Raw genomic sequence first — 143,698 nt, 5'->3', positions numbered from 1 at the left:
GATACTGAAATCAGATACATGTCTGACACCTGAGCTTGAAAACAGAAAATTTAAGCTACTAAAATGTAAGATCTATATAATTGACACATATGCTCCACAGGATCCGGTCTCTGCCACTTTCTAATGTGTTACCCTGGGCACATTACTTAACCTCTCTGTGCCTCAGTTTCCTTAGTTAAAAGGGAGAAGATAAGGTACCTGCTTTAGTGGGCATGAGGACTGAAAAAAGTTTGTGCTAAACACACAAATCTTGTTGTTTACTATTTTTTTTTTAATTTTTTAATGTGTATTTACTTCAGAGAGAGAAAGTGTGTGAGTCAGGGAGGGGCAAAGAGAGAGGGAGACACAGAATCTGAAGTAGGCTCCAGGCTCTGAGCGGTCAGCACAGAGCCCAAAGCGGGGTTCAAACCCATGAACCATGAGATCTAAAGTCAGATGCTTAACAGATTGAGCCACCAGGCGCCCCTGTTGTTTATTATTTATTATTATCTGTGGGACTTGCTCTTGGCTGCAAATTTTGTATGAAACCACAGACTATTCCTGTTCAGTAAGTACAAAGAGGGTTATTTTTCTTCTCATTGGCTTTTTCTTCCTCTTCTCCCCACCTTTTCCCCCGGAAGGGAAGGATGAGTGCTCCCGACTTGTTCTGTGGCCACGGGGAAGTCATGGCAACACTGAAGGGAGAAACAGGCCATGTGTCAGGCAGGCAAGTGATAATATAAATGGACTTAGCAGATTAGAAATATAGACAGCACCTAATGAAATGAGATTTACCTTGGGAGGAAAATGCAAACTACTTTGTGTCCAGAAGAAATAGTTCAATGCATATCCAACCTGGAAAGGAAGAGGAGTGTCTCTCGGGGAGATGGAGAGGAAAGGACGCTGGCAGGAATATGGCGGCATCCCTGCTCTGCGCAACGTGACCCCAGGGAAAGGAGATCATTCCTTATGAGATGCCCACTGATGATCTCCTCATCCTCTGGACTGTTTATTTTGCTTCATTTAGATTTTCCAACTCTAATAGAGGCCAGTGGTCAAGTGGTCAAGATGTAATTCGTTCATCAAAAATATTTCTGTCAGTTGTATTAGTCATTACTTTGGCAGCTTTAACAACCAAATTAGAACAATCGCGGATGGTCTGAACCGCTGCTGGGCACGGGTGCCCTTGCAATAAGCACAAATACCAAATCTACTATAGGGGCAGGAGTAGGTTGCACTGCAGAGACACAGCTTTGGGCTCCAAAGCTAAGGCCCAAAACACACTCGGCACAGGGCTGGCGCTGGGTGCTGAGAGGCCAGTGCTCTGCTGGTAGCTCCAAACTGACAGTGGCTGGAGCCTGCCTTCCCTCTCCTGGTGGGTCAGGTCGTCTCAGGAGGCTTTGTGTCTGCAGACAGGAGCAATGGGCTGCTTTTCAGAACTAAGTAGGAAGCTTTAGTATGAAGCTGACCGATTCAGCTGGGAGAGAACCCACTCATCATCACCCATTTGGCAAATGCTTCTTTAATTCTCTCCCAAAGCAGCGGATTCGCTGGGAGTCACAAAGAAGAGGAGCCAGACATGGCTCCTTGTCTTGATGACTTTACGTGCCATCAGGAGACACAGGCTGGTATGTAAATACATTTCAGACTAAAATTCAGGACTAAATCAAATATAACAAGGAGAGAAAATAAGAAATTGCTTACAGCTAGGCAAGATCTCAGGGAGATGGGTGAGGGGGGTGGGTTCTCAAGGCCTGGAATGGCAGGAGAAACTCAGTAAGTGAAAATGTTGGGGAAGCAGGGATACAGAGGTGTAAATATTCCAGGATGTGGAAGAGTGGAAATAAAGGCACAGGGAAGTAGAGGGCTCATCTGGGGAGTGGGGAGCTGGGCTGGAGCGATGGGTCTGGGAGCAGAGAGAGAGATCACAGAGAGGAAGACACGGAGACGTGGCATGGTAGATGTAGACCCCATCCCACGGGCCTTGCCTACCTCAGTAAGGAATTTGGACTTTGCTTTGCAGGCAAAGAGAACCAGTGAAGGTTTCTGGTCAGGGGAGTGACAGGTTTGTTGCTGTGCATGAGATAGATTCCTCTGGCAGCAAAGTGCTGGAGAACAGATCAGAAGTGGCGGTGAAGAGAACAAGGAGGAAATTGCGCAATCCCCAAGTTATATTGACTAAGGCCTCAGCCAGGGCTGGGCAGTGGAGATGGAAGGGAGGTAGTGTGTGAGAAGCTCCGTGTGGGCTGGGAACTCTGGGGGATGATAGCTTCTCACAAGGATCAGAGTGGATCAGTATCTGTCTCGGCCTCTGATTGTGACAACTTGGACAAGTGCTTTAGACTTCTCTGCATTGGTTTATTCCTCTGTAAATTGGGGGATATATCTCTGGCCTCTGATACAATCAGCAGAGACTGGGGAAAATAAAATGCATTCAGCCTCATGAAGTGTTTATAGCTCACAGGAATGAAGGTGCCCTAAATCTACAACGATGTTAGTGGCCCCAAAGAAAGCCAATTGTTTAGAGCAATAGGATTAATGGGTGATATTTTTCAGTCCTTACAACCTTCTTGATGTTGAGCTGCCTCAATTTCCTTTTTAAAGACACTTTTCCTTCCCAAGGTTGAAAACAGAAAGATATGAAGGTCATTATAGACCAAAATGGACATTAAAGTAGGAATGTTTTTATAACTATTGAGATCACCAACACACCTTGGAAATCACAGGATCTATCCCCAGGTTGTACTATACATCAACAAGGGATTTCATTGTTAAAATCTGCTGATTTCCTTTGTGGGTCCCAGATTCTCGATTCACTAAAATCTTCTAGAGCATAATCTCCATCAGGGAAACGAACAGAGCTATCTTGTTCACCTGACACATCCTCATCAATCTAGCTCGGGCAACCCCCACTCATTGAATGAGTGAATGAATGAATGAATGAATGAGGGAGCTACATGGTTTCTTGCCAGTGAGCCTGCAGTGCATTCTCTTACTAGCGAGATGTCGCAAAACTGTTTCAATCAGACCTCTCTAACAACATAAGGGAAAATGTCCAAAGGACCCAAGCAAACTTTTTCTGTGGAGAAAACTTAAATTTTTAAGTCTGTATATATATTTCTAAGATTATGAACTTTATTTCCTGCAGACTCACTCCTTTCTGTCCCATTCCAATTTTTCTTAAGGACCTCTACACATAGAATATGCCGAGGCAAAAAAGGTGTCATGATTAACATCATCATTGGAGTCAGGGCTCTAAGTTATAGGTGACAAAAACCTATTTAAACTGGCTCCTATGATAGAAAAGTGCAGACTTAGCCTTGTTCTCAGGCATGACCGAATCCACATATTCCAACAATGCTAGCAGGAGTTTGTCTCTCTCCATCTCTTGGCTCTTCCTTCCTCTGTGTTGGCTTCATTCTCCAGTGGCTTCTCCTTCATTGGTGGCTAAGAGACCAGAAACTCTAGGCTTACGTTTTACCAGTCTAAAAACCCAGGAGGAAAAGGAGAACTTCTGTTTCTCAGTGATTCCAGCTAAAGTCCCAGAATTGCCTCTCATTGGCCGAGCATGGGTCACATGCCCATTCCTGCACCAATCACCGGGACTCGAATTGTGCAAGGCCAGCCCAGGAGCTGGGGACATGAGATCAGTTCTGCTTGAACCACAAGAATCTAAGCAGAAGAGTGGGAAGAGAGGTAGGTTCCAAAAGAAAATCAGGTGCCCTTAGCAAAAAGGGTAAATGGGTGCTGGGGAGACTAGACTGGCAGATGTCACCATCTCCATCTGTCTGGAATGAGGATAAAGAGGGCCACATCTGATGGGCTGTCAGAAAGGTGATTAAGCCTTTTGCCACTATGGGTGCTATGCAAGTGCTCAATGACAACAGATGAGATCCAGCCAGAAGCTGCAGAAAAGGAGCCAGGGAGAAAAGGAGTGGAGACCAAATGGCAATCCATCTTGCAACCTGAGGGTTCCCTCAAGTCTGTTTTACTACGTGAGAGGCCCAAACTGACTCAGGCACTTTTCAAGTTGCAAAACTTGCTCTCATGCTCAGCAGATATATTTGAAGCTGTTTTATGACCCACAGTTAAACAGGAGGAAATTAAGGGAGAAAAATCAAGGATACAGCTTCATGCATAAAACTCAGCCATACAATTAACAGAGCCCACATTAATCACACGTCAGTTAGGCCTCAGTGGTTTGATAGTTCTTCGTTGGCAGAAATAAGCGGATCCTGAAGAGGCAAAGAGGGTTGATTCCAACATAACTGAAAAACCTAAACGTGGGCCCTCTATCATTAATTAATCAAGTAATCACTCTCTTTGTGGTATTTGTGTGATATTTGGTAATTGGGTTTTTTTTTAATGTTTCTCTCCCTTTTGCCCCGTCTCTTTATCATACCCAGCATTCCTTTTATCTAGACGTTCCAGTGGAAGATGAGATGTGTTTTTAATAATAATAAAACCCTTGTGTTTGTAGATCACTTTGTACTTTATCAAATGGCTCACTAGAGCCTTCCAGCAGCCTTTGAAGATAAGCAGGACAAATATTATTCTCCCAAGTAACTACCGGAGTGTCTGGCTCAGAGTCAGCCTTAAAAAATGTCAGCAGAACCCAATTCTCTTGCAGGCAGAGTGAGACATCTTCTTCTTCTGGAGGAGTATGTGGAACCTTGGTTCCGGGTAAGGCACAGACAGATGGGAGTCACCTAATCAGAACAGAATCAGCCTTACTACTTGGAGCCCCTGGGGTCACAAGGCAGTTGAATATGACTGCAAAGACATTAAATATACCTGGGCTTGAAAGAAAATATCCCAGGCCTTACAAGCAATGATTCCATAGACAGGGAAGAAAAACAATCCCGTAGGAAACCCAGATAGATGTGTTTCGTAAGATAATACAAAAATGCTCTAACGATCCTCTTGCTTGTGATGTGGCTAGGAATTCTCCATACCTCCTTGAAATGCTCTATCCTGTTAGTCCTCAAGCTCTTAGGCCACAAGGTCCAGCATCTGCATGGCTTTGAGAAACCTTGAGGAGAGAGTTGAGATCCTGTAGCTGGGGGACTTCTTACACATCTTGCCTTTTCAGACGCATCTTTCCAAAGCTGATAAAGTAGGAAGTGTGTTCATAAGGTGGTTCTTTGTTTTCAAAAGAAAAACAGGGGCTCATTGAATTAATACTGGTTCGTTTTTTGTGTGGCCCTGAGGCCTATGCTTGGAAGTACTATTCCTACAATGATCATTTTAAAGCAAAGGCTGCTAAGTTCACTCTTTAAATCATTCACTTATTCATTTAGTTTACCAACTTTTTCAAGGACGTGATGCCAAGTTCTACCATGGCACAGAGGACACAGATGAGAAGGAACAGTCCCTAACCCAATGGCTAGACATGCAAGCTAATCATCATAATCACTGAGCACCTTCCATTTCCAGGTACTGCACCAAGTGCCTCCTTTGTATTATCTCTTATCATCCTTCCCATAACCACTGAGGTAGGTATTATTACTAATGCCATTTTACAGATGTCTGAACTGAGGCCCAAAGTGGCTAAGTGACCTGTCCACGCTCCTGTGGCCAGTTGGAGATGGAGCTGCGAGCCAAGGTCATGCAGCCCAGCCCACAACACATAGTCTCTCCTCCACGCTGTGAGTACACTAGTCAAGGGAGAAGTAAAGTTTAGCGGCAGCACGAGGAAGAAACAGCAAAATATGCACAAAGGACTTGTTAAATATCGCAGGAAAGACAGCATTCGAGCTGAAACCTAAACTAGCTTGGAAAAGACATTCTAAGCACAGGGAACACCATTGCCTAAGCACAAAAGCAGGAAGAAGCCTGGTGCATTCTGTGACATACAACTAGATCAGAGAGGCTTGGGCATTGAGCCAAGGTTAGGGAAGAATGGGAGGCGGGGCCAGTGAGGAAGGTAGGATCTGAATATCATGCCTTCATTATACAAGTTATCTATGTAATTGTCCTCAGATATGAAGCAAATACATCATTTCATTTGTCTGTCAATTAATAGTTCTTGCTGCCTGATTACCATCAGAGTGAACTTAACCTTAGTTTGCTGAAGTCCATCTCCTTGATGAACAGGATACGTTTCACTGTTACTGTTTAATGTCAAAGATCTCTTCACATAAAGACTTTAATATCATGTTTGTTTTGGTCTTATGTTCAGTCGTAAGAGAGATATAAAATGTTATAAATTACCTATGGAATCTAAGCTAATCAGTTTAGAGTCAAACTTGAATTCATCAAAATATATCCTTACTCCATATAGTTGAAAACGTGTGTAAATATAATTGTTAAAAAAGACTAGAAGAATATTTTGAGAGTTGTCTTTAAATCCTGGAAAATTTTCTGGAGTTTCCCAATTTTCTATAATGATCACAGATCACTTTTAGGAATACAGAAAGAAATTCTGGATGGCGCCTGGGTGGCTCAATCAGCAAAGCAACCAACTCTTGGTCTTAGTTCAGGTCATGATCTCATGCTTAGTGAATTCAAGACCCAGGTCAGGCTCCATGGCCCCTGGCAGCACAAAGCCTGCTTGGAATTTTCTCTGTCTCCCTCTCTCTCTCCCCCTCCCCCACTCACGCTGTCTCTGTCTCTCTCAAAATAAATAAATAAACTTAAAAAAAAAGGAGAGATACTTAAAAAAAAATTTATTTTTTTCTGCAATGGAGACCAGACATTTTTTTAAATCAAAGTAATGCACATACATAGTTCAAAAGGAAAATTTTCCCAAAGGACAAATAATGAAAAGTATACTTAGTCCTTCACTCCCCACTCAGTCTTACCCCCAAAGTCAACCCACTGACTCTTTAACATGTTTATTCTGTGCTCAAATAGAAACACTGTTGTTTTTTTACAGTTCTGGAGTATACATGTTTTGTTTTGTTTTGTTTTGTTTTTTGAGAGAGGAGGAAAGTGAGTGTGAGGTGGGGGGGCAGGCAGAGAGAGAAGGGGAGAGAGATTCTTTTTTTTTTTCAATATACGAAGTTTATTGACAAATTGGTTTCCATACAACACCCAGTGCTCATCCCAAAAGGTGCCCTCCTCAATGCCCATCACCCACCCTCCCCTTCCTACCACCTCCCATCAACCCTCAGTTTGCTCTCAGTTTTTAAGAGTCTCTTATGCTTTGGCTCTCTTCCACTCTAACCTCTTTTTTTTTCCTTCCTTCCCCTCCCCCATGGGTTTCTGTTAAGTTTCTCAGGATCCACATAGGAGTGAAACCATATGGTATCTGTCTTTCTCTCTATGGCTTATTTCACTTAGCATCACACTCTCCAGTTCCATCCATGTTGCTACAAAGGGCCATATTTCATTCTTTCCCATTGCCACGTAGTACTCCATTGTGTATATAAACCACAACTTCTTTATCCATTCATCAGTTGATGGACATTTAGGCTCTTTCCATAATTTGGCTACTGTTGAGAGTGCTGCTATAAACATTGGGGTACAAGTGCCCCTATGCATCAGTACTCCTGTATCCCTTGAGTAAATTCCTAGCAGTGCTATTGCTGGGTCATAGGGTAGGTCTATTTTTAATGTTTTGAGGAACCTCCACACTGTTTTCCAGAGCGGCTGCACCAATTTGCATTCCCACCAACAGTGCAAGAGGGTTCCCGTTTCTCCACATCCTCTCCAGCATCTATAGTCTCCTGATTTGTTCATTTTGGCCACAGGGGAGAGAGATTCTTAGGCAGGCTCCAGGCTCAGTGCAGAGCCCCACACAGGGCTCAATCCCACGACGCTGGGATCATGACCTGAGCCGAAATCAAGAGCTGGATGCTTAACCAACTGAACCACCCGTGCCCTGGGTACATGGGCTTTTATGCTATTTATGGTTTTTTCCATTGTAGACATTGAATTTCCTGTCATAAGATTTAGCTCACTTATATCACCTCCCACCTGTCCTTCCTAACTTCCCAACATGGTTAGAACACATATTTAGCTTCTCTATTGTTTGGTTACTTTGAAATTTTAGGTAATAAACATCACTTCCTATTCCACCAAAGGTAGTCAGTCTTGCTTAACATCCCCGTGGATACAACGAGAACGTGGGCGCTCCCAGTCTTGCCCTTGGCTTTTCTATCTCCTTCAGCATTCCAATCTTAGAACATTCAAATTGATAACATTTACATTTGGTCCTGTGATGATAATTAAATCTTCTGTGCTTTCTCTGTCAGTTCATCCTAAAATCTGAAAACTAATAACAGCATTTACATTATTGTGACTATGTAAATGTCATTCACAGGGGGCCAAGTAGTATTCTGTGAGTCTAATTTCTTTCTTCCATGTGTTTTTGTTTCTCCTGATTCTAACACTACTTTAAAATGTTCTAGTACGTCAGGTAGTCTACAAAGTCTCCTTTTTTCCCAGTCAACCTCTCTCCCAGGGTCTCTGGGTTGTGTGCTTTGCAGATGCAATGGACACTGTGGCTGATTCTCCCAAACCCATCCCGCCACAGATCATTAGACTTGAGACAGCGATCACATCCTCGGTGAGGACTTTCCTGGAGGTCTCCCCTACAATTCCGTTGCCCTTCGGCACTTCTTGTCCCCCACCCCCTGCTTTGTTTATCCCACTAGCACGCGTCACCATAGAGCATACAGGTATTTTACACACGTGTTTATCATCTCTTTACCTAAACGGAAGCTTCATGAAGGCAGAGAGTTTTGCCTCTATTCTCTGTTTTGCCCCCAGGGCCAAGAACAGCGCCTGGCACAGAGTAGGGACTGCCTGGAAGAATAAAAGTGACTCCATTTCCTTTTTCTAGAGATTCTTCTGGGAATGGGGAGCCCTTCTAGGCCAATCTGGGGCAATGAGATGTGAGGAGACACTTGCTGGGAAGAAGCGAGTCCCTCTCCTGTTAGGTATGAGCAAAGACGCCTTTGCTCAGATTGCTTCTGGCCCCATCTTAGGGCCAGGAGGCAAAGCAGCTTTAGGATGATGTCAATTCCAGGACGACAGAGCAAAAACGTGGCAAAAACCTGGGTCTTTGTTGATCTTTGAGCCATTGAATCAATCTGGGAGACCTCCCTACTTGTGGCTTTTGTTAAGCCAATGGATTTTGTATTACTTGCAGTCACAGTCTTATCTGTTGCCTTCATTCTGCCAGACACCTGCCCTTAGGAATCCCCCCACTGCCTTTCTGAACCTGAGTCACACTTTCATAAACCCCATGTCTTCCTTTTTTACTTATTCTCTTATTTTACTACCACACATGTTGGACGACTTTCTGAGAAGTCCTTTTTGCTAAGTCCTTAAATGTCTTAAAATATTTTAATTTCTCCAATATACTTCATGATGAGTAGGTATGGAATTCTAGGAGGAAATCATAGTATCTCAGAATTCTGAAAACTGTAATCACTCAAATTGCCTTTTACCATCCTTTGCTGCTGATGGGATATTTGGGTGATCTAGCTTTATTCTGGAAAACAGGATTGCCACATTTAGCAAGCTAAACCAGAGAATACTTGATTGAATTTGCATTTCAGATAAATGAGGCAATATTTGGGACATATTTATTCCGAAAACTTATCCATTGTTTATACGAACTTCTGATTTAGTTGTGCGTCCTGTGTTTTATCCTTAACCCTGTTGGAAAGTGTTTAGGATATTCTCATTATACTTGATGTTCTGAAATTCTACAGTATTTCTAGTTGTGAGTCTTAAAAACAAAACAAAACAAAACAAAAAAACACCTCATCATAGTAATGCTAACGGAGCCCCAAGAAAGAAGGTATGGTTCTTATTGACATGTTTAACTGATGAGTCATGGTTGTTTCCACGCCCCAGACTTGGCCTTGAGGAAATGGAGCAAATTAAAAAAAAAAAGTTTTGTCAAGCTTAGAGTTTAAAAATCTTTAGAGAAACTATTATCACAACAGAGGCATGGGAAGACTACAGTCTACTCCGTATAGGGCCTGATCATCTAGTTAAATTATCTGGTTTGAAGCCTGGCCACCCAACTGTCATGCCACATGAGCATCAGTGAATGGCCTTTGGAAAGGACCCAGGATTCAGGCTAAAGAGTCTGGCTTTGTAAGAGTGAATATTCTGAACACATCCTGAATTTACCATGTAATTGTTCTGCTGTGAAATAGCATGGAGATATACTATCTCCAAAGGAGAAGATGATTTGCTTATGAGATACATATTTCCTGGGGTTATCTCTGAGGGAGCTAGCCAGAAAGTAAGTGAAGAGGCAGAGAGATAAGAAGTAATCACTTTGGAAAAGTAGTGGTAAAATCAGGCAAGGTAAAAACAGGTCAAGGAAATAAGGAAGAAACCTACAGAGTCAAGAGAGAAGAGATTAAAAAATAACTTCAGAATCATAGAACTGGACGTGACCTTAGAAACTGGGCCAACCTCCTCTTACTGGTAACAATGCCCAGCCTGAGAGAATGAAAGAGGCTTGCCCAGAGTCACAGAACCAGACCAGACCAGTTCCCCTGATTCCCAGTCCAGTGTTTATTCCACTCCATTGATGCTGCCGTTTGGGACCTATTGCACAACAGCTCTCTTTAATCATCTTGACAGCCTTGGAAAATGATAAACTTTCTCCGTGATGATCTGACTCAGCTCAGAGTAGCAGCTTCACCAAACCTCCCATTAAAATGCAGTCAACTCTGGAGGAATGGCGGATTTCAGGGGGTTTGCCAAGGTTCCCCTGACCAAAAATATTGCCTGCATCCACCTGCCCGTGTGTGTGAAATTAAACCTTGAAAAAATGTCTGTTGGCATGCAAATGACTACATTTCACAGTTTGCCTCTATCTTTGTAGCAGCTCCTTGGCAAAGACGAAGGTCATGGTGGAATGTGACATGTACAAATATGTCTTGATTGGACAGGGGTAGAATGATTAGACAATGGACTGAAATGTATTAGGACCATCAGGTGCAAATGGCAGCAGGTGCCTACTTCACCATCATCATTGCACATCAGAACAAAGCAACAGATTGCTTTATGCTCTAATCATTTTCCTGTCATCAGATTTCACTTTTGGTGTCTGATGTCACCGTAAGATATTTTAGTAGACCTAGTTTCCTTGATTACTTGAATAATTCACATTTTGTATCTGAATATGGGTTGTTTTCAGCAGAACAAAGTCCCTTTAAATGGCAATTTTGATTCCAGCAACAAGAATTGCTATGCCTGGACTCAAACTTGAAAATGTATTTCCCACATGGGAAGGTCATTCGCCTTCTTCTCTTTGTGGCCAAAAGTTAAGGAAGATCAAGATTGAAAGATGGCCACTGGCTTTTGTCAACAAGGAGAGGGTGTAATAGAGTGATAGAGGCCAAGGATAAATTGCCAAGCCTTGTTAAGAAGTGAATGCAGGTGAAAATGTGGGAGAAATTAATGCAGACAAGCTTTAGAGGAGCTCGACTATGACCACAAAGAGAAAATATTTTCATGACATGTTTGCTTGATATTCATTAGTTGGTTGGTTTTAACGGTGGGAGAGACTTGAGCATTTCTATTCTGTTGGGGGAATGAGGTGGGGCCTCATCTTCAGCTGCATGTTATAGAAATGCCAATACTGCCATAAGAAAGTGTGTCCAAGGTCACCTTGGCCAACTGGCCAAAGTATTAGGATTTAAATCCAGGTCCTTTAACAGTTTGTTCTGTTGGGTGCATGATGTCTCTCCATTTTGCAAATGTTTTGGCTTTTCAGTAGGGCATGGGAGGATATAAGTGGTTGTTTCTGTAAAAATACATTTGTAAAGAGGTGTTGGATCCCCTTGGGCATGGCAGGGACAAAGAAAGCACATACTTGATTAAGTAAACATTTTGCATCTGTCAGACACTAGGGTAAGCACTTTACCTATAACAAGTTAGTCAATCCTCATAGTAACCATATGAAGCAGATAAAGTTACTATCCTTATTTTATGAATAAAGAAATTGAGGTCTCAATTTCTTAGTTACTCAAGATATTACTCTTAGTTACTCATTGTCTTAGTTACTCAAAGACATTAAGTAACTTGCCTAAGATCACATAGCTAGCAAAGGTCAAATCAAAGAGTCCATGTCCTTAACCACTAGACTATACTATCTCCCATGGGAATGTAGAGTAATACTCATTTATACCACAAATTAGCAAATAATGTTTTAACATGTCACAACTCATTTTTTTCTACCATCATATTTATTGTCCTATTTTACCTGATTTTACTTTCAGAGTAACTGGTTGTGAGACAACTAAGGCAGAGTGCACCATCTGCATTTGAAAGTAGGAACACTGGGGGCACCTGGGTGGCTCAGTCAGTTAAGCGTCCAGCTTTGGCTCAGGTCATGATCTCGCAGTCCGTGAGTTTGAGCCCCGTGTCGGGCTCTGTGCTGACAGCTCAGAGCCTGGAGCCTGCTTCAGATTATGTGTCTCCCTCTCTCTCTGCCCCTCCCCCACTCATGCTCTGTCTCTCTCTCTCTCTCTCTGTCAAAAATAAACAAACATTAAAAAAAAAGAAAGTAGGAACACTAAAACACACTCTCTCTCTTTTTCTCCCCATCCCCCCACTCCAACCAAACACACACACACACACACACACACACACACACACACACTTCCATTAGGAGGTGTGTGACACAAAATGTAACAGAGCCTGGGCAGGCTCGGTGCCCAAATTTGCTGCAGAGTTGCCAGGATCCGTAAGGGAAGAGATTCAGTCCTCTGCTGTTTTTAGCAAGTAACACCTGGTGTCCAAGGTAGAGAAAATAAACCCATTCCATCAAAATGCCAGAACATAGGCCCGCAAGCTGCTTTATCAGAGAACTAGGTGAGAGGATTCATAGGTAATAACCAGGAAACTATTTCCTAGTAATACAAACTCTTAAAAAAAAATAACTAGCATGTCTTGACCCCTTCTAGACTTCTTCCCCCTTCCAAGTGACCTACAGAGAATCTCTTGGCATCCCAGAACTCTTTGGTGAGATGGCGATTTGCAATTAACTTTAGGAATAAAAGAGTAAACACAAGTTGGTCCCACATGGTCTTGACACATAACAGACCATTTAAAAAGGCGGTATTCATCAGTTTGGAAGGGAATCACTAGTGTGAAGAAGAAAATCAGCCCAGGTGTGATTTGTTGATAATTTGGGAGCAAGGGCCATATCTTATTCATCCTTGCAACTCCAGCACCCAGCACAACGTCTAACGCATAGTCAGTGCCCCGTAAATTTTTATGATGATTGATGAATGTTAGCTAATGCGTAATGATGACCATGTCTGCCACCAGGCTCCAATTCTCAAAAACCAGTGACTGTCCTTCTAAAATCTACTTTGCTGTGCAGAAGGAAAATCAAAATGATGCAAACAACTCTGGTCTGAAATTCCAAGGGAATTTTTTCAACTTTTAACTTGCTTGGCTTGTAGCATTGTGACATTAATGAAAGCAATTCTATTCTTGGTGGGTAAGTTTCTAGACCACGTATAAAATTCTTGAACCCCAATGTAGAATTATAATAGTGTCCAACAGCAGCATAGAACCATATTCCCATTTTTATTATATTTACTTGGCAAGATTTATTTGGAGTTCCAATCTGAGATATCAGAAAGAGATCTTCTTCTGCTGGAGTCCCAGTTTCAGATTCCAGAACTCCTTTTTAAACCTCTTTCAACTCTGTCTTACCTTCCATTACCTGTACCCGCCCACTCACCCTGATCTGCACCAAAACAGAATCCACTTCTCTTCTGAATCTCAGTGAATGGCAACACCATCTACCCAGGGACTCCAGTCTAACACTTTGGAATCATTCTTACTCCATAGTCCCCTCACTGCCATGACACACATCCACATCCACACACATACATCTTAACAGGCTCTCAGGCACCAGTGATTTCACCTCAGCCACCACTTTAGTTCAGGACATTGTCTTTCTGAACTACTGCAGTGTTTCTGTGTTCCAGAAAGAAGAAAGCCATAAATGCTGTAAGTCTTCTGGCCATTTCTATGCATTTAAAATTACCTGAATTCAGAGGTTCCTGGGTGGCTCAGTCTGTTGAGCTTCCGACTCCTGATCTCAGCTCAGGTCATGATGCCAGGGGTTTGTGAGACCGAGCCCCACATTGGGCTCTACGCTGGCAGTGCAGAGCCTGCTTGAGATTTTGTCTCCCTCTCTCTCTCTGTCTCTCCCCCTGTTTGTGCTCTCTCTCTCTTAAAAATAGAACAAATAAACATTTATAATTACCTGAATTCATAGGTTAGGAAGTGTACTCAGGTGAGTATAACATTGAGGTAATAAATGAGACTGTAGAAGGAGATGAACTCTCCAAAAGGGGCAGACTTATTCTTCAGGACCTTGGAGAGAACCAGCAACACGGCAGGTAAATAGATGGAGGCAAGACTGTAAACGAGGCCAAATGCTGGAAAGAACTCAAGCTAGATATTCCAGTCACAGATTTTCTTTCTGATTCTTGAAGCTTCGAATCCATTTTTTTTTCTGGGCTTTTGCACCAGATGTTTCCCCTGAGTGGAACCCTTTGCCCCTACATATTTGCATTGCCCTCTGCTCCTCACCATTCAGGTCTCAACTCAAATGACTCTGCAGTCAAGCCTTTCTTCACTCATTCTTATCCTATGTCCTCATCTTACTTTCTATGTGAAACTATGCTACCTATTCCTGTGTTTACTTGACTGTTGTCTCCCTCACCTTCACAGAAAGTAAGCTCCCTGAAAGAACAGACCATGTCTATGTAATATCTCCAGTGCTTAAAACATATCTGACACCTTGAAAGCACTCTACAAATAGTTGACAAATGAGCAAATGAAATACAACAAGAAATGAGAGCGGGCAATTAGATTTGAAGTTGAGGAGATTGTTGAGGACCTTGACCTGAACAGTTTGAGCTAATGCTAGACACTTACCGTTGAGATCTGAGATGCCACATGTAGATTGGTGTTAGCATGACCCATATAGAAACAGGCATCTAACACATTCATTGGGTGGCACGGCCAATGCTACATTTTCATTTGTAGACTCACCAATACATTCTGAACTAATAAAAGCAAGACAATCCCACATTTGGATCTCTGCAAATGCAGAAGGGAATAAGGAATGTTTCCCTATTCATTTCCTTTAGTAAGGGACTTTAATTTTTCTCAGTGACATCCAGTGGAGACTGGCTGGGCAAATCACTGGATGGGGTGTTTAACCACTCCACAGAGGTCAGTGAGCAAGAGCTAGTGCCCCTGAGCACTCATTTACAGAATTATCAGGAAATGAGAGCGTCTTGTGGCCAGGGAGCTTGGATGCTGCCATCTCTGCTGATGGCACACCAGGGTGGTGGGGCCAAGGGTCTGCCCAGGAATTTGGTAAACGGGTTTTATTTGACCCACACAGTGGCATTTGAGTTTGAGGTCCCCCACTATGAAATGCAAGAATCAGATGGTTCTAGGTACTGGGGACATGAGAGTGATTAGGAAGATAAAGTATCTATATGGAATCAATGTGTCCATGTTTTCAAAAAAGGAACAAATCTGTGATACATCGCTATGGGCGTGGATATTATACATTATTTTGTACAGCATCCCCTTGAAAGATGTGGTGAGATGTGTACATGTGTACTTGCATGCATACACGTGTTCACATAGGAGACACTCAATGCATATTTACTGAATAAATTAGCGAGGGGCTTCAGAGCATTCATCAAAATCCTAACCCCTAAAAAAATATATTACAAATTACTGCTGTACATTTTACAGCTTGTGAATCCACTGTGCTTTTTCTCTGTCTTATTTTCTCCCAGTTTTAGTCCAGAACTAAGAATAGAGATGTAACTAAAACCCATTAATTAATTATAAATAGACCTGATCGATCAATCATCAATTAGTCTGCTTGCACCCATTTCATGTGGTTTGATAGGGCTTTCACTGCATGAGTGAAGCCCAGATTTCTTAGTTTGGACATATGGGCTCTCCCCCTGGCTCTGCCACGAACTGGTTGTGGTTCTTTGAACAAGTCACTTGGCTCTCTGACCAAAGTTTGCTCATTTGTAAAATTATATGATCTCCAGGGCTCCTCTCTCCTTTACGGTCTTTGTTTCTGTGAAAAACAGACACATAAGAGGGAAGAAGCTGGAAACTCAGAGCAAACAGAGTCTAGCAAGGAAAGACCAAGATAATTGGTCTTCCCCAATAATTAAGGCAAGGAGGCCTCCACATGCCCGGGCAGCAATCCGTGGAGGGACAGGAGTGGAACGTGAACTCATTAGCAGGATGTTGAGTAAAACTCAGAAAGGAAAAGCGAGTAATCGGGAGGGAGTCCAACTGGAGACTGAGAATTCTAAAGAAAGAATGGGAAAGTACTGCTAATTAGGTCATTTAGAAACTGAACAACTGAACGTGATTCCTGCTGAAACAATAGGAAAAAAGCCGGGGGATGCATACGAGTAACAAGAATACAGGTTAACAGACAAAAGCAGGACCCCCAAGTAACTCAGGACGATAAGCCACATGCAATCCAACAGACGCCAGGTAGAAAACAGCACCTGAATTGAAGCGCAGTTTTTAAAAAATATACACAGGAAGCACATAGTAAGTGCTCAGAAAATATTTGCTGAATTCAATTGTATTATCAAAAGTTCTGGTGTGGGTACCTGGGTGGCTCAGTTGGGTAAGAGTCCGACTTCCACTCAGGTCATGATCTCATGATTTGTGAGCTCGAGCCCCGCGTCCGGCTCTGCGCTGACAGCTCGGAGCCTGGAGCCTGCTTCCGATTCTGTCTCCTCCTCTCTCTGCCCCGCCCCCACTTGTGCGCATGTTCTCTCTCGCTCTCTCTCGCTCTCTCAAAAATAAATATTAAAAGAAATTTTTAAAAAGTTCAGGTGTGCTTTGCTAGGTAAAAACTCTGGCATGAAGAAAATGAAAAATCTGAGAAATATCAGAATCATTATTCCTCTTTAACAAAAGGATTCACTGCAAGTCTATTTTAATTAAGCAGAAACCTTTTACCTTTAAAGTGTAAAATTAAAATATTTGTTTCTGAAGATTTTCCATTTACAAATAAGATAGAGCTCAGAATCGGTGTTTTACTTAATTTTGCATCCACTGTTCCCAACACAGTATCAGGCATAGAAGGTGGTGAAATAGCTTTCAGCGAGTAAACATGTGTGTTTTGTTTATCTGTTGCTACATAACAAACCTCCCTAATTTAATGGCTTCAAACAACAACTTTCTCATCTCTCACATCTCCCTAGGTTGACCAGGCTAGCTGGGAAGTTCTTGTATTCTCACTTGGGTCCTCTCTTGTGCTTGCAGTCGGGTGGCAACTTGGCATGGGGTTATCTGGAGGCTCCTCTCCCTCTTGGGGTAGTCTCAAGCCTCTCCCTCTCCATGTGGACTCTCCGTGTGGTCTTTGAAGCAGGGCAGCCAGTGGCTCAGGGATTCCAAAAGTACAAAATCAGAAGCTACCAAGGCTCCTTAACACTTGGGTCCAGAGCTGGCACAGCGTCCCTTCTGCCACAGTCCAGTGGTTAAAGCGGGTCATTGGTTAAAGCCCAGAGTCAGCAGTGAAGGAACCACAGAAGGATATGAACAGGAGGTGTGGCTCAGTGGGGCAGTTTTTGCAGACTAGTCACCCCAGCTTGCCCTCGCTCTGGGTCTGCAACTTCCAAGGAGGCAGGAAGCAGGCTTAGAGCCACATAGCTACAATCACGGGCCATCCTTATGAAAAAGGAAGAATGACTCAGAACCAGAGCCCCAAGGATGAAACCAGGAGCTGTGGAGAACCATTCCTAAAAAGCAAAACTGTGCCTTAATCAAGGAACATTCCCTGCCTCGAGTCAGAGAAATTGGGACAGGTGCCAGGCTGGATTTTTCAGGATTGCTGTAAATCAGGGACTGCTTGTGTCTCCTCCCTTTCTTTTTCTTTTTGAACAGGGGAATCAATTGTAGTTTTTCTATATCTTTCATTATTATATTATGGGTGGGGGTTGGGGGACAGATAACCTATCTTTTGCTATTCTCTGTACCAGAAGAAGTGATAGGGACTCCCTGGGGGCAGTCCCATCCATACTGGCACCTGATTTAGTGGGCAACATCTTGGGCCTTAAACTGATGCCATGTTGAACTGGGATTTGTAGGGGCAAGTGTATTTTTCATCTAGAAAGGACCTGAATCATTACAAGCCAGAGTACGGTAGCTAGTCTCCAGAGATGATTTCCCAATGATCCCCACCTCCCTGCATCACACCGTTGTGTAGACCCCTCCCTCACTGAAGGTGGGCTTCCCTGAGACTCGATTTAACAGAATATGACAGAGCTGACACTGTACCAGGTAGGGCCTTAGTTTCACAGGTCTAGCAGCTTCCACTATTTCATTTTTTGAAACCTTGAACTTCCACATAAGAAGTCTGGTTCTCCTGGAAAGACCACATGGGGAGATGACATGAAGAGGTCAAGTGGTAAGGGAGAGGTAAGACCACTTAAGGAGGGAAGAGGCCCAGCTGTGCCAGCATTCCAGCCAAGTCTCCACCTAAGTACAGCTGCAAGAGAGAGCCCAAGAGAGACCAGCAAAAGAGCAACCTATAGAAATTTGAAAGGTAATAAAACGATTGTTTTTAAGCCACTAAGCTTTAGAGTAGTTTATTAGCGTAGCTATAGACAACTAAAACAACATCAGTGGATGAATATGGGCAAAGTATACTCTCTGAGGAAGTTATATTTTCATGTGCTATCCATAAGTTTCTTTTCTCTATGTAAGCAATATTTGTTGAGCCCTGACGTCTGTCAACACATCCTTCTTGTGCATGGAGCAAAATGGTGTCTCCTTTGTCTCGCCTACATGCTCTCTCACCCCAAATCAAGCTTTGATTAAGATTTAGGAAAAAATCTTTAGTTGGAAAGTGAAACGTTTAATTAAAAAAATTTTAGTGTGGGGCGCCTGGGTGGCTCAGTTGGTTAAGCGGCCGGCTTCAGCTCAGGTCATGATTTCACGGTCTGTGAGTTCAAGCCCCGTGTCGGGTTCTGTGCTGACAGCTCAGAGCCTGGAGCCTGTTTCGGATTCTGTGTCTCCCTCTCTCTGACCCTCCCCTGTTCATACCCTGTCTCTCTCTGTCTCAAAATAAACGTTAACAAATTTGTTTAGTGTGTTTGACACTGGCTCGAGCATCCTCAGGTCTGAGGGGAGATAGTTTTGATGCATTCGCAACAGGAAACCATCACGGATTCTAGGGGGACCAGTGACATGATAAAGTAATGTTTGGGAAGTTTCATTTGGCAGTGGAGTGCAGACAGGTTTCAGGGTGTGTGGGTGGAGCCACGAGGCATGGGCTCAGATTCAAGCTGACCTGCGTCCAAACCAGGGTAGATGGGAAAAGAGAGAATTTGATTACAGAACTTAGTGAACTATGGAAAATAAAAGAGAGCATGCCAAAGATTACTGAGATTGGGAGAATAATGATGCCATTAATAATAATAAAAATAATAATTAATGATAGAAAAGAAAAAAGAAGGAAGAATGTAGGACAATTGGAATAAGCATCGTTCATGTATGGGAAGAACAGATCCATCCCGATTTGGACTCATTTGGACAAGAGAACAACTGAACACAGCTGTTTTAGAGGCAGTTGATTGTTAAAAGGAAAAAAAAAGACGATGGGTGAAAAAGAGGAGGATTCAGGAGGTTCTGTGTTTGGCCCACTTGGAATTAGCATGGCTTTGCCCCCACCAGCCAGTGAACAGTGTGGCCCAGGCCACAATTAATGTCTGGATCTGAGACCTGAAATTCTCAGGTCTTTTCCAGTTACTGCTTCCTAAGAAGATCCTAACACATCAAGGTGGACACAGGAACCCCATTGGAGAGTAGAGTGCTAGCAAGGAAGGCCTACCAAAGACCAATGCTCTGTGGAGGGGCCATTGACTAAGCTAGTGAATTTGAACCCAAGGCAAATAATTTTCCAACTTCCCCCCAAATTATTTAAAAAAATTTTTTAACATTTATTTATTTTTAAGAAACAGAGAGAGGCAGAGCATGAGCATGCAAGGGGGAGAGAAAGAGACGGAGACACAGAATCTGAAGCAGGCTCCAGGCTCTGAGCTGTCAGCACAGAGCCCGATGTGAAGCTCAAACTCATGAACCATGAGATCATAACCCAAGCTGAAGTCGGACCCTTAACCGACTGAGCCACCCAGGTGCCCCAAAATTATTTTCAAAGTAGTACAACTTCATTACTTATTGTTAGGGACTGAATGCTGTGTCACACCTCAAAATCATTTGTGGAAGCCCTAACCCCTATGTGATGGCATTAGGTTGTGGGGCTTTTGGGAGATGATTAGGTGAGGGCATGAAGGTAGAGCCCCCGTGGTGGGTGCAGTAATCTTATATGAAAAGGAAGATACATCAGAGGTTCCATTCTCTGCCATGTGATAAGGTAGCAAGAAGGTGGCCATCAGCAAGCCAGGAAAAGAGCCTTTACCAAGAGCCAAATGGTCATCACCTTCACCTTGGGTTTGTAGCCTCCAGAACCGTGAGAAATAAATGTCTATTGTTCAAGCCTCCCACTCTCCGATACTTTAATATAGCAGCCCAAGCTGGCTAAGACATTTGCCCTTTAAATAGATACAGTATCCTGCATGGAAATGAACTTGGTGAACTCCTGGTAAGCTCGTAGTTGTTCAGCATAGTTCAAGCTCCCATGGGAAGCAGCTTATACCTCCAATGTCTGTGGCACTAGATATTCCTACATTAAAGCCATAAAGTAAAAATAAACAATGTTTATGAAGATGACGAAACAGAACTGGAGTTACTTCTGTTCTGTTACCCCATGTGATCACTTGTAGCTTTTTATGTGTGTTTAAAAGTTTTAGACAGTGAAACACAGTGGCTGGAGAGATCATTTGAAAATGTGCTTAAATGGATCTGAAATCCAGATGCCTCTATAATGTATGCTCAAAACCACAATGTGTGGTTGGGACCTTGTGCATTAGGACTCCATTGTAGCTGTGGAGATCATTAAGTCTTAATGGTAATGCCATGATTGTTTAGCACTCAGATAACAATTGTTGTTTAGGAAGGAGAATGTTATTATTATTGCTGGCATATGATGATAATAAAAAGCAGGCCCACTTCCATTCTTTTTTGTAGTTAAAAAAATTCTCCACAGGGGCACCTGAGTGGCTCAGTCGGTTACGCGTCCGATGTCAGCTCCGGTCATGATCTCGCGGTTTGTGGATTCAAGCCCATGTTGGGCTCTGTGTTGACAGCTCAGGGCCTGGAGCCTGATTCGGATTCTGTGTCTCCTTCTCTCTATGCCCCTCCCCCACTTGTGCTCTGTCTCTCTCTCTTGAAAATAAATAAGCACTAAAAAAAAGTTTTTTTTTTTAAATTCTCCACGGAAAATGCATCAACTTGTTACCTACACCAAGGGTGGACCATTCTCACTGCTCTGTCATTGGCATGCCAAACAGAGCCTGATTCTGAAAAACAATAACCTAGGGAGGTAGCACTAAACCTCCTCAAGTCCCCAGTATGAATGGCCACAGACAGAATGAAGAGACACATATCGGAGCACAGACCTTCTCCACAGGTTGCACAGCCCACATGGGACTCTCTGACTATCAGAGAAGTCAAACAACTTGCCCAAATACCTAGTTACTGAGTTGCTACATGAGACAGACTTGGGGAACTCACCAATACCTGTCTTTTCTCTTTCTCTGGCACACTGCTGCATCACAATCCCAGCCCCCTTGCAGCTAGGTGGGGCCATGTGACTAGTTCCAGCCAAGGGAATAAGGGGGGAAATAGTTTGTGCCGTTTCCAGCCCTGGCCCTTAAAACAAGTCCTACTACCTACCCCATGCTCCTTCTCTTTGCTTGTCTCCTGGCTGGATACCAAGGATCCAGTGGAGGGCTCAGAGGAGGTGCTAGATGGAAGGAGCCCAGGTCCTATTCTACGTGGATATACGCCAGTGTGATCAAGCACAAGCTAGCCTGCCAGGGGACGAGATGCCACACGGAGGAGAGACAAGCCATCCCAGCTGAGCATCTTTGACTGGCCAGCCCCAATCAGCTCTGCAGATTCTCACAGATGTATGAGACACCTGATATATAAATATATAAATGAGCGGCAGCATGGGGGAGAAATGCACCTTTATGATGTGAAGCAACCGAGATTGTGATGTTATTATAGCTGTTACTCCACACAGACACAGTGCTGTAATTTGAATCAAGGCCAGTTTGACTCCAAGCCTGTGGTCCCAAAGGGCACAGAAGCATGACTGATAACAGATCCTACCTCCTACTCCAGATTGCCCAAATTACACCTGGCTGGATAGGAAGCTGTCCCTAAAACCCCATCACACACGATGTCATCAGTAGTACTAGACTCCAGGAAAAATAGCTGTGGAGCTTTTGCTACAAAACAAACCACTTCAAAACCAAGTGGCTTACAACAACAATGAAAAGAAAAAAGCAAAGAAAAACATTATTTTAGCTCACGGTTTGGAGAGTCTGCAGTTTGGGCCTCCCACAACTGAGTGGTTCTTCCAGCCTGGACCAGACTCTGCTAATATCAGCTGGGCATTCATACAGCTGTGCTCAGCTGTAGAGCTGGGAGCCGGCTAATCCATGATGGCTTGGCTGCAATGGCTTACCTCTGCTCCGCACGATGTCTCTTCCTCCAGCAGGCTAACCTGAGCTTGATGGTTTGGTGGCAGCAGCAGAGGTTAAAAGAGCAGCGAGAGGAGAAACTTCAGTGCGCAGGCACTTTTCAAAGTGCTCCCTTTAGCCAAATTAAGACACGTGGCTATGCCAACAGTGGGGTGGGAGGGCACTACCAAATGCCTGGATACAGGAAGTGGGAGCAAATGTGGTCATCACCACAATCAATCTACCCCAATATCCAAAGATCACTGTTTGGAGACCTGAGCACACAAAAAAAAGGTGTGCTGTTGACTTTCCAGCTCTGACCTCCAAACCCCCAGCAATCCAATAGCAATACAATCTGTGGGGCAACAGCATCGGTTGGCTTTTTTTGGAGTTTATTGGAAACCAAGCTTGGGAGGAAATGACCGATTCATTGTTCCTGTGGCTGGTTTGGCAGAACTCTGGAGGCAGAGAGTCGTCTCCATCTGACAGAAGGATGGTTCTGCTGGGTGTGAGAAATCTTCTTCCTGTAAAAAGTGAGTCATGATAAGAATAGAGTGCCAGACCTCCCTCGTACTCGTCAGTGGCAAGGAGAATGTGACCAAATCCCTGATGAGTGCACTCCCTTTCCTGAGAAGGAAGGGCTGAAAGAGTCTAGAAGGAGAAAGAAGAGTGATCCTGGAGCAGCCGCCCAGTCTGCTCTCTGCAAACGTTTCCTTTTGTCTTGATTTCTATGTTCAAAATCTTCTCCTTGTGGCTTGCTGTTGTTTCTATAAAAATGTCTTTTACTTGGCAACATCCTAGCCAAGAGAGGCAAAATATCTAACAAGAAAAAACACAGCTTGTCTGTCATCTCAGTGACTTAAGGCCGGAACAATAACTTGTTATTGAGTTATGGGTTGCATTGTGTCCCCTCAAAATTCATATGTTAAAATTCTAACTCTCCAGGACCACAGAACGTGACCTATTTGCAAATCGCGTCATTGCAGATGTAATTAGTTGAGATGGGGTCTGCACAGAGAAAGAACGGACTTGTGATGACAAAGCAGAGGTCGTGGTGAATCAGCGGAAGCTAAGGAACCCTAAACATTGCCATCCAGCCACTGGAAACTAGGAGCAAGGCATGGAACAGCCTTCAGAGGGAACCAACTCCACCAACGCCTTGATCTCAGACTTCTGGTCTCCAGAACTAAGATGATACACCTGTGTTGTTTAAGACCCTCAGGCTGTGGTACTTTGTGTTACTGTAGCCCTAGCAAAACAATACTGGAGTGAGCAATGTTAGAAATAAGCCCACCGACCCAATCAAAGGAGGGAACAGTGAAGTGAGGCTTTAATCAATCTTCTTGCAAGAGCTGGTGTCTGATAAACAAGCACACTAGGGGCAGTTACAGCAGACAGTTTATCTCCTAGCGTGCAAGTCCCTCCCCTGGTTCCTCATTGGCTGAGTACTACAGAGGCAAGTCCCTCCCCTGGTTCCTCATTGGCTGAGCACTACAGAGGTTGCAGCCTGACGTGGAAGTCCCCTATGCCCACATAAGGCAAAAAGTAGTCTGATTGGAATAAATGTACATCCCCTGAGGTGACCCAGAGACTTTCAGTCCCTCCTCCCTTTGTTCTTTGGCGCATGCTCATTGCAAAGCCTGGGGAAACAAGCCCAGAAAACGGAGGGGGGGGGAGGGGGGGAGGGGGTTGGGGGTTGGGGGGGGTGGAGAAGAACCAGGAAGTGAAGTGTCTAAGGGTTTGGGATACCTCTGTGGGGGTGAAGGGTTGTACATATTTCCAATAGGTTGTAAACTTACTGTTAACCAGACAGCACAGCTTTTATTTGGTATTTCTGAAAATGAGTCATCTCCCTTACTTCTCGCAGCAACTCCCTATATCATGGGCCATTTCCACTCATTTTCTCTTCCACTCCTTGATCCCAAGAGTGTCGGCCCCGGTTGCAAATGAGAACACTGAGGCTGAGTTAGCATGGTCAGAAGCCAGGCTCAAGCCCAGGTGGCCTGAACCCATCTGTGCATTTTCCTTTACACAATGTTGCTGCCTCTTGGTTGCTGACAAAGGCTGACGGCAAGGCAAAGGTTGGGGCAGCAATTCTAAAGGCAGCTACACCCACCCCCATTGTGCAACAGAATGGTTTAGGAAAGAATTTGTTCTTAATTGATTCTTTATAAACTCAATGATGTTTTAAGTGTTTCCAGGAGTTCCCTATTAAAAGGAGCCCTGTGGGAGACCCTTTTGTGTAACAAAGGGTCTTTCTGGGCTGTGAATGATAACCTTACCTCCCTCTAAATTCATTTGCTTTGCAAGTGTAATTTGTTCTCATAGGAGAGGTTTTTGAGAAAGCGGGCCTGCCTTCAGCCCTACACCTCTGCCTTGGCTGGCAGGGGCTCGGTAAATGCTCGCACTTGCCATTGTGGTTGATGGCACTGAAGGACGCCCACAAGTTGCACTGCCTTTTAAATACACGTGGTGTCTGGAATGATTTCCTCCCATTTCAAGCCATTTTCAGCATCCTCAACTTAAAATCACTGCTTGGGTAGAAAAAGGGAAAAACATCATTTTGCTAAATGCCAACATTTAGCTATTAATTACTGCCTAACTATTAGTGAGCTCTGTGTTAATTACTGTTCCGAATACCTAGGTACTTGTAAATTAGCAGGTGCTTCACTTACTTTCCTCGCTCTGTCTTTAGGCTGCCTGTGCAGAAGGATTCCCCTTGGGAGATGCATATAGCCCGCTGGAGAGGCAATGGTGGTGGCCGGAGTCACTAGAATCTTATGACTCGAATAACAACCTCTATTTGAGAATACAGGTTGCCAATGTTTTAGATAATTTTCAATGTTCTTTCCTGCAATAGCTTGATTTTAGTTAGTTAGTTAGTTCACAAGCTCAACTGAGTAGCTACTAAGTGCCAGGCACTGTCCTTGGCCCTGAAGATGCAGAGATGAACAGAGGACTCCAGCCTTACCCGTCACTCCTCACCATTTAGTGGGAGGATACACATGTAAGTCAATAACCACAGCAACGTGGTAAGTGCTGTATCAGAAGGCTGGAGAAGGCAACTGGGGAGCACAAAAAAAGAAGCACTACACTTTGCTGGAAATGGCAAAAACCATTTCCCAAAGTTGGTGGCATTCTCACTAAATCTTGAAGGATGAGTAGGAGTATGACAAATGCATAATGTGACATAGGACATTTCAAGAAGAGAGAGTAGTGCATGGAAGATGCAGTTATGAGCACCTGGTGTTTGGAGACTGGTGGGTGGCTAGACATAGGAGGTGACGAGAGAGTAGCAGAAAGTGAGTTTAAAACCAGTTTTCTGGGGGCAAGATCACAAGAGAGCTTGGGCATTAGTCGACCAGTCATAGGGAGCCATTGAGGGGTTTTACCCTAGAGAGGAGGATTGACTTGATTAAATGTGGTCTGAAAGGTGAAGGGGCTGGAGGCAGGGGACTGAACGGGGAGACAATAATAGTGGATGAAGATCCAAGCTGGGAAAGCAGCGGTGGAGACGGAGAGAGGCACAGTGATTTAAGCAATAACAGCAAGGTCAGATTCTAAAAGTTTGTCACTGGGAGATGAGACAGAGGAAGGGTCTGGGACAACCACACATCTCCAGCTTGTACATCCAGCTATACTAACCCAAAGTGGGTGATGCGGGCAGAAGGGCTTCGTTCCCAGTATTGTTTGTTTTTTTTTTTTTAAAAGAGGGGCGCCTGGGTGGCTCAGTCGGCTGAGCATCCGACTTCAGCTCAGGTCATGGTCTCACGGTTCATGGGTTCCAGCCCCGCGTTGGACTCTGTGGTGACGCCTTGGTGGCTGGAGCCTGCTTTGGATTCTGTGTCTCCCTCTCTCTGCCCCTCCCCTGCTTGCACTCTGTGTCTCTCTCTCTCTCAATATTTTAATGTTTAAATAACATTAAAAAATATTCAAAATAAATTAATTAATTAAATAATTTTTAAAAAGAGAAAGAAAGAAAGAAAGAAAGAAAGAAAGAAAGAAAGAAAGAAAGAAACCAGCCCAGAATGGCATCATTTGCCCCAACAGAAGCAAACCAAGACTTAATTACAGTTTTGACCTCCCCAGGGATGTGACCTTTTAAAAGTTAATCAGGAAATTTCTGATTAGCCCTAGTGAGGTAACCTGCATGAAAAAATAAAATAAAAAATCTTGCTGCTGTATGTCAACCAAACTTCAATTAAAAAAAATATTTTTAATTGTATTTTTATCCATAGCCAAAAAAAAAAAAAAAAAAAAAGAAAAGAAAAGAAGAAGAAGAAAGAAAAAAGAAATTCTGATGTTTCCTTACCTCCAAAAAGAAGATGTCAGGGCCTGAAACAATCCTTCTCCTCTCTCTCTCTCTCTCCCTCTCTCTCTCTCTCTTCAGCTGATAACTTCCTGCCCCACCCTCCTGCCTGTAAAGACCTATTTTGTACACCTGCTCAGAGCATCTTTCTACTTGCTGGATGGGACGCTGCCCAATTCATGAATTGCTTAATAAAGCCAATTAGATCTTCTAATTTACTCAGCAGAATTTCGTTTTTAACAGTATCTTTGGGGTGCAGACATTGCAAGGAAGCTTCCAGAGGTGAGATTTGTGCTCACTCCTTCAAGGGTCGTTTAGGACCTGCTCGCTCACTCTGCCCCAGCTACTGTTAGGACCGTAGTCCCTGAGCGACAGAACAGGTGAGTCCTGTTTGCATTCTCGTGAGCAGGAAATGCTGGCTCTAGGTTTTTCAGCCAGGGTTCCAGGGACACACAACAGAACCCCCCCTTCGGCTGCCGTAAGTAGGAAAAGAACTTGTTAAAAGATACTGAGCAGCTCAGAAAAATCTCCAGGAGGGCTGGAAGGGCAGGTCTGGTGGCCCCACGACTGAAGTCAACACGAGGACCACACTGTGGATGGCTTTCTGAGGAGATCTCACGGGGCAGGGGGTGGGGTGGGGCCGTGACAGCACACAGTTCACACCCTTGACCTTGGGCGCTGGAAGCCCTGAGCTCTGCTGCCCCCAGGAGCCAAGTGCCCCATAGCCTCCCTCAACAGAAAGTAGTTTCCAGCGCCTGCTTCCTCAGTCCCCTGTCTTCCTAACTGAAGTCTCCGGGCAGGGTATCTAATCGTCAGAACTTGCATCTGTGAATGAAGCCCGGCCGCAAGGCAGTCTGGGAAAGCCAGGGCCAGGCTCTTCCCTTGGGGAGGGGCGGCTTGTGTTGCAGAAAATACCCCGAACGTAAGAGGGATTTTAAAACATGTGAGTAGGAAGCAGACAAACATTAGCTCCAGAGGGCTACCGTTGGACGAAGAAGCTGGAATTAAGTGATCTCTTCCTCCTGGGGCTTGTGAATCACTGCTTTGGTAGACTTCTACTTTGTACTATAGTTTTTCTTCTCCCCCACCCCCACCTCCCCAGACTGGAAAACTCCCTGTGGCACGTGAGGTGTCATTTTCCGTTTTGTGTGCCGCGTTGTTGGTGCCGCGAACCCAGGACGGGCTCACAAATGTGTCTGTGTCCAAGCCCGTAACAACGATAGAACTCTCTGTGCTTCCTCATTCGGTGAATACGTCTAGGCACCTACTGTGTGTCCTGACTGTGTTGTGCACCCCAGCTGCTTTAGCAGACGTACTGGACACACGTATGCTCACGCCCTGTAGTCACAGGGCCTTCTATGCAAAGTGCACAGAGATGACATCTGACGTTTGTCATCACTGTGGTAACCTGTCATCCTTATGGGAGCAATCGCAGTTTGTCCTGGGAAAGAGGCCTTCGTTCGTCATTCCGGGAGGTAAGAGCCTTCTTGGGCAGGGCCACCCTGGCTGTACCTACTTGACATTGGTTTCTATGGACACTGCCTCAAAAAAAAAAAAAAAAAAATGAAACCAGAAGGAAAAAGTACTGAGTTCCAAGGAGACGTAAGAAAAGGACCTTCTAGGCCATTTAGTCTTTGAAATGAGGATTCTAAGCCTGCCGGAGAGGCTTAACCTACTGATAACTCTGTTTCAGTCTGTCTTTTCCGAGAGGAACGCTCAGGGACACTCACCCACCCAAGCTGCCAGTTCCCCTGCAGCCCAGGGGGCTGCCCGACTCATTCCTTACCCCAGCAGGGCCGCCCCACCCAGGAGAGCTGAATTACGGGAAGGAGAGAAAGTCATTCATCACAACTCTGCCACAGAGTTAGTCATGATCCCAAGGGGCAGAAGTGAGGCCCTGGGCGGATGGCTTCACTTCTCAGTCTTGAGTTTCAGTGTTGTGGTGTTAGGAGGCCCCATGGGGTTATGGCCTGTTTCCCTGGAAACACAGGCAGGAATGGTCTTCAAGAAAGCCAGGCAAATCCACTGTGACCAGGGGCCCAGGCCCGACACTGCCTGCTGCCTTCAGCAACTTCCAGCTGATTAGGGCAAGTGAGTTCACTAGAATTAAGGGTAAGGTCAATGTGCCAGCCCCCGGCAATAATGGCGGCGTCTGTATCTTGTTCCAGTAGAGCTTTAAGAAGAGTAGAGAGGGGCGCCTGCGTGGCTCAGTCAGCTAAGCGTCCAACTTCGGCTCAGGTCACGATCTCACGGTCCATGAGTTTGAGCCCTGCGTCGGGCTCTGGGCTGATGGCTCAGAGCCCAGAGCCTGCTACCGATTCTGTGTCTCCCTCTCTCTCTGCCCCTCCCCTGTTCATGCTCTGTCTCTGTCTCAAAAATAAATAAATGTCAAAAAAATTTTTTAAAAAAAAAGGGTAGAGACTGGACTTCTGATCTGAGGCAGAGAGGAACCGATTATGCAGACTTTCGGCATATTGAGATTGGTCCCTTGCTCCTTATCACACTGCAGGTGTCCACGCGCCAGGTTTTCATGACCATGTGCCAATCTTTGGGATCTGAGTCTTCTTCAAAGCCAAGTCTTTAAGCAATCTCATTTTAAGTTATTTTATATCTACTTTCACTTCCAAATAAGATGAAATAAACAGCTAAAAAAAACCTGGATTAAGTGTATGGAATGACAGGTTTCGGACATTGGACAACAGGCAGTAAAGGACAGGGTTCCCTGGGAAAGAAGGAACAAACAAAAGAAGCCCTATGGTGTCCCAGATTCATGTCTGAGTTTCCAGAACACAGAACAGAGAGAGGAGACCCAGGCAAAGAGTCTTCCTGAGTTGGGAGGTGGAGTTGGGAGTCTGGGGAACCCAAGGCACCTAGAGTTCATGTGCACCCTAGCAAAGCATTAGTGAAAACAGACCTGCACAGACAGAAAACTGCAGAGATCTGCAGAAGGTTCCTTTGGAATATTCGGGTGAATACTGATTAGTGCTTACATGTGAGGAAACTAGCTGAGGCAGAAGAAAGACCCACCAGAAAAGACCAGGAGAAACGATTCCCAAAGCTCACACAGAGCTGGGAGTCATTTGCAACAATTAGAGTGGAGAAACCTGAAATATTTGAGGTATCAGAAAGCGTATTCAAAAGAGAATTGCCAGGTTACCTCCAAACAAAAGATTGGCTGGTATCTCTCAGCAAAGTTCAAAGCAAGCCTCAAAAGGACCACATTGTTTTGTTTGGTTTTTCTTAACTGCATCCCAAACAATGCACAAAAGCCTGTAAGGGAGTACCAAAAATTCAGCACTCAAAAGCATAAAACGCAAAGTGCTTAGCGTCCAATGAAAAGTTATTAGACATGCAAATAAGAAAATACGTATGATCTTTCATGAGGAAAAAAAAATCAACCAATAGAAACGGGTCCACAAATGGTACAGATGAAAGAATCGTTAAGGAAAGACATTGTAAATATACTGTATGTATTCAAGAAGATAGTGGAAAATGGGGTGCCTGGGTGGCTCAGTTGGTTAAGCAACTGACTTCAGCTCAGGTAATGATCTCACGGTTTGTGGGTTCGAGCCCCGCATCAGGCTCTGTGCGGACAGCTCGGAGCCTGGAGCCTGCTTCGGATTCTGTGTCTCCCTCTCTCTGCCCCTCCCCCACTTGTGCTCTGTCTCTCTCTCTCTCTCTCTCTCTCTCTCTCTAAAATAAATAAAATGTAAGAAAAAAAAGAAGATAGTGGAAATCATAAGCATGATAAAGAGAGATGTGAAAGATATTTTTAAAAGATCCAAATCGAACTTTTACAGATGGGAAAAACATCTAAGATGGAAAAATACAATGGAAGGTATTAGCATTAAGAGCAGATTAGACACAGTAGAAGATAAGATTAGTGAGTAGCAATAGCAATAATCCTAGAAATATTCAAAACAAGCTGTATGGTGAAAAAACATTAGAAAAAGTGCACAAAATATGAATAACTTCAAGCAGCCTAACATATATGTTATTGGTGGCCCTCAAAGAGAGGAAAAGGAAAGAGGAAAAGGATGTAGAGAAAAATATTTGAGGAAGTAGCAAAGAGATCTTTTTTCTTTTGAAAACTATAGACACAGACCCAAGAAATTCAAAAGAGCAAACATTATCAAAAAAGTATACCAAGATATATCATAATCAGATTGCTTAAAACCCATGATAAAACAAAAATCTTAAAAACAGACAGATTTTTGGGGCGCCTGGGTAGCTCAGTTCCTCTCAGAGGAACAAAGATAATAAGAAATATGTCTTTGGAAACAACACAAACCAGAAGAAAGTAGAGCAACATCTTTAAAGTACTGAAAGAAAAACCCATCAACCTAGAACTCCCTATTTGTAAATTAAACAACACACCTATAAGTAAACCATGGGTCAAAGAAGAAATCACAAGGGACAATATAAAGTATTTTGAATGGAAATAAAACAAATCCCAACATATCAAAGTTTATGAGATACAGTGAAAACAGTACTAAGAGAAAAATGGATAGCATTAAACACATGTTAGAAAAGAAGAAAGGCCTCAAATCAATAACCTTAAGAAATTAGAAACAATTAAATTAAACCTCATGTAAGAAGAAAGGAAATCATTATAACAGTCTAAATCAATAAAATTTTAAAAAGAATAACAGTAGACAAAATCAAGGAAACCAAAAGCCAATTCTTTGCGAACGTCAATAAAATTTATAAACCTCTACACACATTGATCATGAATTAAAAAAAAGAGAAGGCCCAAATGACCAATATCAGAATGAAAGAGTAGATATCACAACAGATCCTACAGAATTAAAAAAAAATAGAGGCAAACCAGGAAACAGACTATTAACTACAGAGACCAAAGTGGGGGTTGCTGGAGGGGAGGGGGGCAGGTGATGGGTTAAGGAGGGCACTTGTGATGAGCACTGGGTGTTGTATGGAAGTGATGAATTACTAAATCGTACACCTGAAACTAATATTACAGTGTATGTTCACTAACTGGAATTTAAATAAAAGCTTGAGAAAAAAAGATAACAAGGAGTATTATAAACGACTTTGTGCCAACAAATTCAGCAACTTAGATGACATGTTGCAAATTTCTTAAAACGCATAATCTACCAAAGCTCTACCAAAGAGAAGTAGATAACCTGAACTGTCTTAAAGCTACGAAAGATGGATTTTGTAACCAAAAATCTTTCCACGAAGAAACTCCAGGCCCCGAAAACTTCTCTGGAAAATTCTACCAAACATTTAAGGAAGAAATAATACCAATTCTACACAAACTCTTCCAAAAAATTAAAGAAGGGTATGGTAAGCAGAATAATGGTTTCCACAGATGCCCATGTCCTAATCCCTGAAACCAATAGATGTGTCACCTCACATGGCAAAAGGAACTTTGTAGATGTGACGAAACTGCGAATCTTGAGATGGAGAGATTACCCTGCATTATCCTAGTGGGCCCAATGTAATCACAAGAGTCATTGCAAGTGAAAGAGAGAGGCAGGAGAGTTGAAATAAGGGATTGAATGATGCTAGACTGATGGCTTTGGAGAAGAAGGGGGGGGGGCTGTGAGCCAAAGAATGCAGCATAAAAGGCAAGGAAACTGACTCTCCCTAGAGCCCCCAGAAGGAAGTCAGCCCTGCCAACATGTTGATTTTAGCCCAGTAAGATTCACTGTAGACTTCTGACCTCCAGAATTGAAAGATTCACAAATTTTCCTTGTTTTAAGCCAATAAAACTGTGCTTATTAGTTCAGCAGCAATAGAAAAGTCGTACAAACAGAGAATGCTTCCAATGCATCCTATGAAGCCCATGTTATCTTGATATCAAAACTAGACAATGCCATTACAGTAAACCACAGAGTATCAGCACTAGATGTCCTTAGCAAAGTTAAGCAAATCTACTCTAACAACATATAAAGAAGGTAAGTCCTCATGACCAGATACGGCTTAACCCAGGAAAGCTATTACAGTTCGATGTTCCATTGCTTTTCCAACCTGCTCCCAATCCCTTTGATAGACTTGGTCTCCAGCATCCCATCCTATGTCATCTTCCACCCCATTTCACTCTTCACTCAGAATTTGTCTGCATCGGACTTCTCTCCATTTCCTAAATATATAAAGTACCTCCATGTGCTCATGCCTTTGCTCATGCCATTCCTCTGTGAACACTGTCTTCCCTAGCCTTCTTCCTGGGGACACTTATTCACCCTTCACATCCTAGAGCAGATCTCTGCTTGTGCTCTGAGAAACCTTTCCCTCCAGCCTCAGGCTCTTCTTCCCCATCTCCCTATCTCTCTCTGCAGCATTCCAATGGGACCTGTCTTACAGGATTTCACCTTCTCTTATAACTCTTACTTTCCTCCCAGACTATGAGTTCCATCAGGGCAAGAAATGGTGTCCAATTCTTCTTTGAATCTTCAATGCCTAGCACAGCGCCTGCCATGTGGGAGACCCTTCATAAATTACTGATCAATTGGCACTTTAATAGAGAGTAGTTGATAGTCACTTGAGATACAGTCTAGTGTTCTGTGGGACAGAGGGAACTAATCTACAAGGAAGAAATGAGCCTCAGAGATTGGAAGCGGTCCAAAAAGAAACACATCATCTTTCCACTCAAAATTACATCATCTAATTGGCATGCTGAAGCATTTACACATACGATATTCTTTTTGAGGGCAATAAGGAAGATGGGATTAATCCTACTTTTCCATGAGGAAACTGACGCTGAGGAGAAATAAATAGTTAGCCAACATTATGGTGTGAGACAGTGGCAGAGCAATGAGATCCACTCCCAGGTGGCTCACGATACCCCATATGCCACAGTTGCCCACCCCTGCCTGAAGGAAGTGAAAATCAATTGGGTCTTTGTGCTGGACTGCAGGCATCCCATCTGGAGTTCTGAACTGCCTGCCCTCCAGATAACTTCCACTGCAGGCTAAGGTTTCCCCAGCCTAGTAGCAACCCTGGCTGCCCCTTGACCTCTAGACCTTCTAGGCATTGCCCTCACCTCTACCAAAGCACTCAGTCAGAACACTAACAAAAATGGGAAAGAGAATATGTTTGAGTTGAAAATAGGGATGCCTACGTAGCTCGGTCGGTTAAGTGTCCACTCTCGATTTTGACTCAGGTCATGATCTCACAGTTCATGGGATCGAGCCCTGCATTGGGCTTGGTCTGTTTAGGACTTTAGCTCTCTCCCTCTCTCTCTGCTCTGCCCCCCGGTAACCCCGTCCCCTCTCTCCCTCTTTCTCTCTCTCAAAATAAATGAATAAACTAAAAAAAAAAAAAAAAAAGAATTGAACGTAAGTAGGTACAGCCAATAGCCCAGTGAGCATCCCCATTTTACATCTTAGGAATCACCCAATAACCCAGACACAGTCCACTGGCTCCACGGCCATGGCATCTTCCATCTTGGAAGTGTTGGGGGGGGCGGTCTCTGGCCAGTCTAATGTGCCCGAGAGTGACCCCTCTATTTACGTGTGACACATACCTCCTCACACTGATCCCCCCAGTCTGTTTTTTGGTTTCTACCACGTCTGCTCATATACCTTCAACCTTACGTATTCTGCTTGGTTGTGTACACGTCCCCGTGCAACTTGGGTAATGTACATAAAATCTCTTGTGCTTTTACCTCTACTCCTTACCTTGAGAATTTCCTTCATATCCCCCCTTTTCAGGTCCCATTACTCTCTGTCTAAAAGAGGAGCTGAATTCCTTCCAACCGATCATTTTTTCATCTGTTTCATGTGGTATTTTAATTTCTTCCTCTTTGAGGAAACAACTGTGTAATCTCCTTATACCTCTGCAGAATTATTCAGTTTTACATTCGTCTTTGTTACTACCATAGCATGCTTACAAAGGTGCTCTCCTGAGGGATGGCTCTCGATCTTCAACGACCAAGAAGAACAAACAATAATCTTTGTGTCGTGCTTTGCAGATTGGAAATTGAGTCACAAAGTCTAGGGACACACGCAGAGAGGGCTGAAAGCCTCTAAAATAGTATTAGTGATAATGATATCAGGCACTGGCAAAGCTTTTCATACTCTCTGACTGATGACACTCTTCAACCCTTAACAACCACCTAAGATTAGTAGGGCGGCAGTTTCCAGCAACAATAGGAGCACTGGCTTATTCCAATGGTAAGTGCTCTCAAAGATTTCTGCCCTTGTGTCACATTTATTGGCACCATTTTGCATTTGACCTGGCATACTCAGGTTTCCCTTCTCCTTGAGAAGGAAGGACTGCATTGGCTCAAATGCGTAACCCATGCCCTCAGAGAACCCATTCACTTTTCCAAGATTTCTGCCGTTCCAGGAGGCTTGTGCCCTCGAAGCCTCCTCTGTCGCTGCCCTCACGACACTTCTCAACTCTTGCTCTCCACAATAACTCATACAGTTGTCTGCCCTGTAATCGCCCCAGACGTGGAACTCAGCCTTACTCTTTAATTTACGTGCATGCACACACAGACACCCACACACAGAGTCTTCGCAAATAAAGAAGACTTTGTTAAAGATTTGGGGACACAGAAGAGAGGGTCTTTTACATGAAAAATTAATACAAACCTTTTGAAAACTGGATATTAGATTTCCCTGTTCTCCCTTCCCCGCTTGGTAGGCCATCCACCCTCTCCTCCCTGTCTTCTCTTCCCCTCCCCCCAGTTCACTTTCATTTCTGTGGGAGAACCACCTAACATCTTTTTACCAGGTCTCAAGCTCCTTGTCGTGGAATTCTCATCTTCCGCCCCAAGCAGTTTATCAAGGTATTTCCCAGAACAAAACCAGGACAAAATCTGGAGAGAGCCATGAAGATTGTCTCTTTGAATTACAAATACAAACAAGGAAACTGAGGCTCAAAGGCTTTCTGTGACCTGCCCAAGGTTAGCGAGTTGATATCACTTCCAATCTTCCATTACCTGAAAGACACAAAGCTTCAGAGACATAACTTTCCAATAAAGCTCCGTGCCAGGCCATGGGCCTATTTTAAGATACAATCAATTGTACTTCGAACATTTTAGGGAAACAGTGTGGTCCTCTCCACCCAGCTCCGTGGTGGGGGCTGGGGGTGGGGGTGGGGGGTTGTGAAATGAAATTGTGATGTGTGGCCTGCTGGATGCCTGTGTCTGTTGCTACAGGATTGTGGGTGTTGCCAACTGCCTCAGGAAGTGTAAACACTAATGTTATTTTGCTTCCACTGTGTGTGGTACTTACTGGGTGATACAGATAGAATTAGTTTCTATTCCTGTAAACATAATACCCAATTTAAAGGGATTCTCAGGCTTTCTCTTTCCTTTTGGTATTGTTTTCTTCCTAAACTGCTCATTCCCTTTATTATAATGTGATTTGGACTTGCTTTCCATTCATAAATCAATAGTTTCCAGCAGTAATAAATATAAGTACTCATTCCGATGGTAAATGCTCACAAAGATTTGTGCCCTTGTGTTGCGTTTATTTAGCCTGGACTGAGGCCCAGGTTGAATTTTCTGAGTAAATACAGCACACACTAGAGCTCCTTTTGCAATCAGTCCCCGGGGATCCACACATAAGCTCCTCACAACCTCCTGCTGTATCTCCAGACACATGTCCACACCACAAACTGGTCGGTGCAATCCAGGAGGGGTGGGACTTGGAGCTTAACATGAAAATCCCAAAGCAGGTGCTCAGAGAAATGTGTCTGGTCCCACAGGTACAGCTCGGTGTCAGGAAGGCCTGGCCTCCGCACCAGAGTGACGGATGCATCCCAGCAGGGGGCGGAGCCGGGCCAGTTCCAGGAGCAGTGACAAGGCTGGCCGCCTGATGGAAGTCTGCGAGCAAGGGACAGGATTCGGAAACCAAGGCAGAGTTCGGGGATCTCTCTCCCACCCCAAACAGCAAAAAGTTCCCACACTAATGGAGCTTATAATCTAGCAAGGAAGAGCGATCATAATTAAATGATCACAGAAATGATTAATTAATGGCTATCGTGATAAGGGCTGTGAGGAAGAGGTCCAGGGGCCTTACGGATGCACGATATCGAGCCTTCCCTGGGCCTGGGAGGCCAAAAGCACTGCTGAAGGGGTTGAGCATTTAGGTTGAGCGCTGAGGGATGAGTTGGCTGTGTGAGCGGCACCTGCACAAGAGAAAAGGCAAGTGCATTTGATAAATATTTATTAGGTGCCTACCGTAGTCCAGGTACCATGCTAAGCATTTGGGATCCATCAGTGAACAAAAAGGCAAAGAGCCCTGCCTCATGGAGCTGGCCTGTTTGTGGGACGTGACAGTGAAAAGAACATGGGATGGAAACCGTGTGGGCCTCAATGTGGCTCTGTGTGAGGGGGGAGCCGGGAGGTTATGCGGTGGGGTGGGAAGGGGCCAGACTTCAAAGTCTTCTTCGTCTCGTGGAGAAGCATAACATCATGGCACCTTTATAGCTCCCGCATATGATGCCTGACAGATGGCATTTGCTCAGCACATGAGTGAATGCATAAATGAATGAATGAAACAATAAATGAATGAATGAATGGCTTCAGACAGGCCAGTAAACAGTGACCAGAGTGTTTCAGAAAGATAATTCTCAGTGTAATGTAAAAGAAGGGATTGAGACCAGGAAGCCAGCTAGAAGAAGTTGCAATGGTCTCGATCAATTGTTGCCAAGTAGGCTTGCTTGTTTACTTATTTATAAATGACTTATGTGAGCACCAAATACTGATAAATTCTTTAATACATCATACACAAAAATAGAGATTTTAACAGGAAAAGCAGAAAACAGAAATGCTATTATTTTCTTTCTCTGCTCCAGTGGAGATGAGTTTGGAGACCAGTGCTCTAGACGATGCAGATTGGATGGTGGTGGTGGAGACAGACGAAGGGCAGCAGTGAACTTGCGGACAAGCGGTGGCTCTGTCCTCCACACCGCGCGAGAGCCAGAGAGCAGCCAGCCCTGGTGTGAAAGAGCACCTGTGCATACACACTGGCGTTGAAACGTCGTCCCTGCACCCTAGATCGCAACCCCACTCTCTCACCCACGCAGAGGAATTGCAATGAAACACACCTCATCCAAGATGAGCGGGTGCCTTGGCAGGATAACCCGGTGGTGAGGTAAGAAGGGAGAAGGAAAGGCGTCTAGAAGAAAGGTGACTGAGGCCAAAGCAAATCCAGAGGTGACTGCCTTTGCTGAGAGTGTTCACTGACCTGGGTCTACCTGCAAGTGGCAATCCTGCCTGAGGCCTCAAGCTGTGTAACCAGTTTACAGCCCATCGCCTTCAGTTGTAAAACCAAAACAGAACATGGGGAGGCTATAGCCAGGAGACCCATCCACACTGATGATCATCTTGCCTGGAAGTTCCTACAGGCAGGGACTGTGTTTTATCCGTCTGCCCCTGTTGACTCTGGCATCCTCTATAACGGTGGTGATGCTCACTGCCATTTGCTGAACACCTACCATGCCCTGGGCATGGCATTAAGGAGATTTACATTTTTTAATTTTTAAAAATGTTTATTTATTTATATTCAGAGAGAGAGAGGGGGGCAGACAGAGAGGGATACCAAGAATCCCAAGCAGGGTCCGGACCGTCTGTGCAGATCCCGATGCAGGGTTCGAACTCACGAACTGTGAGATCGTGAGCTGAGCCGAAACCAAGAGTCAGATGCTTCACCACCTGAGCCACCCAAGCACCCCAGGAGATTTACATTTAATTAATGTTCACAGCAGCCCTATGAAGTAGACATTGTCTTCTGTTTATTCTCGTTTGAAAGACACAGAAAATGAAGCTAAGGGACATTGAAACTATACACCAAGTTCTCGTCCAAACTGAGGTTAGAACCCAGGTATGTCTGACTCGACTGCATTAGCTTTTCACTGTACCTCTCCTGGCCTCATGTAGACCCTGGGAGCTGCACACTCTGGTCCCAGCTACCCCTTCTGACTTCCTCAACGCCCATACCCACATCCCCATGTGCTACGTCCTGCCACGCTAAACTTCGCACTGCCCTACCACCATCCTCTCTATCATGCTCATGCTTCGTGAACTTGGATGCCAGTGCAGCTAGTCCTCAGACCACAGTTCAAGTAACGAGAACTTAGAAACTCACCACGGGTGCGGTGTCTCAGGCCCACCCAGATCTACTGAATCAGAATCTGCATTTCATCAAGATCCTCAGGTGGTCTGTATGTATAATTTGAGAGGCACCGGTCTCAACCTGAAATGTCTTTTCTCTTCCTCCTCACCAGACTACCTGTTACCCAGCATCACTTGAGCATTTACAATGTACCAAGCACTGTGCTTACAACTGAGGACACCAAGTCGAATTAAATGTGAGACACAAACTCAAGATGATGAAAATGTATTCATGGAATAAGATGGAGTATCTCATATGCCTCACTGTCTCCAAGCAGCATCGTAATACCAAGAAAAGGCTTGATGATATTTCTGGAAGAAAGTAAAGGCAGAAAGGGAAGGGAGAAAAAGGGAAGGAGGGTGAAATGAGAGAAAGAAGGAATTTCACTAAAGCTATACTTTCTAAAATGGCAACTCAAACAAGATGGTTCCATCAGTGACTTCCCTACTTGAATACATGGATATCCTGTCGAGAGCCCCCAACCCACCAAACTCTCTTCCTCTTTTCATGTGATTCACTTAGAAAATGGTACTATCATTCTAAGTGATTAGCCTAAAAATCTTACATTTATCCTCGACTCTTCCTTCTCCTTTGCTCTTTCTATGAAGCCATTATAAAATCCTGTTATTCTACTCATTCATGTGTCACTTACTCAGTGTCCAGTGTATGTTGTGAGTAGGAGTTCAGGAGTGAAAAGGATCATTTCTGACTGAAGTGCTCACAGTTTTTATGAGTCAGAGGGGTCACAGTGCATGGGCAGACGGAGATCTGAGTGTTGGCCCAGCCACTTACCAACGTGACCTGGAGCTAGTCCCTCATTCTCTTTGTACCACCATTGGCAAAGGAGGTAAGAGTATCACCTCACAGACTCATGTAAGGAACCATTACACATACATGGTTGCCATCATTATCATTGTCATGGGTGGGGGGCGGATTTGGACTGAGCTTAAACAAAAACAGAGAAGTGGAGAGGGTGGAGTCCTGTGGAGGGAATGGTGAGTTGTCCGCTCAGGCCAAGGCCCAGGGTCTGTTGGAAGCAGAGGGAAAGACAGCTAGAAAGGCTGCCTGAGGTGCCCTCCTGGAGCACTTCAACACCAACCGGCGAGATTTGTGGTGAATCTGATGGTAACAAGAAGACGCTGAAAGTTTCTACGACAGGGAGAGTCATGAGGGTTGTTTTCCAAGTTTATTTTTATTTTTAAGATTATTTATTTATTTTGAGAGAGCGAGAAAGCACCAGTGAGGGAGGGCCGGAGAGAGAGGAGGGAGCGAGAAGCCCAGTGTGGAGTCCGATGCGGGTTCAAACCCATGAACCACCAGATCATGACCTGAGCCAAAGCGGGGCACTCAACTGACTGAGCCACCCAGGCTCCCCAGAATTTGTTCCCCCTTGGTGTGTGAATAAGGAGTGGCAAAGACAGAGGAAACTTCAGGCAGAGATGGGGTAGTCAGGAGGAGACACTGGCTTGCAGGGAGAAAGGTGTCAATTCGTTGAGATGAAGAAGATGGCAGTACTTCTGAATGGAAACATCTAGTGGTCAGATGGATGTGCTGGCCTTGAATTGAGGAAATGCTTAGGCTGGAGGCACCAACCTGGGAGAGATCCATGGAAAATAATACAACCAATAGCATGGGTAAATGCCCTGAGGGAGTTCAGCTAGGGTGGGGAGAGACACTTGGGGTGGCGGGGTGGTGGGGAAGCGAGAGGAGTCAGAGAAGCTGGGAGGGCAATCATGATTGCAGAATTGTGGGATTAAAAGAAGGGGAGAGAGTTAAACCCTACAGGGAAGAATTGGGAAAAGGACTCTGCACGTGACAGAGACAGGCATGAGTGCCCTTCAACAGGACAGCTGGGGAACTAGAGCATCCTTCTTCACAGTCTTTGTAGCCCAAGGTAATGTGAGGCTTGTAGGAAAGGCTTGACAGCTACCGGCCACGTGAAGCAGTTGCCGTATCTTGGGGCCGAACGCCTTCTGCAAAGAGTCTATGGCCACGGTCCACTTCATGCTGAGCCTAGCGTGGCCTGGAAGAGAAATCGATTACTCTGACTTGAACTGGTGGTAGGAGGTTGCTCACAGCCAAAGAGCAGAGTCGTCTCTTTAACCCTGAACTCTCAGGGCTTGAGGATTCATTTGCCCTCTTGCCTGTCTTCAGGGCATCGAAGCTAGGTAGAAATCCACGTCCATTTTTACCAGCTCCAGAGGCAACTCCTCGACAATATGTGGTAGTCTGTTCTACAGTTTCCGAAAACCCTTGCCAAGGTCAAATAGAAAATAAGCCCTTGTAACCCAGAGTTTCTAAAAAGCACACTTGACCACCAATAGGAAAAAAGAAAGTCAGAGATCGCCCTGCCTCTGGAAAGCCTGAGCGTGGGGTCAGCAGAGGCTGAGGGAATGGACTGCAAAGGAGGTGCAGAGGCCAGCATCCTGGGGAGTGTGCTCTGGGGCTTGAACTTGGCGAGCTGAGGGTCTCTGTCATGCACGAGACCATCAAAAGCAGGACGCACAAAGGAGCATTTGTGCTGTGCCCCGAGAATAAACTCGAATGAGGTTGTTCACAAGGAATGATTGTCATCAAGGTCTCGCCATTGAAGTTTTTCCCTTTCCTGGTGCCTAGAATGGAATGGATACCCCTGGAGATGGTGTACTGCTCAGAGACAAAGGGCATCACTGAACACCAAGGAGGCACGTTGGGAGGAATGAGCGGGATGGCAAAGAAGGACCGTGCAGAAAGAATTGGGGTCAAAATTTATGCTTGTTGGAGGTAGGGAGACAAAGCTCATAGGTTATGGGAAACAATGTTTTATCATCCTAAAAAGATAATTTTAAACATTCTAACATTTACTGAGCAGCTCCTGGGCGGCAGGCACAAGGCTGGGCCACCGGGCATGATGGTACATTCTCTAGAGGGGTGAAGAGCTTATTGAAGGAGATCGGTGCGAGCGATCCACCTTCCGGAACAGCGCGGAAGGTGCTAAGAGAGGCAGGGAGCTGATGCTAAAGGGGCGGGGACACTCACTGTACCAAGAGAGAAAGAGGAACTTGGAAGAAGAGCACAGAGACATTATGGTGCTTCTGAGGATTTGCCCTCGTGCTACATGGAGTTGTTGGTTGGCATTTGAAGACTGAATATTTGTGGATGAAAATAGTCTCTGCTGAGTGATCTGAAAGGTCCCTGTCATGAGGCAATTGTTGGGCCACAAGCTTGAATGGCCTGGTACAAGGCCAGAGAGGACTTGCCAGCCACTTAGCTTGTGAATGGACCACGCCCATCACCTGGCATTCATGTCCTGGCACAACTTAGCCCTTCTCTTCTCCTTGACATCTGTGTAGTAATTCTATTGTGACTTTTTTTTTTTCCTTTGCAGAGCCAGGGAAATATGGAGTTAATATATGGAGTTAATAAGGTACAGAGCTAATGAAGTAAGGAGTTTATTTTAATGGCAAAATTTATTTAAGTCGCTTTAGAAATTACCTTGGTCCCATATTTATAGAACCATTAAGAGTCTAAAAGGATCCCTTACATTTTTCACACTTTGCTGCTTTTTGTAGTGGAAATGATAAGTCATGGTGACATTCATGATTTTGGAGACTCGTGAAGGTCATGGATAAACTCTTTGAGAATGTCAGGGGTCCAGGTCTGTGAATAATGAGTTGTATTTTACTGGCACTCTGCTGGATACCACGAGGCCTCATTTGTAGTTTGGAAAGAAGGTATACTCTCCTTTACATGCCTTCCCTAGGCTTTGGAGAAGGGTACTCCTGCTCTGCCCTGTTTATGAAGGTTTAGCTTGTGCTACCAGAAGATGATATTATCCACAAAATTGCAGCCTGACAAGTAACTCAAGCCAACAAAGATTAACTAAATTCCCCCCAATTGAGTGCTTTTCTCTTGGTCTATTTCCTGGAACCTAATAACCATGGAAACTCAAACTCTGGCCCCTTCCCCAAAATACCCTCCAAGTACCTCAAACTTAGCATGACGATATACAACCTCAATCTGCTTTCAATTCTGTCTTCTCGTTCTGACTATTAGGATCTAATGTATTTATTGCTGAAGCCAGGAAATTCGGAGTTGGCCAGACTCTCTCTCTCCAACATCTAATCAGTTACCAAGTAAATCGATTTTACCTCTTAAATGACTCTCAAATGCAGCCAGGCCTCTTCTGGCCCCATGGCACGGCCCTAGCTCAGGGCCAAATCATCTGTCATTACAATACCCTGACACCCTGCCTCTAAACTGTCCTTGCCCTATCCTCCAAAAGGATAGAGTAATTTTTCTCAAAATGCAAATTTTGCACTCAATGGCTTCCACTTAAGATCAAGATAGGGTCCTGTCAATAAGCAGTTCCTGGCCAGTGACTCAGATGCCCATGGTCTGCACATAACCCTGAAAAACACTTTGACTGGGAGCTGTTTATCTCCCTGAACATGCTGTGTTCTTTCATACCTCAACGCATTTTGGATTTGCCCAAGTCTTGCCCTACGCTGCCTGAAAACTCCCCCTCTCGGAGAGCTCTATCACTATCTTCAGGATCCGATTCAAATGCCACTACTCCAAGAGAGCCTCCTGTACATCTCTCAATGGCCATCCTATCTGGGCTCCCCCCAGCACAGGACACACGCCACTATTAAAAGCACGTGTCACAGTTCACACTAACAACTTGCTAGCAGGTTTATCTTCGGTGATCCACGGGCTCCCGCTCATCTTTGAATCCTAGCACTTAGCACAATGCTTGGCTCCTGCCAGGAAGTCCGTCAGTGTTTCCTGAATGAAAGGACCAGTGATTGAGATCCGTAGCTACGTGGGAAAATGACAGAAGCACGTCACCAAAGGGCAAAAACCGCTCTTTTGGTAACCATAAAGTGAATCAAGGCGCCAGAAAAGTTAAAACAAGGATGAAGAATGCTCTTGGATCTCAACTGACTTTTACGCATCACATCTGTCCTAGCTAATAAAGACCATCATCCCAGGTGAGTGTTTCACACTTGAGCACCGGATCCTGCCAGTGTTCAATGGCCACAGAAGAAATGCGTAAAGGGAAGCTATTGGCTTTTAAATGTAAAAAAAAAAAAAAGATGCCCCGTAAGAGCAACAGCATTTGCTAACTATTGTTTTCCGTTTGGCACACGAGACCACAATGTCAGATGCACGACTTGGGTCCGACTGCACCCGGTGTCCAATATCCGTGGTGGCGGTTTCCACAGGACAATTAGGGCGAGGCTGTTCTTTGTTTACGCCTTCATTCATTCACAGACAACTGTCAGGTCAGCCCGTTCGTGCTGGGCTCTGGAGAAGCAAAGACAAGAACGGGCCCCTGAGATTCCAGGCTTTCCATCAGGTAGATGGCTTAGTACACACCGGTGTCCCAGACTTGTATCATTAAGCAGTTACTATTTAAATCCAGCCTGGTTCCAAAACCGTTCCCAAGTTCCCCTCGTACTTAGCAGGTCACAGGTTACCTTGGGTAACCTCGGGAAGGCCGCTAAGCACTCTAATCCAGCTAGATGGTCGTGCTAGGCACAACCTGTCTCTAGGATGCAGCTACATTCAAAACGCGGCGTTTAGTTACGGTAAGTCCACCACTGCTCTAATTCCCCAGTGTGTGGGATTTTGTTGAAAGAGCATTTTCTAAGAAGGAAAAGATTTGGACGAAGGCAGGCGATGAGTAAAAAGCTCAGCTCGCGCTACAACCGAAAACTCCTGGCATTTTGGTGACGTGCTGTTGGGGCACGGAAGGTTTCTCTGGGCGCCCTCCCTACACAGGGTGGTGGAAAGAAAAGCTTCCAGAGCAAACCCAGTCGGGCAAAGCCGTAGTAAATCCACCGCCTTTCGAGCCACTCCGGGAGGCCTCCTCAAGGTAGGGTCCTCGGGGAGCTCCAGCCCAACTCCGATCTAACAGACCGCGTTACAAATACCCCACCAGCCCGGGATACAGCTGCTCCCCTGCCCCTCGGCTGCCCCACACCGTCACCGCCGGCTTCCCACCAGGCTCGGGAGCGCGGCGCCCTCCTCGGCCCCACCCGGGCCCGGCCCGACCCCCAGCCCCCAGGCCCACCCGCGCGCCACCTCCCGCAGCCCCGCCCCGCGCCGGCCCCACGTGCAGGGCCCCACCCCGGCGCCCGCGGCCCTTTAAACACCCCCCACCCTACCCATCACCGCCGCCCCCCCCCCCCCCGCCACCCGGACGGCAGCCGGAGAGGGACAAAACTCATGGCGTACAGCCAGTCTCCTCCGCGGATCACGTCCCGGGCCGCCCCGCGCGAGGCGCCCTCCACCCGCGGTCGCAGCCCCCTGGCGCCCCCCAGCCCCCAGCGGCCGGGCAGGGGAGTGCGGGGCGGGGCCGGCGGCCGCGCGGGTCTCCGCTGCCGCCGCCGCCGCCGCCGCCGCCGCCTCCGCCTGCCGCTCGGGCCGCCCGCTCGCCCGCCGCTGGGTGCGCTGCACGCGGGGGGCAGCCGCGGTGCAGAGGTTCATGCAGCGGCGGCGGCGGCGGCGGCTGCTGCTGCTGCTGCTGCTGCCGCCGCGGAGGCAGACAGACCGGGCGCTGCCGCCGCCGCCGCCGCCGCCGCCGCCGCCGCCGCCCTCCCCCGGCTCCATGCCGCCGCCGCCGCCGCCGCCTCCTCCTCCTCCTCTCCGGCGAGGGGCGGGGGGCTCCGGCCCCGGGTGGGCACCGCTCCGCGCAGCGCCGCTCCCCCCCCTGCCCTCGGCGGGGGCGCCCGCCGCCTCCTAGGAGCGCACGCTCCGCGCGCCCTGCCGGAGAGAGGGGGCGGGCGTGGGCGGGGGCCGGCGGGCGGGCGTCGGGGCGGCGGGGGACCCCGCGCGGCGGCCGGAGGAGGGGGCTTCCCCGGAGGATGCCCGGCGGCGGCTCCCCGCTCCCAGGCGCGAGCTGAGCCGGACCGGGAGCGGGCGGCGCGTCGCCATGCCGGCGTGACGGGCGCCCCCGGCTGCCCGCGCGGGCCCCCGCGCTGCCCCACGCCGCGCCGCGCCGGCGCCGGGCGGCAGGATGGGCTGTATCCAAAGCATCACCTGCAAGGCGCGGATCCGGCGCGAGAACATCGTGGTGTACGATGTGTGCGCCACCATCGACCAGTGCCCCACGCGCATCGAGGAGACCTCGCCCATCGTCCTGCGCTACAAGACCCCCTACTTCAAAGCCTCGGCCCGCGTGGTCATGCCCCCCATCCCCCGCCACGAGACCTGGGTGGTGGGCTGGATCCAGGCGTGCAACCAGATGGAGTTCTTCAACACCTACAGCGACCTGGGCATGTAAGCGACCGGCGGCGCGGTGCCGGAGCCGGGTCCCTGGCCCCGTCTCTCCTCCCCACCCCGACCCTCCCGCTCAGCTCCTTCTTAGCGCTCTCCCCATCCTCTTTCTAAACCTTCCTCCCGCCTCCTCTTCCACCTCCCTCCTCCCTGCGCTTTTGTTTCAGTGACAGGGCGGGTGTAGGGAGGCTCCTCGCGAAGGCATTTTCTGGTGGTTTGCTTCTGACTCTCCGTGAACGCGAGGAGGACGGTGCGGGGCGGCGAGAACACGACGAGGAGGGTTCGAGAGACGGGCGTCGGGGTGGCTGGCGAGTGCCCTGGGAGTTTCGGGGCGCCGTCTGGGCTTGGTGGGCGCTTCCCGGGAAGAGTTTGGGGGGACCTGTGGAGAGAGGAGCGGAGTGGAGTGCCGGGGGCGCACGGGCTGTGCCGCGCGTCCTTTGGAAAAGCCCGAGCGGGCTTGGAGGAGAAGGTCCCGGGCGTCCGAGCGGGACTCGCTGGTTCTGCCCTTGGTTCCCTCGACCGTTGGGTTTGAAACCTTGTGCCCCAGGCCGGGGAGCCTGCCGGCGTTAACATTCGGAGCCGCAGACCCGGCCGAGCCGCCTCTCCGGCTCGGCGCCCTCTGGACGAGGTGTGCGGCGGTGAGGAGCACCTTGTGCGAGCAGCCTGGGGCTGGCGTGGCGCGGTGTTTTCCTTGTGCTCCTGCGAAGCGCAGGTCCCTTGGCTGTCCAGGGTCCTTACTTACTCCACTCACAAACTGCGGCGCTGGAAGGGATTCCCCGGCGCCCACCGGCGAATCCTGCCGGCGAGCTGGGAGCTCTCCAACTTCCTTCAGCAGCGCCGCTCGGTGCGCGCGGGGCTGGGCGGCTGCGGGGAGACCCAGCGCCGTGGCGAAGCCGCGGCCGCGGCCAGGAGCCCACAGCCTGCCCCAGCAGCGCAGGCTGCGGGCCCTCGCGTCCAAGACTTTTTAGTTACTCGGTTTTCTCAACCTCCCTGCCAGCTCCCTTGCAGGAGCAGAGTCTGAGCAGTGGGCGGCTGCAGCGGCTAACGGTTTGGGGGCCTGCCTTCTACCTGTGTTGCGGTGTTGGTCCAGAGCACCCTACCTGCAGGCTGTAGGGAAACCCTTTCCTGGAAATTCGGCCTCGTGCCATTTATCACCCGAAGACTCTAGAACTTCCAAGGTTCATCTCCTGAATGTTGATATGGGGCGAGCGTGTTTCTATTTCGAAAGGTCAAACTATCCTTTCAGTGGCAGTTGGCAGGCTTTTTCTTGCATTCCGAGAGCATGTAAATTAACACTAGTCGTGGGTGCTAAAAGAAATTTTGACAGGTCGTTTTGTTCCCCTCACCTTCGCCTCAAAGAGTTGGAACTTTTCCCTTTAAGCACGGGATCTCATTGCTGGAGAGAGCTCATTCCTAGTGATGATGGGTGAGAGCCTAGTTTCTTCCTGTAATGCCTCTGCTCAGTGTGTGTTCTTATCTTTCTGGAAGACAGCTGGATGTAAGAAATGGGGGTGGGGGCCATATTATTTTAGGTGGATCATGCCGTTTAAAACCAGACACACCCTCAAAAGGATGATTATATCTGAACACACGGGTCTCTTAAAGTGGCTTTTGTAGAAACTGTTTCCAGCAAAGGCAGACAGAGCAAGCCCCAGACCAAGCAGAGGCTTTCCCTTTTGTCTCCCTGGCCCGGCTCTGATGGCAGTGTGCTCCTTGGCGGGGGTCGGGGCAGGGGGCAGTCATTGCAGTCTGGGGCCTCTGTAGAGGAGGCTGGGAGGGACTGAACAGAAACAGCCTCACTTTTCCCCAGACCGCACAGCCAGACCTCTCTGTTGCTCATATCTCTCGTGAATCAGTATATCAAAAGCCAACAAACAAATAATTTCTTTCCATAAAAGAAAATATATTCTGCCTCAGGAAGAGTCGAGTTGAGCTATAAACAGACATAGTAGTTGAACTTCCTTGGATCAGTGGGAGGGTGTGCCCACCACGGAACCAACTGTGATGGAGATGAGCTGGGGTTGGGTCTGAGGGACACATATTCCCCGACCTTACCTGACCGAATTCTTGCCTTTGGGGCTTGGGGAAAAGTTTTGCTTTTAAACTGCCACTATCAGTATTTTAAGATTCTTGGCGGTCATCTTGCTGCAGGGGAGCAGGAGTGTCCCCAAGAAATCATGAAGCCTGTTATTGTAGATCTGTGCCCAGGGTCTACCTGTCTTCGTGGTCGCAGCAATTGCGACCTTTGGAGCCCAGATTTGATTGAACCGATCTCCACAAAATGTTTATGACCTGAAAACTTAGCCAGTGCAAACTTTTTAATGGGACCTCATGTTGCATGAATGTCATCACAGCCTGTTAGTTATCTGCTTTAGCCAGTGTCTTGAGTTGGGGGCGGGGGGGAGTGGAGAACACCGCAGGCTGAATTTTCACCCTGTGCAATGCTGTTGTTCCATGAAGCATGATATGATCAGAGGGTTTAGCTTAGAAAGCTGCCTTTTCGACATTATAAAAGGGACTGCCAGAGGAAATCCACAATTGAAAATGGCAAGAAACTTCTAGTGACAGGCTTAAAAAGCAAACATGGGCTTTTGTGGTTTAGGGTTTCAACATTTCCAGGAAGGAGTTGGTTTCTGAAGGAGCATTTGAAATCGTTGATGATACTGATGGCCAGAGCATCGTTTGCACTTGAACTCATGTAACTTGGAATGTCCTCCCACGACCACATAGAACCCAGGCTGGGGAATACTTATGTCCCCTATTTATGTCTCCTGGGCCCTGGTGAATGCTGCCGATGCAGCCCTGGGGAGACAGCTGCAAGCCTTCCTCTTTTGGGGATGAAAGGCCTCTGGCTTTTCTCAGTCGTCCCATCAGTAAACAAATATTTACCAAGCGCCTCCCAGGTAAGGGCGCCAGCAAAGAAAGCAAAGGACCAGCAGGCAACTTCACTGTTCCTCAGGAGGAAGGAGTGTTCCCCAGGGTGTCAGAGAAATGCTGGAGACGGGGTTGGGAAAGCAGGCAGCGTGTTCTGGAGGCAGAAGGACTGGAGCTGGATGTGAGTGTGAGGAATGGATCAGGTTCACCTGGGGGGGTTGGGGGGGCTAATTCTTAAGGGGGACGAACAGCAAATACATGGAGTCAGGAAAAAAGAAGTTGTTCTAAGGGGACATAAGTAGGCTGGGGGAAGGGGAGCTGTCAGGTAGGAGAGCAGTGGGAGACGAGGTCCGAAAGCAGGCTGGGGTCTGTCCGGGAAGGCCTAGAACAGTGTGACCTGGAAGAGAAGGTTGAGGTCAGGTCATTGGAGCCAAGACAGAGTGTCGGGAGGCTCTTCCCACCTCCTTCAGACCATGTGGGAGCTTTTCAAGAGGGACACAAAAATCTTTGTGATGGAACAGCTTTGAATGCTAGAGCGCGGCACCCAAGAGGTTTCCTGAGTGAGGTTTGAACAAAGAATGGGGTTCATGTGTCAAGGACGGACGAGGTGAAGCCGGAGTGCAGGGCGAGAGCCAGCAGCAGCCCTCCCCACTCTCTCGGAGCCCCATGGGAGGCATCTTCCGAGCTGTAAGGGAGCTCTGGTCAGCCCGGGTGAAACTTTTTTAGGAGATCGTAGCTCACTCCTGCCTGTCTCTCTACTCTACTCTTCCTTCAGAGCCAATGTTAATGAGAATCTGACTCCACTAACCCACCTTGGTCGTCTGTTCATTTCGACCCAAGCTGGTTTCTATCCATCGCAGAATCGTTCTTGCTCAGTTTGTGACGTCCGTGTGACCAATCCAGGAGACATCGTTGAGAAACACTTGCTTTTTCAGCAACGACAGCTTCCTCCGTCTTGAATCACCCGCATCTTTTAGCTTTATGCCGTTTTTCTAGCTGTTTCTCTGTCTTACCTCGAAGTACCGTTCGTCAGGACGTTACTCATCTGATCCTCTCCCTGGTAATTTTATCCATCCCAACGGCAGCCTCTGTGTGATATGCAGTCACCTGTGGTACAGGTGTGTGTGTCTATGTAGTTTCCACTCGGCTGTCTCAAAGACATCTCAAATTGAATGGCTCCAAACTGGAACTCTTTTTTTTTTTTTTTAATGTTTATTTCTTTTGAGAGAGGGAGACAGAGACTCTCAAGCAGGCTCCACACGCAGCACAGAGCCCAACGTGGGTCTCGATCCCACAATGGCGAGATCACGACCTGAGCCGGTATCTAGAGTTGGGCGCTCAACCAGCTGAGCCACCCAGGCACCCCCAAACCAGAACTCTTGATTGCCACTATAGCTCCCTCCTCCCCAAATCTGCACCTCCACAGTCTTTCCCCCATCATGGTAAAGACCAGCCCCTGAGCTGCTCAGGCTGAAACATCCATGTGTCACCCTAGATACCCTCCCACGTGTCCGGTCCATCATCAAACCCTGCTGGTCCCATCTCCGAGATAGCTCTGTAATCCGGGCACCTATCTGCATCCACGCATACCCTCATAGGACAGGTCACTGTCAACTATCATCTGCTCCAACAGAGGATTTCTAGACAAACTTGCCACCTCCATTCTTGTCCCCACCCCCCACCTCCAGTCTCTTCCCCACCCAGGAGCCAAGTGATACTTTTGAAACGTAAGTGTTACCGCTTTCCTGCTTAAACTTTTTTACTGATAAATTCATTGCAGTCGGAATACAGTTTGAATTTGTATCCAAATTCAAGGGACAGCCTCTTCCCTGGTCTCTGAATGTCTGTCCTCAAGCCGTGTTGGCCTGTTTCCATTTCTTCAAAAAACCCAGCTTCACCCCAATTCAGAACTTTGCCTGCGCCGCTCTGTGTCTGACGTCCTCTGCTTGCTCACCCTTCTCTAGAAGATTCCTACTTCTCAGTCACGTCTAAGCTGGTACCTCCTCAGAAGCCACTCTGATTTCACAGTTTAAATTCAGGTTCTTCTGGTCTCCTCGAGACACTATTCTTTTACTTGCTACAGTTAGCGAGAATGTAATTGTATACTTATCTAACACCTGACCCTTCTACTGCCCCATGAAAGCAGATACTGTATCCATTCTCTTCCGGTGAAGAGTGCACAGCTCCTAGCAGATACTCCATAAACATTTGAAAAAAATAAATGAGCCATTTTTTTCTGACCTCAGTGAGGCTATGTCACCTTCAACAAATCCTGTCTCTCTTCAAAGTCAGCTGTTCATAGTAAACCCAAGGCTAACCCTACCAAGCTCTCGAACTCTAGACATACGCGCCGTCACTTAGCACGGACACAGTTTAATGCCATTTTGCTTTTGTGTCATTTCATCCTGCCTTTGCCCCAGCAGATCCACTGCGTCTCAGAGCAGGGCTTCTGTCTGTCGCTTCCTCTGTCTCTGTGCAGTAATCTGTGCACCACGAGTCACGCTCAGCAAACGCGGAAGCCTCACTTTCCTGTCACCTGTGATAAAGTGGCATCCAGGGCCTGCCCGAGGAGAGGTAACATAGAGACCTTGTCATAGCATGTCACCTGCATCGCTGACTCGTGGCCTGACTCTCAGGACCTGGGTACTTTAGCATTTAGCGTCATTTCCCCCAAAGCTAGCACGCCCCTTCTTGTTCACAGCTGCGTGCTGCCTGCGTGTGCAGTATGGCTTTGCGGGTGGCTCTCACTGGTCGTAGAGGTGCCTCCTTTGGGCATCTGATAAGTCCCCAGGCCGTTGCACCAACAACCATCCCCCATTCCTGTTTCATCACTGGATGGGGGTGGGGGGGGCATGATCTGGAAGTAGCTGGAGCTGCTCCCCACCGGAAATGTTGGGGACTCCCAGTCTAGAGCATCAGATGGGAAACAGGATGCACTTCCCTTCTTAGAGTCCTGAGTGCCCTTGGAGGGGGCGGTGGCCTAACCCTTTGCCTCTAATCTTCCCCATCTGGGAGAAAGGGAGCTGCAGCAGATTAGCAGGCCTTATCAGGAAGCACTAAGCTCACTGGAGATAAAGCACAACCCCGGGGCTGGAGGGAGTGGGAGGAACCAGAGGAGATTTCAGGAAGAGGGTTCGAAAGGGAGTTAAAAACGTGGCTGGGGGAACCCAGGATGCTAAAATACAACCGGGCACTGGGTGGACGGGACGGCAGGGTGTCAGTGACCTTGCACGGGGCAGCAGAGGCAGATGCTGTCTTTGGGGCCCGGTCTGCAGACGCTTCATGTTCCAGGTTAAGAGAGAAGGGGCGTCTGGGTGGCTCAGTCGGTGAAGCACCCGTCTCTTGGTTTCAGCTCAGGTCATGAGCTCACAGTTTGTGAGTTCGAGCCCCACATTGGGGTCCTCTCTACCCCTCCCGCACTCACTCACTCTCTCTCTCTCTCTCTCTCAAAATAAATAAGTAAACTTTAAAAAAGAAAGAGAAGGCTGGCCGCTGCTGCGGCCTAGGGAGGCGCAGTGTTGCCAAAGGCCCCAAGTAGGTGATTCTGTAGCTCCCTTCTTGTTCAGCCACTTGGGTCACAGATAACAGAGGGCTGCCCTCTCTGATGTGTTCACGCTGAACAGGCCGCAGGAAGTGGCTGCGATTCATAAATGGCTATCATGAGAAAAGAAATGATGTCAAGTTCGCCGTAACAGAGCATTCTGGTGAGCACTCCCAGAGAGGCAGGGCCCGTGGAGGGCCGGGGTCCCTGGCAGGGGTCAGGGCCCGCACGGCAACCACAGAGAAGTGCCCACACCGACAGTCCTGCACAAGCTGCCCGTCTTTCTCGCCGGCCCTCCCCTGTCACTGAGGCGCCCTGGAAGTTTTGCCGAGGGTTGTAGACGGAGGGGCCGGTGTGTTGAGGTGGGAGAACCATTCCCATCAGGGAAAGCCTCCTGAGTCTGGGAGATGCTGCTACCGAAGGGCCACGGGGGGGGAGGGCCACGAAGGCAGGGGACAAGATGACACGGAAGGTCTCTGCGCCGAGTGCTTTCCACACACGGCCTCCGGGAATCTCAGCAGCCAGGGGGGTGCTTCTGTGGCCGGGAGGGTCAGTAGCGGGCCCAGGGCCTCAGGGGCCAAGCGGCCCTGCCAGGAGGCCTGGCTGGGGCTGCCATCAGCCCATCACTGTGTCTGGTCCACGGCCTTAACTCCTAGGAAGGAGGCGCTCTGAACTCGCTCTGTGGAATATTGCTGTCCCCCGACGGTTCGCTGGTCCTTTCCGAAGCGGACCTAGTTGTAGTGTCTGCTCAGATCTGTCTTATTTCCTCACTCCTCGGGAAATGGAGAAAGTTGTCCTGAGGTCACGGATGTGGGCGTCTCAGAGCTCCCGCTGAGGGCAGACGTTAGCAGGGTCTTTGGGGGCGAGGGGTGCAGAGAAGGCAGGGAACCAGCTCTGTCCTCGCCCAGAATCTCGTTCCCTGGGAACAAGGGAACGCCTCCTTGCCTCACAGGGACCCCACGCCGGCCAGTCTGGGCTGCAGGTTTTAGGCCCATGCCTCCTCCAGGAGCTTCCTTGAGGGGCCCGTGTCAGCCCTCATGGGCAGCATGACAGTCACCCAGACCCCTCAGTTAGCTGGACTTCAGAGTCTGTTTGTCCCTCAGACTCTCCAGACAGTTGCTGTCTGGATGGACGATCAAGAACAGAAGGCAGATCACTTGTGGTGGTGGAAGGACCCTGGGCTTGCGCGTCGGCTCAGAGGACATACTCCTGGCACTGTCACTCCTTTCCCAGCCCATGCTGTTCCAGCTCAGGAAGGAGCTGCGGACTTTCCAGCCCTGGGTGGGCAGATGAGGACCAATACCTGAAGTGATTTGCACCCACATGACGGCTGGTGTGTCCGCTGTCATTCATGTACTTGGTTCTTTCCATATAGACAGATCCTGTCTCTATACAAAGGAGACTTCACACAGGCACCCTGACAATGATCACAGACACGTTGAGGACAACCGTTATTCCCATTTTAGATGAGTAAGCAGAGGCCCGAAGAAAGAGACTACGAAGTGTGCTCAAGGTCACCCTGGCAGGCACTGGTTGGGTCAGGCCTGGTGCCCAGGCCTCCCAACTCCTGCCCTAGAGCCTTTGTGTGCCAAGTGCACAGTCAGCCAGCCCTGGACAGGAGCCGGGGACAAGAGAGGTCATCCTGAGAGCCGCGCACACTGAGCACCCCTGGGTCAGTCAGCATTTGTGGCCTGTGAAGACCAGAGAGGGGCAGAGAGGAACATCGAAATGCATTCAGCAAAAGCAAAGAGAAATTTTCGGGCTGTCAGATTAAACTGAAATAAATAAGACCTTGGCGTCTGATGGCACCCCAGCGGGGTCTCTGTGACAGGCCTGCCTCAGAAAGCCTCTGGCTGGCCTCCTCTCTTGGGGCCTGACCTTTCCAAGCTGGCTTTGGGCCCGCATCAGGCCCGGGCGCTCCGAGGCTGTCAGAGGTCTGGCTAATGGGAAGTGATAAACCGGTCAGCATCCTCGCTCAGCAGGCCCTGCGGCATCTTGAAGAGGCAGGCGGGCTGAGGAGATCAGGGCTTCTGGGCATGAGGGGTGCCCTCGACAGGCTTTGGCAAATTGGAAACGGCCAGAAACGGGCCAATGAGATGTTGCTTTGCTCTAGAAATGGGAGTAGGGGGCCGGCGTCAGGGGCTGGGGTATGTGGGGACTGAAAGGCATGAAGGGGACTTAGATGGGCTGGTTGTGGGGGAGCAGGGTGCCACCCTTTTGTCCTCCTACTGAGAGCCCCCCGCTGAGCCTCCAACCCCAGGGGGTGGCCTCCACCTACGGCTGACTCAATCCAAGACCAAATTTTTCTTTTTTTCCAGTGACTCAAATAATGGAGAATCTGTTTCAAACCTTCCTGAATAAGCTTCCCAATTTTTAAGAAAGATAAGAAATTTGTGGGGCGCCTAGGTGGCTCAGTCGGTTAAGCGTCCAACCTCGGCTCAGGTCACGACCTCGCGGTTCGTGGGTTCGAGCCCCGCGTCGGGCTCTGTGCTGACAGCTCGGAGCTGGGAGCCTGCTTCAGATTCTGTGTCTCCTCCTCTCTGTGCCCCTCCTCTGCTCACGCTCTGCCTCTAAATAAATAAACGGACAAACATTAAAAATAAATTTGTGCCATAAAACTAAACCCACACTCCCAAGATTTCTTCGTGACCTTTGATGCTGGGGAGGCTGTCTTATGCTGGGCCACACGTGCACTTCAAGGAAGGGGTGGGTATTGGCCTATTCTGTTGTCTGTCTGCCCTTGAGGCCATAAGCAGCTTACTCAATGATAGTCAGCCATTTGTTGAACATGCGTCTAGTGCTAAATGCCTCATGTGCCCGTCTGCGAAGTAGGGCCGTTCCTTTCCCCATAGTAGAGATGAAGAAACTGAGGCCCGAAGGGGTTGAGTAACTTGCCTGGCATTGCCCAGCTAATCAGAGACAGAGCCAGGATTGGAAGCCAGATTTCCAGAGACTCTGTGATGTTACAAGCCTCATTAAGGGTTGAGTGAATGAATGAACAAACGAGGAAATACAGGGTGTTCAGGAGACGCTTGAGTGCTTGCTTTTGTCCTTACTGAGCAGACCCGGGGAACAAAGGGTTTAATCAAATTGGAAATCACCGGCCTCCTCGCCTCCCAGCTGGTTTGCTCAGCTGGTCGTGACATGACGTTAATGAGACAGGGGTCTTGGGGTCGGACCCAGGGGACCCTTTTGGCACCCGAGTCAGTGTTTTTTACCCTTCCGGCTACCAGTCACAGCAGAGTCTAAAGAGAAACACCCAGAAAAAGGCAGGTAGTGGGTCAGCAGAATCATCTGTGAGTCACAGAGTGTTAGGGCAGCATGGGAGCTCATCTTGCCCACCAGCTCATCTTACAGACAGGGACACCAAAGCCCAGAGAGGGGCTGTGACACAGCCAGTGAGTGGCACCACCAGGCCTCAGACCCACGTCCTTCCGACTCCCCGCAGCCCTAGTCTATAAAGTAGTAATTGGGTCACCACGTCTGATTTTTTCATCCCTGCCCCCACCACCCTGCACGCTGTTTGCTGAAGGTCCAGGTTTCTGGACAGAGATGGCCACCCGCCCAAGAGAGGAAGCCACACAGAGGACAGGAAGAACCCGGCCCTCGGCAGCACAGAGGGGAGCTCGGATCAGCCCAAGGGATGTCTACACAGCTGCCAGGAACAGAGAGACCAGCCTATTCCCAGTGTCCACAGACAGTGATTAGCAAGCAAGAAAGGAGAGGGTCTCCCCAGAGAGGCGCATCACAGATGGCAGGAAATGGGAGGGTTTGGCAGCCCACGGGGGGGGGGGGGGGGGGGGGGGGGCGGAGGGGCGGGGGGAGGGATGTATGGAGAAATTGGGATTCTGCCTGGGTGCCCAGCAGCCCAGAATCCCTCTCCCCCACTTCGTACTCCCCTCCCACCCAGGTGCTGATGCTGTACGTGGGCCCCCTGGCTCGCTGCCCACACACAGGCAGGGTGGCTTCAGGGTCCCTGGCAGCTCCAGAAGAAACAAGATCCAAGTGGTGTCAAGGATGACAGATTGTGAGGGGCTGGGGGCCCTCCCCTGATAGCAGGGCTCAGCTGGGAGGCCCCCGTGGAGCAGAACAGATGGGGAGAGTCTGAGAGGGATATCCTAGCAGCCTGGAGACTCTGTTTCTGTTGTGGCTTTTAGTTGGGTTTCTCTCCATTTTTGGGGGGGGAGGGGGTCTTATTTTTTGTTAACTTGAGGCACTTTAGCAGGGGGCATGATCGAAGTGGGCTGTCTGCTCACTGTAAAGAAGGGAGGGGGGGACGGGAACAGAAACGAGCCGGTCAGGGCCAACGCACCGCTTGCCCGTTGTGGGATTTAAGGAGGGTCTAGAGGAAGGACTGCAGAGGGGACCGTGTGTGCCTCTCAGCAGCCTGTCACTTCTGCCCGTCTGGTGACTCCAAAACTGTGTCTTTGTACCACTCCAGGCTGCCTATCAGTCGTGATGACTAGAAAGTCAGAGCAGTGTCACGTGGTCTGTCCCCCTCTTACACGGTCCTGTTCCAGCCTGGGCCTCCCTCTCAAAACTTGGCACTAGAACCTACCTCTGGACCTCCCTGGAGGAGGACGCTCCTTCAAATCTCCTGGCCTAGTTGGGCCCCTCGGCAGTGTCCCCCTTGGCCTGCGGGGCCTTTTCAAGTCCCTGTCCATCACGTGCAGTATCTCTTGAGTCCGTGTCGACCTTTCCCTGCCTGGTTTCTGGCCCTCTGCTTTATCTCGGGTCAGTCTCTCTTACTCTGTCAAGCTGCTGGGCCTTAGCCAGATGCCTGCCCCAGCCCCGTGTCCTCCTGGGTCCTCCCTGTCGGGCTCCCTCTTTCCATCTGAGGTGGGAGGGAGAAATGTAGAGGGGGTCCTGACCGGAGGAGCAATGCTGTCCTTTGCCCCAAAAGCCCGTGAGCCACCCTGTCCTCCTCATACCTTCTAAACCTGCACTGGGCTACCGTCGTCTCGTGGTGGGGGCGGGGAGGGTTTCAAAAGCCATGGAAAGAGCTTTATTTTTTTTAAGTTTATTTAGTTAGAGAGAGAGAGAGAGAGAGCACAGGAGGGGCAGAGACAGAGAATAATCCCATGCAGATCCTGCTGTCAGTGCAGAGCCTATGTGAGGATTGAACTCACGAACCGTGAGATCATGACCCGAGCCATAATCAAGAGTTGGACGCTTAACCGACTGAGCCACCCAGGTGCCCCCATGGAAAGTTCTTTATAAGGAAAATCGTTTGGGACTGAAAGGGGCAACCAAACTAGAGTTCTGGAAGACTGGCAATGCAGCTGAAACTCAGACAAGACCAGAGGACTGGGGACATCCCCAGAGTGGGTGGGGCTGGGAGGGGGCCGGTCCACTCACAGAAGTCTGTACCAGAGGGATAGGGTATGAAAGAAGTTTGAGAACATGGTTCACTGCCCTTGTCCTCTTGGTGGCCATCAGAAAGGCCTGGGTGTCAAGAGCAGACCCTAAGATGTGGGAAAGAGGACAGTTGATGAGGTGTGGATGGGGCCCTGGGAAGCCACAGTCAGCCTGGTTCCTGCCCAGCAAGGCCGGACAAACTCTTGACCTTCTGTCCTGCCCTGCCTGCTGGGTGTGAACTTGGGAGACCCGGGCAGGGCTGGTGCTGATCTCACTCCCGCCCCAAAGCCAAGAACAGCTACCCTTGGTCTTCTTTGCTAAAAAGCCCCTAGGGTAACAGTCTCTGGTCAGGTAGCTGAGCTGAGTGGCCCCAACTAAGGGGTGCCAGAGACAGAAGGGAGGGCTGGGGCCGGGAACCCCGAGGTGGCCCCTCTGAGGCCAAGATGGCGTCCTCCTGCTCCGGCCACTGTCTCATCTTCTCTCAGGTGTCTCTGAGAGAGGTCACCTTTTCCGAGCCTGAGTCCCACAGGGAATATCACCACCTGGGTGTACCTGTGGGGTCCCTTAATCACTATTGAAAAGACTTTTCAGAAGTGGAATTATTGCATAATTAGACAAAAGGTTGGACCTGAAGGTTGCCTGAAAGGGGTCACTGTGCAGATTTGGAGCTAAAAGGGCCTCTTTCTCCTGCAGGAACTCCCAGGCCCTTGGCGTAGCATGGAAGGGGGGAGAGGTGGCTCTGTCTACCTGGTAAGGTTTTCGCAGAAACTTTATCTGTCAGCCTTTAACCTCCAGATCTGTGCATACCTTTCCATTAAGCAGCCAATTCTCTTTTAGCCACATGGCTGAAGGGTGGCGTGCATCCAGGACTCGAAGTCGGGGCACCTGGGCACAGCAGCCCCCGCTGGGGGTTGTTTGTGAACACTTGGAGCTTCAGATGGTTTTTTCTCTACTCACATGGCGCCACGGTTTCTGCGGCTTGTGTCGGTGACGACAGACTCAGGATGGAGGAGTCCTAGGCCAGGTACCCCCACAACTGGACGAACAGCCACCACTGAGCCAAGAAGAGTAGAGATGCTTCTGGGTCAGCAGATAGGTGTGTTTAGCTTTGCTCCAGGGGAGAAATCCATCCTTACTTGAATGCCGAGAGTGGTTTTTCTAAGATTTACCCTCAGCATCTGGTGCTTCTTGAAATGTCTGGGCAATCAGAATTAGGATCTAGAGTTTCACTGTCGTATTTATGACTTGCCACAAAAAAGGAAAAACATTTCGGAATGGGTTTTCATGCTATTCCAAAAGAGCAAAGACATTGAAAAAAATGTTCCATTAGAAACCTCTCTGGTTAAATGGAAGTGGAGTAGCTAGAGAGACAGAAGTGGGTAGATGGTGGCTGCCTTCACGGGGACGGGTCAAGGGCTAAGTATATCCAGAGTCCAAGAACACAGACTATTTACAGGCTAGCATCAAACTCTTGAGCTGCTATGGCTCTCCCTCCAATCATTTCCAGTCTCCAGGATTCAGTTTCTTCTGTGATGCCTCCCCTGTCAGTCAACATTTTGATCCGTGCATGCATGACCCAGGACGGAACTGGGATGGAGCTCCCTGGCCTGTAGCTCCTTGGTGACAGTCAACTTCCGTACAAGCTCAGAACGTTGGTTCTGGGTCCCTCCATCCAACTTCTGGTTAGTCACTATTTATGTCCATACGGCCCAACTTGTTACTTGCGTTGTGCAAACGTTCTGTGTTCTTGCCAAGCTTTATCTGCTTGATCTATTAGTTAGTGAGAAGGTCTGTTGAAATTTCTCTCCATGCCGGGGTGTTCGTCACTCTTCCTGCAGGGTTCTCGAGTTTGCCTTATACATTTTGGGGCTGAGCCTGCGTGCTTCTTTGGTTTCGCTTCCTCTTCATTTTTGACCTCTGGGGAACGTGTTTTTGCAAGCTCCACTGTGGATCCCATAAGAGATTTGTAACGGAGGGTCTTCCAAGATACTTATTTCACTACATTATGATTTCCTTACTAGGTTCTTCTGTTCCTTAACTGTAAAGCAAAAGTAAGGCAAGAAGTAAGCATTTTGTGGCTACCTTTTCTGGTTGGAAGGAACACATTTCAGAGCAAGCTGCTTGTCCAGGCGAGGCCCTTTGGTAAAAAGAACTGAGGTTTCTCAGCAGCCCACCATTGGGGGTGGAGAGAGGAGCCAAGGCACTGGGAGGGTCTTGGATTGGCGGGGGGGGGGGGGGGTCTGGGAAGACCCCTGCCATGCACTGGACACAGCCGACTGAGGCGTGCTGTTGTCTCGGTGACTCCGTTTCTCTGCATTGTTATAAGTGCTCTCTGGTCAACGACTATGGCATTTGTCCCCATCCGTGCACACTTCAGGGCCCCAGCTCTTCCTGGACAAGCCAGGATGTTCTGGAGAGGAGAGCTGCATTCCTAGGAAGCCTCGAGGCCCTGCCTGAGCACAGCCACCCTCCGTGTCTCTCTGTAGCATCAGAGACTCAGAAGGAGTTGGCTCCAGATTTCCCCGCTCTTCTTCCCTGGGCTGACCCCTGAGGCTCATTTTGCACTGGCATTTGGCTTTGGGCAGGTGGCGAGCTGGTTTGCCTCCTTCTCTTCCAGATGGCTCCGAGAAGGACCGACAGGAGGAGGAAGGGGGTGGGGAGGCAAAGCTGTCTGCTGTTTGTCAGGCAGAACCAGGGACCCCAGAGAGGGCGCACACACACACACACACACACACACACACACACACACACACACACGCCCGGCATTGCCCTGGCACTCCTCGGGCTGACTCTCTCCACATGTGGGGATGGGGGTGGGGACGCCCTGCGTCGAGCTACCCTGGGGTGTACAGATCTCAAGGTAGTCGGAGTCACATAAAACTCGAATCTGGTGACAAAAGGCGAGGCTGGAGCTTCCGCATTTACAAAAGCGCCTTTCTGTAGTTACTTCTGCTGAGGCTCTGATTCATTCTTCGAGGTGGTGGTGTTGTCCACATGACGCCGGAGAAAACCAAGGCTCGGGAAGCTTAAGCAATTTGGCAGGTTTACACGGTTAGGAAGTGGCCACGCTTGCCATCTGATTCCAGATTGATTGCTCCCTTTAGGTAGCTGATGCCAGAAAAGAGGGACGCAATGGAACTTTAGACGCCGAAAAGACCACGGAGCCCCCCAACCCGACGGCTTTGCCTTGCAGGTTAAGCAATGACACAGATGTGAAAGGAGGTGAAGGGAACTGTCCAAGGTCATACCAACAGCTAAGCGGCAGACCAGCTGAGATCCCCCCAGGATTGAGTTTATTTTAAAATATGTCTGGGTTTTTAATAACAATTCAGTGAGTTTAATTTTTTTATACAAGCTTATCACTTCTCTGAGAAACACACTGTATAACGCAGTAACGGTCTGCAGGAATGACCTCGCCTGGACAGGTGCTTTATCGGGGGCACAGGGTCTCTGCTGTCAGCTGGCCTTCCTGGCTCCGAGGGACAGAATGACTTATCTCCTCCCTCATGTCCATGTAGTGCCCGTCAGAGATCTGGGTTCTACTTCACTCAGGTGACTGTCAGGTAAGTCCCTTCCTAACCCACGTAGTCAACAGTGATTCACTGATTCATCACCCGATAGGCACAGGACAATCATGAGATACAAAATGTTTTACAAAAATGTACCTCATTAATTTTAATATTGGTTTAAATTCCTATTGTCTACGGCCACCTGGGTGGTTCATTAGGTTGAGCATCCGACTCCTGATTTTGGCTTGGGTCACAGTCCCACGGTTCATGAGATCAAGCCTGGCATCGGGCTCTGTGCTGACAGCACAACACAGAGCCTGCTTGTGATTCTCTCTCTCTCTCTCTCTGTCTGTCTCTCTGCGCCTTCCCCACTTGTTTGTGCTCTCTCTCTCTCTCTCAGATAAATAAACTTTAGAAAAAGTCTTTTTAAATAAATAAATAGGGGCCCCTGGGTGGCTCAGTCAGTTAAGCGTCTCACTTCAGCTCAGGTCATGGTCTCACTGTTGGTGGGTTCAAGCCCCACGCCGGGCTCTGTGCTGACAGCTCAGAGCCTGGAGCCTGCTTCTGGTTCTGTATCTCCCTCTCTCTCTGCCCCTCCCCCACTTGCACTCTGTCTCTCTCTGTCTCTTGAAAATAAATAAATATTTTAAAAAAATTTTTAAATAAGTAAATAAATTCATATTCTCTCTATTGCACACATAAGGAAACTGAGGCCCTTCAGAGATCATGTGATTTGCCCAACCTTGCAGTACTAGAACCAGAATCGAAGAGCAGGTTCAAAGGACTCCTGGGCTCTGCTCCTGACCACCGAGATCAGTGCAGCATTTCTCGTACTGTTGCTTCACCTACAAGAGAAAAGTTAACCTTAACAATTCCAAGCAGGGCTGGAGAAGGCTGGGAACAGCAAGTAATGTGAACACCCATTGACAGGACTATTGCACACACTCTTACAAGCTGTAAGTACAGGAGAGGTATTTCAGGATTCTTCTGAGGGCCAACACAACACTCTTTAAAAAAAAAAAAAAAAGATACAAAGGTTTGTGCTCTTTGTGTTACCAGCTCTTTAGACCTCTCATGGCTTTACTTGCATTCAGGTGAGGTCTTGGGTGGAATTGGGTGGAGCTAGAGATTCCTTGTCGTTGGTGTCCTTGTTGGAGACGGAGTATTAGATTCCCAGGAGATTAGATTAGTGCACCACGGTGGAGAAGGGCATGGGGTTCAGAGCCGCCCACCTCCTGGAACTCACTGTCCTCGACTCCTCTTTGGCTGAAGGCCACGTAGCATGAAAGAGCATGGACTTGGAGCCGCCAGACGGAGGCTGTGTACATAGGTCCATACGTAGCTGTTACTAGCTGTGTGACTTCAGACATCTCGGGTACCTCTCTGTGCCTGTGCTTCCCCACCCATAAAAGGCGGTGCCTCCTGCAGAACGTTGTTCGGAAGATTTCATGAGTTGACGTTTGTGAAGTGCCTACAGCAGTGCCTGATGTATCGCAGGTGCCCTGTGGTTCTGTTAAATTTTTTTTTAATGAGTGAACAAATAACTGAATGGACAAGGCTTTATGGAATACCTGGGACATGCCAGGAACTAGGATCGGAAATCTTTCATACCGTGCAGAAACACTGGGTAAAAGCCCTTCCTCCAGCTAAATCAGCCAGCTGGTGTTAAGCACTTGGGTGCTTGGTACTGCTCGGGGTCCACCGTGAACTTTGTAGGGAGGCCCACCCAGAGGCGGCAGAACCTGATAGGCCAAGTAGAGACCGCCTAAAGACCGCCGTCAGTTGCGTTTTCCCAGGCAGAATTATACCTGTTCCCTAAAGTGTCCTTACGGGTTCAGACCTGCTCGTCCTTGGGGCCCTATTCCCAGAGAAGGTCTAGCACGAGCGGGCAGCAGCCATGAAGGACTTCCATCCGGGCGTTGTCATCCCAGCATCGTGCCTGCTTTGAGCCTCCAGAACCACAGCGTTCCAGCAAAAGGGGGCAGCTGTTACCTTCAGCAGCCTCGAGGACTTTTCTGGCCATCCTCACCTCCTGCACGTCCCTGTTCTAGATGTCAGCACACTCCCCTCCCCCGTGTCCATTGCTGCACTTACTGGGCTTTCCTTGTTTTCCTTCCTGACCACCGCTCCCAGGACAGATTTCTCTCTGCTCCTCTCCTCCTGGATTTGGTGTCTCCTGAACCACAGACCCAGAGCTCAAAGCTCTTGGATTAGATTATAAGCTCAGGATTTCTAGGAATCCTGATGGCTTTGTGTGTGTGTGCTTGGCTGGGGGTGGGACCTGCAAAGAAAGATTACAAGGTCATTATCACAGAGCCATCAACCTAGCCTGAGCACTGATACTGAGGAAGGCAGAGGACCCAGAGCATCCAAGACAAAGCTCAGGATAACGGCAGGTAGTAGAAGCCAAAGTGAAACGCACGCTAATGCTCAGGGGGCTGTTTACCTGCACCGAGAGGTTGACAGAGATGTCCCCTGAGACCCATTCCCCACGATTTGTCCACTTTACCATCCTATTGGCTTTCTGGGTTCTGAATTTGAACATCAGCTTAATGTGCCACCGTCTGACCCTGTAATCAATAAATTTAATTCAGAGGTACAAAAAGGGATTCGGACAGGATCCTAAATAAACATAATGCTTTGTGGTCCCAGATGTCATAAAACCCTGCATGGAGAAGGTAGAAATTGGCCCTTGAGGCCGAAAGCCTTTTCAACAAAATGGCCATGGCAGTAACTCTGAAAGATCAGTCCATTGAACTAAAGGCCCAGCACATTCCCATGAATTGTCCTCAGGGAAGTTTCTGGACCTCCAGGCCATGTTAATAATAACCATTCTTCATCTTGGTAATAGAAACTTACAAAGTGCTTCTGTTCATAACATTTCCTTTGCTCCTGGCAATGGTCGTAAAAGGAAGGTAGAGAAGGTATCATCTCTTTTCTGCAAATGAAGAAGGCAAGACTCAGCAAAGTTATGTGACATGTCCAAGGCCAGAAGGCACAGGCATAGGACTAAACAAACTTCTTCTAACTCGTGATCCACGATTTGTCCACTTTGCCATCCTGCTGGCCCCGGGTTCTGAGCATCAGCTTGATGGGCAGCTAACCATGAAGAGCCAGTCACCTTTCATTTGGAACACTTGCATAGATGGGCTCCGCTTGGTGTCCGAGTTGAGCTTATCTTTGAGAATATACGGATCCAAGATGGGCATTTTGCTGACTTTTGCTGAAATTATGCTTTTGGGCTCTCTTAAAGTCACAAAACAGCGGAAAAGGAATTGGGGAAAACATCTGACCCATCCCTCACTCTCCCCAGGAAACCCAGAAGCAGGTGGGTGTCCTGTATGATGCGGCCCCTTCTGCAACCGCCCCCCTCCCCCGCCACCTTTACCCATCGAAAAGCCTCCTTGCCCTTTGAAAACCCAAGCAAAGTGCTGATGCCATGATGGCATCTGGAGCCAACCTCCAGGATGCCCCGGAAGGCAGGACACCAGATGCACTCTGGGACAATTTTTTGCCATTCAGACAGGTTGGGCAGGGGCAGCGAGACAGGTGCAAGCACTTCCAAAATGTAAAGTCCTGCCTTGGTTGTATGCTGAGAAGGCAGCTCTGATTTGGAAAAACGAACATGCTGGAACCAGTCTTGATGGAAAAGATGAGAGTCTGAGGCAGGAATGGTGATTCCTACAGTCCTTGGGCCTCCTGAATCTGTGGATATCAGACAAAGATCACCTTCTTTGTCCCAGGGCCTCCCAGGGAGCACAGCCTTTACCTTGACTAAAGCAGATTCAACCCCTTCAGGTGCCCTACCACCTGTCTTTTTTGGCATAGTTTGAGAATCAAAGCACTAGAAGTCTGATGTGGGTCTAACATTTCAATGTTAGTCAAGCCTAGAAGGTGGTGTTGGGTCCCCCCTCCCACCCACCCCCATCTGAGGCTTTTAAAAAAAAAAATGCAAAACGTCTCCTTTCCATAGGCAGGAGAAAGTTTGGAAGACTTTCTTTGGAAGAGAGGGTTGCGTTTTTAGTGGGAAGATGAATGGTGTCTTAGAGAAATCTCTAGGTGAGGTCCCAGGGGGAGAAGAGAATGGGGGTTTCTTCCACAAAGAAATGGCAGGTCTCCCCTTCCCCTGTGGGCTACCTTTGATGTACTCTTTCCCCCTTGAAGCTGAAGAGTCTGCCCTGAGGAAAGTTAGTTTACACCTTGTTACTGAAGAAAAAAGCTGAGGTTGGAGAGAGAAACAGCCACCCACTCCCTGTCTGTCAAGAGCCAGTACAGCTTGAGATGAATGGGAGACCTCTCTCTGCTCCCCTCTCCGCCCGCCCCATTACACTCTGATGCTTCCTGCTTCATCGTGAGGACAGCCAGCCGCCTCCTCCCCATCCCTGCCTCCCACCTTTTGGAATTGAGCTAATGCTTTAGGAAATATTTAATGTTCCTATGCCTCCCTTGCATAGAACCAGTTTCAGGGTTCTTGTGATCCTGGATTTACATCCATCTCTTTCATTTCCTACAAATTTATTGCCATCTGTTGGTTTCATTCCTATGACACCCACATCGAGATCATTCATAAGGAGGGTCGGTACCATCCCTAGACCCTTCGCTTACGCAGCAACGCAGCACTTTCCCCCATCCAAATGTCTGAGCCTGTGTGGGTCTGTGAAGGCATAATCTCCCTCCTTTCCCCTTCCTCTCCCCACTCTCGCTTCTCTCTGTCTCTCTGTCTCTGTCTCTCCAAACACACACGCAGGTGCGCGTATTTGACAGACCGTCAGGCAATTTAGAGTTTTGGCATTTGTTTCCTGAATGATGAGAAGTAGGCACTCACCGATCCCTTTATCCCTTGGGAACCCTGGTTGCTGGACCCACTAATTTGGGTTCAGGATTTCTTTGCTGCCTTTCCTCAGCTCTTTGGCCTCGTTACTTGCTCCCACATAAAATCCCCTTCCTTCTTTATTCTCATCAAAGGTAAGTTAGCAGATTGTGCCTCATCTGTCCCTCAGCCCCTGAGGGCCTCCAGTCCCTCTCATCCTGCCACCCCACCTGCTCAGGGATTGGAGGGCTTGAGGAAGGACTGAAAGAGATGGCCCATGCTGAGGGGTCAGCACAGAGCCTGAGTCGCAGTGAAGGGCTCCATACGCATTGTTGGTGGTGGTGTTGAAGCAGTCCTGTGTCTTATCCTAACCTTCTCAGATCTGCCCACCCTCTTCTCTCCATCCCCACCCCCTAGTGCAAGCCTCAGCTCCTCTCAGCTCTGCCACTGCCTCCGTGGCCTCGCAGCTGGCCCCCCTGCCTCCCGTCTTCATGCCCTTCCCTCTGCCACGCAGCCTCTGCATCTCTGCGTATACATCTGATCATCTCACCCCTTCTACTTAAAAACCTCCTAAGATTCTCCATGCCCTCCAAGATAAAATTGAAACTCCTTACCAAATAATGCCAACGTCCGGAGACCTGGTCCTCCCTGCCAGGGAAGCCCAGGCCATCTAACCTGCCTCAGCCAGAGCCATAGTACCCTGCATGCCGCCCACAGCCAGGGTTCCCCTCCCTTCTGTAATACACCTGTGAGTCTCCCCAGAGAGTCCCCCTGGCATCCACCCCACGCCAAGTCTGGATTAGGTCTCCCTCCCTCCCACTGCCCAGCCTCCACCATACACTAATAGCCAGCACTTACACGTTCCGAAGTATTTCATACATCTTAACTCAATTCTCACACCAGTCCTGTGAGCTGGGCACTGTTATTATGGCCACCTGTACATGCGGAAATTGAGACATAGAGGAATTAAACGATTTGCTCAGGACCACACAGCTCTTCAGAGCCACGATTGGAACCCAGTGATCTGGCTCCAGAGTCTGCGTTCAGAGCCACCAGGCTCTGTGGTCTCCTGTACTGTTGATCAAACTATGTCCTTTACTGGACTCCTTGCCTGAGAGGCCATATGCTCTACGTATTTGAATCCTGGAGCTGGCCACACTGCCTCCAGGTAGGGGCACATCTCCTTCCAATTAACCCTTCAGCCAATCCAGCCTTCTAGGCCCATGGGGCTCAGTAGATTGAAGACTAACCCACCTTATGCAGCCAGTTGCCCACCCATCGTTCCATAATAGGCCTAGAATGCCTTCTATGTGTTAGAAGCGTGGGGTCAGAGACTTAGAACACAACCCTTCCCCCTTGGGGAACTTGTGATTTGGTTGAGGAAATAAACAAGATTATACACAAATCTAGAGCCATGGTAATAATGCCTCAAAGCACAAACAAAGCCAATTTCTTTGATTTATGGTCTATCCTGATACAGAGTCTCCATGTTGTCCCAGCTGGACTCCAGGTCCCTTGAAGGACCATGTGCCCAGCACTCACCAAGTGCCTCTCTGTGGACTCAAGGCTCCTGCTGTGCTGTGCCTTGGCCTGAGTGACACAGTCTTCCCAGGCCTGGATGGTAGAGGTCGCTCAAAGGAATCGGGCATCTGGGAGATCCTAGGTTGGAAGAGGACTTCTGAGGGCAGAGCCCAACGGCAATAGACCTGAGTTGTTGAGGACACCAGAACCTCCTTTAAGGTGTAGTCTGACTGCACCCCCCCCCCCCATCCCCAACAATCACTTTCCATTGCACAGTGTCCCCTAGTGACCTACCTCAGTATAGATCTCTACAAGGCAGCGATCCCCTTCCATGTCAACATGCCCCAGGACAGGGCTGCTACCGTGCCACTCACTCTCACGACCAGTCTGATCACAGGGGATCTGTGCCCAGGGCAAGGAAACCAGGATCTCTGATAGCATGCCATGCCAGAGTGCAGGGAGACCACAGCTCTGCAGGACCTGCCCAGGCCCTAGAGCCCACCTCCTCCCAGGTCTCCACACAATCCAGCCCAGGGCGGTCTCCTTCCTATAGAGTCCAGGTCACTTGCAGACTGTGCTTGGTATGCACAGCCTTGCATCCACCAGGGCATGCAAAAGGCAGTGCCAGCTGTCATGGGCCGTGCATCTAACACCTGGTCACCACCCTTTGCCAGACCCCACGTAGATCTATACTTCTCATCACCTCCAATAAAATAGATCGCCACCACCTCTTCTATAAGATGGGAATAAGCATGCTTACCTTGTAGATTTTTTGTGAAGATCCTGCATGTACTTGGCTAACAAATAGTTGTTGAGTACCTGTTGTGGGCCCAGCTCCCAACACGTAGTAATCACTCACTTACAACAGCTTTAAGAAAATCTGTCTTCGATGGGGGTTCAAAATAATGCGGAAGATGTACAGGTAGAAATACTCCACTGTCTTCCTTCAGTTGTTCAATGCTCTTAGGATGTTCAAAGACAGGAATGTCTTGCCCAATCACCAGAGTAAAACCCGGAGAGATTTGCATGTCCCCAAACCACTGGTGTGCTCACGATGGGGCACCTGCCCCATCAGCCATTTGACTCGCTATGATGTAACTGCGCGTTGACTTATCTGCCCCGCTAGAGACCCTGAGGGCAGAGACCATCTTCATGCGTCTTACATGTCCTTCCTCCAGAAGGCACTTGTTGGACCACCACAGGTGAGCCCTGTGTGAGTGTTCCGCCTGTTCAATGGCCTCACCTTCACTGTCAGGGGAGCACGGCCCCCACATGAAGAGGGCATGAATGCTGTAAACCCTTCATGCCCCTCTAGCACAGCTACTTTTTGCTTACAAGGCAGCGAGGCAGCCTGGGCTTTGGTGTCTGAAGACCAGAGAGCGTCTGTAAAATGAGAGCATGGGCTAGCTCAGAAAATTTCAGGTGTCCTTCTTGCTTTGTGATTCTGGAACATATTCAGAGAACATCCTGAGGGTGGCAAAGGGTCTGGATATTCTTCCCGTAATGTTCATGGGACTAAGTGCTTAGGTAGGGAGAAGATATGACAGCTGTCTTGAATTATTTGAGGCACTGTCATATAGAAGGCAAAGAAGTTGCAACTCTTTTGAAAGACCCCAAAGGCTAGAAACAAAACAAATTATTAATTAATTCAACAAATATTTATTGAGCACCAGCCGTATGCCAAGCGCTATTCTAGGCAACAGGGATGCAGTAATGAATAAAAGCAGACAAAAAAGCCTCACCCTGATGTCATTTACATTCTAGTGAGTGCAGACAATAAAAAAATAAACGTGATGGGTAGGAGCTTCTTGGAACCCCAAAATGGGCTGCCTGGGAGCTCTGCAGGACCTTGTGTTCAAGGATACTTGTAGGACTTCTATGGCTGGTTAGACAAGATGACCTTGTTACAAGTTCCTTTTAGCCCTACAATCCTGTGAGTCTCAGGCTAGTTTAGATGAGTTATCTCTCTTTATTTGGACACCTCTGCGCGAAATCATGACCTCCACTCTATGGCAACTCCCACTCCCCGAGAAGAGATGAGGTGGATACGGCAGCTATTTAATGGATGGCACCAAAAACTGGTATTGGAACGTGTGCAGGGCAAGAGGAAGAGAGGCCTTTCCTTGAGGTCGCTGTGATGTAGAGGCTGAAGAGAGGACTACAGAGGATGGACAATGTGGTTGGACCAATGAGGGTGTCAGGAGGATGGAGAGAAAGAGCAGTGGAAGTGTGGATGGAGCCTTTGACGAGGAGGGAGCAGAAGTAGGAAACAAAGGGGACCCCCCTAATTGAGACCCAGCGCCCCCAGCCTCACCCCCTCCTAGGCCCTACTGCCATCATCATCTTTTCTGAGCTTCAGTGTCCCAGGTTCCAGTCACATCACTCACGTGCAGTGACGAGGTCTGGGACAGCCACTCTGGAGAGCAGGATGCGGGGAATGAGGGATACGAGAGAACACAGCTTCTACCTCCGGCCACATGCTCCCTTCTGCAACATACCTGGAACCAGCTGCCCCCAGGGGGCTGGAGACTGCCGCTGTTAGCCTTGGCTTTTCCCCATTCCCATTCTTCCTGAGCTCCTGCACCTGGGGCTATAGAGAATGAGCATCTGGATACGGCTGTCCCTCTTACCCGCATCACTGATCCGCTCTCAGGGGCCAGCACACCACGAGAAGTCTGCTTCCCTAACCCCCCACTCTGCAGGTGTGGAGCGTATTCAACTGAAGCTGAATCTAGGGCTCCAGACTCCTCCCTTCCCATCTTGCTACTCTGCCTCTGCCTTCCAGTGTTTTCACGTCTATTGATAGCATCATGGTGCAGCAGTAAGAGCACGGGCCTAGGAGCTCAGAGTGCTAGGATTCTGACCTTTCATTTGAGTCAGTAATTCTGTGAAATAGATAAAACAGGAATTATCTCTTGTAGTCTACAAGTGAAGAAAAGGAGTGGGGAGGGGGGCGGGGTGGAGAACTCATTCATCCATATTTATGGAGCTGGACCTGGTATTAGGCCCAGGATAGCATGACGTAGTGAAAAAAGGACTGGACTTATAGGTGAGAGTCCTGGATTCAGATTCCATCTCTGCTGCTGTCCAGCCATGTCATGTAGAACACATGAGTTTTCTGATACACTTTATTAGCTACAAAATAAATAGGTGTCCTAGAAGGAGGCAATAGGGGCATCTGGGTGGCTCAGTTGGTTAAGGGTCCTACTCTTGATCTCAGCTCGGGCCTTGATCTCTGGGTTGTGAGTTCAAGCCCCACATTGGGCTCTGCACTTTAAAAAAAGAAAAGAAAAAGAAAATACGGCCATTAGGTGACATTGGGGTCCCGTTAGCCCTTTCCATGCTTGAGGCAGACATGGCTAATCGATCACAGCACACTGTCCGTCCCCCCCCCCCCCCCCCACCTCCGGGCAGCCCCAGGATCCTCCTGGCCCAGGAGCCAGCAGCTGATGCTGAAAATCGGAGTCACCCATAAAATGAAATTGCTTGCCTTCCCTCCACTAGATCTCCAGGTTCTTTTCTAGTTGTGCTGGGCATAGAAACCCATTTTCCTCCCTGCCAGCCCATGCACTTTCCACCAGGCCAGCCTGGAACCTTCCTTTTCTATAGACCATTAGAAAGAGTAACAGAATGAGAAAATCTGGGTTCTGGTCCGTTCCCTCCCTTAGTTTCCTGATGTTTAACTAGAGTGCAATGGCAGACTGTGCAGTAGTTATGAGGCGTGAGGGGTGGGGAGGAAGCACCTTTCGAAACTGTAGGAAGCCGTACAAGAGCATTCACGTAGCACGTGCTCAGAGCACCTGCTTTGTGGCGGGCACTGAACTAACACGCGGGGTAGCGCCTTACTCGTATTTGGTCATGGCAGCAACTTGAACACATCACCAGGCATCTAAACCCTTTCCCATGAAGAGGCTGAGCAGGGACCAGGCCTCTTGATCCGGAGCAGACACACCGCCCCAATTATGGGCAAGGTGGCCCCGGGCCTGGGACAGAAGGTGGGAAGCTCATACTCCGTGAGCTCATTGCTTTTTTTTTCTTTTGGCAAATCTTCCTGTTGCCCCTTTACTCTCTTAGCTGCACTCTTGAGTCTTTTATTTTGGATTATTGCTTATTGGTGAAGCTATACTGCTGTACGGAGGGAAGGAAGGGTCACGGTCCGCAGTGACACTGGCAGAGAGGAAGGCAGCAGTCTGGGCAGAAGGACGAGGCGTCCAGATCTGGCCGTCCTGTTCCCCACATCACTGATCCGCTCCCGGGGGACCAGCACACAGTGAGAAGTCTGCTTCCCCAGCCCCACACCCTGCCCCTCAAGCCTCAGGCTTTCCATTACCCGGGGCTCTGGGAAGATTAACGTGTCATCTGTAAAGCACTTCGTGCTTCTTGGAAAAAGCCATGCTGTGAATTCTGACATTGGTAGAAGATTGAACTCTTATCACATCTCTGACTCTCTCCATGCACTAGGATTCTTACAGCCTTGTTCTGTTACCATCCTCTGTGTCCTTTCCTAGTTCTCAGCTGTCCCCACAGACAAGACATTACTGGCAGAGTTTGGTTAAGACACTGTACTTAGCCTACCTAAAAATACTGGTGAGTGGCAAATCTCCCTCAAAGGGGCTCATTGAAAAAAGATTTAGTGCTGAGGCTTGCCATGTTTCTTCGCTTTTTCTGCTCCATCTTGCAAATGCAGGAACCCCTGGGGATATCTGTGGTCTTGGGAGACTAGATCTCTTCCTAATATATCAAAACCAACTTTTAGAAAATGGGTTTGGTCCGTACTGATTCTAAAATACCTCGGATTATTAACCTTTGCACTATCTTGGCAGAATACACACAGAATGTGACTATTTGGGGGAAGGAGAAACTCATTTAGGCCCCAACCTCCCCTCCCCACTTGACAGATGCCGTTATATTGAGTTAAGCGCTATGTCTGGGCCTGCATGGGAGCTGATGACCCAGAACCCTGGGACCACGATGGAAATTGTTCCACTTGGAATTCTCTCTGGCTTGGGTACCTCTCCGTCTCTTTCCTCACCTGGCCACAGAAGGAGACGCAGACGGTGCCATCCGGCTGCCCTTTCTCGAATCTTCAAGGAGACTATCCTCACCCAGCATGTCTCATGCTATTGGATTGAAAAGAAAAGCAATGAAAGCTTATCCCTTGTTGATAGTGAACCAGACAAGGGGTGATGCTTTCATTCTAAATGGTAATCAAGAAGATTCAGGTAATGCAACCCGAATCCTCATCAACATGGTGTTCCCTGCTATCCCATCTCCCAGCCTTGGATATTGGAGTCATTCCCAATATACCCTTTGTTCAGAAAGGAATTGCTCTCAGAATTTTGGGCTTTGAAAACAAAAGAATAGGTTTTGAAGATTCCATTGCCGGTATAGATTATTTCACTGTGGTTAGAGATTATATATTCCTGCCCCTCAGCTCCCTTTTACCACTTTTCTTCTGGGGCAGACATAAATCATGTCCTCACAGGTGTCTAAAGACAATTCCTCCTGGGGCGTCTGGATGGCTCAGTCAGTTACGTGTTCGACTTTGGCTCAGGTCATGATCTCATGGTTGGTGGTTCATGGGTTCGAGCCCCAGGTCAGGCTGTGTGCCGACAGCTCAGAGCCTGGAACCTGCTTCGGATTCTGTGTCTCCCTCTCTCTGTCCCTCCCCTGCTAACCCACTGTCTCTCTGTCTCTCTCTCTCAAAAAATAAACATTAAAAAAAAAATTCCTACTAAAGTGGGTTCCACCTGGAAGTCATCTGGAGAAGGTGAACTGTTGGTGAACTGAACTCTTTTCAGGGCACTTGTAGGAACTTCAAAATTGGCCTAATTAATGTTTTTGCATAGTAATATACCTGTTTGCATTGTAGACTTAATTAGCTTCTTTAAAAATAATTCTTCAGGTGAAAGATGTTAATGGCTTCTCGTCCTGCCCTGCTGAGCAGAGCCAGAGAGCTTGATAGTTTTAGGCCAAATAAAAGAAAGTAGTACTTTACGCTGTAGGTAGTAAATGTGCAAAAATCATTACTCCGAGAAACAGTATGGACTGAAATTATAAATAGATTCCAGGAATGAACTTTTAGAGAGTCGTGGATGACACATATAAATGGGGTTATTAAATGGAAGTTAGGGGACATTTCCTAAATGCTGAAAGTCGACATTATAGATGTGTCTCCCGTATTCTCCCATGACCCTCTGGGACACCAAGGTCAGGGGTTCCTTGTAAGATGGGGTGAATGCTGCTCTGACCTACCGAGGGGTTTTAAATTCTCATGCTCCACTCTTTATAAGCCAGTGTAACCAGCTGAACCTCTGTTATTCTTATTTTTTGGATGTTCTGCTCTCTTTCAGTCGACCACTTCTTCATAACTCTCTGAAATGATTTGGAAAACGTAGAGGGTCCTACAGCCCAACCATAAAATGAGAAACCCCTGAGCTCCAATCCTGCCCCTGCCAACTCCTTGCCTGACCCTGGGGTGTCCCTATACCTCTCCTACCTTGTTTTTTTGTGTGGCAAAGAGAGGGAATTGGGTGAAATCTCCCCTGGTGGGTAAGTTCTAGGAACCTATAAATAAATAAATAGAGTCTGCAAGCTCATTCAGGGAGTGCCTGAAATGAAAACGTGGAGGAGCGTGCTTTGCCTTATTTTTCAGAAAGGGTAGATTAGAGGGCTTCCCCCTTCTAACAGGAAATGAACATTGTAGGGACAGTGTCGGGAAAGCCGGTCAGCTTTGGGGAAACCCTAGTATCTTTCTTTTCTTCCACCCCTGGTAGAGGAAGTGAGCGAAACACAGGGGAGAGCTCTGTGTGTGGGGATTGGGCAAATCTGAGTTTGGATGTGGCTCTGTCACCAGCTGAGTCCATCTGTCATCAGTGGCATGGAGATAATGATGTGGAGCTGGTGGGATTGTGGCAAGGAGAAAATGAGAGGCATGAAGTGTCTTGCCCGGTTCCTGGTGTAACGTAAGTGCCCGGTACATCATAATGTTTACGGGAAGGAGGCAGGGGTTCCGAACCAGGGTGATTATGAGGGCGAGCCCCTCGCCAGCAGCCGGCAGGGAAGGAGCAGACTGCAGTTGTGTGAAACCCAGTCCAATTAAATGGGCATGAGATTTGCATCGGAAAATGTTTCTAACCAACAGAAATCAGACTCCGTGTTCCGCCTTCTGGCCACAGTTCTTTTTGTCTTTAAGATTTCTCAGCATGGCGGATTAATATTGCTTTAAAGTTGTATACGTTCTAATAAATCCGCAAAACCCAGTCCAATTAAGTGGGCATGAGATTTGCATCAGAAAGTGTTTCTAACCAATAAAAATCCGACTCCGTGTTCTGCCTTCTGGCCACAGTTCTTTTTGTCTTTAAGATTTCTCAGTGTGGCGGATTAATATTGCTTTAAAGTTGTATACATTCTAATAAATCCATGGGAGTCGCATTTGCACACCTGGGGAGTTTGGGGAAAGATCCCTGCATAAAGCAGACATCTTTGAGTCTGGGTCACATGGCTGTCCCCTGCTGGCAGAATATACAAATTGCAGGTTCTTTTGTTTCTTTTAAGATATTCTGCTAAGTGAGATAAGTCAGAGAAAGACAGAGGTCATAGGATTTCACTCATACGTGGAATTTGAGAAACTTAACAGAAGACCATAGGGGAAGGGAAGGAAAAATAAGATACAAACAGAGAGGGAGGCAAACCATAAGAGACTCTTAAATACAGAGAACACGCCGAGGGTTGACGGGGGTGGGGAAGATGGGTGATGAGCAGCGAGGAGGGCACTTGTGGGGATGAGCACTGGGCGTTGTACGTAAGTGATGAATCACAGGAATCTACTCCTGAAGCCAAGACTACGCTGTATGTTAAGCAACTTGACAAAAAAAGAGAAAAGAAAAAGGTACCGCACCTCTAACGTGCATCTTTGGGAAAGTGTGAGTCTATATACAATAACAAGCACCTTCTCCTAGAATTCTCATAACCTGCCTTTGAGGAAGATGAAAGGGGTCTTAGGAGGAGTTGCCAGCCCGGCGTGCAGCTGCTGGGTCAGGACGGGCAGCTCTACAAAGCTCAGCCCTTGTTCCCCACGCCGTGGTGCCAAGAGAAGAGCAGAGGTGCAGACTCCAGCAGGCACCCTGTTGTCAAAGAGGAGACGGCCGCTTCGCCATCCCCAGAGCCAGCGAAGCCTCTCGTCCTGCCAAGATCCACCCCTTCCAAATAATCCACACCTCCCCTCGATGTCAGGAGTGCAAGTTCTCCAGCAAATTCCCAGCACTGCTGGTGACCTTAGGTTGGCCCCAGAGGTTGTTTCCATATCCCAGAAGGCCTGAGTAGCACTGTAGACACCCCTACAAACTGCCCTTACGGCTTTCATCACGGTTCACGTTGGAAAGCCAGCGGACGCCATGGTGCTTTGTTTGATCACGTGGCTGAGCTGGCATTGTCACTCAAGCCTCTACTTACCTCATAATACTTCCAGGCAGTTGGCAACAAAGCTGACCTTACTGGTGCACATAGTTGATGCCATGTATATACACGTATGTGTATATGTATATATGATACATATGAAACAGATTATATATGTGTGTGTGTGTGTATATATATATATACACACACACACACATATATATGTAGTGTAGTGGCTCCTTTATAGAAACTGTAGTATAGCATAGTATAGTGGTTCCTGTATAGAAAACAAGTCGAAGCAAGAACTTGGTGCCCTCATCCTAACATGAGAGTCTTTGTCTAATTAGGTAGAACAATTTGGCAAGTGTGAGCAACCATTAGGTGGGGGAATCTCCTACTGCTGCACCTTATGGTGGTAAAAGGGGAGAGAGAGGACATATGTGAAAGCCCTTTGCCTTGATGGCTGACGTGCACCAGTCACTTACTGGCGCATGCACGTTACAAACGCCTCATTTCGTGCACTTTACCAACGCCTCATTTAATCCTCAACTATTACCCTGTAAAGGTAAGTAGTAGCAGTCTCCCCGTTTGACAGATGAGGGAACTACAATGTGAAAATTGAGTGACTTGTCCAAGGTCACACTGTTCAGTTGCAGTGCCCGATTTTGAATATCTGTCAACGCCAGTGTCCTATTCCAACACCCTGAATGTTGGGGGAGAGGAGAGGTTTGGAACTACCCCTCTAAGCAACCAAGTGAGCACCGAAAAGTCACTTTGCAGTCATTTGTGTGAACTGCTTACTGAACCCCCAGGTAACCCAATAGTAATGATATCACTGAGCATGTTATATTCACTTTGTTAGAAGTTTTATTTCATGGTGACAGCTAATACGTGCCCAGTCTTCACAGCCCGTTGCTCTTACTATAGACACACCTGCTCACAAATTCTCAAAATTGGAGAAAACTGTGCTTAGAGGAGGTTTTATGGCCTTCTTGACTTTCAGCCTCGGAGTGAAGGAGTCTTTCTCAGCTGAAGTCGGTAGCTTTGATCAGAGCGAAAGCAATGCCTGTCTGTCCCTGTCACTGTGAGACCCAGGCCTTCTGCATTCCGCTGAACATCTGCTATGTGGAGCTGGGCTTTTTCAAGTGACACCTCCTGTCCCGAGCAGCCATGCCGCTGAGGTCATGAGCTCATGCCCCACCGTTAGCACATAGCCTCACACCCTTGCATTTCCCTTCATAAAACTGAACTTTGGAGCTTTCCAGGTAGGAACCTCTTCAGTATCCCTTAGAGATCATGCCACTTACCCTGGATCTCAGTGACGTGGAACTGTGTGTGATTTTATACAGCTGTCCCTATCCTTCCTCACATGGAGCCCAAATCTGCCAAATGTGGTCTTCTCCAGGAATCTCACTTCTGCCCACTAGAGCCCCCAAGACCATCTTCTCGCGTAGCAGCCCTGCGGACACTTGAGGAAGCGCTCATGTCCCTAAGTCTCCTCTGCCCCATCAGTCTTGCACAGCCCTTTTCCATCTCACTGCTCTCCTGCGGATGGCAGGTTCTGGGACACGGGCCCAAATACGCAGAAAAAGTGGCATCTGTGTCTCTCGGGCCCCTCCTGCTCCGTGCCAGCCTGTCACCCTTCTGCTGTCTTGAGTCAAGGAATCCAGTAAGCGAGGCACAGTGTCGGGTTTCCCAGCATGGTCCCCTGGAGTCGCTTCAACCCCAGAGCAGTCTGGCCCTGCCTACTGGGATGAGGGTTCACTGCCCGCTGGACTTCTGGTATTGCCTCCCACTGTCTTCATTGGGAGGGCTAGCGAAAAGCATCCTGGCTCGGGAGAGTGGGTGGTGCGCTGAGTTATTTTGCCTCAGCCCACGCCCTTGCGGTCACTTTGACATCTACCAGGCTTAACAGCAATCTCAGTCGAGTCTGGTGCCTCTGAATTCCTGCCATGTTGTCTGGCTCTGCAGATAGGCACATAACCTAGAAGAAAGGACGCAGGGCTGGGAATCCGGGAACCTGAGGGTCAGCCTCGTTCTGCCACTTAAACAGCTGTGTTATGGTGGGAAAATCACCTGACTCGTTTGCGCCTCAGTTTCCTCGTCTCCTTCATGGGGTTAAGAAGGCCTGTTTTACACTATATCAGGGTTTCTCAACAGGAACATTTTTGACCCTTTGGCTTGAATGGATTCTTTGTTGTGGGGACTGTCTTGTGAATTGTAGGATGTTTATTTAGAGCATCCCAGGGTCTCTCCCTACTAGACGCAGGTAGCACCTCCCCATTGTGACAACCCAAAGTGTCTCCAGACACTGCCAAGTGTCCCCTGGGGGGCGAAATCGCCCCCAAGCTGAGAACCACTGCATTAACTCCTGGGATTACCAGGATACACAGTGTGTGCCCACGCGGGACCCCCCGAGGGCCACCCTCAGCACCCTTTAGCACTTTGATCCTCCCTGATCTGACCATAATTATGCAGAAGCAGAGAGAAAAAGCCGCGTAGCCCACACTAGACTCTTATGGGATCCACCGGGGAGCTTGATAGGTCTGTGCTTCAACTTCATGCAATTCAAGTAAGTTTCCTTCTTTTAAAGTGTTTAATATCTACCGTGTTGTGAAGTGAAGAGCCAGAAAAGATGAGGAGCCACTTTTCACAGACGATACATTCTAGTGGGAGGAATTTTTCTGCCCAGAAATGACTGGACTGCAGAACGCGCATACCTGAGACCCGACAGAGGTGCAGAAGGCAGAGAGGAAAGGCTCTGTGCAAGAGGTGATTTGGGGGATCGGCCCTGGGGGTTGAACGGGGTGGCGGCGGGCAGACAGCACAGTCGACAGGTGGTCTGAGCAACGGGAACGGTGTGATGGAGGCCGAGGGGCACGGAGCATGACAGCACGAGGCAGCAGGAGATACCGAGCCGGCGGCCAGTTTCTGAAGGTCAGCTGTGTTGTCCTTGATGTGGTTGGCAGTGGAGAGCCCCGGGGGGTGTCTGAGCCCTGGGGCGGCGTGGCCAGAGCCGGGTTTAAAGGGCTGTTTGGTGGCAGTGTCTGGAGTGGATTGGGGGGAGGGGAGGCCAAGTACAAGGTGATCGAGGGCCCGAACGAGAGTAATGTCCGTGGGAGTGGGGAGCACGGGCCGAACGGGGGAGGAGGTGCCAAGAGAGAAGGCAGCAGGACCTGTAAGGGGGGGAAGCGGAGGGGGAGGCGATGGAGGACTGAAATGTGGAATCTGGATCCCTGAGAAGGAGGTGGCCGTCCATAGACCAGGAGAGGCAGAGGAAGGACCAGGAATCAGGAGCTATGGGCGCTGGGGAGGGGCCGCGGCAAAGCATTAAACATGCGGGTTTCCCAGAAGCTTCCACGTCTGCACCGGAACCCGTCCCACACACTTCCTGTTTGCTCTCACACACATGCTTGTGTGCGCAGTGCTTTGTTTCTTTCCAGTGCGGCCGGGCTTCTCAAATCTATTCAGAATTTCTTCGGGACTAAGTAACATTTAGTGAAAAAAAAAGAGAGAGAGAAGCGAAGCTCAGTCTGGGGCCTTAGTCCCTGTGCAAAGCACCTTTTTATGATAAGCAGATAGAATCGGCGTTTGGAATTAAGTTAGTTAACAGCGGGAGCAGAATTGCATGCGGAGTATATGCCAGATGCTGTTGTTTCCGAATTTTCTAACGATACACCGGGTCGCTCCGGGTCTGTATACGGTGCCCGCAGCAGGGGCTCGGGGCCCGGACGGGCACCGCTGGGCGTCCCGCCACTGCTCACACACCCGGGCACGCAAACAGAGCCGGGACTGTCGGTGTGTGAGCGGGTATCCCCACCGAAGGCTTCTGCCCTCCCAGGGCCACCTCAGTCACGGTTTCTTTTGTCCTCTCAGCAGGTGTCCCGACTGGCTTCTTCTTTTCTCCCCTAGACCTTGCTTTACCTCCCCCTACGCTTTTTACTATTCATTCCAGCTCCCTACAATTATCACGTTGAGATCCTTAAATGCATCTAAGAAGGGACAATCAAAGCGATGGCTCCCAGGACACCCATCCATCTTCCGTCCTACGTACATATTTAGTCATTAATATTTATCTGCTAACCAGCCAGAGGGCTGCTCCATGCGTCTGTGGGTCCACCACAGGAAAGAAGGAGGTCCTGCCTTGGCCACCCTGGTTGACAGCCCCGTGCCAGCTTTGCCCCCCGTGGGGAAGCTGGAGGAAAAGCCTCAGATCCCGCAGGCTCTGGCTTGTGGACGTGGGCAGTGGGATCCAGCTTGAAATCTCCTCCCCTCTGTTCTCCAGCCGATACCTGAAAACACTGGCTTCCATGTGGATAGCTTTTCACAAGTGATCTGGCATTGAGCCCTGGCAGTTGCCGTGATGGAAAGTAGCGTGGGTGTTAACCCCAAACTTCGGGGGGCAGTGGGGTGCAGAGGGCTGTGTGTGACTTGTCCCAGACATTCCTGGTGGCAGCAGATCCCATGGTACTTTTAGTAATAACAGTGGCAACCACTTCCGGAGCACCTCGTGTATGTGTGTGTGTGGTACTGTGAGCGGAGCTCTGAGCACATCCCGTAGGGCCCCAGCTGATGAAAGGGGAACAGTAGAGACTCAAGGTTGGGGACACCGGGGGCACCAGATCCCGGCCGTCTGGGAAGAAAAGGCCGTGTGTGGGGACAGATGAGAGGCCGGTCCCAGGAGAATCCCAAGCTCCCCACTGGATTGGTGGTGATCAACTGGAGGCTACTGGTACCTGTCCTGTGTCCGACTGGGGAAGGATTGAGCTCGGGGATGGACGGGCAGTGACTGCAGCTCCAAGAAGCTGGGGAAGGAGGTAGGAAAGGAAAGAGGAACTGTTGGCACTTGTCAGAGCCCTTGTACATGCATCATTTCATTTAATCCCCACGACTCGATGAGGAGGGATGGCATCCACCGTATGGGTGAGGAATCCTGTCCTGTGTCAGAGGTCCCGTCACCCAGCAGGGGAGAAGACCCAGGCCTCTGTCGTTCCACCCATGGCACCAGAATTGGATGAGATCTCGGGGATTCCTTCCAGCTCGGAAATACCTGAGTCTCGGGTCCCACCAGGCCTAACTTGGTTGACATGGGAGGACGTCCAGAAGCTTTGCTCTGCCGTGTGTGGGGAGAGGGTATCCAGCATTAGGATGTAGGCCTGGACTCTGATGTAGACGACCTGGGGGGGTGGGGGGGTGGGGGGTGGGTCAGTCCCAGCTCTGACACTCAATACTTACAGGTCACATTACCTTGGGCATAACCTTTCTCTGCCTCAGTTTCCTCACGTGTAAAGTGGCTCATATCGTGACTCACAAGGGCCTGCATTGATAGGGCCTCTCCTCCCACCTTCCCAGCCTCTCTCGCCCCCTCACTGTTCCCTGAGCACCCTGAGAACAGGCCGGCCTTGAGGTCTTCCCGTTGGCCATCCCCTTTGCTCAGAATGAGCTTTGCCCAGATATCCACAAGGCCAACTGGCTAACTCCCAATAAATTTTCGCTCAAATATCTTCTCAGTGCGGCCCACCGAGGCCATTTCCCCAGCACTCCCAGCCGCTCACCTGCCCTACTATTCGGTCCATATTCTTTCTAACCTACCACATGGCTTGCCTTGTAGTTTACTTGGGTGTGATGTCCATTGCTTGCTGTCTGTATACAAGTCGCAGGTCTCTGTCTGCTTTGTTCACTGCTGTGACCCAGGTACCCAGTACTGACTCTGGCATAAATGGGTACTCGTCATACCATTGAAAGGATTGACTTTCAGGTTTGTGAGGATTAGATAGTATTTGGCAATAGCTTAGCTCAAAGCCTGGCCCATAGGAAGGACTTAATAAAACGCTGCTGTCGTTGTGCCTGTCTTTAATTGATTGATTTGCCGCTGGGTTATAGTTTGGGTTCAGGTCCTACTGAACACGGGCCACATGTAATGACCCGTCCATTGTGGCTACAGTCCCTCCTTGCCACCCTTCCTAGTAGAAACAGGCCCTTTCATTGAGCTCCATGGCCTACCGAGGCAGAGTATTAGAGCCAGCTTCAATACGAAACTGGAGAAATCAAGTCAGGGAACGTTTGATAGCGCATTTAGCAAAGGCCGCGAGTCAGAGACCTGCTTGCCTCCTGGGCCGGCAACCGAAGGAAAGTGAAACGAAATGGAGGAATGCCACAGCTCCAGGCCTCCTGGCCCCGACACTGGCCTTATCACGTTATGTTGGAAAGAACTACAACTGGGAGAGCTCCTTTTGCGCCACTGGGCAAGTCTCAGCCAACCGCAGAGAAAACCAAATCCGCTTCAAGAATATGGAGATAAGTTGGAGAGAAAAAGCGTGGCTGAGTCAGCCAGAGGCATTTCACAGAAATGGCCCGGTGGGCAGGAGGGCTCTGGCCAGCTTGTGTGGTCTGCCAGGACACGGGCAGCTTGGGGCGGGACTCCTCGGACCCCATTCCTTCCATAGGTCTGCAAAAGGGGGTTCCAAGGGCCCCAAGTGGTCTTTTCCCCTTCCCTCTTCGTCCTTCCGCCACCCAACAGAGGAAGTCCTGATCAGTTCTCAGATGGTATTGCGCGAGTACTGACTCCCTCGTCACCAGGAGTGTGAGGCTGACTGCCGCGACTGGCCCTGCCCTTAAGGGCTCACAGCCCAGCAGAGCAGAGCACGGCCCTGCAAGCCACTTCTAGATGAAGTAGTTAGGAGCACAGACTCAGAGCCATGGGGCCTGGGTTTGAGCTCAGCTCTGCAGGTTGCCAGCTTTGTGATCTTGGGGAAGTTACATAAACCTTTGAGGCCTCAGTTTCTTTGCTTCATAAAATCAGGACTGATAGGGGCAGGTGGGTGGCTCAGTCGGTTAAGCGGCTGACTTTGGCTCAGGTCATGACCTCGAAGTTCGTGAGTTTAAGCCCTGCATCGGGCTCTGTGCTGACAGCTCAGAGCCTGGAGCCTGCTTCGGATTCTGTGTCTCCCTCTCTCTGTTCCTCCCCTGCTCACGCGCTCTCTCTGTGTCTCTCTCTCTCTCAAAAATAAAGATAAAAGAAAAACTTTTTTAAATGGGGACTGATAATATGCCTACCTCGTAGGGTCGTTGTGAGGAACAAATGAACGAAATGCATCGTGTACCTGGACCCGTGCACGGCACGTGGTAAACATTATGTACGTTTGTCTTTATTACTATTATTATTATGGTTTAGCATCATTCTGGGGTAAGCCCTGTGAAGATGTGCAGGGGTTCTGGGAGCTCAGGAGATGTCTGATCTAACCTAAAGCTCTAGGAAGGGTTCCTGGAAGAGGTGACAAAGAACTGAATCTAGAAGGAGGAGGAGGCATGATCCAGGCAAAGAAGGTACAGAGAGTCCAGGAAGGGGGCATTGAAAACCATGAGCAAGACATAATGGCATGTGCTAGAAAGTGCAAGGAGCCTGGTGTTGCTATAGCATAAGGTTCCAGGCTGGATACTGAGCAGCAAACAAGGTGCTGGGCTGGCCATGCGGTCAGATCATAGGAGGATTTGTCATGACCTTTCTGGCTTCTTTTAGCACAGATCCCACTCTTCTAACCGCTTTGTTAGGCCCAGGAGTGGAACCCAAGTACCAGTCACCTCCCCCCCCACTTCCACTGGCCACAGTGGGACCTCCCCCCACTTCCCCTGGCCGCAGAGTGAGCGAGGGATAGGCATGTGACCCAAAGTGGCCAATCGTAATGCACCCCTGGGATTTCTGCTGGAGCCATGTCCCCCCTCTTCCCCGCCCCATGGAGAAGTCCCCAGCTTGGGCCCCTGAGATCCCAGGAAATGCCCAGATTTCTGCAAGTTCTTCCTTTTTGAAAAACTCCATGCTTTCTCAAGTTGGTTTGTGACATTTGCAAATGAAACAGGCCTGACTTATAGGCCACACTAAGAGGCTGGGATTTCATTGTCTGAGCAGTGAGGGAGCTATTGAAGGTGTTAAATTGGGGTCTGCATTTGAGAGCCATCATGCTGACAGCGCTGTTAGAACCCGACTTAGGAAGAGTGGAGCAGGGTGCCCCTTAGGCGCTGCCTCAGTCCAGGAGTGGCATGCCAGGCCTTCCCTGACGTACCCGAAGTAGCAACAGAGAAGGCAGACTGAACCCCGAAACACTGAAGCAGTACCCTGAGCTGCTGGCGCCAGACCCTGACTGTCAGCTGTGTCTCTGCCGGTGAGGCCGGGATGAGGTCCTTGGACCTGTCACGGGTGGGGGAGAGGCCCGGCCTGGCCTTGAGAGTGAAGGCCTAGGAGTGGGCTGCTGGCAGAGGCCGTAAGAAGCGCTGTCCCCCCTCCCCATGCAACAGACCCTTTGGGCCACACTGTACTGTCACCTTGGTCCTGGGTATGGCCCCCAGTGCTCCGCTGTTACCGGGGAGGGATTTCTTGTAAATGTATTTGTCTGGGGGCACCTCGGTGGCCTAGTTAGTTAAGCATCCCCTTCGGCTCAGGTCATGATCTCAGGGTTTGTGAGTTGGAGCCCCGCATCGGGCTCTCTGCTGTCAGTGCAGTATGCTTCAGATCCCTTGTCTCCCTTTCTCTGCCTGTCCCCCCTCTCAAAAATAAATAGACATTATAGATACATAGATAGATAGATAGGTAGATAGATAGATAGATAGATAGACAGATAAATGTATTTATCTGGTTTCCCACCTTCCTTTAGAGTGGCTCCAGATCAAAAACAAACCCTACCCTCTGCTGCTTTTGTACCCCCCTCCCAGCTCTTGGCTGGACCTTGGTTCCTCCACACAAGAGGGCCTCCCATAGCTGTGACCAACCTGTGCCCGGGATCCTGCACACGGCTCCCGGGATGGCCTGAAGGGTAAAATAACGTTTTGTCCAAGTACAGTCTCTGTCCCAGAGACTTTAAAAATGTTACCTCACTGAATTCTCTCGGTAATCCTGGTGGATACATTCTGTCACCATTTTACAGGCGAGAATGCCAAGGTTCAGGAAGAGAAAATGAAATACACAACAACACACAGCCACTGAGGGAGAGAAGGAGAATTTGAACCCAGATCTGAGGTGATTCTCGCCTTCAGACCGATTTTTCAAACATTTGTGAGTGGGTTCCAGATGCCTCTGTTCTGAGGTCGGTTGCTACCTAAGATACGTGTCTACTGACGTAATGTTGGACGCCACACTTTACAAGCTTGTAAATACCACGTTCGTGGGGTTTTCCCTTCACGCTTACTCATTCAGGTAGAGGTGGGGGTTTGGGCTTCTAAGAGAACCAAGATGAGGTGCAGTGGCTTCCTTTTCTCTGGCTTGGACCTTCCCCGCAGTTCAAGGTCAGCCACCATGACTGGCTGCTGGAAACTTCACTCATCCAGGCTGTCGTCCATTGCTCATGCTTCAGGCAGATCTGTGCCCTGGGCGGAGCCACCTTCTCCTGGCATCAGCCATGGCATCAACCCACAAATGCCCTCTGACCGAGCTTCTCCTTTCCCTTAGGGAAGATTCCGTTCCTCATCCTGGCCGAGGCGCACACACACATCCACGCCCTCACTGACTTCCAGCTCTTTCACAATGATGCCTCAGCAAATCTACCTCACAGATCTGGGAGTTAATCTGTGACTCAGCAAAGCAGTCAGAGATACGGGGATGTGGAGGAGAGTTGTCACAAACATTCCAGCCACGAGAATACAACAGTGCTCCATAGCACCTGTCTGGGAGTTGTCTGGAGGGCTCTGTGTCTCTCTGGGAGGCTGCGGTGTGAGCCTACGTGCCCTGCAGGTGAGCTCTGCCACGTGAGGAGGGGACACGGGGTAGTCGATGGAGCAGCCCGACAACTGGGCTCCATCGCTTGTCGCCTTGGGCGCGTTGGCTCACCTGCTGTGTGTCTGAGGTTCCCGAGCTGTGAAAATGCCGTAAGAATGGTACCTACCTCCTGTCATGAGAATTAAGTGAATTAGCCCAGGTAAAATGCTTCAGACACCTGTCAGTATGGGGCACTTGGTGGGTGTCGGCAAACGTCTCTACCACTCTTACACCCTTGTCCCTTGAGGGCCCTGCACTCCACAGGGCATGGAGTTCTAAATGGCCAAGAAGACCATTCTTCTAGGCCTCCTCCTTCTAGGCTATTCTTCAGGTACCCCAAACCTCAGAATTCCCCACTGAGATGGCCTCCCACCTGCTTCCAGGACCCATGGGGAGCTTTTCCCCAGGGGAGCCTCCTGTGGGTGGCCTCCACTGCCTTGGGAATCCTCAGAGGCTCCAGGTGCCTGAAGGCAAGGCTGTGGGTGGAGCCTGGGCTGTGGAGTTCAGTGTCCCACCATGTGGGTGCGGCCCCTCACCGCCCATGGTGCCCTCATCCAGGGGTGTCCCATCCCTCGCCACCTTGGTCCAACACAGAACTCTGTGGAGTCTGAAAATTCTGAATGGAGATCTGATCTTCCAGATGGAAGACCTATAGTAGCTAAGGTAGGAAAATGGCACGTATTTTATCTAGCAGTTTGTAGGCTTGGTTTCTAACTTTTAAATATTTACTCGTACGGCGTGATGAGTCTATTTTTGCCCCAGGCCCTGAAGATGTTGGCGGTGGGCCTGGTGGTGATAATCGTGGTGAGGAGCGAGATCAAGGACAGATCATCGGAGCTGAAGCTCTGAGGCTCGTCTGCACTATTGTACTGATTTGCATCCTTACCTCCTCCCTCTGCTAACTGTTGCCAAACAGATGGAAGGCAGGGGTGCCGGCAACTTAGCTGTAAAGAACGATAGATGGTGTTCGCAGACACGGCCTGGGGTTCCGGAGCCAGGCCCACCCCTCTGTCTAGAGCCTGCATCCGCTTACCTGTGAGCTCACAATGGTGACCTCTGCTCACCACCCACCCTTTCTCTTAGAAGCAGCTTAGCGCCTCCTGTGTTTATGCGCCCACCTCCCCCAGGATCAGCCAGAATCTTGCATTTTTGCTGTCTTGGGCAGCCCTTGCAATGGCCCTGGGGGATGCCTCTTCAGGAGCCCCTGGGGTCTGAATGAGCACCGTTGTCTGTAGCTCCAGCAACGCCACCAGCCCAGAGCAACCCCAATAATTCACACTAGCGTGCACAATTGTATTTCCACACAAACCGCATCTGTTCTTCCCTCATTTCGCTCCTCTCCAAATGACCTTCAGCGTTCCAACCTGCTCTCGTTTCAACATGACGTGCGGTACCTCCAATGCATCTGTGTCTCGACCCACGTTCCTGCGGCCTCTGGGCACCCTACGAAGCGGCTGAGGCACAGCTGGACGGCAACCGTGGTGAAAGACAGTCCCCAGGCTTCGGAGGTGGCACTTGGTGGAAAGCACACGGACACACATGAGTTCAAGCCCCGCTCCATCACTTACTTCCTGTGTGTCTTTGGACCAGTTGCTTACCTTCTCAGAGCTGGCAATGCTGCATGTATAAAATGCAGATAATAATGCTGACCTTCTTGTTGTATGATGATTTAAACAGATGACACAGGTAACGTCCCTAGCAAAGTACCTGGCCCAAATTCTCAAAAAATGTAAAGACAAGGACTCTCTCCGTCTTTGACTGCCGGCACCCTACCCGGTGCCTGACACGATGCATGTTGGTTGTCATCGTCTTTAAGCCGTGAGGAGCTGACTCCACTGAGAGGGGCAGGCTGAGTTTAGAGGGACAAGTAAGAGGGGAACCACTGGCTGAGCCCACGCAAAGCCACCTCTGTTGTCTGGTCTTCTCTCTCATCCTTGGCTTTCCTCCATTAGCAGGGAAATGTCACCCTTGAAATTCAAACTTGTATTGAGCTGGTCAGGAGCTCTATGGGCACAGGGAACAATGCACCTGTCAAATGTCTCACCTTGGCAAGACTTTGGGGGTCTCTCGTGGCTGCTGACGGCACGCACCCTTTATTCTCTTGACCACTTCTGTTGGGAAAGCCGATGTTCTTTAATCTCTCACATGAGTATTCATTACTGTCTATCCAAGAGAGATGTGTAATAGACGTGGAAATGCAGACAATGTAAAGGCTTGTAAATGGCAAGAAGGAGGGAAACAGTCCTCTGAGGGGCTATAGCTGGGCAAAGGGAGAAAGCGAGGGTCAGCTTTCAATGTGTACTCTCCTGGACAGATGTAGATCATTCTAATGGCCGATTGATCTCGTAGCTCTGAAAAATCTCCCACACAGAAAACAGAGGCCCAATCTGGACCTCAGATTGGCTGTTTGTTCTTTTAAATATGATTGTGGGTAGACAGGGTAGTTTTCCCCTTTGCATTGTCTCCTTTGGAATCTCTTATTTCAAAAGAAGATAAATATCAAGTACTCCTATGTTTTGCTGTTTGTAGCGGATGCCGCGGAAGGAACGGAAGGCAACAGGGTATGTTAAAATCATTTTAACCCATCAGGGCTGCTTGGAGTAATTTCCCTGGAAACCTGTGAAAAGGGTTTTCAAGTTGAACTCGAGACAGTTGTAAATGTGTCCTTTTGTTGGATAACAGAAGGTGAATGCTAATGCTGAGAGGGAATTGGGCAGCCAGATAAGTTCTAGTCTTAGAAGTTCTTAGATGCTCTCTCTGCCCTCCAAGCCTCAGCCTTTTTGGAGCAGCAGATGAGAGCCAGCACTGGGGGCTGAGACCTGTCCTGCAGCCATGTGGTGGGAGAAGTGACCCAGGACCCATGAGTTCATCTCTGCCCACGGCCCTCGTGTCTGTAAAATGAGAACACGACATGACGTGACGAGGTACCCCTAAACAGAAGAGCCAGCAATGGGAAGCTGGGAGCTGCAGCACAGAAATACGGGCCTGGGCAGCCAACGTCACGGTCTTGTTCCCTCTCAGCCACCAACTCACTCAACCTAAAGGAAGTCACCAAACTCTGCCAGCCTCAGTTTTCTTACGTATACAATGGGGGATTGGATAAATGGAAGAGTGGCCAACTTTTTCTCTGTAGAGTCAGATAGTAAATATATTGGGCTTCATATGGTCATATGGTCACCACTGTAACTACCCAACTCTGTCACCGTGGCAAGAAAACAGTGAAAGACAACATGTAAGTGAATGGGTGTGGGTGTTCCAATAAAACTTTATTCGTAAAAACAGGCAGCAGGCCGTAGGTCTTGGATTAGAAGATCAGGGAGTTTCTTTTTGTGTTTTTTTTAATTCACAACATTTCTTTTTTTAAATTAACGCCTTTATTGAGATGTAACTGATATATCTCAACAGATATAGATAGATGTAGATATAGATATAAACTGCACATATTTAATATTTCAATAGAGTTTTTTCTAACTTAATAAAGTTATGTTGTATCTAATGAAGGCATAAACCCCATTAGAATATGAAATTGTTGGTTCTTTTATTTGCTGCGTGATTAACTGAAATTATACATTAGATGACTCTCTTGGGATATGCTTGATAAAAATTTCATGGAATGTCAGACTCTCAGTGCAGCAAGGGATCTTCGGGATCACAGAGTGCCACAGCCCCACACGCTGGAAGCCCCCCCTCCTGCCTCATGAGCCCCAGTTATCCGCTTATCCACGGCCTGCAAAGGACTTATCATCCCAGGCGGCAGCCCGGTCTACCCAAGCCCCTCGGTGGCAAAGGCAGATGCTGCACCCTCGCCGCTTTCCCTGTTGGCCCTACCCATGCAGGCTCCTTCGCTCTGCCTTCTCTTTCTCCCCTCCTCCCCACAGTTCCCCTGCAGAGCCCAGGACGCTTGCCTCAGAGGACCAGTTCAGCTCTGCCTCCTTCCCTCCAATCCATTCCTGGCCTGGCGTCCCTGGGCCCCGGGCCCCTCCCCGGCTGCCTCAGTCTGGTCTGCTCGCCTTCGTGAGTCAGTGCTCCCGTGGGTCTGCCTGCTCCGCTGTCCACCTCAGCTGCGCTCCTGACTCTCTCGGACCCCACCTGGCTCAATCCCTGTGCCCTTCCCAGACATCCAGGAAGCCCTGCCCAAGTCCAGCCCCTGGGCCCCCATTCATCTAGGAAGAAGGTTGAGAAGGTCCGAGAATCCTTTAGGGATTTTAAATCTCTTTCCCAGACCAATCAGACCCCGGGGCCTTCGACCTACATATATACCTACAGTTCAGATGTTCCTGCCATGAGTAAAACAGCTAACGGCCATCCCGACCGAAATCTATGCTCACGAAAGCATTTATCCATAGAAAAATAAGTGCTATTAAATCTGGAATGAAACAGAAGCCCTGGGAGCTGCACTTCTCAGGTGGGAGTAAATGGATACTTACGTTCTTAGCACATTGGAGACGCGGCCACTTGCGCTGACCAGGAAACGTGGTTGTGGGGGGGGGGGGGTGCGGTGCCAAGACAACAAGGGCTGATTGGCCAAAAAAAGACAAACTTGCGATCTGGGAGTCTCTTATTCTGCTCCTGTAATTATGGAGCTCCAATAGCAAGCCTCGGGCTTCACAGAATGCGAAATAACGCAAAATTAGGCGAGAATCCTACCCAGGGGCACAAGTCTTTCCCTAAACTGGGGAGGGAAGCAGAAGGAGACCATGGACGGGCAGAAGTCCGGGTAAAACCCAAGGGACGTGGTAGACCCTTAAGCAGTAGATACGGCAGGTGCTGCCGTTGGGGAGGAAGCGTCGTGGGACCTTGGAGTCGACTGCTGTCACCCCCTCCCCTTTTCCAGATAGTCTTGAGGCTGGAGGGGTGCTCATGCTCAGGGCGATAGAACAAAAGCCGTACTGGAACCCTGCCGGTGCTCCCCTGTGAGTGGGGTGTCGGCATCCCAGCTGAGGGAGGGAGCTTCCCGTAGGACAGTTCTGCAGAAGACACACACCGCAGCTGACACAGAGCCTTGGGCTTAGTGGAAGGACACTCTCCTTTTCCTACAGGGACCTAGAGATGAAGGGCTCTTTAACTCGGGAGGGTACGCGGAATGCACTTCAGTCTTGTCGGGGCCTGTTCGGCGTTCAGCTATGACCGTGCCAGCCTGCTGATGGAAATGTACTCCCAAATCCACCTTCTTTACAGAGAATGCAGGCTCCTCACTTTCCCGGGCTGCGTGCCTCTTGCTACAGAGAAACGCCGCTCTGGACAGAGCCACGCGTGGCTTACAGGGAACAGCGTCCCCCTCCTGCATACGGACAAATGGCAGATGCGGGGTGGCCACGCTCATCTGGAGCCTGGGGACCAGGGGTCTGCACACACGTTTGAGCAATCCCAGCTACCACTGGAGCAGATACCACAAGCTCAGGGTCTGCAGCAGCCCCGCTGACGGCCGCAGGATGTGCGGGGGGCACGGGATGCAGCCGGGCCTCTGGCCGAGATGCCCAGCTCTGGATCGTCACAGCTGAGCCACCAGCTCTCGTGGCTTCCGGGAGGATGGGGAGAGGCAGGAGCCTGCGCCCTCACACGGAGCCACACAACACACAGGAGGAGAAGACCGTGTGGTGAGTTCGTAGCAGCGTTTTATACCTGGCTAGGGCTTTGCAGTTCTCAATGCGCTGTTACGCCCGTGACCTTGTTTTCTCTGGAGAGAACAGGTACTGTTGTTCCCATCTTACGCACAAGGAAGCAGAAGCTCAGGAAGATCAAGGGACCTGACTGGGACAGCAAGTGGGCAGAACTGGGGCCAGGACACAAGCTGACTTCTGGCTGGTCCCATAGCCGCTCCTGGTGTCCTCTCCTCTGGAAGACGTTTCCTGAGCCCTCGGCCCCTGCACGTGCCCCACCCCTCCCCGGCCCTGACCACGGGGTCCCGGACTCAGCCCTCTGTCATCATCACTCGCTAGATCCTAAGCTGTGTGGACCCGAGGGCTGTGACTTGACCATCTTAGTATCCCCAAGTCCTAGGACCTGCTCGGCATGCAGAAGATGCACAATAAGTTCCCAGAGTTCATTCGCCGTGGCTTCCAGGGCCCATCGGAGCTGGACCGATGCCGTGTCGACAACCTCTTTGGCCCCACCTCCACCCACCTTCCCCAAATGCAGGAAGTGCTTTCCCACCCCAGGGCCTTTGCCCTTGCTGGCCCTCTGCCTGGAACCCTCCGCCTCCACATGTCCGTGCAGTTCTTTCCCTCACTTCGTTTGGCCGTTGGCTTAAAATGACGAGACAACATTCTCAAAGAGGCCTTCCCTGCACCTGTCTGACGAAGCAGCCGCCACCCCTCCTTACCTTTTTCCTGTTTGTTGTCTATTTCCCCCCACCATGCAAGCTTCCTGAGGGCAGGAGCTTTGTTTTGTCCCTTGCTGTGACCCCAGAGCTTAGAACAGCCTCTAAGGAAACATGAAACCACGCTTCAAGTTAAGGCACCAAAAGCTGCTTTCTGTTACCTGCTGATCCGATGGTATCGCCACGTGCCCCTCCTAAACCTCTCACGCCTCATTCTTCCTCCCCAAAGATTACTGTCTCTGTGCTATCAAATGAGGAAGGCTGAGGGGAACCATCAGTACAAGACCAGATTATCTCCAAGGGAGTTCGGAGCCCCTGGTGTAGACGTGGGTCAGACACGATCTAACCGCTAATGACACAGTCATGGTTTCTGAGTTTGGCGGGGAAAAAGCAAGGAACCTACGCTATATATTTCCTTAGGAAATAAGGAACCCACGTGGTCATATTCTCCAGGGCAGGGCCCGTGCCTTCCTCTTCAGTGTCCTCCGAGGTGACCAGCATAGAGCTGGAGGAAGGAGGAGTAAAGGTCGCCTCCCCACCCCCACTCTGTTACAATGCAGGACGGACGAAGTATTTTCAAGTCCTGCTGGAAATCTCCTGGCTGGAAACCTTCCCAGATACCCAATTTTCTTGCTTGAAGCGCATTTCTTTTCTCCTTGAAAATTAGTGCAGGAGAATTTGTCTCTGTTATAAACCCCGTCCTGGTGGGAGGTGCAAAGTGTTCACACAGAACTTTGCAAATGCTTGGTGTGTGCACTGCACAGGGGCTGGGGGCTCTTGGGGTTGGAAAGTGAAGGACGAGGAACCGGGCAGTTCATACAAAGCGGTTGGAATGGACTCCTCTCCCAGAGGACGTGTAAACTGGCTCTGGACTCCTCTGTGTCAAGAGGCAGGAAGAACTGGCCGTTCACATCTTAGCGTTCTCCGCAGGAACCGGAGGGGCGGAACTGCGTCCCATGCCGGTGACACCCCCTTCTCCCCTCGCTGACCAAACTGACAGGGGCCTTGAGCCCTCCCTACCATGAGACCCAAGGGAAAGCAGAATTGGTCTTCTCTCTGGAGATGATAACTCAGACCTCAGGAATGTAGTCATTCTTCTAATAAATTCCCAGGCAGCCTTGTTCTGGGCCCTGGACTTGGAGAACTGAACTGGACACAGGCCCTGCCTTTGGGGTGCTTCCGTTATGGAGGACACAGAGAGATAGAGATGATAGAGATAGGTAGAGATAGGTAGAGATAGAGATGGAAATAGAGAGAGAGAGATTATAGAGAGCAAGCTAGATAGATGATAGAGATAGAGACATAGATACAGAGAGAAAGAGATAGAGAGCGAGATAGATATAGAGATGATAGAGATAGAGATAGATGGAGATATAGAGAGAGAGATGATGGAGATAGAGCGAGAATGAGATAGAGATAGATGGAGAGAGAGAGAGAGCGAGATAGAGATAGATGGAGAGAGAGAGATGATGATAATGATGGAGACAGAGAGATAGAGATAGAGATAGAGATACAGATGGAAATAGAGAGAGAGATTATAGAGATAGAGCGAACGAGATAGAGAGATGATAGAGATAGAAAGAGATGGAGATAGCGAGATAGATATAGAGATGATAGAGATAGAAATAGATGGAGCTAGAGAGGGAGAGAGAGAGAGAGATGATGGAGATAGAGAGAGAGATAGAGATGGAAATAGAGAGAGAGATTATAGAGAGCAAGCTAGATAGAGAGATGATAGAGATAGAGACATAGATATATATAGAGAGAGATAGAGAGCGAGATAGATATAGAGATGATAGAGATAGAGATAGATGGAGATATATAGAGAGAGATGATGGAGATAGAGCGAGATAGAGATAGAGATAGATGGAGAGAGAGAGAGCGAGATAGAGATAGATGGAGAGAGAGATGATGATGATGATGGAGACAGAGAGATAGAGATAGAGAGAGATACAGATGGAAATAGAGAGATTATAGAGATAGAGCAAACGAGATAGAGAGATGATAGAGATAGAGATGGAGATAGCGAGATAGATATAGAGATGATAGAGATAGAAATAGATGGAGCTAGAGAGGGAGAGAGAGAGAGAGAGAGAGATGATGGAGATAGCGAGATAGAGATAGATAGAGATAGATGGAGAGAGAGAGAACGAGATAGATGGAGAGAGAGAGATGATGGAGATAGAGTGAGATAGATATAGAGATAGATGGAGAGAGTGAGAGATAGAGATAGAGATGATGGAGACAGAGATAGAGATAGTTGGAGACAGAGAGAGAGATAGAATGCATAGTGGGAGAGGGGGTCAGAACATAGAGGATTCATGAGCCTGCTAAGGAGCCCGTCCATCATTCTGGAGGCGATAGGGAGCTTCTGAAAGATTTCAGGAAGAGGAGTGGTTTGGTTGGATTTTCATTTTCAGAAGGGGGCCATTAGGCCGTTGGTCGGCCGGGACCCATCACGGAGGTCCCAAGCCTCCCTTGCCCCACGAGCACCACGTCCCCTACATCCGCCAGCCGGACCGGGCGCGTCTCCCGCGCGCTCACGCTGCAGCTGGACTTGTCCCTGCTATGACAGCGCTCACCCTGCGTGCTAGGGTTGCCCGTTCCGTCCTGCTCCTCGCCAGAATGCCAGGCACTGTGGCGGGCTCGCCTCTACCCCCCCGTGTCCAGCACAGGGCCTGGAATGCTGCTGGAGCTCACTCGTACATTTACGCGTACATATATATTTTTCACAAACGTCAAATGGAACTATTGAATATCGCAAGAGAGAGAAAACTGGGGTCCGGGTGAGCTGGGGCGCTGACAGCAGGACCTGAACGGGGGTGGAGGGGAGACACGGGGGGTGGGCAGACCTCATGGCTGGTTGGTGCTCGTGGCAAAACTCCGCTCCCTGCTCCTCTGTGCTGTTCTCTTCCGTGAAGCGGAGCTTTTAACACCTGCTCACGGCGGTGTCGCAGAGAAATGAGAGTAGAAAGCGGCCCCTCACCGCCGATGTCATTGACAGCTGCTCGGCTGCCTCGGTTTCCCCAGTGCCCAGTATGATCAGTCCCGGACTAGTAGTGGCTGAGCAAAAGGGGGAGGCACAGTCTGAAGGAGGTAAAATTTCCTTTTCTACCTTCTGCCACTTTCCTGGGGAGGCCACACCCACGAAACAATATCCTCGCTTCTCTCAGGGCCTTGGACCCTCTGGCCTCAATGGCAGATGTTTACCAAAATTCCGGAAACTTCCAACCACTCCATGACTGACTGACTGAAGGGACAAATGGCTTTCTAACCCTAGCTCTGCCATTTACCATGACCTAGGACACCTTTCCACCCCAAACGTTAGTTTACCGCCACGAAATGGGCATCAGACTATGCTTTGCACAGGTTTGTTTCAAGAATTCAGTCCAGTCGTGCCTGTGTGAGCACTTCCCAAATTGTAACGTGCAACAGAAATGTCCTGTTATCAACATACCTGCCCCTCACCCCCCGTCCCCCCCAAAGGTGCTCAGCATGGAGCGTGCACAGAGGAGGCTGTGGCTGGAGGTTGAAAGGGTAAATGGGGTCTATATGATTTAGGGATCGCCCCACATCTTGTCATATGAAGTATTTGCACGCCAGTAGGTACCCGCGGGGTGGTGGGTCCCACTGTGGAGACCACATCACCGGGGCTAATGCGCTGCCCCCTTTTGGCCACTCTTTGGCTTTCATGGTTTCACCCCGGTTTGGATCCTGACACCTGCTCCTGGGGGAGGTGGCCAGTTCCCCGGCTTCCCCGGCCACGTGGCAGAGCTGACGAAGGCCTGGCCTGTGGTTTCACAGCTGTGCTCACCTGTCCCCCATCCCGCAGTCCTCTGCGCCAGGAGATGCCCACTCATTCCTGTGCAGGGCCGTTGGGGGGAGAGCAACTGAGTGACCTTGCAGGGGAGGCGGGCTAGAGCACCACAGCAGAGCTAGAGCCTCCAGGGGTGATGGGAAGGGGGGGATGATTCCAGCCTCCAGCAGTCTGGGAGGATTTTCTGATGCCACGTCCACAACCCACTAACCTGAGCAAATTCCTCTTTTGAAATGTAGGAGATGGGGCACCCCGGTGGTTCAGTCCGTTAAGCGTCTGACTTCAGCTCGGGTCATGAGCTCACAGTACTTGAGTTCGAGCCCCGCATCGGGCTCTACACCGACAATGCCAAGCCTGCTTGGAATTCTCTCCCTCTTTCTCTGTCCCCCTCTGCTCATGCTTTCTCTCTCTCTCTCTCTCTCCCTCTCAAAATAAATACACTGTAAAAAATAAAAATAAATAAATAAAAAAAATGTAGGAGGGTAAACCCTAATGGTCCTTCATACCCTGATGAAATAAACTTAGTTACATATTTAACTGCCGGTGTGTATAAAGCTTTGGCGTGTCTGTTGTCATCACACTGTTAATCTCATCGTCCTGTGATGCAGCTTCGAGCCCTCTTTCACAGTTGAGGAAATCGAGGCTGGAGCAGTGAAGTCATCTGGAAACACAGCGACAAGTAAGGGAGGTGGGATTCCAGAGCCAGGAGTGTGTTCCTCCTGCCGAGCAGGTTCCCCTTCTCTGTGCCACCCCAGAAGCCCGTGGGGGCAGGACGCTGATGGGGGAGGGCTGTGACCTCAGGGCCCACTGCAGGGGCCTCCCGGCTGTGGACAGTGAAACAGAGGGCCACTGTGACAGCCAACCTGCTCCCCTGGCCCACACCCACCTCCCGGCCCTGGCCTGGACAAGGCCTGCAGGTCTGGACCCACTGACCGGCTAAGGACCGAAAGTCTCTGGACAGGGCACGGCCGAGCCTGGTCCACTACAGTTACTTTCCACAGTGTTAGTTTTTAATTACAAAACAGATTTTTTTAAAAAAAGCTCTCATCTCCATAACTTAGCCTGTTTAACAATGCACTTACAATGGATTTTCCAGGCCGTCTGGGTGGCTCAGTTGGTTGAGCATCCAACTCTTGATTTAGCCTTAGGTCATGATCCAAGGGTCGTGGGATCGAGCCCCGCATTGGGCTCTGCACTGAGCATGGAGACTGCTTAAGACCCTCTCTCTCCCTCTGTCCCTCTCCCCCACTTGCGCACGCTCTCTCTCTAAAATAAATTTTTTTTAGAAAATGGATTTCCCAAGGATAGAGTCTAGTGAGTTGTGTTCATATCCAAGCTCTGGCACCTATGAGTGGTACGACTTTGGATAAATGACATAACCTCTGTGGGCCTCAGTTTCCACATCTGTGAGGTGGTCGTAGCCCTAGTTATATACTTCATGGGGTCGTTGGGAAGAGAAATGAGGGGACTGTCCAGGGTGCTGAGTGTGGGGCCTGGAGCGTAGAAAGCATAGGTGGGCCACAGCCTTGGAGCCGCATCCCCGTCCTGCTTGGTTTGAGGGCAGGAGCATGGGAACACCTGCTTCCTGGGTGACAGAGCAGCAGGTGTATTCAAACCATCGCTTGAAGAACGAGGCGTCCACAGAGGGCGGTGCAGACTGAGAGGTTAGTGTGGGCTCTACTCTGCATGGGCGAGATCCGGGACTTAGTGCCCCCCTCCCAGTCTTGCCTCAGATAGCCCAACAGATGAGGTCTTCAAGCCGTGGCTAGAATGGTCTTGCAGCCCTTGGAGGGCTTCTAAGGGAAGAGAGCCCGTTCGGGCTCCACAGTTCCTCTCCTCGGCTAACGCAGACCGTCGGCCCCAAACACCGGATTAGTGCTTTTATATAAATGGGGCGAAGTGAGGTGAGAATGAGAAGCAGACACACAGGCTGGGCCTCGCAGAATGCTGCCCTGGGCTCACACTCATATTTCCCTCCATCTGTCTCGTTCTTGTGTCTGTCTGGGGACCAGGGTCGCGAGTGCAATTATAACAGAAACATGATAAGTCACTAGGAAAGCTGATCTGTCGTACATGCGTTCTGAAGGTGGGAACGACTAAGCCGAAAGAGAATTGCAGCGGCCGGGGGGGCGGGGGGGGGTATACGCCCCAAGAATTGACACAGAAGCAGAAATGCCAGAGCGGCCTGGCTGCCTCAGGAGATGAATTGCAGAATTATCTAGCCAGGGACGTCCAGGCCGCTGAGTAATGTCTCCTGATGTTAATCAAGTCTGCGACAACCTGGATCATGCAACTTACTGAACTCCATTTATATTCTCTTAGGCAAAATCACTATGACCCGGATGGAAATTTAGCCAGAGAGCAATAAAGAATGGAAAGCCCCAGGTAATGAACTAGCCTCTGGGAAGCCAGGAGCCCTGCTCTCTGGCTGGTTATATTTTAAATATTACAGGAAATTAGAGGATACTGAACATTTACTGAGCACTTATTATGTACCAGGAGCTGTGCTGTAAACTTTAAGGACCTGCATTCATTGGGTCCCCTCAAAAGCTCTGTGCAGAAGGTATCCCAGACCAGCAGCCACGTGGTAGTTTTCTGACATATAAAGACATTTTCTTGAGTTGGACTTTCCCCCCACTTCAGGTGGCCAAAAAGAAGCGATATCCCCAGTTACCTGTAATGAATGAGAGAGACTTAGTGCATCTCCAGAACAGCAGGGACACCGTACATGAGCCACAGTCAATGTGTCCTTGCTGGATGCTGGCTGTTCTGGCCTCTCTAACATATCTGAGATTTCTAGCCTGCTTTCTACATTGGTGAGATCGTTCACATCAACTATCTTGACTTGACCCATCACTTGAAAGCAGAGACCCACTTATTGGGGTGCAGAGAGCAAATATGAGCCCATTATAACCCTATCCTTCCTCTCCCTGCCCATCAGTCCTGGAGAGAGTCCTACCTCTAACAAACCCCATAAATGTGGGGTCTCTAATGCATGGAGCAGCAGGTGCACTGAGCAGGGCCCCCCCCCTTGGACAGATCCTAGCCACCTGGATCCTGCGGTTGCTTGATCCAGGGGACCAATGAAAGAGAAGGGTCGAGTTCGGGCCAGTCAGGAGAAGGAGAAGTCAGAGAATGGCCCCATAACTTGCCTTCCCACCCTCCAGGCTTGGTCATCAAAGAGTTCATACTGGTCACTTTGTTTCTCTCCACTCCTGGGTCCTTCCTGTTTGCTCCACAGGGACCTTGCGGATTTTTCTGCCATCCTTCGTGTTTATGGGGCACAGAACCTTCCAGAGCATGACTGTGTAGGGCTAGTATGCTTATCTCACAACTAATTCCTGCTATTATGTGCAGAGGCCCACGGACCTTGCACTTTGCCCTAGGACCGTGTCATCCCAGTGTATCTTCTGGCTCGTTCCTCACGGTGTCCCGGAGCCCTGCTACCTGAGGTGTCAGAAGCTGTGTCTCTCCGAGTTGGGGGCCACAACTCTACTCTCCCAACCTGGGGACTCCCTGGGTTTTCTGTGTAACTCAGCTCCCGATTTCATGGAGTCCAAAGCGGCCAATGCCCACCCTGCCCCTAACCGACGTGCGTGTGACATAGGCTCGCTGTGTCGGCGACTGGCCAAGCAAGAAAGGAGCGGGGACGTTAATGATTAGCCAGGCTTGGGACAGCAGCACAGGAGAGGAAAAGCCTGTGATTGCTCACTTGCACTGGCCTCGGCCGCAGGAAGGAAACATAATGAACAATGTCCAGAGCAGCAGAAGGAGGAGAGCAGTTACAGTCTCTTGCCGCCCGACTCTTCAAAGATGCCCAGCGGCGCTGGGAGGATGTGAAGTCAGGATTTCATGACACCCAGGGCCAGGGCCGGTGATAAATCCCTGCCCGTTTTCTTTTGAAGATGGTTCCTCCCCTTCTCTTGATCCTAGGACTCCAGCCTCGTTTCCCGGGCAACTAGGCTGACTTCCTGTGGCAGAGGTCAGCATGCGGTGGGGTGCGAGCAGACCTGCCCCGGTGGTGTTTGGGGAGGAAGGACCCCCGGGCAAGGAGAGGAGCAGCAGAACATGAAAGCAGGCCAGTCAGATGTTCTTGTCCTTAGCCCCCATCTTAGACGAGGAAACTGAGGCATAAAGCGGCTGAGTGACTTGAGATAGTACATCGTGGAACCAGGAGTTGGATCTCTTGCAGAGCGAGTCTGCCTTCCTTCCCGAGAAACTGCAGCCACTGACCAACCTTGCGGACGTGGTGCGCTTAAAGCTCCTGCTCTTGGACGGGCGCCTGGGGGGCTCAGCCGGTTAAGCGTCCGACTCCTGGTTTCGGCTCAGGCCATGGTCTCACGGTTTGTGAGTTTGAGCCCCGTGTCGGGCCCTGTGCTGATAACGCAGAGCCTGCTTGCGATTCTCACTCTGTCTCTCTCTTTCTCCCCCTCCCCGACCTCTCAAAATAAATAAATAAACTTTAAAAAATAAATAAAAAGCTCTTTCTCTTGGAGAGGAGACAGGTGCACAGTGACATGCGTGGGGGCCGGTGGGCTTCCTGTCCACGGTGGGGGGGGGGGGAGCAGGCTGAGCTCACTGCCCCTGCCAGAGCCGTCAGCCCGTGTGCGACGATGGCCGCCTGTCATCCCAGCAGTGGCTCCTGGGTCACCACAGAGACTCAGAGGCCCAAAGCAAGGGGGGGGGGGGAGGGGCTGGAAATCCAAACGCGTTCTTCCCACCAGTCAGAGCGACTCGGGATGAAAACTTGCTGAGGGCAGCGGGGGCTCCCAGGACGACTGGCAATTTGAGCTTCTCAGAGACAGACAATATGTTGGTACCAGATGTCATTTTAAGCTAAAAACCTATGGTTATGTTACTTAGATGATCTTCTTTATTTACTCTAACCCATAATCCAGAGCCGTTCTCAATTGAACGTGGGCCGTTGAGCATTCCTGTGGGAACCACAGCTCCGTATTTTTAGGTGTCGCCTGTTCCCAGCTGGGGAATTCGTTTCTGTGTGCGGCTTGCTGCGTTTAGGGTCTGATCCTCTCTGCGTTTATTCTGTCACTGGTCCTCGGGAATTAGCGCCTCACTCCTCTCTGTTGGGAGAGTATCACCCACCCCCCGCAAGATCGTTCCTGATGTCTCCCCTCCTCCAGCCCCAGAGACCGTCTGCTGGGAGGCTGTGGGCATAACTCACCGTATCTATCACTTGGGCGGTCCTCTGCTCATCCCTCCTGCCCTCTTGTCAACAGGGGTGAGGAGAGGCATGACTGAGGGGGCCTGGGGGTCCCTGGGGGCTCAGGAGTTCTGGGCCAGAGGCAGGGCAGTGGAGGTAAAGGCTGTATAGCTGCCTTGGAAAACAGTGGTGGTGGCCTTCCCACTGGTGCCGTCCCTCCCCTGCCCTGGTGGCTTCGGACAGCCCACACCGCAGAATGGGGAAGCCGTGAAGAGCACCCACACCCCCAGAAGGGCCCAAGCCTCGGGATGCCTGGGCATGTCTCTACCCAAGTCCTTCCGGCCTGGCCACCCCAGCCGCCCTGGCCGCCACCTCTTGTGGGACTAGGAGTGTAGGAGGGCCTGTCTTTGAGTTGTTCGCGCTCAAAGGAAAGGCAGTGCCCCCCACCCAGGGCAGCCGCCCTGCCCACAGGGCCTGGGCAAGCCCTTTGGGGGTGGGGCTGGAATGCCGCCCGTCTTTGGCCATGTGCGCCTGCCAGCTTGCCCCTGCAGGACCCCTATGATCGAAGGGACAGGTGGAGGGAGTACGCCGACCCGAGTGAGGATGGGAAGTATCTGGAGCGTCAGAGCGGGCTGGCAGTCTGGCCACCTCTGACTCGTCACCTTGGGCAGGCGGTTTTGGCTCTCATGTTTTTACGCAGTAAAAGGGTCTAATAATACCCACCACACCGAAGAGTGGTTACGGGGAGTCCAGTATCAAATGCTGTCCACCCCCTGGCAGGCAATAGTGCATAAACCACAGTACTACCGTTGTCCCTGCTGTCACGACAACTGAAGGCCTCCCGCCCCTCTCTCTGCGGGCCCTGACCAGCCTCTGCAACTCTCAGGGTTCCTCCTAGACTATGTAGCCATTTCGACTCACGGCAGCATCCATACAGGGCCAGCATGTTCACTGCAGAAAAATCAAAGCACATGCTGTCCCCACACCTACAGGACACGCCTGGGCTGTCAGCCTTGAAGGGAAGCACAGACTGGAGCAGAGGAAAGTCTGCCCCGATGGAACAGGACGGCATGGGGCCAGACTTCTCTCAGCCCCAGCGCAGCGCGGCCGAGGGCTCTGCGGGGTCCACCCCGATTACAAAATGCCCCCGGCCGCGCAGACCCTCCCGATGCACAGGTCCCAGCCCGGCAGGGGACGGGTTCCTACGGGGAGCGCAGGGCGCATCTTCCCTCCCTAGCGGGGGGGGGGGGGGGGCTCTTCTGCTTCTGTCCCCCACCTCCCGGCCACAGCTTCTCGCTCCCTCCAGGGCCACTCGACCTTGATTCCCACCACCCTGTTCCTCCTTTTCACTTGCCAACATTTTTCTCTTGGCTGCGACTGCGGGTGCTTTCCTAGGCTCTGTCCCCTCCAGAAAGCTGCCTCTCTGGGGCTGCATTCGGAGTTTCCTGTGTGAGGTCAGCCCTGATCCCAACCTCCTGCTTCCTCTCCAACCTCTGGCTCTATAAAATGTGGCCTCAAGACACACACACACACACACACACACACTCATTCACACTCCCCGAGGACCTCTTCCCTCTTCCCATGTCCCCTCCTCTCCCCAGGGCATCATCATTATTCCCAGGACTAGGCAGTTTCCCTTCCCAGCAGCCCTGTCCTTGTATCATCCCAGCCAATCAGGAGGCGTCAAATTTTCCCTAAAACCCAATGCCTGCTTTACCTCCATTGCCTCATCTGTGTCTGCTAATTTTGTTGCTTTCTTTAAAAAATAATAATAATAATAATAAAGAGCACTTTCCTTATGACCCTCTTGCCTGCCGATCGCACGATCCCACGTGGGAAGGTCCGGAAAGATATGTTACATAAAAGAAAGCAAGCCCTTTGCTTTAACGTGGGGGTCCTACAGGGGCTAGCACAGCAGGAGAGTGACACTGGGCCCTTCTGCATTTGGCCCAGGAGAAAAGGGAACCCAAGGAGACAGACGTCCCCTCAGACCCCTTTTCTCTTGGTAGAAGTCATGGGGAGGGCAGGTATGAGGAGTAGCCGCATAAAAAATTAGAATTTATGACCCTCTGCGTGTTTCTCCTGCTGTTCACAACCGCCATGCTAAGCTAGACTTGATGGACCACTTGGCCGCGTCTCCTTACCCCTTTCCACCCAATACCTCTCCTGGGGCTTTTCTGACGTGCCCCGCTTTAAGACACTGGGTATCTATTTTTAAAGAAACTTGTAAAATAGGGAAAATGAATGGGTGCTTGTTTATCTGTCACATCAAGATTTTTCTCCAGAACACTTCCCTGCAAGATTTCTTTAATGAACGGCTGCCTCTGTATATTTGTTTCTTTGCTTATCCTGAACCACGACTGAAGTTTACAAGTGGACTTAATGGCACACCGGTTTGGGGCTCAGAGAGGTCCAGCTTTAATCCTAGAGTGGCTGCTTAGTGGCAGGTTGGGAGATCCTGAGACCCAATGGGCTCACCTGTAAAATGGGCATTGTTGGAGGATTAAAGTTACTTATTCCCTTATTCAGCAAAAGTGTGGATTAGGGGGCACCCGGGTGGCTCAGTAGGTTAAGTGTCTGACTCTTGATCTCAGCTCAGGTCATGATCTCTCGGTTCATGAGATCAAGTCCCATATCCGGCCCTGTGCTTACACAGCACAGCCTGCTTGGGAGTTTCTCTCCTCTCTCTCTACCCCTGCCCTGCTCGTCCTCTCTCTCTCTCTCTCAAAATAAATAAATAAACTTTAAAAAACTTGTGGGGGCGCCTGAGTGGCTCAATCGGTTGGGCGTCCGACTTCAGCTCAGGTCATGATCTCGTGGTTCATGGGTTCAAGCCCCACATCAGGCTCTGTGCCGACAGCTCAGAACCTGGAGCCTGCTTCAGTTTCTCTGTCTCCTTCTCTCTCTCTCTGCCCCTCCCCTGCTTGTGCTTGCTTGCTCTTTCTGTCTCTCCCTCTCTGTCTCAAAAATACATAAACTTAAAAAAAAACGTGAATTAGAATGACATTTCTTAGGACCTTTTTGCTCTCACCTTTCATGCAAAAATAATCAGACAGGCTGCACCAAATTTAAGTATGTTTGGGATGCTTGGATCTACAACAAAAGCTGTGCCGCGTACATGGAAGTCCCTTTGGGGAGCTCATTGGGGCGTCAAAGGATTTGAAGACTAGCTTTCTGGGTGGGCCAGGCTGGCTGGCAGCTGAGGAACATGGAGTAAAGGAATATCAAGGTCTATGTCCTGGATGACAGGCTTAAGGAGGCCGGATGCTGGAAGACTAACAAGCAGCGAATAGGCAGAGAACCAGAAGGGAATCCAGGATGGAAGGAGAGGCAGCAGAGGCAGAGCGGGACGACCGGGCGCAGGAAAAGGGGGAGGGGCGGTGGGGAGCACCAGCCACCTGCAGGGGGTCCCTGCTGGAGAGGGTTGACAACACCAGGCAGGTTTGGGAGCGCAGGCTGCACAGAGGGCAGCCAGCCCGGGATCCCCTGCGGGGCGGGGAGCAGGGCCATGCCCCGCCATCAGAGGACACTTTTCCACCACTCTTTATTCTCTGCACCAGTGCTGCCTCCATTAGCACAGATAATTAGCATTGATGGCAGCTTATTACCTCATTATTTCTGGCTCATGTTTGCTCAGTGTATTACAGGCGGTTTGGACAGATATTCTCCCTGAGAGCCAGGTTCTGGAAAATTCTTCAGAAAAATAGAATCTTGGTCCATAAGGCTCCCCGCTTTTTGTGTTTCGGAAAAGATAATAGCTCGGCCATGTTAACCCCCGTCTCTGGGTTTTCCAGCTGTCCCGCCTCAGCGAGAGCAGGGCGAGTGTGATAGACAAGACACAGAATGCAGATGCGAGTTCGAGACCGGTCTCCGTCACCTACTAACTGTCGGACCTTAAGAAAAATCATTTAACCTTCCTGAGCTTCGGTTTCCTTGGCTTTAAAATGGAGGACAGGGGTGCCTGGGTGGCTCAGTCGGTTAAGCTTCCGACTCTCGATTTCAGCTCAGGTCATGATCTCGTGGTTCATGAGTTCCAGCCCACGTCGGGCTGCGCACTGTCAGTGCAGAGCCTGCTTGGGATTCTCTCTCTCCCTCTTTCTCTGCTTCTCTCTCTGTCTCTCAAAAATACGTGAGTAAACATTTTTTAAAAATGGGGGACATACTATCAACTTCACTGGATTATTGCAAGGATTGGATCAGGTCATTGACAGGAGGAGATAAAGCCAGGATTTGGCTATGGTTATGTTCCCATTCAGTCAGTCACCAAACATTCATGGGGTGTCTCCATGGCAGTGGTGAGTGGCAGGGCAGGACCCATGAAGAATTATGCTTGAGAACCCACCTGCTTGCACCAACCTGCCGTGGGGGCGTGGTCAAAGCCCCTCCGCCCCCCGCCGGGTCCCCGGCCTCATCTTCCCTCATTTTTAAAAAAAATTCATTCAGGGATTTTATTGTATTTTATTTTATTTATCAATTTCTTATTTGAATTCTAGTTAACATACACAATATCGGTTTCAGGAGTAGAATTCGGTGATTTATCACTGACAACACCCAGTGCTCGTCCCAACAAGTGCCGTCCTTCGCACCCATCACCTATCTAGCCCATCCCCCACCCACCTCCCTCTGTAAACCCTCAGTTTGTTCTCTATCATTAAGTTTCCTCTGGTTTGTTTCCCCCTCTCTCTTTTTTCCCCTCCTCCCATATGCCCATCTGTTTCCTAAATTCCCCATATGAGTGAAATCATGGTCTTTGTCTTTCTCTGGCTGACTTATTTTGCTTCGCATAATATACTTTAGCTCCATCCACATCGTTGCACACGGCAAGATTTCGTTCTCTTTGATGGCTGAGTAATAGTCCATGTATATATATATATTTATCCATTCATCAGTCGATGGACATTCTGGGTCCCTCCAAAGTTTAGCCATTGTTGCTAATGCCTCTGTAAGCATCGGGGGGCATATACCCCTTTGAATCTGTATTTTTGTTTCCCTTGGGTAAATACCTAGTAGTGCAGTTGTGAGATTGTGGGGTAGTCGTATTTTCTAAGTTCTTGAGGAACCTGCACACTGTTCTCCAGAGCAGCTGCACCAGTTTGCATTCCCACCAACAGCGCAAGAGGGTTCCTGTCTCCCCTCGTTCTTGGCCCCGCTTGATGTTCAAGTCGTCCGAAGTCATTCAGCAGTGCCTCGGGTATCCTCTCTGCCCGGGCCCCGCCTTGAGCCCATCACTCATGCCGCTTCCTCCTCTGCCACCCATTCTTCACCCGGGATTCCACGCGGGGTATGTTCAAATCCTTCATTACCCCAGGCTGGTTCGTTCACCCCCCAAACCCCAGTCCCGTGGGACAGTGCTACTTCCAACCTCGTTGGGTGGTTGTGACCATTGATAAGTAGCGTGCAAAGTGCGGGCAATGATGCCCACACAGAGCAAGCCCTCAATCCGCATTGGCCGTCACCATTGTCACCACCTGCTCCTATCCTCAGCTGGCGTCCATGCTTCTCCTACGTCCCCTAGGGTGACATGGCTTTGTCCCCAAATATCCCACACCATATTGAAGTGATCTGCCTCTAAGGCTGTCATTCCCTGGGGGGGGGGGGGGGGAGGGCGTGTCTTCATTCTTGGTGTCCCCTGCACTAAGGACAGTACCAGGCACATGGCAAGTGCTCGAGAAATCATGGAACCAGTTTAAAATGAGCCATAACTCTGAGGTGGCTTTCCTTTATTATTGATTCTGATTGTGGAGACATTCCCTTCAGTGGGGCTGAGATGTAGCCTTTGAAGGAAGGACAAAGCTGTGATGCTAGAAAGCTCTTACCCCATTGTCATCATCGACATAGCCTCCTCCTTTGGCCCATGGCACATACTTCCTGTGTGACTTACTTTTCAGTCCAGTGTTCCTGTTGAATAAGGTTGGTTTCAGTGGCTGGGCATCGCTGTGCCTGTCCAGGGGCTGGGCCATTTCTGGCATCGCTGAATGGGCAGATGGCTGGATGCTCCTGGCTTGGAAAAGAGAGCATTCTCTCCAAGGCTGTATGCTCAGGAACCCCAAGAAGTGGTGCATGAGGGATAGGACTTGCTGCCCCCCGGTCTTCATGTTGACATCTTTCAACCCTCATGAGTGCATGGGGTCAGAAAGTGGGTGTTGGGGACAGTAGGGCTTGGGAGGGCCAGGAGGAGCCTTGTATAACTGACCTTGGTATGAACCTTTATATGTTGAAAGAGCTACTTCTGCAAGTGGCCATTACCAGCTTCCTGTTTGGCTTTCCATCCCTGCCTCTGCCGTTGGGATTTACACGGGCTGCCAGGGGGGGGCCAAGTGCCCCATGCGGCTCAGGAACTGTGTGAACCAAGTCTTCCTGAATCCCTGCAGCACGGTTGACCATGGGGCTCCGGCCCACGGGGAAAAGCTGCTGTTCGACCCCCACCAAAGTGATGTTAACGGAGCCCCCCTGCCTCCCAGAGAGCCCCCTCCTGCAGAGTCCAGGGGCACCTGTGTATCCCTTGGACACCTGGAGGGCAGGGCCACCCCCACCGCAGGGACACGGCAACATGGGCCCCTCCGTGGAGCCCTCTCCTACTTCCTGGTCCATTTCCTAGCCGGCTGGGCACTCGGGACACTCCAACTGCACCCCATCAGGAGGCAGCATCCACCCCTCCTGGGAGCCTCAGAACAGACCATCCCTCACGCTGCTCCTCCAAAACCTTAAATTCAATCAGTCCCTCTCAGGGGGTTCCCACCGGGTTTCTTTCATCTCCTAGAGCCCTTGGCCCTCTTCCTGCCCACCCCGCCCTGCTCCTTCCTCCTCCTTCCCTCTCAGGCAATCGACATCGCCACTCCGTCTCCAACACCTTCCATCCTTCTGCCTCTTCTGCAGACCTTCACCCCTCACATGTCCCTGAAACACCACTGTGTGCCACAGTGTGGCAGGTACTCAGTCTGTCGTAGTAACCAGAGTCTGCATGTTCGAACCCACCTGAAGACACGGACGTTAAACCATAAAAACGCTCATACATGTGTAATTGCAAATGGTGATGTGTTGTATGAAATCAGAAAAAGAACAGAGTTCTGTGGCAGAAACCTAGTTTAATTCAGCGTTGGGGGAGGGAGGATGAGTGCAGATCAGGAAAGGTCCCAGAGGAGGTACTACTTGCACTTAGAGCTAAGGTTATTCAGAGTTACCCACGTAAATAATGGGGAAAAGTGCTTTCCAGGCAGCATGTGCCAAGGTCCTGGGGCAGGGAAGAGTCGGCATGTTTCAGGACTATGAGGGAAGCTGGTGGGGATGGAGCGCTGGGGGGAGAGTCCGAGACAAGATTAGGCAGGGTGAGTGGGCAAAGTGAGGGGTTTGGGATTCATTCTCCTTGTCATGGGAAGAGTTGTAAACCGGGGAAGCCCCCAAGCCAGCATCTGCCTCGTCTGCCTCTACATTTGGGTGGCTAAGTCACCAGCAGTCAGGTGAGCTGAAATGGTCACGAAGCACTTCCTGGAGGACTGCGGCGTGGAAACGGCTTGGCCAGAGCCGGATGTCACTCGATAAAGCCCGGAAATTGTAATGGGCATAAAAAACCCTAGCATTCCACACACTTGCCATGGAACCTGCACCGTGGCTCCGTAAGGGGGCATCATTTTACTGCTCAGGCCACCCAGGCCGAGGACAGCCAGGGTGTAGCTCACAAGGGCCGTGCAGCTGAGTGACGGGCCAGGATGCAGGCCTGGATCTTCTGACGTCAAGTGCAGTGCTTTTTCTGCCCTGCCAGCAGGGTCTGCAGAGGAGGCAGATTCCCTTGGCAAGAGAGTTAGGACCAAGGGGAACACGGCATGTGGATGGATGTCGGTGCTCCTTCTGGTTCACACAACTTTGATGGGCTCCCAAAGACAGGAAGAGTCCTAAAGCTCCCGATTTCAACTTCACATCTAAAGAGTGTGAGGTTCCAGAGGTTTCTGTTGTGAGTCAGCTCCCCTGCTGGCTCTCAGGCTGATGCCAGAATCTTCAGAGAGGAGATGATCCATCCAGGGGCAAAAGCCAGTCCCCCGGGTGTTTGATGGAGGTGACCAACAGCTTAAGCAGCATCAGCTCAAAGCGCCCGCAGCCTGGACCCCCCCATGGGGGAGACTCCCTTCGGTGCCACCTTCCCCAGAGCACAGGACACAACGGCCAACACGCACTCTTCATGCATCAACTTTGTTTCTAAGCACGAGCATCGAGTGTTCTGAAAAGGGAATTAGGAGAACAATGCCTTTCACAATAGCATCAAAAAGAATACGATACCAAGAAACAGGTGACCTCTGGCATCTCCAACACCCCAGAAACTTTCTCTGGCCTGAGCGCACTCCTCACCTCCCTCTTTGCATTGAAGCTATTTGTGTAGCCCTTACACCTGCCAGGAGCCAAGCCAAGGCCTTCTTCGTGTCCCCTCCCCCCATATGGCCTTGGAGGTGGAAGGACTTCAAAAAGAAGGTGTTAAAGGATTTCATCCCTGAGCAGGGAGAGCAGATCGGGAGGCACAGATCAATAGTGTAACTTTAAAAAAAATTTTTTTTCAACGTTTATTTATTTTTGGGACAGAGAGAGACAGAGCATGAACGGGGGAGGGGCAGAGAGAGAGGGAGACACAGAATCGGAAACAGGCTCCAGGCTCTGAGCCATCAGCCCAGAGCCCGACGCGGGGCTCGAACTCACGGACCGCGAGATCGTGACCTGGCTGAAGTCAGACGCTTAACCGACTGCGCCACCCAGGCGCCCCAATAATGTAACTTTTTAAAATTGAAAACACAACATGGTCACGTGGGAGGCAGGCACCCAGTTTAAGGGGAAGAGTGTGGGGTCTCTCCTGGGTCTAAATCCCATCTCAGCCACTTCCCAGCTGGGGGAATACAGACAAGTTCCTTAACTTCTCCGTCCGAGAGGCTGCCTGGGGCCGGCAGGGTTAGTTAGCAACGCCTCCTTCACAAGGAGGTTATGAAGACCGAATGAGCTGAATCACAGCACCGAGCATGGTGTCTGGAGCATGGAAGGAGCTTGAGAACTCTCCATCTCTGGAGAGCTGAGTGCTGAAATTTGGGCCACAGAGGCGACCGCTCAGATGTGAATCCTGGCTTCATGGTTGCTCAGCTGCCTGATCCCGGTGTGACTTCATCTCTCTGTCTCAGTTTCCTACTCTGCAAAGCAGGGTGGTGCCACCGGCCATCTGGTAGTGTTGTTGCAGATTAGAGGAGGGCGGGTGTGCGGAGGATGTCCCTGGTGATAGCCGAGGGGGTCAGTCCACCTGGACCAAGCGCACATGGCCCCGCGGGGGGAGCACTTAGATGTCCCTGGACGGTTTAGGACCTCTCTGTCCCTCTCGCTTGGCAATACCCGTGCGAACTCCTCTGTGCTCACAAACGTGTCCACATCCACTTCCCTGCAGACAGGCGTCCCTTCTGTGTGTGAAGCAGGGCACCTGCCTAATAAACCATTTTCCTGGCCGTGTCACCAGGACACACGCTGAGGTGTCAGCAGCCTCATGTTGCCTCCCCCCCCCGCTTAGCTGGTGCCGGTAACTCCCCACATCTGCTGCCCGGCTCAGCATGCAGTGAAATGTGGCGCGTGAAGAACACACAGCAGAAAGTTAATGAAAACAATAAACTCTGATTTTAAGAGTCTGTGCCGCTCGCCCACACCATTTCGGTCCTCAACCTCGTCCCTTCCGTGGACCTGTGTCTGCATCCCTCCTCCGTTTAGCTTCATGAGCCTAACCCTTCCACCCACCCACCCCCCTGACCCCCGCTTGGGTATTATTTGGCAGGAGCTCGGATGTCCTTGAACAAGAAGCCGATGTCTTTGGCAGCTGGGAGAAGGGGCACGGGCACGTCCCCGTTCCCCACCTTCCCGCCTGCATCCTGCCCAGTGCTGGTGAGAGGTGACCGCTCCCAGCAGCTGGACGGAGAACCAGTGCTTTGGGAGGGTGGGGGAGAGGGAATCGGGCTGGGCACTCAGCTCAGTACTGCCTGCCAACAGCTTGGATTCTGAGCCACAAGGGGGCCCAGGTGCTGGGGAGTCAGGTTCAGACCAGGTCGGCCACCTACTTGCTTTGTGAATTTGCCAAATGCTTTAACCTGAGCCTCAGTTCCCTATTTGGGGGGAAAAAAGTCAAGGGGCGTAACTCGTGCCTCCTTTGAGGTGCTGTGTCAAGTGTTTAGTAGAATGCTGGACACACAGTAAGTCCCCAGGAAATATCAGCCATTAATAGCGGTATTAATAACATCTGACTTTCCGGAGTCCCCTCTGTCTGCTGTGACTTCCACCTCATTACCACAGCTGTCTTGCTCAGTCTGGCTCCTCTGGTCTTATTCTTGATCCAATAAACAGACCTTTGACTTCACTTTCTGGTTTCCAGACTGTAGGCCCCATAAGACCACTCGGGCCAAGCAGCCTTCACCATAGACCCTGCACCGATACTCCCCCCCTCCCCCGCCCACCCCGAACCCACTCTTGAGTCTCGCTCTTGGCTTGGTGACCCGGACCAAGGTCTCTCAGACTCTTCCCTGATCTGTTGGTCTTTCTACTTAACTCCCCAGGTCTGGTCCCCCAAAGCAGCCTGAGCCCTGTGGGCCATTCTGTTCGGCTAGCTATGGCGGGGGGTGGGGGGGAGGACAGGAGTGGGAAGGGGCGATCTCTCTTCCCCAGGCTGGGATCAGTGAGGTTCAGACAGCTCTGGACTTGGTGGTGCCCCTGTATTCCTGCTCAGACGCTTGTGCCCAGAAGCCCTGCCGTGGTTCATTCATTCAGTTGATAAATATCTAGTTACTTCCTATTCGTAGTGCAGAAGATTTAGCAATCATGTCATTACTAGTATCTCCTTGACCTCGAGAAATTGTCCCCCTTGATGATTCCCAAACCAGATAGGAAAGAATCATAACCACTGTCTAGGCCAACAGATAGGAAGAGCTCTGAATTCTGGCCCCGGCCTCCATCAGCATTAGGTCCAGATGTCAGGGTGGGGTGGCAGAGAGGCTGTCTCCTCCTCGGGGCTGCCTGGGGCCCCCTGCCAGCCGTCCTCAGTGGTCATCGTCTCCATCAGATGCACGCATCATCGTTGGATCCAGCCCCCAGAAAACTGGTTGCGTCTTTACAAACAACAGCAAAGGCTGCAGATGTTCTGTGTAAAAGTCAGCGAGACCACACAGCATGTCAGGCTGTCAGTTCACCGGGACTGGCAGGGTGGGAAGACCCCAACGCGTCCTCCCCCAGGGATCCACCGGGAGACTCCAAACTAGGAATCTCACTTGAATAACACAAAAAGAAACAAGTGAGCCACACTTCCTCCCGGTCCGTGACACAACAGGAGGGACAAAAGCAAAGGGGGGGGGGGCGGGGTTGGGTGCTCACAGGGTCAGAGGCCCTTCGCTGTCGCAGCAGCCGCAGGGCTCTAGATTGTAGGAGCCCCCGGGAAGGCCTGGCTTGGGGCTGGGACCAGGCGGGGTGAAGAGGCCATGGCTCCTCGCACCCCGAATGCATAGGTTGGCAGTGTGGTAACCTGCAGATCAGAACCCCCCGTCGGGAGCTGCAGGTGGTGCGGGAGACTCAATCAGGAGGACTCAGGGACCCTAGAGAGGAGAAGTGAATGGGGACCTAAGTCCGGCTTAGATCCAGGGCAGCCATCCGAGTGCCCAGGGTCTGTGGAGCCCAAAGAAAGCCAGCTGTGTGGGGTCCCGTGTTCCGGGAGGAGCAGCTCATTTCTGGGGAGAACACCCACTGCATTTGTGTCTTCAGAAATCAGACTTCCTCCCTTTGAGGCCCCGAAAACCCCACCAGCCAGCAGAGCGAGTGCCTCCATGTGACAGCACCATCCAGGAGCTCTGCTCCACGGCCCTGGAAGAGTTCAAAGGGACCAGGTAGTGGTCTCGGGGGCGGGGGAGGGGGGGGCATGGGCTGCACACCCTAGCCATGGAAGCCAACTGAATCCTCTGAATCCCCTAGAGGCCAGACAAATGATGGACAAGAGGAGGAGGAGAGTGGATACGTGTTGTTTCCCTCTCATTTTGGGATTTCACTACTACAGATAGCTTCTTAGTTAAAATTAAAAAAGGCGTTATTGAATGGACACCCCAAAATGGTAAAAGTCGTTATCTACGATGGGGCCCCTGGGTGGCTCAGCTGGCTAGGCATCTGACTCTTGATTTCAGCTCAGGTCATGATCTCAGGGTCATGGGATTGAGCCCCATGTCACACTCTGTGCTGGGCACGGAGCCTATTTAAGATTCTCTGTCTCTGCCCCTCCGCAGCTCAGGAACACATGCACCCTCTCTCACTCTCTCTAAAAGAAGAAGGAAAGAAAAAGAGTAGTAATCAATGATCATGGGACTATGGGCATTTCCCTTTATTTTTGTTTTGCCTACGTTCTCACTTAAAAAATCATTCGTTTGTATTTGTTCTGTAATCGAAAGTGAGGAGTTACTTCACAGGGTTGCACATCGTGAATGTGAAGCACACAGCACCCCCTCCAGGCTGTGTCCTTGGAGCAGCCTCTGGGAGATGGAGGAAGGACCCTCATTTGGAGGACAGGAGGGTGTGGGGAGCCTCTGAGTGCAAGTAGGCTGTGAGCCCCTGGAGGCTGGGCATGGACCCCCACCGTGCCTAGCTCAGAGGGCACGGTGCTCCCTAGGGACACAGTCTGGCCCTGCATGCCTGGCCCACGGGTGTGAGTGAGGACATTCGGTGTTTAAGGCGGCCCTGGCCTGCACCTGTCTGTGGGGAAGGCCGCTTCGCTCCAAGAAGCCCAGAATTGGAGTCGGAAGCGAGCCATCCTCAGACGTGACCCAGAAAACTGGCCACTGACCCAAGACTTCAGGCTTGTCAAATATGAACAAGCCAGCAGAGGCCTCTGGGAACCCAGCTGGAACAGGGGGTCTGCTGGAGAAACTGACCTCCAAGTGGTGAAGGGTAGATACATAACGAGAAGGTGTCTCCAATGCTACAGAAACCCAATCAAAACAGAGCATGAATGCGGCGGCAACAGAAGCCTTTCGCTTAAACATGGAGCCTCTCCCAACACGGATGGCTCTTTAAAAACACTGGAAATGGTCTTTTCTGCTGTGGGAAAAAAATGCCTCGCTATGTGCCAAGAAAAAAGGATGTGGTCAGAAAGGAAGGGGCGGAAGAGGAGGTGGGCGGCTTCTCAGAGTCTGACATAAACAGTGCAGAATGAGGAAAGACCTAATTTTAAAACTTACTCTGTAATCATGGTGCAAACCATCTGAGAATCGGGACCCGTGCCAGGGCCGGGGCTGGGACTGGTGTCTCAACAGGCTGAGAGGCTGCCTAGAGGCAGTGGGCGTCTGGACCCACCAGGTGACGTAGGGCATTGGCTCTGAACCCCTTCCTCCCCCACCTCTCACCGCAGCTTTCTTCGCAGCCCTGAGCCCTGCCCCCACCTGCTCCTGGAAAGGGGCTTCTCTCCATCCTCTCCTCTCCCTTAACTCACTCGCCATGGGCTGTGACTTCAAGCTCCTCACGTGGAAGGGCTCCGGGGAAGCAGAGGTGCTGGGCGCTGCCTTTGCCAAGTCAGAAGTGACACTGAGCAGGAGGCTCTCCGGGATGTGGGTGCACTGCTCTTCCCAGCACTAGACGGGGAAAAGTCTGAATCCTCAGCAAACACGGCATTCTCTTTAACTTTCCACCTTCCCAAGTGGTGACGCCATAGGTTCGAGCCATGAAGGTAAAGAGAGAAGGCAGGAGCCCCTTCCCACCATCAAAGGGCAGTAAAGTTAACAGCAGCCAGTCTCCTGTAAGAACAGATTCAACCAGGTGGAGAGATCACAGACTCAGAGCAGTGCCTGTGATAAGGTCAGGGCTGAAATGCAGCCCTGGAGCTGGAGTAGGGTCTTGGAGGTCCCCAGTCCAACCCTGTGTTTGGTTGGTGAATTTCGGAGAGATCTGGGGCCCTGGGAAGGAACCTGGATGGCTAGGGAGGAGGCACCTGGGGAGAGCAGAGGGTGTCTGTTTAGCAGTTGTGTAAAAAATGTTTCACTATTGGTGACAGCAGCATCTGTCAGCTAATATCACCCATGACTATTATCATTATTTTTCAGAACGCTTGGACCACTAATTTGGTACCAGGGCGTCATTGTGAGGAAAGCATGTGATTTTGAATCAGGTCCCGGAATCGCAACTCAGTTCTGCCCATTGCTAGCTATGTGACCCCTGAGCAAGTTCCGTATTGTGTCATGGAAAGTAGAATGATACCCACTTCATGAGACTGATATAAGAAGTGGGTACAAAACTATTTCTGGGAGTACTTTGTAAATGTTAAGACTGAACAGATGTGAGTAAAAGCACACAAATCAAAAGAAAATTTTGAATTAGAGCTGTCCAGAGCTCCAAAGCCACGGGGCTCCAGAGCTCCCACCTCCACCTGTCCCCAATATTTGTGGGGTCCAAGGTAAGAGCACAAACGAAGGCCTATATACCATATTTCTAAATAGTAGTTTTAATTCTAAGTCAACTAATGGAAAGCTGAGGGTGTAAGTCAGACTGGCAGTGCTAAATCACATCGGTTCTGTCTTTTTACCTTGACAGATAATACCTTTCTAACAACCTAGAAAGCGAGGTTCAGATTTAGAATTCTCAGACTCCAAGTTCTGTGCTAGGGTATAGAGGCATAAGAAGATAAGAGCCGGCCCCTAGCTGGCCCCACTCTCCTTCCCACCCTGGCTCTGTACCATATAGAGAGATACGGACCATCATGGATATGCATGTAGACACCTAACCACCTAACACACCTGTCCAAACTCCATACATGCCCCTTACAAACAACCATGCTTTGGCTCACACAGGTGGAGTAGACTACCCTTAAAAAGACAGACCAGGAAAAAGGCCTTGCATCAACTGTGGAGGCAAGTGTGGGGCCATATGGGCTGGGAATACTGAGATCCCAGATACCCAGAGCATGGTCTAGAAGATGGGGCACCGGCTCCAGATAGACACATCCGCTTAGCCCCACAATGTGAAATGACATAGCCAGAAGATAGCAGAGTGGGTCTCTTAAAGTGGAGGGCCAGGCAGGAGCTCCGGTCGCCTGGGCTGAGGGACAGCATCATCCTGGATCTCAAAGCCTCCCTGGGAGCTTGAAACACCCTTGAAACCACCCATCAATCAGGGAACATCAGTGTCAGCAGTACCCCCCGAATACCTGCCCACTCCCTGCCCTCAAGAATGCTGCTGCTGGCTCCCGATCTCCTTGGTGACCATGGGGCTTCGGGGGGGTGGGGGGAGCAAAGAGGGGCTCCTTCGGGGAGGTTGCTCTGCTCCTCGTGGGCCCTGGGAGAACTGGCTGGGTCCGGGTAGAAACAGGACCTCAACCCAGGGGCCACTTATTTGAATGAAATGCTTCGCACGAGCTTGTTTAAAGAAGATTTGCCTTTTTCTTCTAAAACTGGGCTGCAGAAAGCATGAAGGTTGCAATAATCAATGCTTTCATTATTAGCTCCATTGGCGAGTCCATTAGCTGTGCGCTTTGGGTCAATGACTGATTGTCCAAAATGAAAACACTGTGTTTATCCCGTGAGGAGAGGGTTGTAAGAGAAGGAGGGGAATTGAGATAATAACTAATGTGGGTCTCGTGTGTTATAGTTTCCAAAGCGTCTGCTCACCTGCCATTGCTCTGTGTGATCCTTGTAACAGCTCCGAGATATAACTTGCCTGGAGTCACTTTCCTTCTCTAATTTGCCTTCCCATTTTACACATGAGGAGCCTGAGGCCGACAGGAGTGTCTTGTCTGAGGCCAGCCAGCTGTTACTTTGGCACTGACACCCAAATCAGTGCTTTCTCCACTCACCACCAAGAAGACCTCAAAGAGAAAAAAATGAGATTGGGGACTCATTGAAGGTTAAGATTAAGGAGCTTTCCCACAAGCATGGTGAAGGAGAGAAAGCAGGGTTTGGGGCCAGAAAGACCTGACTTCAAAGCCTGGCACTGCCCTCCCCAGGAGGAGGAGTTTGCACAGTTCACTCTGAGCTTCTGTTCCTTGTGTGTGACCAGGGTACAATAATCCCTGCCTCACATGCTTACTGTCAAGTGTTTGCAGCTGGAAGGGTCGACGGCTGTGAGTTTCCTTCTTTCCCAACCCTCTCTCTTCCCGGGTCTCACTTCCTTATATCTGAACTTAAATCTCACTTACTCACGCCCGATGCCTGACCACACGCCTCACATTCATTATCTCATTTAAGGCTCACACCAAGTACATCAAGGGAGTCCTATTACTATGCCTAGCTTGGAGATGGAAACTGGCATAAAGAGGGCAAGTGACTTATCTAACTGACACAGCCAGTAGGTGGTAGCACTCAGTTTACAAGCCGAGACAACCTGGCTCCAGAAATCCTGCTTTCGGTTCCTCTGCTCGGACAACTCTCCAACTTTGGTGCCCAACTTCTTGAAGGAATTACCTGAATTCTCTTTTTTTTCCCCTTGTGCTTGTTCATTCCCCCCATAACTCCTTACCGAAAGGCCTCCACCAGCATATCTTCACCGCTGTCTTGATAATAAATCTAATGGTCTTTTTCTTAACCCCACTCTCTCCAGTTCATGTGGCTTTAAACACCGGTGACTTCCTGAAATTCTCTTGACTTTGGAAGTTCATTGTCCCCTTTTGCTGGTCCTTCTGCTTCTTAGTTTCCTCTTTGTCTTCTGGCCATCTGAATGAGCCTCCTAAGGCATCTCCTTCAGCTCCAGTGATCCCAATATCACCGTCAGGTCAGCTGACCCTCTCCATGCAGACAGTTGCCAGATTTACACCTCTAGCCCTGACTTTCTCCTAAGCTCTAGACCCAACTTTGCAACCCCACAAAAGCATCGCGTCCCAATTGAAACTCAGTCTCCTCCTACCTTTCACTTCAGACTGTTTCAATACCTATCTATTCAACAAATAATTTTGAACTCCTTTTTAAAAAATTTTTTTGACGTTTATTTCTTTTTGAGAGGCAGAGTGTGAGAAGGAGAGGGGCAGAGAGAGAGTGAGACACAGAATCTGAGGCAGGCTCCAGGCTCTGAGCTGTCGCACAGAGCCCAACACGGGGCTCGAACCCACAAACTGTGAGATCGTGACCTGAGCTGAAGTTGGATGCTTAACCGACTGAGCCACCCAGGGGCCCCAATTTTTAACTCCTTCCACGTGCCAGGCATTGTTCTAGGTACTGGAGATATGGCAGTGAACACAACATAAGACATACTTTGGGCTTACATTTGGGGAGTTGGGAGACCATAAACGAAATAAGTTATATATTATATTAGACAGTGGAGAAAAATAAATCAGAGACATAGGATGAAGAACACTGGGTTGGGAAGCTGCAATTTTAAATATGGTTGACAGGAAAGGTGGCACTGAGAACACGATGCTTGAGCCAGGAATGATGGAGGCAAGGGAGCAAACCTTACAGATCCTGAAGGAAGAATGCTTCAGATAAAATGAAGAGTGCAAAGGCCATGAGATGGGAGTTTGCTTGGCATGCTCAGTGAGCAGCACAGAGGCCAGAATGGGCAAGAAGGAGAGAAAAGTTAATGATATACAAGAGGAAATGGAGACCCAGATCATGCAGGGCCACCTAGGTCCTTTTAAGAACATTGACGTTTCCTAAATAGTTTAGGAGCCGTGGAATCGTTTTGGGCAGAGGAGTGACATAATTTCACGTTTGTTTAACAAGACCACTGTGACCACCATGTTGAAAGTAGACCAGAGCAGCAGAGCAAAAGTATTAGCAAGCATACTAGTTTAGGACACTAGTGCAGCAACCCAGGAGAGCCAGCTGTAGCTTGGATCAGGGTAGTGGCGATGGAGGTGATGGATGGGCAGGAGTTGAATTCTAGACGGATATTGACGACATCAACAGGATTTGCCAATAGTAAGTGGAAGGTGAGAGAGTGGTCAAGAGTGACTCCAGGGTTGTTGGCAGGTGGGCCAGGGATTATATGGAGCCCAGGAGAGCAATCCAGGCTGGAGATAGAAATTTGGAAGTGGTCAGCATGTAGATGGTACTTACAGCCATGAGACTGGATTCACCAAGATGGAAAAGAGAGGAGGGCCAAAGACTGAGACCTGGGGCCCTCCGAAGGTAGAAGGTTGAGACATGAAGCAGAACCAGCAAAGGATGGTGAGGAAGAGCTAGCGAGACACAAGGAGAAACGAGAGTTGTGTGTGTGCTCCATGTTCTAACCACCATGTCCTGGGCAAAGACACAAAGACAAACACGACTCCATCTTCCCTGCCTAATGGAAGAGTCAGAGCTTTGCACCCTGAAATTCCACTGTGGGTGGGTCTGGAGATGGGTGTGGCATGTCAGCCACAGTGAGGCCACACCTTGTCACTTCTGAGAATGATTTTACACACACACACACACACACACACACACACACACACACCAGTCAACTGTGCTTGGCTCTTCTGAATAATTGTTTGAATGAATGTTTTACTTTATTCCCTCTTTTGTCTCTGAGAGGCAATCGGTTGCCAAGCCACAGTAGATCTACCTTTGCAGTATCTCTTTTATGTGGCCCTTCCTCTCCATTCTCAGCCACCAGCCTAGATGAAAGCTTCACTAAAGATCACCTAGAATCTTGCAAAAGCTCCAGAGCATCCTGGTTCCCTCCCTTTGGTTCTCTAATTCTTCTTCATACATCACCTTTCTTCCTGGCTCATCATCTCTCGCTGAAAAGTCCCACCACCCCTGGGATGAAGCCCAGTGCTCAAGCCCATTATTAAAGGCACTTCCTCCCAGACTGACACTGCCTTGCCCAACCAGCCTTGTCTCCACTCTTCCCAGGTGGTCCCTCTGGTTCCTGGACACTCCATGTTCATGCTTAATGCCACACATTTGTCCATGATGGAACCTCCCGCCAAGGTGTGCCCTTCTTTGTTCCTCACAGCTCAAGTTCCATTTCCTCCCCAAACCCTCCCCCTATAGCCTGCATGGATGTCCATGTTTCTGACTTCCTGTATCACTCCAAGTCTGTGTCATTAATTTTGGTATGTAGGTGTATTATGGCATGAACAGTCACTAAATACATTTGTAGTCACCAGTTCATTCATTTTGTGTGTGTCTTGTCTGCCTCCCCCTCAACGATAAACATGGTGTTAAACATGGTGCAATTGTAATTGCAATTGGTGCATTCATGTATTGGAATTGTAATTGCAAACATTCATGTATTGGAATTGTAATTGCAAACATGGTGCATTCATGTATTGGAATACATGAATGGTAGATAATAGTTTTTTTTAAGGTGAGGGAAAATATAAAGTATAAAACTGAGATAAAACACTTTGTTATATACAAGCTGTATATAAGACAAGCATGAAAATGATTTAAATAAAATATTCCTTCGACAAAAATGTATTAAGATCTACTATCTGCCAACAATGTGCTAAGTACTAATGATCCAAAAATAAGTCATAATCCCAAGCCTCAAGGAAAGCATAATCTAATGGAGAAAGCAGACACATAAACAAACAATTATAATATAACCTGGGACCTGTAAAGAGCTGGATATATCCAGGAGAGCTTGGAAGAGAAGGCTTCCTGGAGGAGGTGACGCATGTAATGATTCTCAAAAAAGAGTACTTAGGTCCAGTGAGACTTTAGCAGGGGAGAGAGAGCTTCAGGCAGTGGGCATGGCATGAGCAAAAGGAAGAGGGGAAGAACAGCATGGCATGTTAGGGTGGGAAGGCCAGACCATGGAGAGCCATATATTAAGAAACGTGAATCTTACCATGTAGATGATGCCATTGATGCCCATTCAGAGGAAACTTCGAAGGGTGTAGAAAGGACAGAATCATGTCTGCATGTGGGAACACCAATGCAGCTAAAAGATGAATTTGAAAGGGATTGGGGTTGAATGCAGAGAGGCCCAGCTGTGGCCCCTTACCAGTAGACCAGGTGGGAGATGCTAAGGGTGTGAATTAAATGACGGCAGTGAGAACTGGAGAAAAGGAGATAAATTCAAACATCACATATGGAGCAAAATTCACAGGATGCAGTGATGCGGTAGCTGAGACAGTCTAGGAAAGAGCATAGGAAGATGGCCCTTATTTCTGGCCTCGAAGACTGGTGAGTAGTAGGTCACCCGCTGCAGCAGAGATGGGAGAAGGGGCCAAGTGTATGCTAGAGATGGTGAGTTCACTTTGACCATGTAGAATTTGAAGCGCCTCAAGCATTCATTTAAAGTAGTTCTCTAAAAGGGAGAGTGACTCCACGGTACTATCACTCCTGAAATTCATCAGGGACTTCTTTGAAAACCATTATCAAACTGGTTTATCAGCTATATAAACCAACCATGCATTGTATAGGCATAACTCTTTTTGGAGGAAAAAAAAAGCCACTACCTTAGAATGTGCATTAGTACCTATTTTTCATAAAAGAAATAAAACTATGATATTTTTGGAAAAGAAAGCTACTCCCTATTCACTAGATTTAAGTCATAGTGAATTTTGGCTACTTCCAAAATCAAACCCTCCCTGGGGCTGTGGGAGAGAACATGCCTCAGATCCAAAGGATTTCCAATAGAGCAGTGGCCAAAGTCAGAGCAATGTGGATGGATGGGGTATGTAGCCTCCCAAGGTCACTGCACCCATTGGCTAAACTCAGCCATGTCCCTTTGTTTCCATGTGATGAATAAGAAGCTTGTTTCTCTATTCCACAGAATCTTCCCAGAAAAGGGTGTCTTCCTTCTCTCCCAAGACAGACACAAAAGTAGAGCCTTATGTTATCTCTGCGGAACATCTGGGACCAAACTAAGCTTTGTAAATTTCTCACTTGACTGACCTCTAGACCCTGGGCTTAAGTCTGTTCACGTAGCTCTGGGCAGGAAGATGGGGGCAAAAATAGGAACTGTGAAGACACTATAGACAAAGTACCTTAATCAACCAGCAAGATAGCCAGTCTTTAAAAGGACAGCGTTATAACAGAATCAAAAACCAAATTCCCCAGCCAGTATGCCACAGTTGGCACAGTGTCTAAGTACAGTGTTACACTGCTGAGAATACTTGTCCTCTAGTCCCACAAAAGAACCCCAAACAGGTCTCGTCACTGTAACCTAAACGGAGATCAGAGTTGAGGCAACACAGGAAGTAAATGCCTGGTGACTTAATAACTGTCTCCACACTTTGGCTGGAGGCAAGAAGCTGACTCCAGTCTGGCCATTTCATAAACCCAATAAGCAGATTGGGCTTCACCTGACCTCTGACCCATATATGAATATGTCCTGCTCAAATAACACTCCCATTTGTACAGTAAGAAATGGCCACAGCATTTTCAGTGAGCTACTCCTTGGCTCAGCTACAACCAGCATGTGCAGCAAAACGGTATCTCTCTGACTTTCTATTTGAGGTCATTTCTTCTTCTTCATTTCTGCCAATCATGATACACTGCAGTTACTCCCGGCAGCTACCAAGGGCATGCAGACAAGAGAAAGGGTTCTTGCAGCTGTGCGCTCACTTCCTCTCCAGGAAGCCACACTGGAAGTGCTGTGGAGGCCAGCCAGAGGCAGTAGTTAGTGTCTCAATGTCCCTGCGTGACAGTAAAAGATGCTGAGACATTTCAGCATCAACTTGACAGTGGAGCTGTCTCTTAAGCCATTTGTATAAAGCCCTGTAGGATCTTCTGTCACTTCATAAGAGGAAGAACTTAGCTGATGAGTGGAGCATCTCTTTTATTTCTTTAATTATTACATTCTTCTGGGGCTCCTGGGTGGCTCAGTGGTTTGAGCATCTAACTCTTGGTTTTGGCTCAGGTCATGATCCCAAGGTTGTGGGATCAAGCCCTGTGTCAGACTCCTCACTGAGCATTGAGCCTGCTTAAGATTCTGTTTCTAGGGGTGCCTGGGTGGTTGGTTGTTAAGTTGATTAAGCATCCAACTTCGGCTCAGGTCTTAATCTTGCGGTTTGTGAGTTCGAGCCCCATGTCTGGCTTTGTGCTGACAGCTCAGAGCCTGGAGTCTGCTTCAGGTTCTGTATCCCCCTCTTTCTCTGCCCCTCCCCCACTTGGATTCTGTCTCTCTCTCCCTCAAATATAAATAAACATTAAAAAATTTTTTTAAAAATTCTCTCTCCCTCTGCCTTTCACTAAAAAAAAAAAAAAAAATCTTCTCATATTACTAAGAATCATTCCTAGTCCCAGCAGTGGATATATGGAGAATGCACACTTAGGCTCTGCCGACTTAATTTCTGCTTCTGTTTGGATTCAATCCAGCTCCCGGTGGCTGCTCTGGGAGCTGCAAGCAGATGGACAGCCAGAGTCCCCTCCACTCTGACTTTCTCCAGAACCATGTAAGGGTACTTGGGGAAGTGATATGGTATAGTGGTCAAAAGCACAAAGTCTGGAGTCAAATAACTCCTAACAACACCTCTTACAATCTGTAGAACCCACATTATGGGCCTTAACATCTTTAAACCTCTATCCTCTCATGTGTAAAATGGAAATAAAAGTTCATTCATCTTGTGGGATATTTTGAGCATTAACTGAGACAACATAGTTAAAGTACTTAGCACAGTGGTTGAAATAGAGCAGCAATCAATAAGTATCAGCTGTGACAATGATGGCGGTGGTGATGATGATGATGATGAGCTGGGGGAAGAGACATGGGCTAAAGTCAGGGGTACCCAAGAGAAGTAGCAAAGTGCCCAGAATGGCAGGTTCGCTAAACTAAGCAATTAATGGGGTGCCTGGGTGGCCCAACCAGTTGAGCATCTGACTCTTGGTTTCAGCTCAGGTCATGATCTCATGACCCGTGGGTCTGGGCCCCACATTGGGCTCTGCATGGCAACGTGAAGGCTGCTTGGGATTCTCTGCCTCCCTTTCTCTCTGCGCCCCCCGTCCTTGCACTCTCTCTCCCTGGCTCGCTCTCTCTTTCTCTCTCTCTCTGAAACATAAATGAACATTAAAATAATCTTTAAAAAAATAAAATAAAATTAGCAATTAGACTTCCAGTCTGGACCTGAAGTCAATGGGACAATAGCACTTTAGAGACTATGTATGCCAGCCTACAGCACAATGTTTGCTTTGAGGTGGTTTCCAGAAGGTGACCTTATCTCCTTGTGTGTCAGTTTCTATGTCTGTTTTCCAAGTGCTGGATTGGCCAATGATTGGAATTTAAGCAACCCTCTTTGTTGAGTAGAAATTCTACGACTGTGATTTTCTGGGAAATTTGTGTAACCCTTAACTCTGCCTCCTTTTGCCCTCCTTTCCACCTGATGCTTCCTTTCAAGTACATCAAACCGTAACCACTTCTTCCCAACAAACAAACCTTGCACACATTCATACTTCCCAAGAAAGTTGTTATTGCAATGGAATGACTCTAAATAGCTGATTACAATTCCACCATCCCAAGTGGTTGATACCTCTTTGTGGGGCTCACAAATGCCTCTTTGAGCTTCCCGTTGCCAGTTAAACCAGCTATGATTTTATTTAACTTTTTTTTTTTAATCTTTGTGTTATTTCGATTTGTCCCTATCTCATCCCAAAGCAGCACAGCATAGAACTTTCTGACCTGAATTCCCCTCTGAGCTTCCCATTTTGACCAAGTTGACTGTGTTAGTAAGTGTTGGGCACCTCTCCATCTTTTGAAAAATTCATACAGCCTCTTCTTTTCTTGTGCATCTCTTCTGCTTTGCCAGGTCAAGCTGGGAACTACCTGACTTGAGGGAAGGGAGAGTAAAAGCCATCAGTGACTCAGATGGGGTGAGCTACCCTTGGTACGGGAACACCACAGAAACTGTGACCCTGGTTGGTCCCACCAACAAGATCTCCAGGTTCTCCGTCAGCATGAATGACAACTTCTACCCAAGTGTGACGTGGGCAGTGCCAGTGAGTGACAGCAATGTGCCACTGCTCACAAGGATCAAGAGGGACCAAAGTTTCACTACCTGGCTGGTGGCCATGAACACCACCACGAAGGAGAAGATCATTCTGCAGACCATCAAGTGGAGGATGAGGGTGGACATTGAGGTGGACCCTCTTCAGCTCTTGGGGCAACGGGCCCGGCTAGTGGGCAGGACTCAGCAGGAGCAGCCCCGGATCCTGAGCCGGATGGAGCCCATCCCCCCTAATGCACTAGTGAAACCCAATGCCAACGATGCCCAGGTCCTCATGTGGAGACCCAAACGAGGGCCACCTCTGGTTGTGATCCCTCCTAAGTAGAAGCAGACTGGCCTGACTGTGTGTGGAGCACATGACGCTGAGACACGCAGTGAGGCTGCCAGGGGTGGCAGGAGCCAAACTGAGTTTCTGAGCCAAAGCAGACCTCTCGGTTTGCCAGCCTTTGCAGCCACTTGTGAAGAGTAGGGCTGCTTCTTGGGTGGTAGAACCATAATCCTTAGGAAAATTCCCTTCCTTTTAGGAATAAAGAAATCGCTGATTTGACAGACTTGCTGTGATTACCATGCAAGTAGCCATATTTTGGAGCTGACCAAGATGATTCTTTTATCTGAACTATTGACCATTGCTTTCCTGCGAGATGCAGGGGATGGAAACAAAATTAAACAGTGCCTGTGGCAAATGCTGCTTCCCAACCAATTAGAAGTGGGAGTGAAAACATCCACACCAGGTGTTTGTAAGACAGACAGTCCCACTGTCTGACTGGAGGGTGCTGGGGATGGGGGTGGAATGAAAGTCAGGTGGCGAAGAGAATGGGGAGAGAAAGAAATAAGTTGTTATTACAAATTAATACCTGTGAATTTATTGGTAGACCATCAGCTCTTCAACATACTCAGTGGAATGAAAGGCACACTTTAAAAAAACGAGAGAGTGATATGGGCTCCCTTCTGGAGAGCCTCCTTGGAACTGTCCAAGGTCCTGATGTGAACAGACAGATGGAGACTCTCAATGGTTCCATCTACCCACTTCTTTCCAAAATCTGATCGTTCGGAGTATTCCTTAATCACAATATTTGGATAGATAGTTCCTGTATTCTACAGTAGCTATGATATTTGGGGCCTTTGCCATGTTTTTAGTGAAACTTTAATTGCAATTTTGTTTACAGCTGCCTATTCTGTTCCCCGTTTCCAGCCCTAAATTTACAAAAAGATAATTGTTTCTAAACCATGGAATCCATGTAGAATTTCAAGAACATTTTAACAAATAAGAATACTATTTTCATTCCTTTTGTTTTTTTTTTTTAGTTTCTGAATGATGTGAACATACAGAATGCACATATGTATACACATGCACGCATTCAAACATACACGTCAGGATGGAGACAGCATAACTAACACATTTGCCAGCAGTGCCTACCTATGTACTTGTAGCCCAGTACATACGCTTTTTATCTATATATGTTTATTTTAGCTCAATTTCACAGAAGCTCAACTTTAACTGCATGAGCATTTGTGAGAAAGTGCTTCATAATGCTTAACTTCAGAGCTCTTTAATGAAAATATGAGCTGCTCACATTAAGCAAGACTCTATGGCTGAGATCCAACCATCAAGGATGAGAGACCATATTTCCTTTAGCTAGGCCAATCTCAAACATTTTAAAGAGTTTCTAGTCTTTACAGTAAGAATTTTTCCAGCTCTTCTAGCTTCCATCACCCAAATCCCCCAAGCAAAATAATTATAAAACTGCCACAGTGTCATTGTGGATTTTATGGATGGATACCGGCAGCCTAATTTCAGAGGTGAAAGAGTTGAGGGTCAGAGTAATTATTACAGTCCTATGGTTGGCTCCAATGAGATCTTCTCCCAGAGTCTAGGAATGGAGAAGGAAAAGCAAGAGGACTTTTTAAATTATTTTTATTAAAAATGCAATTAAGTCTAATTTCTTTCAGGTTCTAGTCTCAGGGGATGGTGCTTATTTACAAGAGAGGGTTAACAGATCCACTTGAAATCATGTAGTGTTAACCTCACACCCCAACCACCAGCTACCGTCTTATAGATTAGTTATTGATGGCAAGCTGAGCTATTTATAACAGCACATTAATGACACATCAGTGACTCATAGGAGACCTGGAGACATTCCATTTAAAAATAATTCAGCTGTTATGTCTGTCCTTCCCATGCTTCCTTGTTTTTTAAGGGAGCTCCAAAGAACGCCATGGCTGAAATAAAGCTGCTTATTTTTCACTCTGATGTTCAAAACAACTTTTCCCTCTAAATGAATTAGATGTCAACCTTATGGGATGCTAAGACACTGATCCTAGAATCTAACCCACATGGCCCTATCCTAAGAAAACCTAATATTTAAAAAAACCAACATTGTACCAAACAGCTGGTAAAAATGATCACTTAATTACAAGATCCTATACAAAGTTTCTGTTTTTAAATTCCCCTTGCCCATCCATTAAAACAAGATGACTTCCACAATCACGTTTACATATAATGTAACTTTTTCAAGGGTATAGCTGTATAAAGCCAAGGGTAGCATACTTAACTAGACTTGCTCCTGCTGAAAATTCACACTTTTCAGAGTTTGAAAAGAAATGACCTGGCCAGTTTTCTGGAAAATTATGTAATACCAAAATGAGAAAAATAGAGGGGAAAGTGCTTATAAAAAGTTAAAAGCCCTTGGGCAAATATACATTATGATTATTGTTGGTGATACCATTGCAAGCTCTGCAGTTGGGTCTCTTGGTTCTGGAATGAGCCTGGCAGAATGCTCCATTGCCCTGCAGCCAATTATTTTAAAGTTATAGTGGTTTTACAAGGAAACAATCCCTTCTCTTTCTCTGATCCTTAGATCATTACCTTTCAGCTTAGTCAGGATATTGTCAAATGAAAGGCTCTCCAACAAGAGAGAATTCACCTTGAAATCTCTACTGGGGTCACATCTTCCCACCCGGCTTTTCTTCCCCTGAGACTCCCTGGGTCTGATACCAGATGCCGTCAGTTTAGAGAAGTTCACTCAGTGCCTTGATCAGGTTTTAGTCGGGAGGTGTCAGGACTATACTTGGATTCCGAACACGCACATACGCAATGGTTTCTGGTGACACCAGAGTTTTTGATTCCCGTGTGGAAAAGACTGTTTTGTCAGGTCATAGATCTTAAATGTAGTCACCTTTGAGATCCTTTCTTCCACGATCTCATGGAAACTGAGAGTTAAATTAGCTCATCTATTCAGGGTCAGAGACCTAATCAGCAGCAGAGCCAAGAGAAGAGCCTGGGTCCCCTAAATCTCATAGCACAGCATGGTCACACTTACCTGACACCCACAGTCCTCTCCTCGTTTCCATCCCTGAACCATTTACCTTTGTAGCACTAGAGACCATTAAATTCATCCTTTAAAAAATAGGGTGAAATCTTCGTTACAGTTATGTCAAAAACTGAATGTTCCAGATTCCCTTTTATCCATGACAGCTGTTTCAAGATTGAGCTCTTAATCTGGGCCCTTTGCAGCATGGATTTTATATTCCCAGGTCAGTGCTTTAGTGCACAGCACATGAGAAGGCTGGAGGCTGGTCCTCACTCCACCTACCATTCCATGGGCCTTTAATAACTCTCTGTCTCTGGTACTAGGAATGATATCTCAGAGGTCAAAATCATGTTCTAAGCAACAATTCTGAGCAGTAAAATAAAAGAATTATGATTTGTAGAGTATTTTACCAAAGGCTTCCACATGTGTTTTCTCATCCCCAGATAGTCTTAGGAGGAGTGCAATATTGTTGTTGGTATTATTATCCCCATTTTACAGAAAATCCATTGAGATCCAGAAGGGTTAAGTGACTCATCCATAGGCACACAAACAGAAAATGTCAGGAGCTGGGGTTTGAACTGGGCCATTGGGCTCCAAATCCCATGCTAGGACACTCCTGCGCGGCCTCCCCAGATGTTCCCTGCCTGGAGGGCACAAAAGACAAGGAAGCAAAGGAGAAAGCAAGTCACTTTCACCCACAGTCATGTAGTCTCTACCAGCTACTAAGTGGATGTATTAAAAATCAGAGAACTAACACTGTTTTCTAATGCAGAGAACCTTGTAATCTCCAGGGAGATTGGCCCAGAAAAATGCCTGTCAGGGGCTGCAGTGTGGGTGAGCTGGCTGTCAGTCGGTAGCTCTCGGCACGGCACTGGTAATTAGTAGAGGAGGAAATCTGCTCTCCTGGTCCCAGAACCCCTTAAACACCATAAGCACAAAAGGAGGAGGAAAGCAGGCATCCTGCAGTAAGGGTCCCAGCTGAGCAAGGGCCTGCCACCCACCATCCCTCAACACGGCAGGAACAGCCCGTGGGGTGGAGGCAGCGGAGACAATGGCTTTCCGAGCTCCGGTTGGCACATTGGACAATCTTGTTAGAATGGAGGGCACAATTAAACATTACCAGAGCCAGCTCCCGACTGAGTTGCAAAGAAAGATGTAAACACACACACACACAGACCCACTACACTCACACGCTCCTCGAGCTGAAAAGAAAATTAATCAAAAACCCAACGAACGCCTGAACTCTATAATTAAGCCTAAATGATCCTCAGATAGAAAGGGAGCTGAGTGAGCAAGCTCGGTGCACAAAGATATTTTTACCCCGGAGTCTTATTGCCATTAATTTCTTTTGAGATCTTGAGTACATCTGGTTCCAGTTTCCCTGGTAGGACATCTGCCTATGGAAGACCTTCAGGAGAGTTGCCAGCTCAGTGGCAAGGTTATTGGGCTGTTCCTCCAACACTTTTATGGGAACGCATCTGGGGAGGTGAGTGCCATTGCCCTCCTCGGTCAGCCGTGCTCCCTCCCATAATGGATCGTACCACTGACCTCAGTCCCGCTAACAATTCCTCTGAGGTGTACACGGCTTCACAGTTTACAAAGGGCTGTTACGGTCCTTTACATAGAGTAAAAAACATCTCTGTTGAAGATAGGAAATCTGAGGACTGGCCTTATCTTTCTGTCTTTGTGATTATTAACAACAATGACTCCCGTTTGATTAGTATGCTACAGTTTACACAGCACGGACCCAAAGATTGTGTCATTTAGTCTCAACAACCCTATAAGATCTGCTTTATAACCCCATTTTGCAGATGAGGGAGTTGAGGAGAAAGGTCATGTGAGCTGTCCAAGGTCCTTAATATGAGTCATGCTCTGAGGACTTTGAGCTTCAGTCTTCTGGCTCCACACCTTCACTCCATTTCCACGGAAACTTCTCTCCCTCATTAAACACAAGCAGTGTTCTCTGCTTCTCTGGCCACTGCTATTCCTCGGGCAGGACTGACTAACAAGGGGAGGGAGTCTTTGCAGAGTTGCCCTGATTGATCCCTGGATCCAGTTTGACAAGACAGATCAGCTCTCCTGAGGAGTCTGGGTTCAACTCTCCCAGGCTCTGTGCCTTCAGGTGATTAGGGAGGTTCGTCTGGGTGCTCTGAGGTTGGAGGCCAGAGCCCAGTACCTCAGCATGACTTGAGATTCAGCTGGTGAAATAGCCCCTGAGCAAATCATTTCATTCACCCAGGCTTCAGTTTCCTCCTCTGTTAACTGAGCCACTAATACAATCAGCCGACATCACAAGTCAGGAAGGACAGTGGGATGATGTCTGGAAACACTCCAAAATGTCTCACGTGCTTCCTGATGTAAGCTTATTGTCACATCAGTAGAATCACGGGGCCCAGTGCTTGTTGCAGGATCTTAATTAAGTTCTATCTACTTGGAAGCCCATTTTCCCATTTCAGGGAAACCCAGGCTCCCTGCCAAGTAAGCCTGGCTCAGTGGAGGGTGGTGGGCTTTGAGCTCCCCCTGTCCTCAGACGCTTTGCTGCAGAGACCTGGACCCTGGCAGTCAAGAAAGGAAAGGACACCACTGTGTAGCCGTGTAGAAGGCAGCTCTGGGCAGAGTTTGTAGCTGCAACTCTAAGTAGCTGCAACTCCAAGAAGCCTTTGGTAAGAAAAGGAGGCTGAATATCAGATCTGGGCCAGACTTGAAATCCCAGCACACTTTGCCACCTAAGCCGCCTAGAGAAGCCAGCCAGGGACAGCTGCGTTGTTTTTGTCATGAACTCAGGCAAGAGATACAGAGGCAGAAAATAATAATAATAATTTTACACACACACACACACACACACACACACACACACCTTTTTGTGGGTTTCCACTAATACAGAGGGGGAAAATAATGATACATATTATATATAATTATATATCTATGGTGTGTGTGTTGGGGCAGGGGGAATCTCCCACTGGCCTGTCTCTACACAGTTTCTGATGCTGCAGATCTTGGCCGGGACTCCACAGTTTGCAGGTCGCATTACAGATTTGACCCTCAAAGTACTCATAGAAGGAGGAAATACTTCAAATGCTGCACCATCCCCGCCCCCCCCCCAGGCTGTCCCACCACACTGCAGGCATATTTGGTCATGGCCCCTCTCTCTGCCCCCCCTGCCTGCTGTGGCCCCATCGCACACGGCCCCACCTGGACCAGCCACACAGCTTGCCTCAGGACTGCTGCCCAAGGTGCCCTGTCCCCACAAATCACTGTGCCCCCTCCCAGCTGGGACCACCGCCACAGGCTGAGGAGAGGTCATTTTGTCCAGCTGGGGAGTGGTCCAGAAGAGAGCCCGCTAGCTCCTCTCACCAAGATAAATATGAAGCCAGGCCGCTGGGCGGCGGGCCACACGGCCACACACCGGAGCCTCTCCTCTGCCTCCGGGCTCCCATTGGTTCTTGGCTAACCCAGAAAACGTGGCTCAGTCCTTAAAACCGCTGTGTCCTGGGTCAGAAAGCCCGAGAGAAGGGAAAATAGACACCAGAATTACAGCAATGAGGGCCCCAGCTGCCCCTGGACCTCCCTGGGGACCGGGAGGGGCTCTGACAGTGCTCGTGACACATTCAAACGGCAAGACGGCTGCCCGGGGGCCTGGTCTCAGGCCAGCTGAGGCCCAGTGTCTCTGGGAACAGGCAGGAGACAGGAAGGAAGACAGAATGCTTTGCCTCAGGCCAGGCCAGGGATGCAGGGGAACCAACCAAAGCGCCCAGGGTGCGAAATCTCAGAAGGCCCTTAATGCCAGTTTGTGCAAAGACCAGCACTGCGCTTGGTGCGAGTGAACCGCCCCCCCCAGTGTCCACTCTGGACACCTGGCTTGTCTCGCCTGGATCCCAGCCCCGCTCTCTGCCACCTTCTACGCGTGGTTTTCTTCCCAGGAAGGGTGGGTGAGGGCGGCTACGTGAGATCCCTCTGGATACCCATTCTTCCAGCAAGTATTTATACAGAGCGTGTACTGTGTGTCAGGAGGAACAGAGCCCAGAGGGAGACGATGCTCGCAGAAGGCTCTGGGCACCACTCATTGTCCCCCTTTGGGAACCCCACAACACAAGTAACCCCAGAAGTTTAACAAGGGGCCCCCTAGTCTGCCCACGAGGGGAAGCTGCCTTTCCGGCCCCAGGACTTGGCGAGGGTGGGTGAGGTGACAAGGCAGCACTCTGTCAAGTCGTCTGATCTCTTCCAAGGAAAGGCACTGGGGGAAACCCTCCAGCCGCATCCATACACACGCAGGCACTGGTGGGGGAAGAAACCGCTGGTTCTCTCTCCATCTGCTCTTGTCCCTTCACCCTCACCCTTCAAACCAATTCGAATATTCCTCGCAGACATGATGCAATGAGATGTTAATTGGAAAAATAACAGGAAGGATAATACATGCGCTTCAGGCTGAGAACTATTTCATTAAACTGGGCTTTGAAAGCAAGACAGCCAACTAAATTATTTCCCACTTCACTCCCTCACGTACCAGAAACCATAGAAAGCTATTACTTCTAATTAATTAGAAAAGAAAGAAGGACTCCGCATATGCATATCAGATGAACAAGGACCCGGGCGCTACACCACGTTCTCTCTTCGCTACAGTGCGCATGCGTCTACGCACGCACACACAAGTGTGCGCGTGCACACTCACACACACGCATCAGGGACTAAGACTCGTCCATCGTCTCACCTGAAGAGTTTCATGGGTCTTCTGAAAACACCAAAAATAAAAACACCTGCCCCCAAGAGTCACTCACAAATTCAAACAAAGGAAAATGCCTTTTTTGGGCACCTTCATCAGAAAGGAAATAGGGAGAGAATAAGCAGCTCTAAACTCAGATTCCAAACCTTCCGCACCACAAAGCGACTTGTCTGTTGTCCTCTTCAGGAAAGGAGGAGGCATTTCCCAAGCCAGCTCCCTCTTTCAAAGGCTCAGGAGGGGCTCACGGACTAGGGGACCTCAGACCTCCGAGGCATACTTTTGAATTGACTTTGTTATTATGCAGGTCACATGCAGGGCACCCTCACTTTTCCATCTGTGAAAAGGGAAGAAGGCCTGTTCTCAGTGCCATAGTCACCCCCCTCAACGTTTTTCAGCTTGTGAGAACACATTGGCAGAGAGCCCTGAGCTTCCTGTGCCTTGCCTTGGGGAAACAGAGAGACAAAGCTCAACCATGCAGCTAAAATATTTCCTGTACAAAAACTATGCTAAGCCAAAGTCACCCTTACTGTATCACAAGTTTAATACAATTAACATAATATGAATATTATAATAATGACTATAATGGTCATAAAAGCAGTCGTCCCAATCATGTGACTTTTGCACACAGGATTCTCTCCAGCATGGTCCATGAGCAGCGGACAGACTCGGAGGTTGTGACAAGGCTTCTGCATGAGCCCACATGAGCCCCATCCTCCCCCCTCACCCACCATACCTGACATTCTGTCCCATGCAAAACATCAAGGGCTGGCAGAGTCAGTGCCTCTGACCATTCGCTTATTGCAGGAAGGGGAACTGGCATTCGCCGACACTAAAGCATGGCAGTTCTTTCAGAGTATAGGGTTTATGGAGGAACCATTTCTAGAATGGCTTTGTAGGCTAGCAAGTCCCCCCATTTGTATGCATGATGAGGTCGTTTGCAAACTTCAAACAATTGGAACAAGTTTACTTGACAACAATCTATGTAAGAATTTCAGGTTTGTTTTCTTCCTGAAACTGAAACCACGCATACACTCTGAAAGCGCAACAGTGTTCATCTGTTATCATAAAAACTTGTTCTGCCATTCAGGGAAGAAAGGGGAGGATGCCTGGTGCTTGGGTTTACCTTGGAGCAACTCCTTCCATGCATTCAAAATTATTCTTTTTATTCGAAAGACTTAGTTCACCCACTTCTGCTTTGGGACCTCAACTATTATATAAAGCAACAGATAGAAATACCCACCCCCACACAAAAATAGTGGTAGCAAGTTGTTTTTTTCTTTAAAGAAAAACTGATTGCCAACTTCGAGTAGGGTAGACCTACACTCAAGAAGTTTTAGTGCGGCTGAAGTGTGCACCCGTGCACGGGAGGAATACGGGGTAAGCCACGGGGTCCTGATGAATCCTCCTGTGCGTTCAGAGGCTGAAAAACAAGGCCATGGGGTGGGGCCCTGGAATTCCCAACCATTTCTTTAGATCCCTTTATGCCTTGATAGTGGTTATGCCGATGGCTGATCTGGAATCCTTTAATATTGTTTTAGTTTTTAATCATTTTTCAAGACCCGCATAAATGCCATAGACCATCTCTGCAGAGAAATACATAAGTAAATAAGTCCCAATAATTTTGCATCGAATTTCAGGGTCATTGTCCCCTTAAAATCTATTTATAAGGCCTCGATTATAAACATCGACCTGTAAGGAATGACATTCTTTAGTCACGGTCTTAATGCCCCTTTTATTTACATGTTTTTATGTCCACATACAGGTTACCTAGTAGGACAAGGCACGTCCATCAAGCAGAACCACATGGCAGAGACTAAAGAGGAGGAAAGGAGCCATGGCTGGTGGCTCTAAAACCTGAAGACCTGGACAGCTGATTTCCCATTAAAACGAATGCCATCCCATGTGTCTCCTTGCCACCCTCCCATCCCGTGACCTGTACCCCCTTCTGCCCCACCATGTGCCATACAGTGCTCCCCATGGACTGGCTGAGCTGGCTGCTTGGCTCTCAGCAGGCTGTGCTCAAGTGGGAGCTTTACGGGCTGTATCGTTTTGTGTGGCAGGATTGGGTCCATCCAGATCTCAAGTCCATCCCCAACCCTGAAGTTGAAGCTGCCCAGGGAGAAGAGCTGGTCAGCCTGGACCTAGACACCTAAAATGGCTCAGCCTTGGTTCTCAAACTCCACCTTCCCTCCCTACACTTTTGGGTGGGAAACAGCAGGAATGTGTATCTCCCTTTCTCCTCCCGTCTCCACATGGGTGGCCAGTGTTGATACTCTGTCGAGATTTCTCTGACCCTTGGAGCCAGGGCCAAAGCAGTCCTGCTTCCCCTGCACCACCAGGCTGAGTGTCTTCAGGTGACCAAGAGCAAAGTGTATGTCAGCAGGATCAGTGGGGTGGGGGAGAACCACCCTCGGAGGGCAAAAATGGTGTGCAGTGTTTTATTTGTTGGCTTATTGATCGGCTTGCTTACTGGTTGATCGAATTATGAAATATGTTATTTGTTATACGGCAGAAAATCCACTCCCACCTTTGAAGCATCCAGCCCCAGAATTTGTCTTCTTGGCCTCATAGAGCACAGTGAGTTACTCCTCTCTGAAGCCACAGAAAGCAGGGCGGGGGGAGGGGAACTCTCTCCGTGCCCACTTTGCCCCCAACTAGATTTTCAGCCAGAAATGGGACCTGAAACCACCAGCTAGTGAGGTCACAAAGCCACACAAATCAGCAGACGCTCAACTGTCCACATACAAGCTTCTGGCATCCCACCATCTCCTCCCCTTTGTAACAGCCCTGCTTTCCTGCTCTGTGTGCGCAGGTGGGGGTGGCCAGTCATCTGCAGCCTGGCCGCCTCAAAACTAGACTCATTTTTCTGCTCTGGTGCCACTTTCTGAATGCCACATGCACACTAGAGATGCCCGAGGAACATCCATACCTGGTCCCCTCCCCAACTCATTACAGCAGCATCTGGGGATAGAGCCTGGGAGCAGGTGTTTTTAAAAGCCCGGATGATCCCAACGCAAGGCTAGGATTGAAAAGCACTTCTAGTGTTTGTGTTTTTCCTTCCTTCGTCCCTCCCACCCACCCACATCCTTTATCCTCTGCTTCCAAGCTTCCTGCCGCAGCAAGAAAGGGAGCAGCCACTGGAGAATGAGAACTCTCTTCCAATTTCTCCAGCCCCTCCTCCTCAGTGAACCTTACCCATCAGGTCAACCAACCTGAGCAGTTCCCTGCAGAGTTAACAGATCTCTCACCATTTGTACCTCGAGGCTGGTGCCTGCACCCAGCCCGGGGGCGCTCAAACGATTTCCAGCTTTTCTAGGAACAGAAGCAGAAATCTACTCCACTCTGAATTCTCTCTCCACCTCCCCCAGACTCCCCAATTCCAAAGGTTTAAAGGGCACTTGGGTGACATTTATGTCTCCAAATTCCAACCCTGATGGGAAGGTCCATGCTCGGTCTTTATAACCCAACTCTTGGCCATGTCTGCAGAGCCACCTGAATTGAATGAGGGTCTACTGGTAACAGAGGAAAGAGTCTCATTGCCCCGAGCCAGTTCTTTCCCCAACAGTCGGTAGGCATCCAAATCCCAAAGGGCTGAGAAGAGACATCTCACCCTTTACACTTACAAGACCTCCACTGCTGAGTGTGAGTAAATGCATGTGTGAATGCGTATACGTATGCTGCGTAGAAACCATCGAGGTCCATAGAGATGTACTACGTTCATAACGGGCCCAGGTGAATTCCATATTAGATACAAACACAAGAATGTTGTAACATATACAAATTGTTACACACACACACACACACACACACACACACACACACAGCCTCAGGAAACCTGTGATGTGGGAGGAGTTTTTTTTAGTACTCCATCTCCCCCATCTGGGCGATTTCCTGGGGCAAGTACTATTTCACGCTTACCCTCCCCACTGCCCAGCCTGTCCCCTCCTGTGCTCTCTCCCTCCATGCCTTCTTTTCCCATTAATCAGAATGTCCCTGCCCCATGTCCCATCTCTCAGGGTCCTACTCTCTGATAGGTGACAGTTCAGTCAGTGGGTGCTAAAGAGTTGAGTGTTACCCCTCCCAGGCGACATTCATGTTTTAATTGGGGCTACAGATAAATGCCTTAATCTGAAGGAGTGGCTCTAATGGTGGGACTTTTGGGCACAGCAGTGGGCCAGTAAGGGAGAATATTTTTTAACCGGGGGAGCTTTTTAGCACCCCCCAAACCGTACCTATCTCTAAGATCAACCCTTCATAAGTACATGAGCACAAGCAAACACACTTACCTACATACACTTTCCAGAATTTTGAGACCCCTCTCTTGTATTGGCCCAAACTTTACAAATGGGAAAAAAAAAAAAAAGGAAGAAGAGAAACAACTAAATTAATTTAAACCTCACTGGGAAATGTAGCCTGTTTTTCCACTGGCCACCAGCCGTCAGGCTCACCCCGCCGCCCGTGTGCATCTCCCTTCTGTTCCTTCTCTTTTCTGGGGCGGCCTATCAAGTTCATTTACTCAGAAGTGTCCTCCCTGTGCCCCGCCCCCAACAAGTGTATTCCCTTCCTTCATTGTTCCCTGCTTGGAATTGTGCTGTTTTTCGGTGTTGTCTGGACAAAGAGCAGGTTAAAAGCATGAGCATGTGTGTATTGCTTGGGTATTCTGCTACAGTTTGGAGAAAAAAGCCACCCGAGGAAGAGACGGACGTTGGCTCTGCAGAGTGCCTTAAAAATGACTTTAATTAGGAAATTCTGAGTCGTCAGTCTTTGGATGTTACATAAACTCAAACAGATGTTGCATTTCACTTCTCTGGGATTAAAAAAAAAGTTAAATACAGTACGTATTCAACAACAACAAAGTATCTTTTCTCTTTAATTCGGTCATTAAAGATGCAGCGGCTGGTTTTCTGAAAAGCCTGTTGGAAAGGCCCCAGAACAAGCAGCTCAGGGACATACAGACAGCAGATGCAGGAATCCAACCTACTAGGACAACTGGTGGGCTGAGGCCAACTTAGTGCTGCGAACTGGGGACCAGAGAACATTCTAGAAACCCAGAGGGCAAGCCTTGTCCTTCCATACCCTGGCCACCACCACTCCTCTCTAGAGCATCCTTTGGCCAGTTTCTGGCCAGTAATTTTTCTTTAGCTTAACACTCGCTATCTAGGATTCTACTAAAAGAAGATGATTGGAAAAGTCGATGCTCCCGGGAGTAGTCAAGCCTTCTAGGACCTTGCCTTCTCTCCTTCGGTGTTTCTTAATGGTCAGACCTTATCTGGGCAACAGTGGGAAGTGCAGGTGGGAGGAAGATCTTGAGGAGTACGTGGATTCTGAAAACTCTGTGGGGTGGGAAGGAAGTGAGGACCACCACTCTTCCAGCTCCAGCCTTCCAGAGCCCCCCCCGCCTCTCCCGCCTCAACCTCACCCTGTATTTCTGCTGGAAGCCAGCACCTGACTGTTAAATGCTCGGGGTCATCCAGCTAATAGCTGTTCTCTCCATCGGACCTTTTGCTCAAATCTATCATGGCTGTTTTCTACAAGAGCTGTGACCCTTTTGAGGGAACAGCAGTTTTAAGGGGGCTAGGAGTCAAAAATTTACATTCTCTCTCTCTCTCTCACACACACACACCATTCAAAAGAGGAAGAGCAAGAAGGAGATCCAGATGCTCAAATAAAAAGTGGTAAATAGTACTTTCCGCTACCAGAAAAAAAAAACGGTCTATCATGCATCTCACGGGGTGAGGGGAGCACATTTTTTTTTAATTTTTTTTTCAACGTTTATTTATTTTTGGGACAGAGAGAGACAGAGCATGAACGGGGGAGGGGCAGAGAGAGAGGGAGACACAGAATCAGAAACAGGCTCCAGGCTCTGAGCCATCAGCCCAGAGCCCGACGCGGGGCTCGAACTCACGGACCGCGAGATGGTGACCTGGCTGAAGTCGGTCGCTTAACCGACTGCGCCACCCAGGCGCCCCATATTTTTAAACATATCTGTTTATAACTGGGACACCCCACCATCACCATGTGAACCAAGCAGCACATGTCCAATTCTATGGGAAGCATATTTCAGAAAAAGGGACATTTCAGAAAACGCGATTCTTGCCTCTTCTCCATTAAAAAGCGTGATCTGAGGTACACCATCTGTCAAAGAGCAATTGGCACTTTTTTCCTAAATTCACTTATTTTAGGGAATAAACAATGCCCTGGCGATGGCTGAACACCGTGCGGGCGTGTGTGTGTGCACGCTCACACGCGCATGTAGTAAGCTCAAATGTATGAATGAGGGTTTGGAGCCTAGTGACAATTGAGGCAAACTGAAAAATAAGTGGCATTTCTTTCTCACTAAAAGAAAGTGTAAAATTCTACAACGGTTTGGAAAAGGAAACAAGGATGTATTTGGTTCTTTAAACACACACACACATGCAGAGAAACTTAGGGGAGCAAAGACGGAACATTCAAATAAAAGCTATATTGTTACTTTTGTGAGAAATGGTGCAACCTACGTAACCAACCTAGAGTACTAATATGGTCACATTTCTTCTATTTTTCAGATTAATTTCTTGAATTTTCTTAGGGCCTGTCACAGAGTTCAGTAACCCCTTCTTGGGCCTCCTCAGCGCACCCACCCCCGATTTCTCAAGAACCCTGTGTCCTGAACTCATCCCATAGAGAGCCGAAGCACCAAGCAGAAAGAACAGGGTCGTATTAATCCATTCCCAACTTCCCTTCCCACTAGCTGAGGGAAGAAGGCAGCTCACACAACTTGTCAGCTTGGCACAGCTTTGGGCACATACTCGGCTCAGTCACTGTTCTCAAAGAAAAACGATGCCAAGGGGCTGGGACGGAAGGCCCTTCCAAAATCAGTCCCATGTTGTGCTGAAACCACGCTCCTCACAAATTTCTAAGCCTCTATGTTAAACCCAGCTCAACAGCCTAAAGCCCTGTCCCTCCCCTCCCCCAGGTCGGTGACCTCGTCACTCTTCCTCCTCTGAGCCCAGCTCTGGGTCCCTTGCAGATCCCAACGGGTGTCCCAACTTCAAACCTGGGGAATGGGGATTGGCTCCCATTTCCCATCCTACGGAAAGGCCCAGGTGCCCTGTGCAAGTTGACCCACTTCTGCTATGCCCCATCTCTGAAGCCTCCATTTTGCACAAGGAGACCACTGGAGTGGTCTGCAGAATAAGAGAGTTCTTATTTCAACAAATACTTACTAAGTGACCAGCATATACCAGACACTATTCTAGATGGTGAGCATTCCTCAGAACAACACAGACAAAATCCCATCCCTCCTAGAACTGCCATTTCAGTGGAGGGAGAGAGAGAGAGAGAATGGGCATCATGAATAAGGAAAGTATACATTATGTGGTGAGAGGTACGATGGGAGGGGAAAAGAACAGATAGGGGGATCAAGAATTCTGGAAGGGGCCCCTGGGTGGCTCAGTCGGTTAAGCGGCCGACTTCGGCTCAGGTCATGATCTCGAGGTCCGTGAGTTCGAGCCCCGTGTCGGGCTCTGTGCCGACAGCTCAGAGCCTGGAGCCTGTTTCGGATTCTGTGTCTCCCTCTCTCTGACCCTCCCCCATTCATGCTCTGTCTCTCTCTGTCTCAAAAATAAATAAACGTTAAAAAAAAAAAAATTTAAAAGAATTCTGGAAGACCGGCTTCCAGGTGCTTTTCTGTCTGGGCCATATCCCAAGAAACAGCTGTCAGTTGCACTTACTAAGAAAACAGTAATTAGGGCCTCTCCCATTTAATCTCTGCATCAACAGGCATCCTGGGACATGTAAGCCTTGAGGACCACACTTCACACATTCTGAAGCAGTCTCAGGTTGACCGTCTCCTATCTGGAGCGACGCACGAAGCTATCATTCACCACTGCTAAGAAAGGTTAAGTGACTCCCAAGGGCCACATGGCCACTAAGTGTCAGGGTGTGAACTCCAAGGAGGCTCTCTTGACTCCACGGTATGATTTTCCCGATGCCCTGGCAATGAGCACAGGATGTGAAGGCAGAAGACCCCAAATGGAGACCCAGCATTCCTAGGCGCACAGCACCTCACCAAGTGCCCTGCAAATAGGAGACAAGACTGGGTGCGAAATTACATTCTCAGTCATAAGGCGTGGTGTCAATGACACTTTCGGGCAACTCCACAGGCTGCCTCAACACTCCACTTACCTACTATCTGTGTGATTCATTAAGTAAATAAATATAATTAAAAGGAGTTCTTTTTCCAGCATGCTGCACGCAGCTCCCAAAGCAATCCTTACTCAACGTTGGAAAAATTAAAACAGTATATATTTTCTGTCTGCAAACCGATTATCTGATTCAAATCAGATTCGAAGCAAGCCCGCTTCTCAGGTATTCTACGAAAGCACGTGCACAGCCACACTGAACGTGCTGGGGAAACTCTGGAGCACGGTCCTTGTTAGGAACTTCCGAGCACTCTGTGTGGAGGAAAGGACAGTCCTGTGACAGATCCCCGGGGTGTGGGTGTGGCTGTGAACAACCAATGGATTTACTGTTCCATTCCCGGCCTGTGGTTTCCCTTTTTATCTCAGCCATTGGAGAACACCCACTGCGGAACAGAAAGAAAGTGTCACAGTGGCCTGAAAGGCAGCTGGTACTGAGCCCATCAGTCTAAGCTAGTAAATAGGACTGAATTCAGCTTCTGGGAAAGCTGAGAAGATGCAAACTACAGGCAGGAAGGTGCGATGCACTGTGTCCCCCGCACCCCCTCCCCCCGGCCAAAATGCATATGTCGAAGGGCTATACCCCAAGTGGTGGTATTTGGAGACCTTGGGGTGTAACTAGGTTTGGGGGGTATTTGGTCTTGCAGAGGTGATCAGGCTTGGATGACGTCATGGGGAAGGAGCCTTTATGAAGGGATGAAAAGATCCTAGCTCTCTCACTTGTGTGTGTTTTCTCTCTCCTCTCTCTCAATCTCTCTCTCTCTTTCTCTCCCTTTCTGTCTCTCTCCCCATCACATAAGGAAACCAGGAAGAAGTCCCTCATTAGAACCCCACCATGCGGGCACCCGGCCTTGGACTTCCAGCCTCCAGAGCCATGAGAAATAAATGTGTGTTGTTTAAGCCATTCAGTTCGTGGTGTTCCTAAGACAAGAGGGATTCTCTCTTTTCTGAAGCGGTTCACAGTGCCGCCAGGTGCTGCCCGTGCTCCTCTCCCCAGGGTCAGGATGAGAGACTTTAGAACAACAAGGGGAGACAGTAAGTAACCTTGTCGCCCACCCTCCCGGCCTGGAGGGTGCACACAAGTGTCCCTTCCCGGCTTCTACAGCTCCTCACCATCAAGATCCCACGGCAAGTTGGACAGAACCACCCAAAAGACAAAGATGCGTGATACGTCCAGGGTCAAAATGGAGGAAGCCGGGCAAGTCTCGTGTTGATGGGGCAGGACAGAGAAGGAACCGTGACACAGGGTGAAACAAATCTCGGAATAAATAAGAGGCATGGGGGGGAGATGCTAGAATCATGACGATCAGGGTTTCCAAACTGAAAATTCACGTCCAGAGCCTGACACAGACGCAAAATAGTCTATCCACAAGGTTCTGGAACTTGGGTGTGTCCCCACCCAGCAGGGCGATCTGAAGTGTAGTGATGGTTCGCTCTAGTGAGATGATCTACCTTGAGGTGACGGGAGCCAATTATTTTCCTACCACGGAGGAAAGACAGAGAGAAATGGGCTCCAACCAGAGCTATAGGGATCCTTTGTTAGGATTCTGAGAGAGTGAAAAATGGTATTTGGTGGGGAATTTTTCTTCTCTTCCTAACACCCCTCTCCCACCCCAGATAGAGGGGTCCGTAAGGCAGCTGCAAACACAGCAGGCTGGAGAGTTTGTCCCTGGGCGATTCTTTCTTTCTTTTTTTTTTTTAGCTTATTTATTTATTTTAAGAGGCGGGGGGTGGGGGGGGACAGAGGATCCAAAGTGGGCTCCATGTTGTCAGCACAGAGCCCGACACAGGGCTCAAACTCAAAAACCATGAGATCATGACCTGAGCCAAAGTCGGATGCTCAACCAACTGGGCCACCCAGGTGCCCCTGTCCCTGGACGATTCTGAGTTGACTTTGGCTATTTCTTCTGAATTTCACAGTATTAAGCTGATGGCTAAGAGGACCCCCCCCCAAAATCCCATGTCTTTAAGAGGTCCCCCCACCCCAGGAGAAGCAGTGCCTTTTAGGAGAAAATAGAACTCGGATGGCAAGTCTGGGGCGCTGAGTTGCTCGGGAACCAGACAGCCTGGGATCCCAGGGACATGGGGGTCCACTGCCAAAGCAGCAGATAAAACACCAACAAAGCTGACCAGGGACCCCAGCTTCCCTCTAGTGAAAGATCTCCCTGCTGGTGAGTTCAGACAGGCAGAAGCCAGAGACTGTGAACAAGGACGTGCTTCTATCTCCATTGAACACCTCTCTTGCCAAATCACGCTAGGATAATACTGCCTGTGGGGAGGCAGCCCCTGCGAGGACAGGGAGGGGGGCCCATCCAGGTGAGCAAACCTCCTGGGAGGGTCTACTTTGTGCGGACATGA

General features: G+C 49.2%; 1 protein-coding gene across 2 annotated transcripts; it reads left to right on the top strand.

Moving 5' to 3' along the window:
- The first annotated feature begins 45,811 nt into the window (after positions 1–45,811).
- FAM78B (family with sequence similarity 78 member B) lies at positions 45,812–136,243 on the top strand. 2 transcript variants are annotated; one of them, XR_008293002.1, is made up of 3 exons: positions 45,812–46,244; positions 124,932–125,862; positions 134,923–136,243. XR_008293002.1 is itself a non-coding variant. In XM_053208941.1 (2 exons), exons 1-2 carry the CDS (start codon positions 45,982–45,984, stop codon positions 125,452–125,454), a joined length of 786 nt encoding a protein of 261 aa, XP_053064916.1. In that variant the 5' UTR covers positions 45,812–45,981; the 3' UTR covers positions 125,455–126,413. The 2 variants fall into 2 exon arrangements, 1 of the variants encoding a protein (XP_053064916.1); XM_053208941.1 differs by lacking the exon at positions 134,923–136,243 and having other exon boundaries at positions 124,932–126,413.
- The last annotated feature ends 7,455 nt before the right edge of the window (positions 136,244–143,698 follow it).

Source organism: Acinonyx jubatus, chromosome E4 (genome assembly GCF_027475565.1).
Source record: "Acinonyx jubatus isolate Ajub_Pintada_27869175 chromosome E4, VMU_Ajub_asm_v1.0, whole genome shotgun sequence".
Taxonomy (NCBI): Eukaryota; Metazoa; Chordata; class Mammalia; order Carnivora; family Felidae; genus Acinonyx; species Acinonyx jubatus.
This window is presented reverse-complemented; position numbering and strand designations above follow the sequence as displayed.

What these genes read in the sequence shown, in the direction of transcription:
- FAM78B (XM_053208941.1), top strand. Translation starts at nt 45,982, where the DNA reads ATGGGCTGTATCCAAAGCATCACCTGCAAGGCGCGGATCCGGCGCGAG. An exon ending in ACCTACAGCGACCTGGGCAT is followed by an intron (nt 46,245 to 124,931) that starts GTAAGCGACCGG and finishes CTGCTTTGCCAG; the next exon opens with GTCAAGCTGGGAACTACCTG.